Source organism: Triturus cristatus, chromosome 6, assembly GCF_964204655.1.
Source record: "Triturus cristatus chromosome 6, aTriCri1.1, whole genome shotgun sequence".
NCBI lineage: Eukaryota > Metazoa > Chordata > Amphibia > Caudata > Salamandridae > Triturus > Triturus cristatus.
Window position 1 is genome coordinate 554,491,821 of NC_140589.1, and position 144,179 is coordinate 554,635,999.

Sequence of the window (144,179 nt, forward strand, 5' to 3'; positions counted from 1 at the left end):
TGTTTTCACTGTGTTACTGTGAGTGTTGGTACAAATACTTTACACATTGCCTTTGATAAGCCTGTCTGCTCGTGCCAAGCTACCAAGTGGGTGAGCAGGGGTTATCTAAAGAGTGTATCCCCCTTACCCTGACTAGAAGCAAGGGTCCCTATTTGGACAGTGGTATCTACCTCTGCCAACTAGAGACCCCCAGATATAACACCGGGTAACCCTACGAATGACTGTGCATCATATCGGCCCCTGTCCCTAATGAATGTAGATACGAAATTATTTGCAAAGATACTTGCAAATCGCTTGATCCCATTGGTTCCCACCTTGGTAGCACCGGAACAAGCGGGCTTTATACCGGGCAGGAACCTGACGTACAATTTCCATATGGTGTTTGCCGTCCAACAGCATACCAGACCATAAATACCTGCATTGGTGGGTTTTTTAGATCTGGAAAAGGCGTTTGACTCAGTTGAATGGCCCTTTATAAGCCAAGTGCTTCGCAGGATGAGAGTTGGGCTGGTTTTTATTCAGTTACTAGGGGTGCTCTATAATTCTCCCACAGCTCGAATCAAAATAGGCAACTTAGTCTCAAATCCTATACAGATTACCAGAGGTACGAGGCAGGGCTGCCCCCTGTCCCCCATTTTATACACCCTAGTGGCCGAACCCTTGGCCTGTGTGCTTAGAGAGTACCTTAGCCACAGAGGCATACGGTTCCCAGGTTACATTTTGATTGTATCCACCTATGCTGACGACACGTTATTGTATGTTCGTCACCCTGAAACCAACCTTTCATCAATATTAAGAGAAGTGGTGCTCTTTGGACCAGAATACCCACTACAATGGTCCGCGGATGTAGTGAGATATTTGGGGGTAAGGTTACACACGGACTCGGAAGTGGTGTTTACGGAAAATTATGGGGTGGCCATCAACAAGCTTGAAGAGGAAATAGGAAGGTGGGTCCAGTTACCACAGTCACTGCTGGGCAGTGTCCATTATGAAGATGGGGATATTACAGCGTTTCCTATTTTTTGTCACAAATATCCCTATGATGCTGCCGCGGGTGTTCTTTCAACAACTTAATTCCCTTTTGATTCACCTGTCATGGGCGGGCAAACAGGCACGAGCCGGTTGGCAGATCCTTACGCTCCCGTATGACATGGGGGGACTCGGCGCTCCTGACTTGGACTTATATTATAGAGCTGCACAGAGTGCACATGCATACCACTGGATACATGGGCTATATGATATACCACATATCTGTATAGAAACCATAGTAGCTGCCCCTAAACCACTTCCGGCGTTGATTTTCACATCCACAGATAGGAGAACGGGTTAATGGACTCGCTTAACACAGTCAAACCTGCCTGGCACCATTTATTACAACTGTAGGCTGGAGCTATCCTTTATTCTCCGGTCGCCCGGCTAGATTGGTGTAGATGGTTAAAGCCTTGTATAGACAAAGGGGTAGTGATTGCACTGAGGTCACCTGGGGCACAAAATATAGGGGACCTCTTTACTGACAGGGTGGTTAAGTGTTGGAAGGACCTGTGTGAGGGCGAGGAATCTCCGACTCTGCTTGCACAATTCCAATCCCATAGAGTTAGGCATGCACTTAGTGAGTTACTAGGGGAAGACATGTCGGAGCCCCCTGAGCTCCTAGCCTTGACCAACCTTATTTTAGCGCAGGCGCCCACTAAGATGGTATCCCAAATTTATAAAATCTCGAAGTCCAATAGACTACATAGTTACACCAAAGCGAGACTGGCATGGCAACGAGACTTACAGAGAGACATTATGGATGACATATGGACATACTGTTGCACGAGCACAAAACGAATATCTCTCTACGAAAGACACATACTAGTACATTTTAAATTCCTAAACAGGGTTTATTACACCCCGGAGAGTCTACATAGATACGGCTTGAGAGATGAATCTACATGTGATAGGTGTAATGCCCAGGCTGCTGACCTTTTCCATCTGGCTTGGACATGTACGGGTATAGCTCGTTTCTGGGGACTGATCTTTGCGGAGCTAGGCCGAGTGACGGAAATGTTGCTGGTGCCGGAACCGATGCTCGCGCTGCTTGGATATTGCAAAGTAGTACCCAAAGGGAAACGGTGATTGATTGATATGGGGTTGCTATTGGCAAAGCGGTGTGTGACGTTGCGCTGGTTGCGAGGCCCTCCACCTACAATTGCACAATGGTCGAAAGATATGTTATTTTGTAGTACTCAAACTGAAAATTATAGCAACCTACTACCACCACGCAATAGGCCGAAAACGTTTGGGCATTGTATAAAACTTATCTGGAAGGTAGAAGTTCAGGAGAGGAAGGTCATGAGAGTAAGGAGGGAGGTTGCGCAATCAGAAACATAGTAGTACGTCTATAATTGAAGTAAATATGCCTATGATGTATGATGCGATGTTGGGTTATGAGGGAGTATTCATGGAAAGTACAATTGGGCGACGGATAATACTGAAGACGCAAAAGTCATGTGAAATGTATAATAATGTATCGATATGTGTAATATGCTGGAACTCCTATAAGTGAAATGCAACTATGATGATAATACTGGTGTGCTGGTTTCAAGTTAAGGTTGTATAAAATTAATAAACCAATTTTTTTAAAAAGGAAATAAAAGGCATGCTTGGTGGAGTTAAAATAGTATCAGCTCTGGTGGGTACATGATACTGATGTTATAAACAGTAAACAGACAAACATTAACCCCTTTGCTGCTAGGCCTTCCCCCCCTCCCCCGTGCTAAGCCTTTTTTTGGCTACACAGGATAGTTCGCACTTAGGCTCCTGTAACATTTTGACCACATAGGGTATCCACGCCAAAATTGCGTGCTTTTTTTTCGACATAAAGTTACCCAGGGTTTGTGGATTACCCTGGAGGGGACCCATAAATTAGCCAAAATACAGCTAAATTTTGTTTTTTGGGGGGAAAAATGGGACAAAAGGGCTACAGATGAAAGCGTCTGGTTTTTCCCCTTCAAATGGTATCAAAAAAGTGGTTGTGATGCTGAAATCACCATCTTCCCAGCTTTCAGGAACAAGCAGACTTTTGTCAGAAAACCAAAATGTTTTACACAGTTTTAGCATTTTCTCTGGGACACAGCCTATTTTTGCTATTTTTTATGCTTTCAACCTCCTTCCAGTTAGTGGTAGAAATGGGTATGAAAGCAATAATGGATCCTGGAAATCTATACATTTTAGAAAAGTAGACTAAATTCTGAATTCAGCAAGGGCCTATTTGTGTAGATCCTTTAAGACTTCTTTATAGAAACTAACAGTTAAATATAGAAAAATTAGAAATTTTGTTTAAAAAAACAGCCGTTTGTGTCAACGTTTTCACCTGTAACTTTTTCTAATTATGACAGCTGTTTGAAAGCAATATACCGTTACATCTGCTGGGACTTTGTGGTTGTGGGGATATGTAGTACTTGTAGGTTCACCAAGAAACCGACGAACCCAGAGCCAATAACTGAGCCGCGACTTGCAATGATTATTTATTATATACGGGTATATAGCAATTATTCAGGGGAAATATTAATACATGGAAAAATCTGTATGAAAGACACCTATGTTTTTCCGAAATGGAAACAAAATATTGAGTTTAGAAACAGTAGATATTTGCACATTTCTGAAATTGGGAATGCCCATACTAGCATGAGAATTATGGGACATTTTTCAAAATGACTTCTTTTTTACACATTGGATTTTATTTGGAAGGCAGAAATGCATTGAAGGTCAAAAGGTAATAACAGTTGCTCTACAATTCTGTGTTATCCTAAGTCTACCGATAAAAATGGTACCTCATTTGTGTGGGTAGGCCTAGTGTCCACGACAGAAAACGGCTCAAAACGCAACGTGGATACACCACATTTTCACAATGAAAAATTACCCCTTTTTTGCAAAGTGCCTGTTGGACTTGTCCCGTTTCCCTGAATTTTTCCGCTTTTATGGGAAACCACATGTTATGTGAATACATGTTAAACGCCAATGTTAAATGCTGTGCAATGGTGTACACACCTTTATCTCCCCCATGGTAGAGAAATGTATAGGCCATGTGTGGTGTGAGATGCCATAATGCATGCTGCGCAATGGCATGCGCAGACTGACTTTCCCTGTTTTAACATGCTACTTTTAAAATGGATGCCATGGCTGTGTGGTTGTGCCGCCTAACTGAGCTGGGTTACCAGTCTAGTTGTTATTTACCAGCAACCCCAGCTTTTGGAGGGAAGCCTGGCACCCAGGGTGCTGGACACCTCCCCCTAGGCCAGTTAGAACCAGTTTCCCCAGACGCTTCTAGAAGCTTCTGGCACTGTCTGATAGGTGGGGTAAGGGGCATATAAAAAGCGGAGCTGGGCTGCCATGTGCTCAGTCAGAGCGTGGACCTGAGAGAGAGGGGACCAGCTGCCAGGGAGTACCGCCACATAGGCCTGTGTGCTGGGCCCTGAGCTTATCTGCACCCCTCTGCTGTCCACAGGGCCAGGGAGAGCCATAGCTAGGGCACCACTGGACCAGGGGAACCTCTGTTGGAGTATAGGCGGTTGGAGCTAGGAGGAGACTACACTACTGTGGCTGACTGAGCTGAGGCTCTGCTGTCCCTAAGATAGCTAGGTTATCCTGCCTGCCCGTCTGACCTTGCCCAGTGTGAGGGAAACAGGGAGACCAACTCCCGAGTACCTGCTGCTCTGCAAACTAGCGCCTGAGGAAGAAGAGCGCTATACTGGACTGGCCTGTGCTCCCTGCCTGCACCCTAGCGCCTCGTGGGACCCTGACTGTGTGTCCTGCATAAGGTGAGCGCCATATTTAAGTGGGCGCTGTGCTTGGAGTGACTGTATCCTGCCTGCTATCTAGCGCTTGGTATGGGCGGCGCTATGTGCTGAGTGCCCAGGAGGAGAGGAGCACTATCTTTCACCCCTGAAGCTGGTGAGGCTGCCTAGCGCCTGGTGAGCGCTGAACTTAATGACCCAGTAGCGCTGTGTGACCAGAAAGAACTGTTTTGTAATTAAAAGTTTGGCGGGAGTCTACCCCGCATGATTGCTGCCTTGAGGTTTATTTTAATAGCGGGCGCCCACCCCGCGTTATTGCGCCATTGTCCTGTTTGAGATACAGTGGGAGCCCACCCCGCGTGATTGCCGTCTTTAGCGGGTGCCTACCCCGTTTTATGCATATGGAAGTAGCGGGAGCCCCCCCCCCGCGTGAGTGACACCTCTGCACGTTTAGAAAATATGACAGGAGCCCACCCCGCGTAGTGCCGCACTTCACTGAAGGAAGCGGGTGCCCACCCCGATTGGGATTGCAAGTTTGGAGGGAGCCTACCCCTCATCGCCGGCCGGGATCACCGCCGCCGCCCGGGCACTGCTGTAGAGGAAGCGCTGGGCCTGGGCCGCACGAGCGCGCATTGCCAGCAACCGGGGTGCCGGCCGCGTCAACGGCCACGTCCCCCTTGAAGCCAGGAAGCGGCCAGGAACTCGACGGAGACTTCGCTCCGTGGTGGGGGCTCCCCGGAGGCAGAGAGCCCCGAGTGCCGCCGCCGCAGGAGAGGGCCGCCAGAGTCCAGGCGGGGCTCTCACGCGGAAGGAGAGCTCCGCGTGTTGCCGCATCACGAGCCCAGAGGAGCCCCGGAGCATCGAGGTGGGCAGGACGTTGTTTGGGACATCCCAGTGGCCGCATCTTTTCAGCTCCGAGTCCCCGAGGGGGGCTCCAACGGGCCAGTACTCTGTGGGCTACGGCATTGGTGATTTGGGAGTTCCAGAGGAGGGGCTCTCCCGGCGCAGTGACGCACAGGCTAATCTGCGACAAGGAGTAGGACATGCTGGTGATGCCCTAATGAAGCCTAACATTATTGCCCGGATGTTCTAGGGTTATGCCTGTTATTCCTGTTAATGAGATGTGCGCATCATGCCTAAGGTTATGCCTCCACGCTCATATAGGTTATGCCTGATGGTACGCATAATGAGTTTCATGCTAATGGGCTAATGCTAACACTTTTATGCTTATTTCATTGCTGCATGTTGATGCCAAAGCTTCCTATGCTCATGGTTTATGCCTATCAGGATGCCTCATGTTTCTCCCAAGTGCTTACATCATTGGTGTTTTGCATAACCTGTTTTCATGCGAAGTAGGCCTAATGTTCACAGGTTTAGGCCCATGGTATTCATGTTCCAGGTCCCCTGTGATGGCCGGCATAAGGTGCTAATTCAGGCTGTATGCCTGACCACAGTGTGTTTGATGCCTAATGGTTCCTGCCTACTTTATTTATACCCACAGGTGCCTCAGGGGTTATTCATATCGTTTATGCATGTGGTGATGCCATGACGTTTCATTGCAGGTGTTCCGGCCTGACGCCTAATGTTATGCCCTGATGTGTTTTTATTGCAGGAATTGAGGCTGATGGACTTATCGTCATTTTCTTTGTATGTCGCAATGGTTCTGGCAGGGGCCCGATTGGCCCTGCCATGTATATACCCTCCCCTGTAAAAATTGACCTGGCACCGGTTGGCGCATTATAGAGATTACTGAAATTACATTGTGTTTCTACAAAACAAAAGTTATTCTTACACAATTTTGTGTAGCGTCTCTTTTTGGAGTGTGCCTTGTGTGTCGCTTGTGTGTACTGCGTGGATGCTTTGCACATTTCCTCCGGAGTTTGGCCACCGCTCTGCACCACGCTACCCGTTTCTAACAGAGCCTAGCTGTAGTTTTGAACCCTAGCTCTGCCGACACTTAGGGAAACCTAGCAAACCTATACATTTTTAAAAACAAGACACCCAGGGGAATCCAGGATGGGGTGACTGGACTGGCTCTCACCAGGTTGTTACCCAGAATCCCATGCAAACCTAATAAATTGTAAAAAAAAAAACATTTTCCTCAAATTTCTGTGGTGGAAAGTTCTGGAATCTGCGTGGATCCAGAGAATTCCACCCACACCGCGTTCCCCAAAGTCTTCAGAGAAAAATGGTACCTCACTTGTGTGGGTAGGCCTAGTGTCCGTGACAGGAAACGGCCCAAAACCCAAAGTGCCTAGCTGTAGTTTTTTAACCCTAGCTCTGCCGGCACCTAGGGAAACCTAGCAAACCTAGACATTTTTTTAAACTAGACACCCAGGAGAATTCAGGATGGGGTGACTTTACTGGCTCTCACCAGGTTCGGTTACCCAGAATCCCTTAGAAAACTAAAAAAATGTCCAAAAAAACTACTTTTTTCTCACATTTCTGTGGTGGAAAGTTCTGGAATCTGCATGGATCCACAAAATTCCACCCAACCTGCGTTCCCCAAAGTCTTCAGAGAAAAATGGTACCTCACTTGTGCGGGTAGGCCTAGTGCCCACGACAGGAAACGGCCCAAAACCCAAGGTGGACACGCCACATTTTCACATTGAAAAATTACCAATTTTTTCAAAGTGCCTAACTGTAGATTTTTAACCCTAGCTCTGCTGGCACCTAGGAAAACTTAGCAAACCTATACATTTTTCAACACTAGACACCCGGGGGATGCTAGGGAGGTATGGCTTGCGTGGATTCCCCAAAGTTTTCTTACCCAGAATCCCCTGAAAACCTCAAATTTAGCTGAAAAAAATCACTTTTTCCACACATTTTTGTGTGGGAAAGTTGTAGCATCACCGGGCTGACACAAATTTCCTACCACCCAGTGTTCCCCCGGGTCTCCCGATAGAAATGGTGCCTCACTCGTGTGGGAGGCCCAAGTACTCACGACAGGCAAGTACCCAAAACGTATTGAGGCGACATCAAAATTGCCTATCACAAAACAGCCTGGTTTTGCAAGGGGGGTCACCTGGGTTTTTGGCCCCGTGCTCGGCAGCCAGCTAGGGAAACCTACCAAACCCACACATTTCTGAAAACTAGACACCCAGGGGATTCCAGGGAGGTATAGCTTGCGTGGATCCCCCAACGTGTTCCTCCAGGTCTCCCGATAAAAATGGTGCCTCACTCGTGTGGGAGGCCCAAGTACCCTAAACAAGAAAGGACACCCCTCAATAGAGTTCCTGTCACTTGTCCTTCTAGAGACCAGACTGGTCAGTTCTATTCTAGGAACAGTTACCCTCTATTGATTGAAACGTAGACTCTAGGGAGCACGGGTACTGGACCTCTGTTTCTAATCTGCTCCCAGTCCCCCTTCTTCTGTGTGTTTGATCCCATGGTTCCTGCAACACAGTGCAAGGATTTACAGGGGGAACCTCGGCCACCAATCGTAAACCGCGGGGACTAGCGGCCCATGGCAGGGGCTGCCAAAGTCACTTTCCGACAGCCTTTCCATGTTGGAAATGCCGGTTCAGAAAGGCTGTTGGAAACCAAAATCGTAATCCTGACGGCAGAAACGCCGTCCATAAGGGTTACAGTGCGGTTCCGAAAGACAGGAATAGTGAGTCAGAATGACCGGCTGCTGCTCCACATTTACATTTCTTTTAAACATGCTCCCTACACATAAATCTATTTGGACGCTTCCTCCTTTGTTTCCCCTCCCTCCACTATCTACCCCTTAGCGTAACTTTTTTTTTTTATAACCATAAATTTTAAATACGCTCCGTTCCCTCCCTCCCCTGCTGAACCAATGCCCGCAATGCGGGCGCTGTCTTAATTTAAAAAATCTGGTCTCTTACTTACATACTTAAATGGCGGCTGCACATCTCGTTGCAGGCGACTCACTGAACTCGTATTTGCTCACTTGCCCGCTGCTGCATTCTTTTTGGATATCTATGATCTGCTCCGAGGCTACCCGCTGTCCCTGTTGCCTTTGCTCCTGCCACCTTCCATTGTCATTGTACCCTTTGTGTTAGTGAACTTTTTGCACAGGTTTTCTTTGCTCATCGCGTTCCCCTCTTCTCTCTGTGCACCATGTTGATTGATAAAAACAAAATATGTTCAGCAAAGAAAGACGTGCAGCCGCTTACCTGCACATGCGCCACTGTTACACATTGAATACCCTTTATGCTACTTCACTACGTTATTTTATTTGTTTATTTTATTTAAAGTGGCCTTTTTCTGTGGTTTTCAGTATTGCTCTTCACACACATGTCTTGCAGTTTAACTTTATAAGCGTGGCTCCACTTCACATTCAGAAACAAGACAGGGGGCTGAAGCCCTTTCAGCCAGCCCAATGATCGTTGCGCACCTGTCTGCTAGTGTAGGCAGACGGAAATACGTGGCATCTTACATCCACATGCAAGCAGGTAGTCCCTGCACCAGCCTGTCCCGTCCTTTAGCTGGGTTTCCCTGGGGTCAAACGATAGGACCGCGTCCTATGCGCGATAGTTGCTAGCGCTGGTCCATGCAGCATTTACTTTCTTACTTTCCCCCTGATCAGTCTCCAACACCAGACTAAGGGTAGCCACTCGAGGTAGGTGTTCAGGGAAAGTTCGGTCAGGTAGCGCTACCAAGCCAGGGGAGTTTCAATATACATCTGCGAGCCCAAATTACATAGTACGCAACGCAACCAATGACTACCAACTACCAAAACACCCACCCTAAATGTAGGATAAAGCTGACGCGGGGAGCGCATGCGCATGCATTTTGATACGTATGCGCACACAAAAGAATGCGGCTACGGGAAGCTTAGAAAAACTTTTCCTGACAAACTAATTATTACGCATGCGCACATGCGAAGTTACACCTTAACAACAGACGGAAAGCTGAAAACGAACGTCCGCAGCCTCGGTTGGCATGGTTTTAGTTTGACGGTGGCCTGTTTGAGAATATGCTTATTTCTAGATTACAGCCATTGCCAGTGTTCAGAGTGTTTGCTGCACTCTGTCCTCACGGATTGCTTGGAGTGGAGTTTAGCTAGCAGTGTGTGTAGTGACCAGCAGCAAGTCACTAATCACACACCGCCAGCCAAGAGCCCATCTACTCGCACCTCCAACCAAGCACCAGTCCACGCACACCGCCAGCCAAGTGCCAGTGGACGCACACTGCCAGCCAAGCGCCAGTCCACTCACCCCCAGCCTAGCACCAGTCCAAACACACCACCAGCCAAGCGCCAATCCACGCACACCGCCATCCAAGCGCCAATACAGGCACACTGCCAGCCAAGCACCAGTTTACGCACACCGCCAAACAAGTGCCACTCCACGCATACCGCCAACCAAGCACCAATCCACGCACACTGCCAGCCAAGTGCCAATCCATGCACACGGTCAGCCAAGCGCCAGTCCACTCACCGCCAGTCAAGTGCCAATCCATTCACACCACCACCCAAGCGCCAGCCCACCCACACTGTCATAACATTTTTTTAAACAAGAAAACACAAACCAATTGCAACTAGATACAAAACTATAACTACAAAAACAACAGCAGTAACTAAAGACATCATTCTATTGCCAAACATGAAACTGAACAACTATTTAAAGCCATACAGACCAGGCAGTACACTTACGATTGCTCCCAAAAACTCTTTTGAGTGTGATACAATCTGAAACATGTGGGCACACACAGCCCAGGATTAGAAGGACAATCGGCACAGTGCATACGACTCTCCTTCCGCATACCTCTTCGCAAGCAGACTCTACATCTCTTACATTGTATTTTTTTTGGGGCATGGGAGGAATTAAATCAGGAAAGTGGCGATCTTTCAATCTAGCCACATCCTTCACCACTCCAACTCTAGGAACACTTGACTGTTCCACAACAACAATTAGTCTGCTCAACAATCTGACCCAAAAATACATCATCCATGAACAACTGAAAAAACTGTATAGGCAAAAAAATGTCACAATCCACTCTACACCCTGCATCACCACTAAAGGCAGGCAGCACCGGCTGCACCATGATTGGATCAACCCAGAATCCAGCACTTTCAGTAGGAAGCCTAGCAGCCTCAGGCTGCAATCCAGAAGCCTCTTGCATTATCAGCACATCAGTATCCTCCTCCAAAACAGGCACTTCATCCGCACTGAGAGTAGCTTCATACGCACTGAGAGTAGCTTCATCATCCACTGATTCCATGTGGAGAGAAAACTCACTTCCTGAATCTTCTCCTCCCTCCTCTCCCTCAGACTCACTATCAGTCTCATAATCCTGCTCAGAGGAAGATTCAAGAAGCAAACCAACCACCTGCTGAGCAGTACTTCTACGGCTAGCCATAATGCTTACTAATAAAGGTAACTTGTCAAACAAGTCAACAACAACAAACCCTTTGTAAAAAATGAAATAAACAAAATGTAGCTTTATCTCAAAGGCCTATATACTCCAACACTATACCACTCACTTGCCAGAAGCGCCTACTCACCACCACCTACTCTGCATAGACACAGTAAGGACCAACAGTATCCCACTAAAAAAGAAAATTACACATAAGACAACGCAAAACACATCACAAAGAATTGCACGCACAAAACATTAACTAAATATACTGCTATTATAACGCCACTTACAAAAAATTGATCCATGCATGACAATAATACTAATTTGGAGTAAATACAACAAAAATGTTTTTCATAACCAAAAAAATGCAAATACAGAAAAAAACTGCAGAACAACCACTGCTGACACCGCAAACAGGAATCAAAAGCTTTACACTAGAATAAAAAGGAGAAAAAAAACATTACAAACACATATGCAAATAATGCACCAGTCCACACACAATCCACCAGCCAAGCTAAGGGGTAGGTGGGCCTAACAGTATAAATAAAATATTCAGCCCCGTAAAAGGGGAGCAACCTTTGCCCAAGAGGCCACTCACCAACACCAGAATTTAAAAAACCCTGTTGTCTAGTGGCTTCTGCCCCACTTTGGGGCAGATGGGCATAAAAACATACTGCTGATCTGCCACCCAAAGAGGGCAGAAATGGCCCCAATCATTCTCCCATAAAGGGGAGTGACCCTTGCCCAAGGGGCCGCTCCCCAACATAACAAAAAAAAATCTCTGGTGGCCTAGTGGCCATATAAAAAAAGAAATCCGCCATCTGCACACCAAGGGGGCAGAAACGGCCAAATTAATGCTTCCCAAAGGACAGCGACCCTTGCCCAAGGGACCACTCTCCACAAATGAATCCCTGGTGGTCTAGTGGGCCACTAAATAAATAAATATGCCGAGAGCTGCCCCCCAGGGGTCAGACAGCCACAAACAATGCCCCCAAGGGGAGAGACCCTTGCCCATGGGGCCACTCCCCATAAATATAACCCTTGTGGTTTAGTGGGCCACTAAATAAATAAATATGCCGAAATCTGCCCCCAAGGGGGCAGACTGCCAAAAACAATGCCCCCAAGGGGAGCGACCCTTGCCCAAGGGGCCACTCCCCATAAATGTATCCCTGATGGTCTAGTGGACCACTTTAATTTAAAAATAATGGCGTGATCTGCCCCTAGGGGGGCAGACAAAGCCAAAACATATTGCCCCAAAATAGGGGTGCGACTTTTGCCTGAGAAGCCGCTTCCCGCAAACAGCTGATCAATTACCAAAACCAAAAAATCCCTGGTGTCTAGTGGGCATTCCTGCTTCACGATCGCATAATCGTGCAGCAGGAATGCTTAAAAGAGGCATCAAGGTAAAGGAAAACCCTTTCCTTTCCCCGGATGCCTCTTTTTAAAATTCCCCCCTCCCACGAGGAGAAACTCATCTCCTCTCCGAAGACGTGCTGGAAGCAAATGGCTTCCAGTGTGTTGGGAATCACCTAATGACGACAGCGAGTCATTGATGATGCGGTGGGGGAGGGGGAGGCAGGGGAAGCGCTTCCCCTGCCATGCCCGGTGGGGGCACCTTAGAGGGCGGCCCACAGGGGAGCACCAGCACTTTCCATGTGGGTGGGTGCTAGGACGGCCAGGAGCCGTCCAACTTACACGCCCACCATGACGTCGGACGGCTCCCTGCCGTCCAGCACACGAAAGGGGTTAATAACCATACCCCAAGAAACTTAAGGGAAGGCTTCATCTGCTAGGAGCGCGACATCGAGCAGTTAACCTAGAGAGGACACAGCGTAAATGTAATGTAGTAGCGGGTTTTGTAAATGAGGGTAAAACCGGCACCTCTTTGGTGTAAATAGCAGTAATAGAATACTCCCATTGACCTCATGTGAAGCAAGCTAGTTACCTGCTTTCCGCTGCTCAATCGCCGGTGGGAGGGAGGGACACTGCTACCGCTTTTAACCACATCCATCTTCCTGCGCGTCAATTCCCGGGTGCGAGTGACGCAAGAGAATAGTGCGTGTAGTTGCGCTCGTGTATGGACAAAGTGGCGGCCATATTGAGATTATAGCCCTTAGCGCGTGGTGATATTAGGAATAGTGCGGGTCGTGGCTCTTGTATTAAGGAAGTATGGCAGCCATGTTGGGTGTGTGTAAGAGAGAGGCACTTGTAATAGCTCTCGTATATGGACAGTTTGGCGGCGGTGTGGCATTGAAAATACCGCATGTCGTGGCTCTTGTGTTGAGGAAGTATAGTGGTCATGTTGGGAATGCACCACAAAGAATGCGGCCTCAGTGTTCTAACATAGGGGGTGATGAGGTGGTTATGACCTGACACAATGAAAATCGCAGGTCTGAGTGAGAGGAACCCATACCTCTGGCTCCGGGTTTTGTATGTGGTCAGTATATGGAGTTATTCCAGCTGGCTCCAAAGTGAGGGGTACTGGTCATGTCTGAAATGGCTGGTAAGAAGTGGAAAATTACCTCTACCGATTGCGACAAATGAGATGGAAAAAGGTCCACCATGTGCATAGTAATAGGAGGGAGGACAGGACTAGATAAAAAAATCTGCATCTACCAATTGCTATAAGTGAGATGGAAAAACGTCTACAGTCCAATACACAAGGCCTGAACGATGATATACCATGGGCCGAATTTATAAGCTAGCCCTCACCTCCCCCCTGTAACTGTGCATATGGTGGACTTTTTCCATCTCACTTATCACCCCTTCCCCCGCGTCACTCTGCACCCGGGAGTTGATGTGCAGGAAGATGGATTTGGTTAAAAGCGGTAGCAGTGTTCCTCCCACCCACCGGCGATGGAGCAACGGAGGGTAGGTAACTAGCTTGCTTCACAGGAGGTCAATGTTAGTATTCTCTTACTGCTATTTAGACCAAAGAGGTGCCTCTTTTACCATCATTTACAAAACCGCTACTATACAGTGATTATGTTTACACTGTGTCCTCTCTAGGTTTGCTTCTCGATGTAGCGCTCCTAGCCAGTGAAGCCTTCCCTTATGTCTCTTGGGATATGGTTATTAATGTTTGTTTTTTTGTCTGTTTACTGTTTATAACGTCAGGTACCCACCACAGCTGATACTTGTTTTAATTCCACAGCGCATGCCTTTCATAAAAACCTTACCACTGGCTTATTTGAGCCTCTCGGGCAGGCATCCTGTGTGTGAGGGCATTATTCTATTTATATGACTCACTGCTTGCCACACTTACTATGGCATGGATGAGCAGTATGCCGTATCACTTCACAGTCGGCCCTGGGCATCTGTACTGTGTATGCCTCATTTTAACTTAAACGCACCCTCACGCTGAGATGGTTAACTTAGCTATGTATCAGACTAGCCTTGACACGAACGCAGTACGATCGGAAAGAATCATGGTCTGTATTACGTTTCTGATGGACAAGTTTTGACGCTGTCTTTTTTTCTCTCCTTTTTCTTCTCTCGTAGGTTGGATTTTGCAAATAAAGTGGTCATATCTGTTTCGATGCAGGGTCATCCCGACCACACCTGAATCTAGGTATTATTACAGGGTTACTGGGTGTCGCCGTCCCAGACCCCCTTTTTCTTCACTGTGTACACTTTTGCACGGTCCTGAAGAAACGCCACTGGATCCACTAGGGACCACGAGAGGCGTGAAACATGTCAACCTGATACCATTAATAGTATAGCACCACTAGCACTAAAAATACGCAGGAGAATACTCCCTACCCTGAACACCCTGTCAAAAGTATTCCTCTTCACTCCAGTTTTTAACCATATTACACGGACCCCAGAATAAAGTCTCACCAAGGTACTAGTGTGATATTTTAAGTCACTAAGCACCACACCCCACTGCAACGTTCCTCAGAAAACATCTCTGACAAAGAGCCCTCTCAGGGGCCTGTGGGTGACTGCAGCGCCACCCCCAAGAGGAGCCATGCCTGATGATGAAGCATGACACCAGCCTGGGTGCACACCCTTAACAAGGAGGAATTCCGCCCTGTAAAATTAATATTATCCAATCTACAACCCTCGACAGAGTTTCTCTCACTTGTCCTTCTAAAGACCGGACTGGTTAGCTCTATTCTAGGAACAGTTACCCTCTAGTGATTGAAACGTAGACTCTAGGGAGCACGGGTACTGGACCTCTGTTTCTAATCTGCTCCCAGTCCCCCTTCTTCTGTGTGTTTGATCCCATGGTTCCTGCAACACAGTGCAAGGATTTACAGGGGGAACCTCGGCCACCAATCGTAAACCGCGGGGACTAGCGGCCCATGGCAGGGGCTGCCAAAGTCACTTTCCGACAGCCTTTCCATGTTGGAAATGCCGGTTCAGAAAGGCTGTTGGAAACCAAAATCGTAATCCTGACGGCAGAAACGCCGTCCATAAGGGTTACAGTGCGGTTCCGAAAGACAGGAATAGTGAGTCAGAATGACCGGCTGCTGCTCCACATTTACATTTCTTTTAAACATGCTCCCTACACATAAATCTATTTGGACGCTTCCTCCTTTGTTTCCCCTCCCTCCACTATCTACCCCTTAGCGTAACTTTTTTTTTTTATAACCATAAATTTTAAATACGCTCCGTTCCCTCCCTCCCCTGCTGCACCAATGCCCGCAATGCGGGCGCTGTCTTAATTTAAAAAATCTGGTCTCTTACTTACATACTTAAATGGCGGCTGCACATCTCGTTGCAGGCGACTCACTGAACTCGTATTTGCTCACTTGCCCGCTGCTGCATTCTTTTTGGATATCTATGATCTGCTCCGAGGCTACCCGCTGTCCCTGTTGCCTTTGCTCCTGCCACCTTCCATTGTCATTGTACCCTTTGTGTTAGTGAACTTTTTGCACAGGTTTTCTTTGCTCATCGCGTTCCCCTCTTCTCTCTGTGCACCATGTTGATTGATAAAAACAAAATATGTTCAGCAAAGAAAGACGTGCAGCCGCTTACCTGCACATGCGCCACTGTTACACATTGAATACCCTTTATGCTACTTCACTACGTTATTTTATTTGTTTATTTTATTTAAAGTGGCCTTTTTCTGTGGTTTTCAGTATTGCTCTTCACACACATGTCTTGCAGTTTAACTTTATAAGCGTGGCTCCACTTCACATTCAGAAACAAGACAGGGGGCTGAAGCCCTTTCAGCCAGCCCAATGATCGTTGCGCACCTGTCTGCTAGTGTAGGCAGACGGAAATACGTGGCATCTTACATCCACATGCAAGCAGGTAGTCCCTGCACCAGCCTGTCCCGTCCTTTAGCTGGGTTTCCCTGGGGTCAAACGATAGGACCGCGTCCTATGCGCGATAGTTGCTAGCGCTGGTCCATGCAGCATTTACTTTCTTACTTTCCCCCTGATCAGTCTCCAACACCAGACTAAGGGTAGCCACTCGAGGTAGGTGTTCAGGGAAAGTTCGGTCAGGTAGCGCTACCAAGCCAGGGGAGTTTCAATATACATCTGCGAGCCCAAATTACATAGTACGCAACGCAACCAATGACTACCAACTACCAAAACACCCACCCTAAATGTAGGATAAAGCTGACGCGGGGAGCGCATGCGCATGCATTTTGATACGTATGCGCACACAAAAGAATGCGGCTACGGGAAGCTTAGAAAAACTTTTCCTGACAAACTAATTATTACGCATGCGCACATGCGAAGTTACACCTTAACAACAGACGGAAAGCTGAAAACGAACGTCCGCAGCCTCGGTTGGCATGGTTTTAGTTTGACGGTGGCCTGTTTGAGAATATGCTTATTTCTAGATTACAGCCATTGCCAGTGTTCAGAGTGTTTGCTGCACTCTGTCCTCACGGATTGCTTGGAGTGGAGTTTAGCTAGCAGTGTGTGTAGTGACCAGCAGCAAGTCACTAATCACACACCGCCAGCCAAGAGCCCATCTACTCGCACCTCCAACCAAGCACCAGTCCACGCACACCGCCAGCCAAGTGCCAGTGGACGCACACTGCCAGCCAAGCGCCAGTCCACTCACCCCCAGCCTAGCACCAGTCCAAACACACCACCAGCCAAGCGCCAATTCACGCACACCGCCATCCAAGCGCCAATACAGGCACACTGCCAGCCAAGCACCAGTTTACGCACACCGCCAAACAAGTGCCACTCCACGCATACCGCCAACCAAGCACCAATCCACGCACACTGCCAGCCAAGTGCCAATCCATGCACACGGTCAGCCAAGCGCCAGTCCACTCACCGCCAGTCAAGTGCCAATCCATTCACACCACCACCCAAGCGCCAGCCCACCCACACTGTCATAACATTTTTTTAAACAAGAAAACACAAACCAATTGCAACTAGATACAAAACTATAACTACAAAAACAACAGCAGTAACTAAAGACATCATTCTATTGCCAAACATGAAACTGAACAACTATTTAAAGCCATACAGACCAGGCAGTACACTTACGATTGCTCCCAAAAACTCTTTTGAGTGTGATACAATCTGAAACATGTGGGCACACACAGGCCAGGATTAGAAGGACAATCGGCACAGTGCATACGACTCTCCTTCCGCATACCTCTTCGCAAGCAGACTCTACATCTCTTACATTGTATTTTTTTTTGGGCATGGGAGGAATTAAATCAGGAAAGTGGCGATCTTTCAATCTAGCCACATCCTTCACCACTCCAACTCTAGGAACACTTGACTGTTCCACAACAACAATTAGTCTGCTCAACAATCTGACCCAAAAATACATCATCCATGAACAACTGAAAAAACTGTATAGGCAAAAAAATGTCACAATCCACTCTACACCCTGCATCACCACTAAAGGCAGGCAGCACCGGCTGCACCATGATTGGATCAACCCAGAATCCAGCACTTTCAGTAGGAAGCCTAGCAGCCTCAGGCTGCAATCCAGAAGCCTCTTGCATTATCAGCACATCAGTATCCTCCTCCAAAACAGGCACTTCATCCGCACTGAGAGTAGCTTCATACGCATTGAGAGTAGCTTCATCATCCACTGATTCCATGTGGAGAGAAAACTCACTTCCTGAATCTTCTCCTCCCTCCTCTCCCTCAGACTCACTATCAGTCTCATAATCCTGCTCAGAGGAAGATTCAAGAAGCAAACCAACCACCTGCTGAGCAGTACTTCTACGGCTAGCCATAATGCTTACTAATAAAGGTAACTTGTCAAACAAGTCAACAACAACAAACCCTTTGTAAAAAATGAAATAAACAAAATGTAGCTTTATCTCAAAGGCCTATATACTCCAACACTATACCACTCACTTGCCAGAAGCGCCTACTCACCACCACCTACTCTGCATAGACACAGTAAGGACCAACAGTATCCCACTAAAAAAGAAAATTACACATAAGACAACGCAAAACACATCACAAAGAATTGCACGCACAAAACATTAACTAAATATACTGCTATTATAACGCCACTTACAAAAAATTGATCCATGCATGACAATAATACTAATTTGGAGTAAATACAACAAAAATGTTTTTCATAACCAAAAAAATGCAAATACAGAAAAAAACTGCAGAACAACCACTGCTGACACCGCAAACAGGAATCAAAAGCTTTACACTAGAATAAAAAGGAGAAAAAAAACATTACAAACACATATGCAAATAATGCACCAGTCCACACACAATCCACCAGCCAAGCTAAGGGGTAGGTGGGCCTAACAGTATAAATAAAATATTCAGCCCCGTAAAAGGGGAGCAACCTTTGCCCAAGAGGCCACTCACCAACACCAGAATTTAAAAAACCCTGTTGTCTAGTGGCTTCTGCCCCACTTTGGGGCAGATGGGCATAAAAACATACTGCTGATCTGCCACCCAAAGAGGGCAGAAATGGCCCCAATCATTCTCCCATAAAGGGGAGTGACCCTTGCCCAAGGGGCCGCTCCCCAACATAACAAAAAAAAATCTCTGGTGGCCTAGTGGCCATATAAAAAAAGAAATCCGCCATCTGCACACCAAGGGGGCAGAAACGGCCAAATTAATGCTTCCCAAAGGACAGCGACCCTTGCCCAAGGGACCACTCTCCACAAATGAATCCCTGGTGGTCTAGTGGGCCACTAAATAAATAAATATGCCGAGAGCTGCCCCCCAGGGGTCAGACAGCCACAAACAATGCCCCCAAGGGGAGAGACCCTTGCCCATGGGGCCACTCCCCATAAATATAACCCTTGTGGTTTAGTGGGCCACTAAATAAATAAATATGCCGAAATCTGCCCCCAAGGGGGCAGACTACCAAAAACAATGCCCCCAAGGGGAGCGACCCTTGCCCAAGGGGCCACTCCCCATAAATGTATCCCTGATGGTCTAGTGGACCACTTTAATTTAAAAATAATGGCGTGATCTGCCCCTAGGGGGGCAGACAAAGCCAAAACATATTGCCCCAAAATAGGGGTGCGACTTTTGCCTGAGGAGCCGCTTCCCGCAAACAGCTGATCAATTACCAAAACCAAAAAATCCCTGGTGTCTAGTGGGCATTCCTGCTTCACGATCGCATAATCGTGCAGCAGGAATGCTTAAAAGAGGCATCAAGGTAAAGGAAAACCCTTTCCTTTCCCCGGATGCCTCTTTTTAAAATTCCCCCCTCCCACGAGGAGAAACTCATCTCCTCTCCGAAGACGTGCTGGAAGCAAATGGCTTCCAGTGTGTTGGGAATCACCTAATGACGACAGCGAGTCATTGATGATGCGGTGGGGGAGGGGGAGGCAGGGGAAGCGCTTCCCCTGCCATGCCCGGTGGGGGCACCTTAGAGGGCGGCCCACAGGGGAGCACCAGCACTTTCCATGTGGGTGGGTGCTAGGACGGCCAGGAGCCGTCCAACTTACACGCCCACCATGACGTCGGACGGCTCCCTGCCGTCCAGCACACGAAAGGGGTTAATAACCATACCCCAAGAAACTTAAGGGAAGGCTTCATCTGCTAGGAGCGCAACATCGAGCAGTTAACCTAGAGAGGACACAGCGTAAATGTAATGTAGTAGCGGGTTTTGTAAATGAGGGTAAAACCGGCACCTCTTTGGTGTAAATAGCAGTAATAGAATACTCCCATTGACCTCATGTGAAGCAAGCTAGTTACCTGCTTTCCGCTGCTCAATCGCCGGTGGGAGGGAGGGACACTGCTACCGCTTTTAACCACATCCATCTTCCTGCGCGTCAATTCCCGGGTGCGAGTGACGCAAGAGAATAGTGCGTGTAGTTGCGCTCGTGTATGGACAAAGTGGCGGCCATATTGAGATTATAGCCCTTAGCGCGTGGTGATATTAGGAATAGTGCGGGTCGTGGCTCTTGTATTAAGGAAGTATGGCAGCCATGTTGGGTGTGTGTAAGAGAGAGGCACTTGTAATAGCTCTCGTATATGGACAGTTTGGCGGCGGTGTGGCATTGAAAATACCGCATTTCGTGGCTCTTGTGTTGAGGAAGTATAGTGGTCATGTTGGGAATGCACCACAAAGAATGCGGCCTCAGTGTTCTAACATAGGGGGTGATGAGGTGGTTATGACCTGACACAATGAAAATCGCAGGTCTGAGTGAGAGGAACCCATACCTCTGGCTCCGGGTTTTGTATGTGGTCAGTATATGGAGTTATTCCAGCTGGCTCCAAAGTGAGGGGTACTGGTCATGTCTGAAATGGCTGGTAAGAAGTGGAAAATTACCTCTACCGATTGCGACAAATGAGATGGAAAAAGGTCCACCGTGTGCATAGTAATAGGAGGGAGGACAGGACTAGATAAAAAAATCTGCATCTACCAATTGCTATAAGTGAGATGGAAAAACGTCTACAGTCCAATACACAAGGCCTGAACGATGATATACCATGGGCCGAATTTATAAGCTAGCCCTCACCTCCCCCCTGTAACTGTGCATATGGTGGACTTTTTCCATCTCACTTATCACCCCTTCCCCCGCGTCACTCTGCACCCGGGAGTTGATGTGCAGGAAGATGGATTTGGTTAAAAGCGGTAGCAGTGTTCCTCCCACCCACCGGCGATGGAGCAACGGAGGGTAGGTAACTAGCTTGCTTCACAGGAGGTCAATGTTAGTATTCTCTTACTGCTATTTAGACCAAAGAGGTGCCTCTTTTACCATCATTTACAAAACCGCTACTATACAGTGATTATGTTTACACTGTGTCCTCTCTAGGTTTGCTTCTCGATGTAGCGCTCCTAGCCAGTGAAGCCTTCCCTTATGTCTCTTGGGATATGGTTATTAATGTTTGTTTTTTTGTCTGTTTACTGTTTATAACGTCAGGTACCCACCACAGCTGATACTTGTTTTAATTCCACAGCGCATGCCTTTCATAAAAACCTTACCACTGGCTTATTTGAGCCTCTCGGGCAGGCATCCTGTGTGTGAGGGCATTATTCTATTTATATGACTCACTGCTTGCCACACTTACTATGGCATGGATGAGCAGTATGCCGTATCACTTCACAGTCGGCCCTGGGCATCTGTACTGTGTATGCCTCATTTTAACTTAAACGCACCCTCACGCTGAGATGGTTAACTTAGCTATGTATCAGACTAGCCTTGACACGAACGCAGTACGATCGGAAAGAATCATGGTCTGTATTACGTTTCTGATGGACAAGTTTTGACGCTGTCTTTTTTTCTCTCCTTTTTCTTCTCTCGTAGGTTGGATTTTGCAAATAAAGTGGTCATATCTGTTTCGATGCAGGGTCATCCCGACCACACCTGAATCTAGGTATTATTACAGGGTTACTGGGTGTCGCCGTCCCAGACCCCCTTTTTCTTCACTGTGTACACTTTTGCACGGTCCTGAAGAAACGCCACTGGATCCACTAGGGACCACGAGAGGCGTGAAACATGTCAACCTGATACCATTAATAGTATAGCACCACTAGCACTAAAAATACGCAGGAGAATACTCCCTACCCTGAACACCCTGTCAAAAGTATTCCTCTTCACTCCAGTTTTTAACCATATTACACGGACCCCAGAATAAAGTCTCACCAAGGTACTAGTGTGATATTTTTAAGTCACTAAGCACCACACCCCACTGCAACGTTCCTCAGAAAACATCTCTGACAAAGAGCCCTCTCAGGGGCCTGTGGGTGACTGCAGCGCCACCCCCAAGAGGAGCCATGCCTGATGATGAAGCATGACACCAGCCTGGGTGCACACCCTTAACAAGGAGGAATTCCGCCCTGTAAAATTAATATTATCCAATCTACAACCCTCGACAGAGTTTCTCTCACTTGTCCTTCTAAAGACCGGACTGGTTAGCTCTATTCTAGGAACAGTTACCCTCTAGTGATTGAAACGTAGACTCTAGGGAGCACGGGTGCTGGACCTCTGTTTCTAATCTGCTCCCAGTACCCCTTCTTCTGTGTGTTTGATCCCATGGTGCCTGCCACACTGCAAGGATTTACAGGGAGGAACCTCGGCCACCAGTCGTAAGCTGCAGGGGCTAGCGGCCTATGCCAGGGCCCGCCAAAGTCACTTTCCGACAGCCTTTCCATTTTGGAAATGCCAGTGCAGAAAGGCTGTTGGAAACCAAAATTGTAATCCTGACTGCGGAAACGCTGTCCATAGGGGTTACGGTGCAGTTCGGAACGACAGGAATAGCGAGTCAAAATAACCAGCTGCTGCTCCACATTTGCATTTCTTTTAAACATGCTCCCTGCACATACATCTATTTGGACGCTTCCTCCTTTGTTCCCCCTCCCTCGCCCAACGACCCCTTAGCCTGACTTTTTTTTTTTTTTTATAACCCAGAGCTTTGCACCTTAAATTTTAAATACGCTCCGTTTCTTCCCTCCCTCCCCTGCTGCACCAATGCCCGCAAGGCGGGCGCTGTCTTATTTTAAAAAATCTGGGGGCATATCAACAACAACCGGCGATAATTATCTCTAAGCGCACTTAGCGCTAGGATAATTATCGCCGGCTAGCGTGAATTTTTATCGCTGAGATAGCGTGCTATTAGCAACGCTTATCTCAATAGCGATAAAATCCTCACGCTAACAAGCTAACGTGAGATTATCGCTGGAAACCCAGCGATAATCTCACATTACCTTGTTGATAGGGACAGGCAAACTTAGCCATGATATCCTCCTTCCATAGGATATCATGGCTAAGTCAGAAAAATACCAGACGTAAAAAAGCAGCGTTAACCGCGGTTAGTGCTGCTTTTTTTGTCTCTAACAGGGTTAGCGACATTCTTGATAATAGGAGAAATGTCGCTTAGCGACATTTCTCCTATTATTTTACTCTGGAACGCCCCCTTTGCATCTCATTAGAGATGCAAGGGGAAGCGTAGAGTAAAAGGGTGCTAACATGCAAATTTGCATGTTAGCACCCTGTTGTTGATAGGGCGCTAGTTTTATCTCTCCTTTTTTGGCTTTTAAAGCCAAAAAAGCAGAGATAAAGCCCTTGTTGATATGCCCCCTGGTCTCTTATTTACATCCTTAAATGGCGGCTGCACGTCTCGTTGTAGGCGGCTCACCGAACTCGCATTTGCTCACTTGCCCGTTGTTGCTTTCTTTTTGGATATCTATGATCTGCTCCAAGGCTACCCGCTGTCCCTGTTGCCTTTGCACCTGCCACCTTCCATTGTCATTGTACCCTTTGTGTTAGTGCACCTTTTGCACAGGTTTTCTTTGCTCATCGCGTTCCGCTCTTCTCCCTGTGCACCATGTTGATAAAAACAAAGGGGCATATCAACAACAAAAGGCGATAACAATCGCTGAACGCGTTTATCGCATTTGTCATTATCGCCGTCTATCGCCGGTTCACATCGCCGTGTTAGCGGCGTATTTACAACGCTTGGCTAACAGACGATGTGAAATCCGGAGATTGACGGTGATATTCCACATTACCGTTTGGAAACCGCCAACAACAGGACGGCGCTAAAAGAAATGTTGCTAATAGGGAGATGTGGACTCAGCCATTCAATCCACCTCCCATTGAACAGATAGACAAGTCTGACTTTTATCAGACGTTAGATACCGGCGATAACAGCGGTTAGCGCGGCATTTTATAACGCTATGGGTGTCAGGGCACGGCTTGTAAATACCGCGATGTGCGGTTACCGACTTTTTCCCTGTTATTTTGTTTGGGAACGCCTTCCTTGCATCTCATTAGAGATGCAAGGCTAGGCGTGTGGGGAACGGCTGCTAACATGCGCTAATGCATGGTAGCACCGCATTGTTGATAGGGCAATGACATTTTCATCGCTTTTCTGGCTTTTAAAGCCAGAAAAGCGGCGATATGGCTGTTGTTAATATGCCCCTATGTATGTCCAGCAAAGAAAGCCGTGCAGTCGCTTACCTGCACATGCGCTACTGTTCCACACTGAATACCCTTTGTGCTACTTCACTACATTAATTTGTTCATTTTATTTAAGTGGCTTTTTTCTGTGATTATCAGTATAGCGTGAACGCTTCACTCTTCCTTTCATATTGCTCTTCACACACGTCCTGCAGTTTCACTTTATGAAGCCCTTTCAGCCAGGATCGTTGCGCGCCTGTCTGCTAGTGTAGGCAGACAGAAATACGTAGCATCTTACATTCACATGCAAGCAGATAGTCCCTGCACCAGCCTATCCCGTCCTTTAGCTGGGGTTTCCGGGGGTCAAACGATAGGACCGGGGCCTGTGCGAGATAGTTGCTAGCGCTGGTCCATGCAGCATTTACTTTCTTACTTTCACCTGATCAGTTTCCAACACCAGACTAAGGGTAGCCACTCGAGGTAGGTGTTCAGGGAAAGCTCGGGCAGATAGCGCTACCAAGCCAGGGGAGTTTCAATATACATCTGCAAGCCCAAATTACATAGTACGCAACCCAACCAACACGTACCAACTACCAAATCAACCGTGCACATTTAGGATAAAGCTGACGCGGTGAACGCATGCGCACGCATTTTCGTACGCATGCGTACACAGAAAGAATCCTGCTACGGGGAGCTTAGAAAAACTTTTCCTGACAAACTATAAATTATTACGCATGCGCACGATGACGCATGCGCACACGCGAAGATACATCTTAACAGACGGAAAGCTCATAACGAAGGTCCGCAGCGTCGGTTGCCATGGTTTTAGTTCGACGGTGGCCTGTTTGAGAATATGCTTAGTTATAGAGTTCAGCCATTGCCAGTGTCCAGAGTGTTTGCTGCTCTCTGTCCTCGTGAAACCAACGAGATGGTAGGTGAGGTTGACATCTGCGGACTCCGAGGCATGGAGAAACAGGAAAACCGTTCTGGGGTAGCCTTGCGTGATGCACCACCCCGCGAGGTTCATGTGAGTGGTGTGGCTGAACTTTCAGCCTCCCCGGATCGTGCACGGGTGTCTGTGCATCTAAGCAGCTGTAAAGAAACTGCCATTGAGGCCAAGAGCAGCGTCAACCGCCGCCTGGACTATATTTTGCAGAGCATACGACAATACGGTGTGCAGGTAAAATGCTGAGCGTTCTTTCCAGAAACTTGTATTGGTCACCCCAGCGCTTTGCCCTCTGAGTCTGGTCACTACATATCTAGGGACAGGATTTTATTTATTTATTCATTCATTTATTTAATGAGTTTTATATAGCGCTGGCTAGACCGGAGGTATCAGAGCGCTTTACATGAGGATCAGAGAAGTTACAGGTTACAAGTTACATTTGTTTCAAGAGCATAGTCAAAACATAGGATAGGATAAAAAGCAATGTTACGGAAATTCGTCAAGGGAGGGGGGAGGAAGGAGACAAAAAAAGAAGTGGTTACAGGATACTCCCCACACAGGCAGCGAAGCTGCAAGTCTGATGGGTACTGTATGAAGGGCCACTGGAATTATGCAGCAGGAGAGGGCCAAATTATGCAGCAAGAAAAGACAAATTATGCGGCTTAACGTGGCACATTTTTTAACAATATTACTTAAGTATGTCCTCATTTTTAGGTCTCCCGTAACAGCCCAAGCGTTGTCTCTTCCATACTTTTTGTTTGCTGTTAATCAATTAAGGATTTATAAATGTTTACAAATGATTTGTGAGGGTCTCAAGACACCAGTGGTAATTTCTGTGCGAGGGATTTATAAAGAGTGGCAAATGATTTGTGAGGGTTTCAAGATAGCGTGACCAGATTCTCAAAACAAACAAGCATTGGCATAGCCAATAGGTCTCGCCTTTGGGACCTTATAAGTGTTTAGCCATGCAGCAGTTGCATGACTAAATACTAATAAGGTCCCAAAAGCGAGACCTATTGGCGGCCGCGAAAGTGAAAATAATCGCGGTCAAGCGCGGTGCGCGCGCCTGCGCACATGCACTGTAGCTCTAGGCTGGCCTAGTAGCACTTTTTGGAGCCCTCTCAATAAGTCTCGCCAGACCAGCGCATACGCTGAGTCAGGCGAGACCTAAAAACCGGTACAGGTCATAGACCTAGAAGTAGGACTGACAGAAGAGCCCAGGGCTTTAACCGCTTCTGTGCTCATGACGAGCCCAGCTCGTCATGAGGCACAGTGGAGCTTTGCTCATGACGAGCTGGGCTCATCATAACCGTCGCGGTTCGCCCACGCGCGATTGATTCCCCGCCTGTGAGGGAGAATCAATCAGTGGGCAGGGTCGTGACGAGCTCAGCTCGTCATGAGCACAGCTCCACTGTGCCCCATGACGAGCTGGGTTCGTCACGAGCACAGCGCCACCGCTGCCACCCTCCCCATCCGCGCAAGGGAATTACCCCCGCGTTCAAGGGGTTAAGTATGATGAAAAAAGGAGGGTCTCTTAATGGGCGTGGCTGATGTAATTAAGGACGTGGCTTAAACACATAAGCTAAAAAATCTCTGCCTAGCATAGCGTCCCGCCCAAAAAATGTGTTGCTTCTGTCATTGTATCCAGATAAATAATACGAGTAACAATACACATACAACAAACCTTGGCTATTACCTTTGTCAATTGTTAGCTGCATAAGCTAAATAAGCAAGAACTTTGGCTTCGCTGTACATAACATTGAAAATGCTCCGGTTCTGGAATGATGAGACTGTGAAAGAACTATAACAGGTCTCTGAAGGCACTGATGCGTGGTACTGCTGCAGAAGTAAAAAAAAAATGTCACTGTAAGGGCAAAAATGGAGAGCCCAATAGAGACCCGTCGCATTTGCCCGGTCCCAGAAGTAACCTAAGAAGGCTGGCTTGTGAACAGGTACCTGGACAAAAGGAAATTAAAACAGTAATAAATATAGACCCAATCAGTTCGATATTTTAGCCGTTATCAAGTTGGATACGGGCAATTTAATATGCAAATATGAGAGATAAACGTAACATGTGAATTAATAACATTGGGACACAAGCCTGTATCTAGGTAGCATTCAGGTTAAATGCAGATCCCTGCGGTCAGTGCATTAACGTACTGCGCTGCTCGACTGGCAGGCTTTCCACTCTCCATTGTGAAACCTCCTAGGCGGCTGCACCTTCTCGGTGCGCCTGGCACACAATGACTACTCACACTGACTTCAGAGGTACAGCAGGCGCACAAGACACTATTTAAAAAACTGGACATTTATTTGTTTAACCCGGGAACTGCGCAATAACCGGGACATTTCTTTAATTTGAAGCAAAGTGTCGGGACACTGGAACACTGCTTCAAAAACCGGGACCGTCCGGGGAAAACCGGGTCGTCTGGTCACCCTATCTCAAGGCACCAGTGGTGGTTTCAGTGCGAGGGCACTGTAAAAAAGAAATACTAAATCTGCTTTAGTGTAGCTGTTTCAGTTGGAATGGACTGAATACAGCCCCTTTGAAGAGTTGGGAACCCCCAACAACCGTGTTGCAGCATGGGCTTTTTTGCGACCTTGCATTAAATGGTACCATTGCCCCTGAAGGACTGATATAGCCTCTCTACCGTACCACCCTTGCCTGAGGAAATGATTCCCAGCAGTCCCGGAGCAGTCACTAGCTGTTACGCACATATGTCGGTGTTTTCCATCTTGTTTCCATCGTAAGCATATGTGGTGTAACAAAGAAGAATGCCTCTCCTTGGGATAAAATGAATATGGTACTAAGGGAGGCATTGCCTCTGATGTGCTACATTAATATTAATAGAACCAGAAGAAATTCCAGATTTCTGAAAGGTCCGTTTTGTTTGTCGAGTAAAACTGGAGAGGGGCAACTAGCCAATCATTTGTTAGCGCCAGAAGGCCTAAATTTATGTTATCAAACAACCCAGTTTAAGACTATTCTTCACAGCTAAGGGCTGGTTTATCAAGCTATGCATCTGTGAGCAGTGATTGGCTCAGCCAGGCACCAGCACCATCTGTTTATGTATGAGGGATGAGGGCTCTGCTATGTTAAGACCGAATCTGTTCGATGTGAGCATGTATGGTTGTAAAGTGTCCTAAGTCCTACTGTGATTATACCATCCACTCCTCGTATTTTCATTGCATTTTGGAATTTTCGTCCTGGTCTATAATGAGATAAACAGGACTACAAGTGCCAGAAGTCAAAGCAAGCAATTGGAGGCAATGAGCTACTGATGTATAAACCCAGAAATAGTGAGACATCTGTGGATATTGACTGATAGTTCTGTTGTCCAAGTCTAAAGTTTAAAATCCTGCTCACTGTAGAGATACATTTTCTGTATGAGGCAAATGTGAAGTAGGCCTCTGTCCTCTTAGGTGTAACTATCCTGTATGATGTCTCCGCATCTAAAAACTAAGTAAATTGAGAGAAGCTTAAGACTGTAAAAGGTGTGTAAATAGTCATATTCAAATTAGTTGCAGCTTGAAGAGGAAGAAACTTTAAACAATGTTGTGTGGAAAAGAAAGTAACATTGACTATTAAAGTATTATTTCCAACTGCTCCGGTCATTTACATCAGTCAATGCCTTTGATAAAAGGCATTAAATGCTAATAATTATGCATTTAAGCCAAAGGTAAGGGCACATGATGGAGAGGACTATTGCTTTAAGTTAAAAAATTAAAAAAAACATCCTTTTCTCCCATTTATGTTGAATAATATTTGCACAGGAAATGGCGACTAGTCTATGAAAAATATTTCAAGCACCTCTAACGTGCACCCCACCCCCAATCCCCCACACCCCCGACCAAGTGCAGCCCTACCACTTACAAACTTCACCAGCCGCCACTGCAAGGCACTGGAGTTGCTACCTGCTAGGTGGTGAACTGCTCATTCGCAATGAAGAAATATCAATCCCTTAGGGAAACCAAGTACACACTAACTCATACACACCACACCTCAATTGCTTACATAACACCCCGGAAGGCAGGGAGTACACTTATAACACAGCCCCTCAACTGAAACACCACCAAGTCCAATAATGTAGCGGCAGAATTCTTTAATTTAAAAAGATCCAATTTAAATAAAAACAAAGTGCTTTGTCAAGGTACCACACATTTCATATAAAGATTTCAATAGTCCGACACATTTATCATCACAAGAATTTCTAATAGATATTGAAAAACTTTACATGTTATACACGTTCTATCTAATATACATGAGAAGCCTATTCAAAACTTGTGTTGTGTTACATATACATTCAATGGTGAAAATATCAGTAAAAACATTTGCAAGATAATTTGACCGTAATGAAATAATTCCTGGAGAGAACACGCATTTGCAATGCAATAGGTCTCGCATTAGTGAGAGCTAGTTATTGGAGTTGTAAATGATCATGTTTTTACCTGTGTGTTTTTTATTTTGGCTTGTAGTGGATGTATGTGGTGTGTAGTGAAATTATGTGGGTTGTATTGGAAATGTTAGTTGTAGAACTGTGTGTAGTGTATTTGTGCAGTGAAATTATGTGACATGGTGAATAGATAGCGGTTAGAGCTGCAGAGAATAGACAGAAAGGAAGAATGAGAGGGATAGGTAGATTGTGTAGGAAGCAGTTATTGTACTTGAGACAGAGGAGCAGAGATAGTGTGTAAGAAAGATGGAAAGAAGGGGAGAGAAGGCTATAGCACATAATGAGGGAGGTTTTGTTTATGCAGATGTCACCCTAAGAAGAGGAACACATGGGTTTGAGGGATGGAAACAATGAAAAGTTACAGGGTAAAAACTGTGCTTGAAGACCTCAAGTTAAACACATGAAGAAGTGGGAATAGTGCGTGAGAGTGCGATACCTATGCATCTTGACCGGAGTGTAATATAATCTATGGAGAAACTTATAGTGAAGTATGCGGAGCGTACTGCTGGCTGAGACCCTCTCCGTTTGCAAGCAACAATATTCCCATTGTTAATCTGCCAAAACTATTCGCAGCTCCTCTTCCAGCGCACGCGAGAGGGCGTGTCCAGCAGTACACTCTGCGCATGTACCGTTCTATATATCTGGGAGACAAGGCGTTTATTTGAATTATTTTTCAGCATTAAGTGGAGCGGGGCTAGCGCCTGTGGCTCCGCCGGAAATTCCGGAACTATAGACCGAATCCCAAGACGTTGGCGGATGTATAGGAAGACATCCAGCGGTGTCTGTTGCATACCCTGAAAACATGCTAGAGAGACCGAAAGCGTCCATTATGGAAGAAGTATCCCCAAGTGACAATATTGGTGCGCTTTTGAAAATGACGAAATATTGTTTCCTGAAGCAGAGGTATACTCGGGTGGTAACTGAGAGGCAGCAGAGGGGAACACTTAATAAGCGTCCTATGCGCTGCCAGGCCCTTGCCGTGCATGTGATTGTGGTCGGGTCCCTGTGTCTGGGCACGATCGGGCCGTGCACCACTCCCTCCACTGGTGTAGGATGTGCAAGCCAGTGTTCAGCCGCCACTTGCGGCATGTATCTTGGCTGCTTCACCCAAAACCATGCAAAGTGAGCCTGTGCACTGAGGTAATAGAGTTCAAACTTTGGTATTCCGAACCCACCCTGCGCATATGGTCTTGTAAGTATCTTCCATTGCAGCCTTGGCTGTTTCCCCTCCCCACACAAGACTTGTCAATTCTGATCTTAACGTCTTGAAAAAGTAAAACCCCGGATAATACGGGATGTTTAAAAACAAGTAGAGCAGATGTGGAAGTATTACCATTTTAATTAGGGAGGCCCGCCCCGCCATGGAGAGGGGAAGTGTTATCCAGCGATTTACATCTTCCGATATACGATACATAACAGTCCCATAATTTATGCGCATAAGTTCCTCCCTATCTTTTGTGACTCGAATACCAAGATACCTCAGTTCATCTTCGCACCACTCCAAAGGGTAATCCAGCGGAAAGCGTGTTGTCGCTGCTGTCAACGGAAAAAAGCAAGACTTCCCCCAGTTAATATGAATTCCCGATAGTACCCCGAATGTTATAAATTCTCTCAGTACTGGATTCAGGTTTTCCTGCGGGTCTCGTATATATAGTGTAATATCATCTGCGTATAATGATATGAGAATCTGCCGCATATTGCACTGCAAAGCCTTGTCGTTGTGATGCTGTCTCAGCTTTGCCGCCAGGGGCTCTACTGCCAGAGCAAACAGTAAAGGAGATAGGGGGCACCCCTGCCGGGTGCCTCCGTTAATTGGGAAGGCAGGGGATGCGTGCCCGTTAATAAGCACTTTAGCTACTGGCGAGTGGTATAGTAGTTTAATCCAGGATAAGAAAAGAGGCGGAAAGCCCATCCGCAACATCACCCCAAAAATATAATCCCATTCAATGGAATCAAATGCCTTAGTGGCATCTAAAACACTGCGGCCAAAGGCAAGTCAGGCGACACATTATTTAAGATGGCAAAAGCGTTCTCAGATTATGCGAGGTGGGTCTTCCGGGCACAAAGCCCGACTGATCTGGGAGAATCAAGTTCTCCATAAGTAGACTTAGGCGTGGAGCGATAATTTTAGCCAGAATTTTAGTATCGCAGTTGAGGAGAGAAAGCGGCCTGTAGGAGTCACATTGCCGGGGCGGCTTCCCAGGCTTCAGAAGAGAGACAATAATAGCCTCCCTCATAGAGGCAGGCAAACTGCCCACCTCGAGGGATTCCTCATACACCTCCCGCAATATGGGGGCCATTAGATCTATATATGTTTTGTAGAATTCTATCGGGAAGCCATCCGACCCTGCGGCTTTCCCGGATTGCATACTCATGATAGCGTCCTTGACCTCGTCCAGCTCAAATGGTGCACATAAAAAATCCCGTTGCCGATCGCTCAGCCAGCCGAGCGCCACGTCTCCCTAAAAATTCTCCAGATCCAAGTTGACCCTCCCACGGGTTGTATATAATTGCTGATCATGCTGCGTGAATGCCTCCCGAATGCGGTCAGTATCACAGTAGGCCATACCGTCTGCGTCCTCCAGCTCCATACCGTACCCAAAGTACCGAGACTTCCTGTCCATCTACGCCAAAGCCCTGCCAGGTCTATCCCCCTCCCCGTAACAGCGCGCCACCCAGTATTTCCCCCGGAACCGAGTCTCCCTCTGCGCCATGTCTATATATTCCGTGAGTGTCTCCCGAAACTTGAGCTGGGTATCGCTGCTAGGGTCTAAGACCAACTGCGCTTCCAAGGACCGAAGCTTCACCTCCAAGCTATTCAGTGTATGTGATATGTCCTTCAACACCCTGGCTCCTTTTGCAATACAGAAACCACGGAGCGTAGCCTTAAACGCCTCCCAAATAGTCTTCACACTATCCACTGAACCTTTGTTACGAACAAAAAACTCCTTTATCTCGTCTCGCAACTCAGTCTGGAACACTCTGTCTAGCAAGATAGAAGCGTGCATGCGGCAAGCCCCACGAGGAACGTAGAATGCCGACGAGGCCAACGTGAGCTTAAAAGGGGCATGATCTGAGTAAGTTCGAGCCAAATGTTGCACTTGTACTATCGCTGGAGCCACCCCTCTGGATACCAACCAATAGTCTAGTCGCGCCCAAGACGCGGCCTGTGTCGGGAAATGCGTCCCCTCCCTGTCATGTGGATGGGTGTGCCGCCAAGCATCGATTAGATGATAAACGTCTATGGTGTCCTGAATAACAGCACACGCCTTAGTGTAATGGTGAGGAGCAGAATGAGATCTATCCAGACTGGGATCACACACTACATTAAAGTCCCCACCCCAGATTCTGTGACTGGAGCCTATGTCAAATATCTTAGCCCATAGTGAAGTGAAGAAGTCAGGTGCATCCACATTTGGACCATAGCAACATGCGAGTGTGACCGAAACTGAGCCCAATCTCCCCCACGCCAGACAGTATCACCCCTGCGGGTCACAAGAGGTTCCAGCTAATTGAAACGGTACCTGTCTTTTAATAAGAATTGCCGCCCCTCTCGCATACGTTGAGTAGGAGGAGAAAATCCTATACTCCGCCCATCTAAGCGCAAAGTTGCTCGGGTGCTGGGGAGCGAGATGCGTTTCCTGCAGCATGGCAATGTGCACATTGTGCCTATCTAAATATGCTAATATTTGTCTCTTCTTCCTAGGGTCCCCCATGCCTCTGATATTCCATGTGATGATATTTAACGTTCCAAGGTCACCATCCATCATAGTTCGAGACATTCTCTCCCAGCCGGGGCAACATCACAAAGTAGTCATCCATGCTCTGATCCCTATAAGACTGCAATCTCTGATATCGTATAACATGCTCACATTCCAATACATCAAGTAATATCTCTAAGTACTCCAAGTAGGAATCTAGCGCGAAGATCGTCAAACGAATAACCCAATATAACCAGACCCTGCCCCCCCCCCACTGAAGCAACCCCAACCTGCCAGAAGTAGTCACCCGCCCGCCCCTCCCCAAGCTCCCCGCACACAAAAACAACAGTAACATCCCCACATACATACTGCAATGTACATTCCCCGTGGAAAACCCACAGGGGGACGTTGCTAGATGGCAGCACAGGTGCCTCCCCCCCACAGAGCCCATCACTGGCCACCATCCCAGGCTCATGCAGGTGGAGGGTGCCAGGTGCATCGTTGGTAGTGCTCAAGAAAGATGGTCCCCGCCCGAAGAGCAGAAAAAAAAAACAGATTCATGTCTCTGCCTGTGAATTCACGCCCCAATGTAGCTTACGTATCTCACTCTGCACTAGGCACAGATATGTCCTGGGGACCGTTGTTCCCATTAGGCCTCTCCCACTCCGGTCAGTGAGGATTGCTCCGGTCAGTGAGGATTGCTGCTGCGCCTCCCCATTTCCCTCCATGCGATTCCCACGCTTGAGTCGCCTGAGGAAGTCCTCCACCTGCTGTGGCTTAGTAAAAAAATGTTGTTTCACTTGGTGAGTTACTCGGAGCCGCGCTGGATAGAGTAGCGCATAATCGATTTGTGCTTTCCGCGGTTTAACCTTCACCTCCACAAACTTGCGCCGCTCCTCCTGAACCAACGGCGTGAAATCCGGGTAGATGGTAAACATATGCCCTTCAAAAGTTAAAAGTCTGTTTATTTCTCGCTCCCCTCAGGGCCACATCTCTGTCTCTATAGTTCAATAGGCGCGCTATAATGGGCCTCGGTACGCTGCCGGGTGGGGGGCGAGGTCCATGGGCTCGGTGAGCCCGTTCCACAATAAACTGACTGGAAAAGGACTCCGCTCCAATAGCAGATAACAGCATTTTCTCTACATACTCCTCCATTTTCCCTGTGTTGGTGTACTCGGGAATACCCATTACGCGAATATTGTTGCGCCTACTGCGCGCTTCCAAGTCCTCATTTTTTGCAGCAATAATTTTGAGAAGCTTATCTATGTGGGCCAGCTGCGTCGTGTGGGTTGACGTTGTGTCTTCTGCGTCGGAGATCCGCCGCACCGCTTCCTTCAAGCAGTCATCATGCCCCTCCAATTTATGTGCTATGGCTTCCATTCGGGTCGACATCCTGTCCACCTTATCAACAATGGTGGCGAAGCCCTGCCGTACCTCCTGCAATATACTCTGCACGTCTGAATTAGGGGGCGCAACCCCCCCTTGGGCCACAGCCCCCCGTCAATGTCACGGTCATCCGGCAACGCTCGAGGAGTCTTCTTCGCCGCTTCAAAATTCAGCTTGGGCTGCCTGGTGTCCGATTTGCCCATGGTTGCGTTGAGCACCAAGCTGCCACTGTATACCGTCCTCCGTCTGCTGGGCCCGGTGGCGCTCCCCACTGCACCCCACGCACACACCTCTCGGCGCCGGGGGCGGGTCAACCCAGCACAACCACAGGATCTTCACCTCCTCCTTCCTGCAACACCTGGCGTGCAGACGCCGGCCTCCGTATTCTCCTTGCTCTTCGCTCAGTTCCAGGGATGGATTTGTGCCGCCAGACGCTCAGTCCCCCCCGAGCCCCACAGCCAGGTTCTTCCACTCCTGTGTATGCCCAGACACTAGCGAGGCAAAAGGAGCATCCGCGACCCCCTCCACTACAGGGTAGTCCTGGTCGCTCGTGGCGCCAGAGGTAAAAGCAGTGGTCACCAGCCCAGCTGCCCTCAGAACACCTCTAGCCGCAATCCCGGGGGGGACCACCAAGGTTGAGCACAGGAGCAGCGTGCGCGCCGCGTGTCCGCGTGAGAAATGTAGGCCCCTCTTCCCTGCCGGGGCGGGTCCGCTGATGACCTACTGACTTGTCGGCAGAGCTCAGCGGGCAATACATTGCAGGAGAAGGGCGTGGTGGGCTGCCCAATTGCAACACCAGACCGGCGGGGCCCCTCGCCTGTCCCACACAGCGGGGGCTGCCGCACGGTACCGGGCCAATGATCCACGTCTCCTCCTAGATGCCTCCGCTGCCGCCTCTCATTGCTTCCGCGCAGGTCTTCACAGGGGCTCAACGCCTCCACCTGGGCCACACACCGGAGCGAGTATCGCCGCAATATCCTCCGCCAGAGTGGGACGCAGAGGCAGGCAGCGCCCGCCCGGGTGCCGATCTTCGTTCGATTCCCGGCAGACCCCTGGGCCCCGTCTCCCCTCGGCGCCACCAGCAGCCACTCAGCACGCCTTCCCGCCTAAACCGCAGCGCGAGTCGATACCTCCCCCGCCGATGCCGCGGCCAGCAGAGGGACTCACCACCAGGTAGGTCACCGCTCGCCGCGCAAAGTTCTCCTGGGTGCCGGCCTGGTCTCCACGTGTACAACCGTGGCCTCGCGTTACAGGTGAGGCCGCTCTGGGGCACCACACCACTCTGGCCACCCGCACGGTCAGATGTTTATGAGGTCCGTACAGGAGCAAAATCCGCCCCACAGCTCCGCAATTCACAGCGAGTCTGCAGACAACCTAGACACGCCGAGATCCCGCATTTCCAGGCAGGCAGACATCATCTTGAGCAGGATAATTGATAGATAAGTCACCGGGCCGCAAGAGCCTCACGTTTGTGCGGCCATCTTGCGTGCGCGCCCTCTAGCGCCCCCGGTTTACAGTGAAACCTTCATTCATACCCAAACATTCTGCTTACACCCCAAATCATACCGTTCAACTACTCCTAGTCAGTTTGAAAATATCAGAAAAGACTGCACTCACCACAGATGAGTGATGAGCTTCTTCATTGCACACAATGAACAGTGTGATGCCAAATTTAATTGTTTGTAGATTCCTTCAGCCTAGACTGGGTATGTTTTAAATTTCGAATCCTCAGTTCTAAGAAGGGAAAAGAAGAAAAAAAACAAGATATAAACCTTTTTAACCTGTAGCAATTACAGGCCACACAAATAACGTTTTTTTAAGGTCTGTAATTCATTGTTAAATGTTCAAAAATACCAAATCTTACCAGAGGGATAGTCGTGAGAGTCAAATCAGCCCCGGAGAAGAAATAGCTGGGGAAGGTTATTCGGCACATTCTTTCTGTGCTGTTGATATTGCTACTGATCGCTACTTAAGGGAATTCTGGCTATTTGAGTTGGGTGTTTATCCACAACCCAATTCCACTTCTCTGCGCAAAAATACAAAAAGGCATGGTCTATTATTAGTCGCTAAGAGGTTATAGAGATCACGTTCATGTCACTAAGTTTTGTTATTGACCATGGTTGGACAAAATATGGTGGCGGGCTTCTTTTTCAATAATTCGAACAATTAGTTTTCAATATATGTTTCTCAAAATTTGAGAAAGTGAGACAGGTGCTGTTAGCATCCTGCAGTCACGCAGTTTAAAACGACTACAAGCTCTCTTTAAATTTCTAGATTTTTTTTATATAAGTGGTGGAGACTCCATCCATCGTATGTTCCACCTATTTGCTCTCACTACCATATTTTAGAGCCCTTGTCTACCATGTATGTCGCGTTTCCGGCCAGGTTGATTGTAGGGATATGAATACGTAACAACTGCGGCCGATAACCTACCACTAGCTCTCTCAATTTGGTTCGAGATACGCTGAGATGCGCTTATAATGCTCTCATATGCTGTTCAAACGTAAAGAGCCCGGCGGTCAATAAATCAGCAGGCCCTCCATACAGTTACATGCGGTAGAGAAAGGCAATCTATGGGATCTATAATCTCAGTATTTCCTATACCTGATTTACCACTCGTTTAGATGTATCAACTCTTCCGCCTTCTAGTCACTGTGCTGGCGGGGCTGTTTCATTTTAGTACAGTAAGAACCAGAAGTAGAGTGGAATAGCTTTCCGGTCCTCCGCATTTTTATGGCGGCCATCTTAGACTGGTTTTATAATTTATCTACCTATTAAGTATGAACTTCCTACGTCAAACAAGTTATAAGTGCTGGTACAACTATTAAAAGACGGATAACCGGTGGTTTTAGAGAAAATAGAGTTTATTCTAATCAAGTGCATTTATTCTTTCCTGATGTGGTATCATGCTCTCTCACCTCGTGTATCGTGTATCGGCTGTCTGATAGATCTAGTATTATATCGGCCATCTTAAATTGGTTTTCTACATTTTACTTCTCCATTTAGGATAAATAGATAGTTTAATAAATCTCTTTCTGCGATATTGTAAATACTATTCGCAAATCGCCTATCATGGGACAGCTATTACGGAAGTACGCTCCCCTTCTCAAGACACATTACATTAGTATGGTATGTACACAAAAGGGTTATAGTCAACAACAAAATCCTATGTTTTGGACTACAGTTATTCTTCGGAGGTGATGATGAGGCAATGTGATAATGTCTCCCCATTATAGAAAACTAGATAGGGAAGGTAGCCCATGAGTCAAGGAGATCACCAAGTAATTATATTTTCCCAATCCTCTCGTTTATTAAGTCCCCTTTTGATGGTGTCAAATTTTACCATAAACCACTGCTCCCTTAGTTTCCTCCTACTCTCTATTGCCTCCTCTTTTAAGGACTTTAACTTTCTTGACCACGATCCATTTGATCTCTGTAAGGGTGTGGTTCTCTTTCAACCAATGATTAACCAGTGGCGCATTTTCTTTTTTTGTTTTGATAGCAGATCTATGTTCACAGAGGTGTTGTCTGAATTCCCACCCCGTCTCTCCAATGTAGCCTAGGCCACATGGGCAGACTACCAAATAGATCACATTTTTACTCCTACAGTTATTAAGAGTAGTTATGTTATGCGTGGCTCCATTAAAGGATGCTTCTTGAGTCACTATACATAGATCGCAAATGCTGCAGGTGCCACACTTGTGGTTCCCTTTCGCGCCCCCACCTTCTATTCTGCTTTGTGTCTCATCCTTATCTTCTCTGTATGTATATACTAGTGTGTTTCTTAAGTTTCTGTTTTTCCTACAAGCAAATAGTGGTTTGGGGAATTTTGTATTATTGTCTTGATTAAGAAGTTTCCAGTTTCTATTCACTATATTTTTTAGTTTATTACTCAGACCAGAAAATGTACTGACTATAACTATTCTGTCTTTAGGTTGGTCTCGTTTAGTACCTTCTAGGAGACTCTCCCTATCATAGGACCTCGCTCTCTTACATGACCGGTTGATACATTTTTGGGGTAGCCCTGTTCCTCTGGGCTCATTTTCAGCTTCTAAAATGGATGTAAAAATCCTGTATAGAGGTGCAGTTTCTTTCGAACAGCCAGTTCTTAAGTCCTCTCCTGAATTGCTGATTCCAAATGTTGTCCGCTAGTTGTGAGCAGGAGCTGATCCTAGGTGTCTATTTGGTTGATGGGAGGTTATGAGTTTGTTAATGTAGTCTGGTCCTTTGTATATGTGGGCCAAACAATCAGCATTTGTAGAGTGCTGTACTGTCATACCTCGGTTCATCCTGGAGCTTTGGGTCTTCTACGTTGAAAAGCCACATCTTGAGCTTCCTTCTGAAGTCCGCTAGGGATGGAGCAGTCCAGAGGTGGAGGTGCAGGTCGTTCCAGGACTTGGAGGTGATTTAGGAGAAGGAACCACCCCCCTGCGAATGATGCGGGGTGTGCGCAAAGGCTAACGAGGAGGAGCGCAAGTGCCTGGTGAGTTGATGGAAATTGAGTCGGTGGTTGATGTAGGTCAGTCCTTGATCATGTAGGTCTTTGTAGGCATGCGTGAGGATCTTGACCTGGCATCTCTTTTGGATGAGGAGCCAGTGGAGGCTTCTGAAGTGGGGGAGTGATGTGGCTCCATTTGGAAAGGTCCAGGATGAATCTGGCTGTGGTGTTCTGTATGGTCTGGAATCTTCTGAGGAGCTGGGTGGGGATACTGGCGTAGTGTGCATTGCAGTAGTCGAGGCGGCTGATGACAAGGGCTTGAGTGATGGTCTTTCTGGTGTTTACTGGGATGCATCTGAAGATTCTGTTGAGTGTGCGGAGGGTGTGGAAACGTGAGGAGATGACCGCATTGACTTGTCATTTCATGGTCAGTTTGCTGTTGAGGATAATGTCTCAGTTGCATGCATGGTCTGTTGGTGGGGTTTCGAGTTCTGCTGGCCACCAACTGTGGTACAATATGGATGTGTTCTGGTGGTTGCGAGTTCTTCAGTGAGCTAAAGGATGAGTTGAGTGTCATCTGCTTCAGAAATTATGTTGAGGCCATGGGATGTGACGATGTCTGCGAAAGGGATCATGAAGGTGTTGAATAATGAGGGGCTGAGGAAAGATCCATGGGGTACGCCGCATATGATGTTTTTGAGTTCGGAGGTAAAAGGCGGAAGCTGGATGCTCTGTGTGTGTCCTTTAAGGAAGGAAGCGATCCACTTGAGGGTGTTTTGCTGCATGCATATGTTGGGGAATCTGTTGATGAGGGTGTGGTCATATGCTCTGCCGAACACAGCAGAGAGGTTGAGGAGGATCAAGGCTACCATCTCCCCGCTGTCGAGGAGGGTTCTGATGTCATCTGTAGCAGCGATCAGCGCTGTCTCCAGGATGTGGTTGGCACAGAATTCTGATTAGGAAGCTTCCAGCAGGTGGTTTTGTTCCAGGTATTTGGTGAGTACTTTGGCTGAACTGGCATCTCTTCTGGATTGGGAGTCAGTGTAGCTTCTTGAGGTGGGGTGTGATGTGGTTACGTCCTGGGAGGTCGAGGATGAGTTTTGCTGCTGAGTTTTGTATTGTCTATAGTGGTCTTGGTGCCCTCCCATTTCTTCCAATGGGTGGGTTTCAAATATACTCTTGATTGCTTTCTTCCTGCTGGCAAGCTCTGTGTTCGCCACTTCCTTCTTCTTGCATGTGACCCTCCCCTAGGGCATGGCCCAAACACTTGTTTCCTTACACTGCTTGCTCTTATGAGACCTAATTTTTTCCTTTTTGTTGTGCGACTGCAGAGTGCATCTTTCCTACGTTCCATTGTTTGCTTGTTTTTTTATGCTGTCCAGCTTGACTTTGACTCCCCCATGAGCATTCCTTATTTACTCTATCCTCCCCAGTACTCACTATCTGCAAACAGGCCTTCAAATCCTGTTCTTATCTTGTCTCATTTGCTGTGCATTCAAAGACGGGTCAAATGTCAGACTATGTATTACAAGGGAACTTGGTGTTTCCTTGTATTGACTTCAACGTGAGAGAATTTATGTGACAGTCCATCCTGCTGAGTACCCAGGCGAGAGGACAGGCTGTAAGATGTTATCTTTTCTAGCACACAACAAAAATGCACACTGCGGATATTTCAGAAGACATCTGAAGTGTAGTGGAAACAAATAAGTTTTACTATTCATGCCTCATGTGCCTTTGCCTTTTACTTCGAGGGAAGCACAGCTCATGTGAGATTTGAGATTGATTCGTTTCCACTCTTCCTTTTTAGGTCGAGGACGTCCGGTCTGCCGAAAGGCAGAACCGGAAGTCGGAGATTTAATGACTTGGAGAAGAGGGGCTTGAACCCGCCCCTCTTCTCCCCTGTTCTCCATTGGCTGGCCTCTTGAATGCTGGCCAGCCATTGGAGAAGAGGTCAGTCATTCAGATTAGGCCCTGTCCTTTTCGGATCGGGGGGCGTGTTTTTTGCGAGAAGTCTCAAGGAGGAGACAACAGCAAAACACGCCCCCGAATCCGAAAAGGACGCTGGGCGGTGGTGTGCCTTTTGCTCTGCCTTGTTGTTCCTCTGGGAAGGCTTTCGTTTTTACCTGGTCCGGAGAGAGGCTGGCTGTGCCGCCCAGACAGAGGCCCATTGACGAGTGTGACACAAAGGCAACCGGAAACATTTTCAAGCGAGGCTTTTGTGCGAAAGAAAAGGCCTGGCCGCGCAGAACCGATCAGCATTTTAATCATTTTAGCATTTTAATCATTTTAATTCCCAGTCTCCGAGTCACGAAGCTCTGCGGAAGTCGGGCAGCAAGCGAAGGCTGTGTCTGTGGGGGCGATGGCTGAATGGCTGTCTTGCTGTGTTGTTTTGGGGCCTGCCGATTAAGATGCCATTGTTCTGAGGACATTAACATATGCATGACACAGGACCATTATGCAGACGAGGCGAGCGTTGTGTTAGCTGGCAGTGTGCTCTCGTTTCAGAGGTGGGGGAGGTGAGTCGGGCTGACGCTTTGGGAGACCCCCAAGATCTCCGATCGAACTGATGTTTAATAGCTAAAACTTCTCTGCGAACGCGTCCCATGTCATGAGAGTGACTTTAATCAGCCCCGGTTTGTCAACCATCAGTACTAAGCATGTCGGGACTTGTAGTTACACGTTGCCCATCCAAACGTGGGACTACACGATGCGTAGTGTTGTTGGCTACGAGTATAGCACTTTAAGATTGAGGGTGTATGTGTCACACGAGGCCAAGATGCTGCTTCACTCCTTGTTGGGGTGCGAACAATTCTCCTTGATTCATTAAACACCATCCGACCCCCCTCAGCCCCACTCCTTTGATCAAGATAGATCGCCGACAGTCGTGACACAAATGTGTGGGGGTATTGCGGCATCGCCTGCATCATTGTGTTAAAAGCTGTAAGGTAACAACAACAACGTAAAGGAAGTTATCAAGCAATTCCTCGTACACAGATGCGACCTGACGGGGCGCCACGAAGACCCGCTGAGGCGCACATTTCCGTGGTGACACGTGCCTTGGTGGCATTTCAGTCACACTTCCAACATTTTTTTTTCTAGCTAGGAAAGCCAATATGTCAAGTATTACTTTATTCTTCATTTGTTTAATTTTGTGCGCTTGTACAGTGGCATCTGAGGAAGTAAAACGACCTACAAAATACGTCCATTTGACCCTGAACAATTCAAATAAAAATTCAGAAGTCGAAACTGTAGCCACTGACGACCACGCTACGTGTGCGCTGACATCACCACGAATGCTTTTACTGAGCACAGATATTCCTCATTCAACCTCATATATGCATGACACAGGACCATTATGCAGAAGAGGCGAGCGTTGTGTTAGCTGGCAGTGTGCTCTCGTTTCAGAGGTGGGGGAGGTGAGTCGGGCTGACGCTTTGGGAGACCCCCAAGATCTCCGATCGAACTGATGTTTAATAGCTAAAACTTCTCTGCGAACGCGTCCCATGTCATGAGTGACTTTAATCAGCCCCGGTTAGTCAACCATCAGTACTAAGCATGTCGGGACTTGTAGTTACACGTTGCCCATCCAAACGCGGGACTACAAGATGCGTAGTGTGGTTGGCTACGAGTATAGCACTTTAAGATTGAGGGTGTATGTGTCACACGAGGCCAAGATGCTGCTTCACTCCTTGGTGGGGTGCGAACAATTCTCCTTGATTCATTAAACACCATCCGACCCCCTCAGCCCCACTCCTTTGATCAAGATAGATCGCCGACAGTCGTGACACAAATGTGTGGGGGTATTGCGGCATCGCCTGCATCATTGTGTTAAAAGCTGTAAGGTAATAACAACAACGTAAAGGAAGTTATCAAGCAATTCCTCGTACACAGATGCGACCTGACGGGGCGCCACGAAGACCCGCTGAGGCGCACATTTCCGTGGTGACACGTGCCTTGGTGGCATTTCAGTCACACTTCCAACATTTTTTTTTCTAGCTAGGAAAGCCAATATGTCAAGTATTACTTTATTCTTCATTTGTTTAATTTTGTGCGCTTGGACAGTGGCATCTGAGGAAGTAAAACGACCTACAAAATACGTCCATTTGACCCTGAACGATTCAAATAAAAATTCAGAAGTCGAAACTGTAGCCACTGACGACCACGCTACGTGTGCGCTGACATCACCACGAATGCTTTTACAGAGCACAGATATTCCTCATTCAACCTCATTCATATTTATTTATTTATTTAATGCGTTTTTATATAGCGCGGACTTTACCCGAAGGTGTCAGAGCGCTTCACAATAGCAGCAGTAATGATACATAAGGAGCAAAAATACAAGTGAGCATGTTACAAAATCAAACGGTACGTTACATGAGGCAATAGTGACAATTGTGCAAGTATCAAGGGCAAATAAAATACAAGAGGTAGCAAAAGATACGTTACAAACGGAAAAAGTGATGTGTGCAGGTTACAAGAGCATACAAAGTACACGTAGAGGTAAAAAGAAGAAAAAAAATTGCAATAAATGGCCGACACTCAGAACACTAAAACAGAAGTTACGTTACATGAGGCAGTGGTGGCCATAGTGCATGTATCAAAAGCAAACAAAATACAAGAGGTAGCATACGATACGTTACAAAAGGAGAAAGTGACATGTGTGCATGTTACAAAAGCGATCAAAATACAAGTAAAAGTATAACAAGCATTTACAATGCAATGGTCTCGGCAATGGTAAAGTTAGAGCTATTGGCATTGCTCATGACATTATTTTTGTTTATGTTTTTGTTTTTAAAACATTTAAAGAAACGGCATTGTCATGAGCAATGCCAATAGCTCTAACTTTAACAATGCCGAGACCGTTGCATTGTAAATGCTTGTTGAAGACTTCTTCCAGGGCTAGAAACCCTGTTTACTCAAAGTTAAAGATAATCAGATTGTATAATCAGGTCTACCGAGCCTAAATGTGAAACAGAGGAAATCAGGCAAAATGTGTGTAACACTTTCAGATCGAAGTATAAGGTTTCTGCTTCCTCTTGTGCCCATTAGGAAATATTAATTTCCCTTTTGTTTGTGTTGATTGTTTGTACAGATCACAGAAAGCTATACATATATTTTCATTATGCTTTCCGGTGGCTCAAAAGCAGTGAAATCAACAAGCTTAACACATAAAAACAGATTGCTCCGGACTGTGTTGCAAAACATCATGCAGGAAACAATAAAATATGACAACATTTTAAATTTACCTTCAGTGTTCTCACAAATGCACCCATAACTAAAGCACGTGTGGTCACCTGAGGCGCATTGAATTTTCTGAACTCATCAGGCTGAACTCACAATTTGGGACACACTTTGGAACTGGTTTTTACATCAAGCTCACACCTGCACACGTGATGAAAGCTCTATTTATTTCCTATGTCGACCTAAACTTAGAAATGCTCAGAAATACCTACAACAGCCAGCATAAGCTCTAGTTAACTCCCACACCTATTTACTACACTTGAAAAATGACCTCTATCAACCATCATCCTTGGGAAAGAACCAGTAGTCCATGTTGTATGGTTTGGAGCTTGCAAGAATGATCAGCGTCATGGACCAAGAAAACACAATGACTGCGTGTGTACTCGCCCATAGCTGAGTTCACCTTACTATTATAAAACATAACAAAATGCACACATAAAGAAGCTTGAAGGCACATAGACAAAAAACGAAAACACCAATAATGACATGCACAGAGCAAAACTAAGAATACATACAAAATGTGAAATTAACCCTAAAGTCTTACACAAACTTGACACAATTACACAAAGCAGCAAATAACGCTGCCCACATTTTTCGAGCCTACAAGGTATCCATCAGGAACTACAGAGAGAGGCATTGACATTCAATAACAGATGCTCACACTTGAAAATAAAAAAAATACTCTGCGCCACTCTACTCTGTGCCACTCTATGGACACTATACTCTGCAAGACTGCACTCTACTCCACTCTACACTGCATGCTATGCCACTGTACACCTTTTGCGCTTTATGTTGCTGCACTGTACTCTATTCTACTCTGCACCACTGTGCTCTACATCACTGCTCTTTCTATCACTCTACGCCACTGTGCTCTATGCCACTACTGGAGGAAGCTGGCTCTGTATATACTATACCAAGGCAAAGCATAGTGTGCACAGAGTCAAGTGGAGAGGCTTTACAGAGGCTCAATTAGATAATTCTAATGCTCTCCTTTGTGGTAGTGTGGGGGAGCAGTTAGGCTTATCAGAGGACAATGCTAAGCATTTGTTGTACTCACACAGGCAAGAAATGATTACACACTCTCAATGACTAAACCGAGACTAATGGTTTGTAAAAATATCACTTTTTGTACATTTATTTCTTAGAACCAAAGGTACTTTGTTGCAGTACAATATTGTTATACCTGCTGCTCAGCCAGTTTGACTGTGGTGTGGAATGTTGGTGAGTGATGATGCTGTGTAATGTTGGATGCGTGATGGAGTCATTTGGAGGATGGGCTGAGCAACAGGAAGGCTGCTCCTGGTGGGGCTCTTGTTAACATCTTACCTAAATAAACATACTCATTTAATCTACCTTGGAACCAGAGGTCTTCTTCTTTTTACAATATATTTTGGTGACGATTTAGCAAAGAAAACCCAGGTGTACAAGCTGAATATAAGGTGTAATCAAACAAAGAATGAAGCTTCAAGAGAGAATACTGTGACAATTGGCAATTACAAAAGAAGAAATTAAAGAGGAACCTTTGTAAATGAAGAAAGTGAAAAAGCATTTATTCTAAAGACTTAAGTGTCCAGACCACCCTGTAGCCCCACCAGTGTCCTGTTCCATCGACAGCCTTTCAGCAGGGTGTGAGTCTGTTTGGTAGCAGTCTTACAGATGGGGGCTGACTTGGTGCCCACATCTGTTCACGTGTTACATGAAATCACAGTGCTTACAAAGAAGTGTTGTGCCCAGCAGTTGATTTAAACAACCTGAATGCATTTACATAAGATGGGAATCCTGGCACCTTACTATGGATTCAAACCGGAAGCACTTAGTGGATCAGCGCTCTGTGAATTTATCTTGAACAGTGTGTACTTTGTCGTTGCTGCGCATTTCCAATAGGCTATGCAGTCGGCCGTTTGAAACATACTATTTTGTAGCGTGAGATACGCGCAAGCCTTACGTGTTTTGAAAGTTGCTTTTGCTGCATTCATTTCAGCCGCGAAACGAAACGTGCAGGCTGTAACTGTCCTCAGCTTCGGGCAAAAGGTCTGATCTTCATCGTAAACTTACGCAAAACAACGCACGGGCAGCCATCTTTGGTCATTGGGAAGACTTTTGTCAACTTTAATGGACGTCGCAACGTTGCGGGAAGTCTTCAGCATTTATTGGAGCCTGTCCACGTAAGAACTTTGCATACTTTACCAAGTCAGTGAACGTGCATCCTCACCTGTTCTTGGGGGTCGCATAATCTTCCTGTTAAGTGTTGGGCGGCATCAAAGTTGGGGTTCTGAAACATGATGTTTTATGCACCCACCCGATGTGAACCTCTCAGCGCTGTTCTTCCTATCTGCCGCCATGGTAATCCTGTGAACTGCTGTGTGTTTTTAACAGCTCTGGGGGACATTGGTAGAGCGGATGCAGTAACATGAATGAGCATTCGCTGAGGCAGCATTTCAAGAGAATTCGGGGGTCAAGTGCTTCATGAGCCGGCTTCTTTGGACTATTCGACTTAGATGTTGCTCACTGGTGTTATAACGTGACAGTGCTGGTTGTGCATGGTGGCACGTGCAGTATTTTACTTTTGTTCCTAGTGTATGTGTGGGTGTCAAATATTTATCTCATGGTTCTGATCTTTACATTCATTGACTGACACCTATGGTGCAAGGAGTCCATGACGCTTTTCAACCCTTTCAGCAGCTTTCAGTTCCGAATAATCTTTTGTGGAGTGGGTAGTGCTGTCCTGAAAGGCGATGTATACATTGTTGTGGGGTATAACGTGTAGATTATAGGAGGCAGAGATGTGTGCTCAGTGCTTACCATGATCTTTGATGGTGATATCTTGCAAAGGTTTTTTTGGGGGGGTGTTGTGATGGTAGGGACTATTATTGTCTCAGTCGGTGTAAAGACTGTTTGGTTGAATGCGTGAAATTTAATTTCACATTTACTACGGATTTGGGTGAAGAAACTGGCTCTATATATACTACACCAAAATGAGGTATAGTGTGTAAAGAGTCCAGGTGACCCCAGAGGTAAGCAGAGGTTAAAGTTAGATAGAACCTTACTCTCTATTTGTGGGAGAGTGGTCGAGCAGTAAGGCAGTATCAGAGGACCGTGTTAAGCAAATGAATTCACCCACTCAAGAACTGAACTCTAGGTCAATTGTGTTTGTATAAAAATATCTACTGTTGTTTTATTTTTAGAACCAAGCAAGCCTGGCACAGGTAAGCATTAAATACATTTCAGTAATAAGTTGCTGGATATAGAACAGTTTGAAAATGCAATAGAAATTGTACTTTGTTTGATTTACAGGGGATGCAGTAGGTTGCAACACTTAGCAAATACAGTACATTGAAATGAATAGGTTTTTTCAATAAATTACAGGTAAGTTACTTTTAATGCTACTTTTCTAACTCCGTGCTGGATACCTAGATTCAGCACTGGGACATTTCCTGCAGACAGGTAAGTAAATACATTCTGGTTATTTGTGCGATTTTTAAAGAATATTTTTAGATTTTAAAACTCCAAAAAATTGTCAATGTTATCCTATGGAGGAAAAACAAGTTATCGGTTCATTGGGAAATAATCGACTGTGGGAGTTATGGTTCTGGGGTTAGACTCAGGGGTCCCCCAGGGTCAGGGATGCACTGCTGTTGCACCCTCAGCGGCACTAGGGCGGCCAGGTGCAGAGTGTTGAAGCCCAATATTATCCAATAGGGGATAGGGGGCCTCCTGTTGGTAGCTGCTGACAAGCAGGGCACTTGGTTATGGGAGCAAAGCTCCTAGGGTTTAGGTCAGGGCAAATGGGGAAACAAAGCAACACAAAAGGTGCACCCTTAGCGGGTGCAGAGTGCTGTTTCAACATCGGGCGCCCTGTTGTTTTCTATGGAGAACCTCCGGTTTACAAAAGCACTGCAGGCAGGGATACGAAGGACTTCTGGGTGCGACCACCACTTGGAGAGGTAAGTTGGGAAGTTAAGGGTTGGTTAGGCACCATTGGTTTGGGCACACAAGACCGTGGGGCGTCGGGTGCAGGGGTTCCTTTTGGGGGCTGGATCTTCTTATCAGCTCCTGGTCGTGGTCAGGGGGGCCTTCTGGATTTAGGCTGCAGGCATGGGCTGGAGGCTTGAGGTAGGCTGGGGTCGCCAGATGTCGGGTCAGGATCGCCTGGGTGACCTCCTCGTGGTGTTTTTCTACTCTAGCTCGGGCCGGGTTCGGCGGGTGCAGAGTGGGCTGGATTAGCAGTCTCGGGCTGCTGCCAGAGGTTGCAGTTGAACAAATCCGGTGTTCACGGGAGAAGCTGTCTTTGGAAGTGAAGGCAGGCAGATCCTCTGGGGTTTTGGAGGTTGCTGGCATCAGGACACACCGGAATTACGCAGTAGCAGATTCGAGGGGAGCCAGGCTGGTGAGGCTGGGGCCAAGTCAGTGGACGTCTTCCTCTTGTTAGCTGGCTGCACGGCTGTTCAGTCCTTCTTTTCTTCTTGTTGTCAGGGTGGATCTGAGGAAGCAAGGTTCAGGGTGCCCCCTAAATACATTGGTTTGTGGGTGATGGGGTGTAGTAAACTTGTACTGCACTCCACACTCTTTCCACATGTGTTTTAGGTAAGCAGACATGAAGTTGGAACCTCTGTCTGAAACCACCTTTTTAGGAAACCCTACCGTAGTGAAGACACCAATGAGGGACTTGGCTACTGCAGGAGATGTAGTAGTCCTAAGGGGAATTGCCTCAGGATACCTAGTGGCATGATCCACTACCACTAGTCTAAACTTGTTTCCTGATGCTGTGGGAGGTTCAAGTGGACCCACTATGTCCACTCCTACCCTTTCAAAGGGAACCCCAATCACTGGTAGTGGAATCAAGGGGACTTTTGGGTTTCCACCTGTTTTGCCTCTGGCTTGACCGGTGACACAGGAGCTGACAAACTACTTTACTTTCTGAGATACCTTGGGCTAGTAAAAGTGGCTAACTAGCCTTTCCCAGGTTTTGGTTTGGCCCAGATGTCCAGCTAGGGGGATGTCATGAGCTAAAGTTAGTAAGAACTACCTGTACTTCTGAGGGACTACCACTCTCCGAGTGGCTCCAGGGTTGGGGTATTTGGCCTCAGTGTACAGTAGTCCCTCCTCCCAATAACCTCTGTGGCTACCACTGACTGGCTTACTGCATCAGGCTTTCCAGAGTTGGACAGTCCTGCTGTCCAAGGCACAGCTCTTCCCTAGAGGCCCCCCTGGGCCTAAGAGTTCAACCTGGTAAGGGTCAAGCTCCATGGGTTCAGTTCCCCTTGGGGTGTCCAAGTCCTCTCCCAGAGGAAAGGGGTCCTGATCCTCTTGCTGTACAGAATCCAGTTTCCCAGTCTTCTTACCTTTTCCCTTGGAAGGTTGGGCCATACTTTCAGGCTCCAACACTTAGTTTTTACCCCGTTTTCTTCTCTGTGCTCTTGTTTTTACACACACCATCTCAGGGATGTCCAGCATGAGTTTTCAAATCCTTTCCAGGTCATTACCAAGCAGACATGCAGCTGGAAGCTTCGGAGAGACCACTACCTGTTTCAGGCCCGCAACCCCACCCACCCCCAGTCTAATGTCACCTTAGCCATTGCATGGTTAGTAGTAACAAAGTCAGCATTGGTGACTGGGTAAGTTCTCCCAATCAAGTATTGCTCTGGGGAAATCAGTGTTTCTCTCACCATAGTTACACTGGCACCTGTATCCCTCAGGGCTTCTATTCAAGTCCAATTGATCCAAGGGTATTGCAAATATTTCTTTAAGTTGGGTGGCCACACAGCTGAAGTGGCAAACTCATCTTCCCCTTCTGTGACTAGAACTGGTTCAGTGTGCAACCCGATTTGCTCTTGGCACACTGCGGATCCCATCTGGAGACTTGCTACACCAGGAGTAGCTGTAGTAGGACTAGGGGGCTTCTTGTTAGGACAAGTAGCATCTTCAGTTAAGTGTCCCAACTTCTTACAGTTGTTACGCCAGGCCTTTGCAGGATCAGAGTTCTTTCCCCTGTACCTATTATTGTACTGGCAAGAGTTTTGGGACTTTTTATCTTGGGGAGTCTCCCCACCTTGCCCCTGGGGATGTTTTGTAACCCCTTTTTTTTATTCCCCCCAGTGGTTGTTTTTGTCACCCTTGTCTTGACCCAATGGTCTACCTTCTTTCCCAATTATTATGGCGAAATTAGACCTAGGTCTACCAAATGCTGATGTAACTTTTCATTAGTGCAGTTAGTTCAAATATGTTCTCTCATAAACAAATTTTAAAGTGCATTGAAATCATGCACATTGTGTCCAGTGAATCAACCATCTAGTATCTTTACTGTGTAGTCAACTAAGTCAATCCAGGATTGGTTTTGAGTTTTGTGAGCCCCCCTGAATCTAATTCTGTATTCCTCAGTTGTAAGTCCAAATCCGTAAATCAGACTTCTGTTCATGAAGTCATAAGTCCCAGCATCTGCCCCTGAAAGGGTCAGTAGTCTGCCTCTGCAGTTACCAGAGTACAGTTCCCAAAGGAGTGCCCCTGTGTGACTTCTTCACTTTTGTCATTTCACAAGTCCTCTCAAAGGCTCTGAACCCTTGTGTGATATCATCACTCTCTTCATATTTGGGGACAATCCCTTTGGCGATTTTAGGATCATAAGATTGCTCTTTATCCTTATTAAGTAAATTGCTGCCACCATTGATGGGTGCTAAGCCCATCTCTGCTCTCTCTTTCTCTAGAGCCAGGAGTCTGGTCTCTAGATCCAATCTTTTGGTCAACCGTGCTAGCAGGTTGTCCTCTTCATTGAGGCTGTCCTCCATTTCCTCAGTAGTACCTGGTCCGACTGTGTGGCCTCTAGGCGCTGGGAGATTTATTCTTAGAGTCAGGGTCACTGGAGACCTTCTCTCTCTATGAAGTGTGAGGGTGGGGGGTTAGAAGGCATCCTCATCCCCTCCATCTTCTTCCACATCTGAGAGGTCTTGGCCATTCTCAGAGGGATGTCCCTTTGCATACCCAGCCAACAGCTCCTGGAGCTTTTGTTTTGGTGGGATGGAAACCCATGGTTATGTTTTGAATTTTACATAGGGGCCTTACTTCCTTGAAAGACAAGTGCAGGTAAGGGGTGAGGTTGAGCTTCTTAACCCGGTCCTCTATGCCATTGTGGTTATCTTCACTAACAGCTGACATTTCAAAAAAAAATTCTAACCCCTCTTACCCCTAACTAAAATGACTTTTATTTTTCTGAAATTCGAAAGGGACTTAACCAAGGCCCTAACAAGACTTTTAGTAATTTAAAAAAAATTGTCAATTCAACAATCCGAATTCTAAAGACAATTAAAGAGTTCTGTGATCAGGTGGTAATTAAGTTAGTCCAACAAATGCAAAGTTGTATATCCCACCGCTGATCCACCAATGTAAGAAGCTGGCTCTGTATATACAATACGAAAGTGAGTTATAGTGTGCGCCAGCCTCTTCAGCTCATACACCAGCCACACCGGGAGCATCCTGCCTGCTGCTCAGCCCATCTCCAACTGTCACCACTCATCTACACAGGCACCCAAGCATTCCATGCATCACAGTCACACCAACATTCCAATACCAACTCTCACTCTGGGAGACAGCTAGGCTGGGAAACAAATACTAATACAATTCAATTCAATTTCTTTATTAGATAATTTTTCAATCATAAAAGAGACACATATAAAACATTATATAAAACCATGTGTACCACACTTTATAAATTCAATTATTATTTAAAAAAAGATTAATTAATTATATTAAAAAAAGAGATTAAAAAGGAAAAATTTTACATTCATTGCAAAGCACAATTATATCAAAAAGGTGAGCCACATAAAAGAAAAGACAATATTCCCACATGTCAATCAGAGGAGAATCATTCAGAATAATATTGTTCACTTCATTAATGCAAAAATGGAGCCTGCATTAGCAACCAAACTACTTCTTCTAAGGGCCCATGCCCAGCTCAAATTTTTTGCCATAGCTATGACTACAGGTTCCCTTGTATCTGTCTTTAAAATACACAATGCTATTCGGGATGATCTTGTGCCAATATTACGGCAAATCGACTTAATCCATTTATTACGGGGGACCCTTATACGCTGGGCACACAAACAATACATGGAGTATGGACTCTGTGAGAAGTTGGCCTGATATGTAGTGCTCACTATTCTAGTGATCACTGTGTATCATTCCAAACAACCCTTATTGATGATTGGTTGTAAGTCAACCTTATAGACCAGCTATCCTAGTAGCGTGGATACGAGCAGTCTTAGGCTAAACTCTAGAGGGCGTGTTAAGCCAGCTGTTTACCATCACATATACCCCTTGAACACCAAGTGAAAGGACACCACACAAGTTGTTATGAAAATAAAGGATATTTATTTATAACAAGACTACCCTGGCTCTTTATGAGTCAGGGAGCTAAGCACAATACAAAACTCTTAGGAAAATACTTCTGGTTGCACAATTTACACAAATGCCCGAGGGCACGAAACCATTACACTACCAGTGGAAGGGGAGAAGTTTTAGAAAGTCTAAAGTGACTGATTCCGGAGTGATCCGATCAGTGGGACTAAACGTAAAAGGAACTGGACACTTGTAAAGCGAACCTGCGATGGAGCACCGAAATGCTCGAGTTACCTAGCCCAGAGGCTGCGGCTGTGGAAGGTTCGGCAAGATGTCGGAAGTCCTCGTTGTAGTCTCAGGAGCCTGAAAGAAGAGTTGCTGGCAGGCGACCAGTGTCGATGTTCAGCGAGATCCAAACCTGGATCGGTGATGAAGGAAACCTGAAAGCAGAGGGGACTCAGTTCTCAACCGCTAGCCAGCGATCGTGTGGGCACCAGGAGGGTACCGGCTGAAGTCACCCCGACCAGGTGAGTGGATGACGTCGGACTCGGCTGTTCCTCGGACCAGGAGGCGCGGCGGCGACCAGGATGGAGGGCGAGCTGTCCCACGCAGGTGTCTGCTGTCGATGATGCTGGGCCCAGGAATGGGGCAGCGGATCTTGGCGGTGGCAAGCCCGCGTGGTGGAGCCAAGATGGCATCTGGAGTGGACCAGGAGGGTCCGTGGTACTCCTCTGTTGAAGGGGAGCAAGAGCCAGTCTGGAGCAACCAGACTAGTGATGAAACAAACGTGGTGCGTCGTGAAGAGGGCCACAAGCCGGTCGGCAAGTGGTCGAACAACGCGGTGAACAGCAAGGAGCGGAAGGGCCCCCACGCAGATCTCGGGGATGCTGGGGAGGCAGACTTCGGTGCTGGAGCTGCTCAGGGTTAGGGCTTCTCAAACCCTAGGTGCACTCACTCGAGGGTCCCTCGGTGGGCGTGCTAGATAAGCGTCGTGCAGGTTCTGAAGATAGCCGGTCCCGCAGGTCTCGTCACACCTACGACTCTCAGCTGAGCTGATGAGGGAGGTAAAAGGTCAGAGATGGCAGGGAACTCGGGTCTCGTTGAGCTGGGCAGTCTTGATCCGTAGGAGAGACTTACAGCAAACCGCAAGCGCTTAGGTGGTGCCTGCTGGTGCAGGGTGGCTACTCCTTCGCCACAAGGGAGAGTCTTCAGAAATAGTCAAGAGTTCCTTTCGTGGAAAGTAGTTCAAGATTCAGAATTATCCAATTTGGGAAGGGGACTCGCTCCTACCTTTATTCTACGAAAAGGGGCTGGCCCGTGACTAGGTTCTACCTATGGGTGGAGCCAGGAGGGGGGTGGTTACACCCCTATCCTTTGCCCGGCTTCGCCCCAGCTCAGGGGCTGGTGTGCCCCCGAAACTGGTTTGAGCCGGGCTATGCACAGTGAGCACCGGGGTGCCACTGGCAATCACCTTCCTTTCAGCCCTGCCTACCTGGGATACACAAACCCTGTCTGGGATGGTGCTAACACCGCCCTCGACAGGAAACCCTTTGTCCAAGCTCCCCTCGCTGGAAGGTCTCCCAGCAGCAGGAGGTCAGACTTGTGTCTGGTGGCAGCATCCATTTTGTGATGCTGAGGCTTGAGTCAACTTTAACCGGGGTTCAAGGTTACTTCCATGTCGTGCCCCTCTAAAAGGGGGGAATGCTAACCCCGTCGCCAGAACTGGCGAGGGGTTCGTATTCCCATTCGTATGACACCTTACTCGACATGTGTAGGTGTTGCGATGCCAAAGTTAGCAAATAACCGCGAGGATTATAATGCATTTAAAAGTAGTTGGCCCGCGTCACCATGGAACGGCTATTAGGACTTGGTTCCGCAAGCCGTCGACGGGCTCAGCTCGCGCCAGAGCACCGTCCCACATGATTCCCTGCACTCTGCCTTCAGGATTGATAAGGCCTGCCATAGGAGTGACTGATAGGAATCCATGTGTCCATTTTAGGGTTAGGTGTAGGAATACTACACCTACAGCAACGGGTGATTACACCACGTTGCCCCAGCTGTCGTGCAGCCAGTTGTGTCAGATTTGGGCGGCCATTCCAGGGGTGGCATAATACATGCTGCAGCCCCTGGTAGGCCCTGGGTACACCGATGCCCTGGATACCTGTGGTATGCTGAGACAGGGACTGACAAGGCGGCCCAGTTCCAATTGGTGGATGCACCTAATGTACATGTGTGTAATTTCGAGAGAGAACAGCTAGGCTGTGGGTCTGATTGGCAGGCCCACAGCCGGGGAAAGTCATAAACCAATGAAGCAAAAGCAAAAAATCTGGGTGATCATAGGATTGCAGACCCTACTCTCCTACAGACTCATCCTGAGATGTACACACAGTACATTTTGTGTCTCCATCTCCCCACTTTGCCGTTAAAGTTTTAAGGGGGAGGGTACCCACTCTAAATTGGTGATACAGTTTCCTGTCACCGGGTTTCGTAATGACATCCCAATAGGCCTCAAACCAGTGTTCATACTTATGATCTAAAAAGAGGCCTGTCAGGGATGCGCTATCCACCAGTGACAGGGACTTAAGACAGACCATGTCCCAATAAAGAGATTTAAAATCATTTATAGACGGAAACTGATTCCCTTCTGGGTCCTCCCACAAGTGCCTGAGCCCCATATCGACCAGCGTGTTTTTGATTTTTTTCAGCCAAATAATTTTTGAAGACCTGTCAGCTTCTCTGATGTACTTAACTGCTTTGGCGTATGGTACTAACTCGGGGGTTGTCCAAAGCAGTCTCCAATACGCGCGGGGGTCTAAAGCCCGCTGCCTCCTCAATGGAAGTGCATCCCAGATCTAAAAATAGGGGTTTGAGGGGGGGATGATTGGGGAAGGCCAGTCAGAGATCTCAAAAACTTATTTTAGGGCAGGACTAAGGGGCCTAGGTTATCGAAGCCCCAAAGTTCTACACCATAAATTATGGAAGCCCTGATTTTCCCATTTTATATGGCAAGTGCTGGACCTACCGGTTTGGTGGAAGACAGCCGGTGCTCTTTTAAAAGGGCCCCTACTAACTGATTATGCCTAAGGGTTAGCAAATCGAACTGAGGCTTCCAATTCATCCTCTTACTCATCGTTACGCCCAAGTACGTAAAAGTGTCAGTTTGTTCCAATGTTGCACCATTCATTACAACTCTGCCTTTCAATTTTTTATGTTTATGCAGCACCATGACCTTAGTCTTATCAACATTAACTATAAGTTCATGGTCATTGCAAAATAAAGTGAATCTATCGAGGGCTCGTTGCAGACCTGTTTGTGTTTTAGATAAAATCAAAGTATCGTCTGCAAACATTAAAAGTTGAACCCTCACACCAGCAAGAGTAGGGGCATCAGTTGGATATTCAGAGAAGTATGGGATAACATTATTTATAAACAAAGAAAAGAGGGTGGGGGCCAAAACACAGCCCTGCCGTACCCCCTTAGTCACAGGAAAGCGATCTGTTATCTCTCCCTGTCGACCCCACCGAACCCGGGCATAGTTAGACTCATGAAGTTTAATGATGAAATTTAAAATCGCAGGGGGCATCCCTACTTCCTTAAGTGAGTCCCACAGCTTAGAGCGGGGCACCAAATCAAATGCTGACTTTAGATCTATAAATGCAGCATAGAGAGCCCCCCCTGTTAAAACCCAGTATTCCAATAAATCATCTTGAATCTAAAAACTTGGTCAGTAGTACTGACATGAGGGCGGAAGCCAGCTTGAAACTTGGATAGAATTTCTTGGTCATCTATCCAAGTATTTACCCTGCTCAGCACAAGTCTGGCCACAATCTTTTGCATGGTATCTATGAGACTTATGGGCCTGTAGTTACTTGGGCAGGCACAATCTCCTTTTTTATAAATAGGGATGATCTCTTCTCCGCCCCAGGATTCTGGCAAGGGAGCACCTCTTGCAAGTCCATTGGCCATATGATAAATATTTGAGCCAGTTTTTTCTTATCATATTTAAAAATATCCGCTGGGATGCAGTCCGGGCCTGGAGCCCTACCTGCTGCAACACTAACCAAGGCTCTCTCAATTTCCCCTATATCAAAAGTTAGGATAGTGTCGCACATTAATCGTGGATAATGGCTTAAACTACTATTCATTGAAGCAAACTGGGTCTAATAGTGCATGACCCATGCTTCAGGAGGGACATTATTAGTTGGTAATGGCCCTATATCACCACTATCACTTTTCATTGTCTGTCAGAACCGCACCCAGTTTTTCCAGATACTAATACAATCAGGATATAACATGGTGCTTAAAAAATTGCGTGCCAAGTTATCTTTTGTCTTCTCTTTTGTTTGTCTCTTTCTTAATCCTCTCTCTTTCTTCTTGTTTATTTGTTTCTTTTTTCTATCTTTTATATTTTTCTTCTCCGCATATTTCCTTTCCTTGACTACCCCATCCCTCCATGGTGGTCATTGAATAGAAAAATTGACTTGAACTTGAAGAGAGCTAAGACCATACCACGTGAAATGTATTATTGTTAACGGCTCTTGTTAAGGTTGCAATGAATATATTAAAACTAATTTCTGATTTGCTTGTTTGTGGACATCAACCAGTAACTTTGCAGCAGTTCAACAGACTATAGAAGTCTTTCCGAACACTACCTCCCAAAATGAGACCTTATGTTTGCACAACAAAGAAAGCATAAGCTCAAATGACAGTCACATCTGCCAGCTGATTCCTAAACAAGAGTAAAGGGAGAAAACTGGTCCTTGAGAAACCAACATGGAAATATTTTCTGATATAGCTCCTGTGTTATTAATGGTGTACGTTTACTGAAGCATGAATGGGTAATCGATGGGCAATATTTAAGTTATTGGCCGTCCTCTACCCTTATCAAGTACACACATTAGGCAGCAGCTTGCGTTGTTTTGATTGGTAGGAAGTAGGTCTCACTATAGAAAAGGCTGCAATATCAAAGTGTACTTATTTAGTGTTTTTTTCATCTAGTTGAATATCCATATGGCTTGAAGCATATCGCCTTCATGATGAATGCCCTGTTAATGCTAGCTTTTCCGAAAATGGTAACAAAGGGGGGCCCAGTAAAGGTGCTTATTGTCTATTAAGTCATGTCTTCAATATGGTATTTCCTAATATCTCTCACCACCGTTCAACACATTTGCAAGATGTTCAGTTTGAGTCAAACTTCAAAACCGTGTTTGATCATGTAATCCAAAAAAGAGTAGATGCTACATTTTATGCTGCTATTTTCTTTTAGGAAGAAAACTTAACAGTAACCAAAACTTTCAGAAGAAGAGAAAATGCATACAATATGGAAGTAGAGGTATGTGATGAAATATTTGTAAATGCCAAATTCAATGTGCCTTTTTAGTTTGTCTGTAGAACTGTATTTTGGGTTGTACCGCAAGTTACTTGAGTCATGTTTGCCCTCTTTTCCCTATGGTTTTATAGAAGTTCATTCCCTCTCTTCTTTTAGGAGAGGGCTTTGGCACCTCCAAATATAATTTTGTAAACTATTGCGCTGATGTTGAAAGGTAGGGTCGCAAACTAGGCAGTATTTTTTGAAAACTAACCACTACATTACCCCCACATTCATTTTGCTCGGCAGCTGATGTACTAATATGTCACACCACAAAATGACTAGTCGCTGTATTTTTTTTAATATATATGTACTTTTTGGCATTTTACATATCACAACAATTGGCCACTCATCAAAGCGCAGATATTTCAGTACTTAAGTTCACATTGATTACATCAACATTACAGTGATCTGGTGGGCAATACATAAGTCGTACTGGCACTTGTGTAAAGTCATTGCTCCAGTAATACAGTAGATTGGATGACCAGTAGAGTTCCAATCAATCAGGGTGCTGCCAAAAACATATAATCATTGCTAGTCTAAAAATCTACTAACAGACTAGTTCCTTGGGAGCGGCAACCTAATCATAGTAAAGTGAACTTAGGAAAGAATATTACATGTAGGAAGAATATGTGTGCGGGGGGATGGCTGTGAGCTAGCCCCAGTAGGCCTCCCAGTAGTTGCTACAGTCATCGCTAAGAGCCATCAAAATGAATATAACCATTATGTGGAGGTTCTAGTTTGTCAAGGAGTTTAAGTATATAAGTATCCCACTGTAGGGCAGCTCCCTCTTAACTGCATGTCATGGGACATGGTATCCTTTTTTGCCTTTGCCTATTTATGTAGCACTCAGAGCCTACAATCTTCTGAGAGGGGCTGTGCTGCATTCTAGGACATTGCTATTAGGCGCTTAGTAGGTCCATAGCCAAGTCTACCAGTTTCATATTGTTTTGGGTGCATTTCGTCCGTTTTGCAATCCCCAACAGGCATAGCAGGGTGTCAGGTGCACATCAATCTATGCCTAGATGTGCTCCAACATCTGCACCCATACCTTTGTCAGCGTCAGGCAATCTCCCACCATTTGTAGAAAAATCACATTTGGGTGTTTTCAACACTAGCACAGCATTGCTACACCTGGGAACATCCTGTGTATCCGGTGTGGTATAAGGTAGGTATCATGTAAATACTGCATGAACTTCAGGCGGGCAATTGGAGAAACCTGCTTAACTTCTTCCAGTGCCATTCCCTATTGTTTATCCGTCAATGCCACCCCCAGGCACTCCTCCCACCGAGGCTAACTGTGCAGTGTGCAATCTTTGTCGGAAGCCTGCAGAGCTTCAGACAAAGCCTTTTTGCCCAGCCCGTGTGTTAGGATTCACTGTAGCCCATAATGTAGTTGTGGCTCCTCTTGTCCCATCTTCCAAGTACTTCTTACCTCTAGTATAAATGCATAGCTTATATGTGTCTTGCAGGTCCTGAAAGAATTGGAGGGTGCCCTCGTCATAAAAGTCACCTAATTGGGTTATTCCCTGCCTCCCGCCATGGGGTCGGGTCGTGTGCTACTAGCAGGGATTTCATTCCTGATATGCTCCAGAGCTGTAACTGTGGTGCTTAGTTTATCCTTCTGTGCCCAGAATCAATATATCTGTTCCAGCAGAGTTTGGCTACACGTGCCAACCTGCCTTGTCCCCTGACTTGGCAACCAGATAAGAGCAGCCATTTCAATACACCAATGCCCCCCAGTTCCTCCCACATTGCTTTACTTTCTATCACACTTATCTCCAGCCACCTCATGGACCACTGCAACTGTGCTGCCGCGAACCAGAGCTGAAGGTCGGGTGCCCCTAAACGTCCCTCCAACGGCAGCCGCTGGAGCATTTGAATGGACACTCTTTTCCAAGCAGTGCCTCATATCAAGTCAGTTATCATTCCCCTTAGTTCTCCACAGAAAGAACTTGACACTTCCGGTAGTTCCATATAAAAGTATAGGCGCAGCAAGAGAACTATCATCTTGGCTATCGATGCCTGGCCCATAGGCGACAGGGGTAGTCACATCCAGAAGCCTAGGGACTGTTGCATCGACGTATGAGCCCTACCGTGAGTGCAGTCAAGCAGGTCCATGTTAGATTGGTAAACATTAACTCCAAGGTAACAGAAGGTCTCAAGGCACTAGGGAAGCCTCACAGGCTCCAGTCCTACCAGCTCGGCCCGCTCCACACTACGTAAGTGAAAGATACAGGACTTCCCCCAATTGATTCTAAGGGCCGTTGTATCACTGAAGAGTTCCAGCAGGTCATACAAGGCCAGTAGTGCCATTTTATGGTCCCGTATGTAGACTAGAACATCATCTGCTTATAAGGAGACGGCGAGCCAAACTGTCCCCACCTCCACCTCCCACTCTCAAATTGGCGCATCTTCACCCTGGCTCGCGGAGCCATGTATAGCAATTTGGCCCACAAGAGGAACATGGGTCTCCAGGGCCTCTAGTAGCAGGTAGGACCACCCCATGGTGTTGAATGCCTTCCCGAAATCTAAAGACACCGCCTCCGGGAGTTCAAGGGTTCCCTCGATTGCACCCATAATGTGACAGCCTGCGTGTATCATAGTATGAGGCCCTTTAGGGAATAAACACACATTGGTTGGGGTGTACCAGTGACCAAAGCAAGGGCAGCAACCTATTGGCAAGCATCTTGCTTAAAATGTAATAATCATTGTTAAGCATTGACAGCAGGTGATAGGAATTCAGCTCAAATGGGTCTCTGCCGGGTTTGAGCAAAATTACAATGAGGGCCTCTCATAGAGAATCAGGTAATATTCCATACCAATGAGCCTCTCAATAGAACTCAAGTAATTTGGGGAGAGGGTCCCTGTCAGACCCGGGGTCTCCAGTTGGCCAGAGTCTGCACCCTTGTCCAAGTAGAGACCACTGGTTCCGACAAGGTAGCTTGGCGCGAGGTAGGTAAGCACGCACAAGGCAATGTGTAAAGTGAATGTGCCTCACACGTCCACACTGACACAGTAAAGCACACACAAAAGGGACACTACTTCAGTTGTATGCAAACATAGTTATCTGTATCTTGGGTTCAGGCAAAATCTGTCATAAAGAAATGCACGTATAATCAGGACTTTCCTCGTGCAGAATAACCATACACAGAATGTACAGGCTCAAGGAGTCTTTTTATCCAACTCTTACCAAGCTCAGAAATAGAGGAAAGTCCGTGTCCACACCCAGCAGGGTTCACAGGGGTAATGTCCCCACCCAGCTCTCTTCGGAGACTTCCATTATCCTCCGTTCAGGGGGGCGCAGTACTTACTTAGGCAGTTACAAGTCAGGCTGAGGGGAGATCAATATCAGCGGAATGCAAATAACTCGGGACGTTCCTTGCGTAGTATCCTGCACTGCCCGCAATACTCTCTCCCAATGGAAGAACAGTACTTTCTAATCAGGGCGGGCCAAAGTAGGGCTGCAATCGTTAACAGATTCGGGCCGGCAGCGCTGGGGAGATCAGCCAGTTAACCCGGGTAGAGTTCCACTATCCGGGGTAGGGCTACTTAGACTCTGGCGCGCAGACTCTGGCCAACTGGAGACCTCGAGTCTAACAGTCCCACTGTATCCAGCATAGAATTCCACAGGAAACCTCTGTGTCCCCACGACTTTGTTCCTGGCCATGTGGCGGATACTTCCTCGTTTTGTAGATGTTGCTCTAATTCCTATAATTGTAGGGGCATCAGGCAAGGGAGGGCAGTCTCTTTATGTAAGCCCTAATGCATCCTTCTTGGCCACCCTCGGTTTTGTTTCTAAATCTGACATGCTACGGAGTAGGGAAGATCTCTCCCCCTCGCAAAGTGGTCTTAATACAGTGTCCCTACATGACTACCTTCACTGCGTACCAATCTGTTCCCCTGGACCCCACGGACCCCTCGCTGTCCTCAAAGTAATGTAGCAAATGTGTGCTGATGGTGTCCCTGTAGACTGCATCAAGAAGGGCTTCCATCCGCCCGAACACCTCCCCTGAACTGTACACGACTATGAGAGGGCTGTGGTCTGATTTGGTCTGGCCAGGTATTCAGAGCTAATCTCTTTTGGCTAAAACTCTGTATTACATAGAACGTAACCTAGTCTAGTGTGTACTTGGTGCCCCGGGGCATAGTAGGCGTATTCTGTATCCCCAGGGTGACGCATCCACCAGAAGTCATATAGTTGCACTGCCTCTGTCTACTGCCTAAAGTGACTTGTATCATTGATTCCTTGTGTGCCGGGGATGGGAGGTATGGATAGATCCACATCTATGCTTTGTATGCAGTTAAAGTCCCTCCCCAGATCGCTGTATCCACAAGCACGGACGGGGCATGGTGGGGACAGGGTGTGGAAGAACTCGTACTGGAGCGTGTTTGATTTGTACCGGGATATCACTGATCAGGGTCGATCATTCAGTTCTCCCTCTAGTAGAACATCGGCCTTCTGTGTCTACCACCATTCTACTGGGTACAAAGGGAACCACTGGGGCAATCCAGATAAGAACCACCCTAGCCTAAGCGAAATAGCTGGTTCCAAATACCTTCCCACTCCAGCGCTAAGTTCCACATTAGTGTGTCTCCTGGATGCCTGCAATATGTATGTGCCTACGTTATTTGCTGTATTTACGATGCAGAAGTCCTTTAGCAAATTACCATGATTGCATGGATGCGGACTTAATACGGACATAAGATCTCTCTCTCTGCATTTGCATTCACAGAGTTTTTATTCAATGATGCCCATGTACCATAAAAGGGACATGGGCTGATTTAAAAAATAAATGATATCCAGCGAATGACATTGGAGAGGAATATGCAGAATCTCCCTGCGCTGCTGTCTGCTGCCCCAAATGCCAGCAGCTACCAGATTTTATCCATTGAAATGTGCATTTTTATTTGCAACTGCAATGCTGGTGTGGATTAGCAACCGTAAAAAATGCTTTGGACATTATGCCCAAAGTTATGAAATACTTGGAGACAACTTTGATGAAGCTGAAAATGATGTAGTGAGAAAGTAACAATAAATTGTGAAGATGCATTTGATCATGGCTTTGTGTAAATGTATACATATATAATGTAAGAAAATTGATTATTAGTTGGGGAGGATGCGAGTCCCAATCAACAAGTCCAAATCTTGTTGGGTCCTTAACAAACGTCCAACAAACCATGCTATTTATTGCATAGAATAGGCGGTCTTAAGCAGTACCAAAATAATTCAAAAGTAAGAAAAAACACAATAAAAATCACACAAAAAAGAGAAAATATTAATAAGAGAATCATACCAAAAGGACTAAAATCTAATAAACGAAATTGGGGATATGATTTCGTTTTAAAGTTTTGTACGGTGAAAAGTGCCAAAAGTAAGTAACTAGTCACTGTTAATGGTTGACCGAGACGTAGGTGAGATTTTGGCTGCTACCATGGAGATGGGGTCAGATACACCAAGTCTTTAGTCCTGGTCAAAGTTTTTACCTCCCGACATAGTCCTTTTTTATGTAAGTCGAAATCCGACAGTGGGACAATATTGCAGGCTATATATAGTGAAGTCCTTGCGAAGTGGGATAGCTGTTGAACTAGGTTCCACTGTAGCTGTTGGTTTTTAGTGTGAAAAGCGAGGCAGGATAATTCCGATTTTACGGCTGCCAAAGCCCTCTCATTAGGCTAATACTTTTCACATCTTTGCATTTGTACCTGTGGACTTGAGCTCCTTTTTTGGAGCTCAAAATCCTCCAGCAGGACAAGCCTGGAGGCCATATCAGAATGCGTTCTCTCCAAGAAGCCGTATCCGAATAAGTCGTCTCATAATTGAATATCTTGCTTCCAGGTCCTGCTGACGCTTGCAACATTTCAAACTTTCTGGAGCAGTTCTTCTTGTTCTGTTCTGTTCTAAGGTTCCCCAGACCTCAAGGACAGCACTTAGAGACCATACCATGCAGCATCACAGGCTACCAGCAGGATCCATTTCAGGCCCAGTTGTTACTGGTCAGCTGGTTACTCCAGAAAGTAGGCCTTTTGCAACTTGTTATGTCCCCGTAGCCACACAGGAGGAGGACAAGTCGACCCTTGGAAACTAGTTCTTAGTCCTGAGTGTAAGTGAGAGCATGTCCAGCACCTTGGGTCTTCATACAGTTTACAGACTGCAGATCCAGTCCCTTTCAGTTCTTCACAAGGTCCAGATGTATTCTAATGCGCTGCCGGGGAGGTGCTACTTTTGTAGGTTTCACAATCAAGTTGGTGGTGGTGACTCCTGGACACTTCCTAACTAATGAGAAAAACTTCCCAGGCGCAACCATTCCCACGTATGCAGCACATCCTGTTTGCTGTGATACCAAGCTGGCTATAGTTGGCACAGGGAACAAAGGGTTCTCTTGTTCAGTTTTCCCTTTACACTTAACTCTGAATGTACAGGCCTCATCCTGCTCTCTTTCAAAGTAATTAAGTTAATGAACCCTCCCCATCTGCCCTTCCTGTGCCGATAGGAGTCTCATACCTCACACCCAGGTGTTCCTGCAAAAAGGCCTAAACCTTTGTTTCTGCTTCTGGGAGCTGTGTTCACACCTCAGTAATGGGAAGCACTGACAGGGACCAGCAGCTGGCAGGCTTCTGATTATTAGCTTACTAGACGTTCAGGCAGACCAAGTCCTACTTTAAAAATGTTTCTTTTCCCAAATATCTAAAATCTGACTTTATTATTCAATTGGATTTGCCAACACTAACTTCTTGCATGTGCCACTTTTAAATTCAGATACCTTACAGTGTGGACTATAGGCCTACTTGAGGGTGACAAATTTAAAAGCTGGGTCCTTTCCTGGGAAATCTGATGCAATATGATGCCATGTTTACCTGCAGGTTAAATAGCTGCAGCAGTCAAGCTACACATGTAGACCAGAAGCCATGCTTTCTTTGTCATCCCAGTGAATGGAATATCCTGTTCTGCAGTCCACAGGTGGCATTACATTTTCCATGATGTTGGTGTATTTTCTTGCGCCATATAGTAAGGTCTTACTGAAAAGTGAAGTGTGTAAATCAGGGATTTTACATTTTACCATGTTTTAGGGGGTTATGTTATGTTAACTGAAATTTGTAGAGCGCACTGACACCATGGGTTTCCTGGCGCTAAACGGCAGAGGTGAGTGTGGGGTGTAAGGCGGCGGAGATTAGCCCGGAGGGGGGGAGGGGGGGGGGAAGGTTTTTAACAGTTTTCTGAAGTGAAGGAGGGAACTGCTGGATTTGATGGGCAGGGGGAGAGGGTTCCAAAGTTTGGGAGCTAGGTGGGCAAACCGGCGGCCACCGAATTTGTTGGTTTTAGTTTTAGGGGCAACAAGCAGGTGTAGGTGGGCTGAGCGGAGATTGCGGGTGGGGTGGTATGGAGTGATAAGTGTTTTCAAGAACGCTGGGCTGGTGCCATGGAGGGATTTAAACGTAAGGCAGCCCAGCTTGAAAGCCGCCCTTTGTTCTATGGGTAGCCAGTGCAGTTTGTGTAGCAAGGGTTTGGCCGACTGCCATTTGGGAGTTTTGTTGATGAGACGGGCTGCCTGGTTCTGCATGACCTGGAGGCGGCACAACAGTGACTGTGGGAGTCCATAGTACAGGGAGTTGGAGAAGTCCAGGCGGGAGAGTACCAGGGAGATAACAACCTGGACCAGGGCAGCTGGAGGTAAAAGGTGATTGACTTTACGGATTTTATGAAGCTGGAACGTGCATGAGGAGATCACAGCGCCCACTTGCGATCTAAGGGAGAGTTCAGCATCGATAGTCACCTCAAGACTCTTTACTGATTTCGCAGGACCGGGGGGAGTCCTAGTTCGTTAGGCCAGAACCGCGGGCCCCAGTAGGAAGGGCTGGAGCCGGGGAGAAGGAGCTCTGTTTTTCCCGGGTTCAGTTTTAGTTGGTTGTGATTCATCCACTGCTGGATGTGTAACATAGCGGACTGGAAGCTATTGACGGCATCCGGGAATTGAGTGGGAAGATGATCTGCAGGTAGTCAGCGTAATTGTATATTGTGATGTCCCAACTCTGAAGTGAGTGAATCAAGGGTTGGAGGTAGAGGTTGAAAAGTAGTGGCGACAGGGAAGAACCTTGAGGGACTCCACAAGTCGTGGGGGTTTTGGCCGCTGTATAGGGGCCCAGGCGGACAGCTTGTGTTCTGCCGGTCAGGAAGGACTGGATCCATTTGAGGGCAGGTCCCTGGATGCCTGCTCGCTCGACACGGTGAAGAAGGATGTTATGGTCCACCGTGTCGAATGCGGCCGACAGATCCAGAAGTACGATGGCCTGGGGAATCCCTGTGTCTACGTTCCTCCTAAGTGTGTCCAAAACTGCTAGGATAACGGCCTCGGTGGAGTGGGCCGGTCTGAAGCCAGCCTGGTTAGGCTCCAGGTGGCCAGAAGACTCGATGAAGTTGGAGAGGTGCCGGGTGACCTAGGCCTCCATTAGTTTGGAGAAGTAGGGCAAAAGAGATATGGGACGGTAGTTAGATGGTTCCGCTGGGTCCGCACCAGGTTTCTTAAGGAGAGGCACCAAAATGGCCTCCTTGAAGGAGCTGGGGACAATACCGGTGCCAAGGCAGCTGTTCAGCAGAGGTAAAATGCAGTCGGGTAGTTTAAGGCAGACGTCCCTTAGGACCGAGAGGGGGCAGCAGTCATTCGGCGAGCCTGATTTTACTCGAGTCGCAAGTTCAGCTAGTGAGATGGGATTGAGGGAGGGAAAGTGAGTAAAGGTCGATGAGTTGTTGGGAGGGGTGTCTGGCAGAAATGCCTGTGGGAGGGGGGTGATTGAGTCCTTGATTTTGTTGATTTTCTCAATAAAGAAGAGATTGAGAGCATCGCAGGTCTCTTGGGTGGGGGTCTGGGTAGGGAGGGTTCTATCGTCTGTGGTGAGTTCATTCATGATTTTAAAGACCTCCTTAGATTTATTATATGCGGACAAGATTCTGTTTGAGAAGTGTTCTGATTTTGCTAGGGTGATTGCATTTTTGTATTCTCTGCGTGCTATGGTGAATTGGAGTCTGTCTGGCTCAGAGTAGTTGCGTCTCCACGTCCGTTCCAGCTGGCGGACCTTCAGTTTAAGTTGCTTAAGGTCGCCGGAGAACCACCTTTGAAATTTGTGGTGTCTGTTGCGGGGGAACTTGGTTAGAGGGGCGAATTGATCGCTGTCCGACTTTAGCCAGGTACCAATATCACTTTCCAGCGCATCGATATTTGCTGGAGTGTGGGTGGCTGGGCGGGTGTCGGCTAAGGTCGAGAGGAAACCTAGGGAGTCATGGGAGTTCCATTTCCGTGAAAGGCCGCCGGCCATCAGAGGAGCGGGGATACTGCCGGTGATGGTGAGGATGGTGTCTACTAGGTGGTGGTCCGACCACACGCGAGGGGAGACGGAAGGCTGGGTGAGTGCTAAATTGTGGGTCCAAATCTGGTCCAAGATGTGGCCCTTGATGTGGGTGGGCAAAGAGATTAGTTGGGTCAGATTGAGGCTATTAAGGGCTTCAAAGAGTTCGGTGGCGTGGGGGCCGGCATTGGCGTCACTAAACCAGTAATTAAAATCGCCGAAGAGAGCTAATCTGGTGTTCCGTGTCAGTAAGTCGGACAGCTGTTCGATCAGGGAGGTGGCGAAGGATGGTATAGAATGTGGGGGCCGATATATGAGAAGGAGTGTCATGGCTCCTGCGTTAGTTTTCAAACTGATAACTAGGTTGTCTACTTCCGGGAAAGTAAGGGAAGATGTAGAGATGAAGTTAAGATGTTTTGATATGATGGTTGCCACCCCACCCCCTGGACGGAGTCCGGTGCGGTCAGCGTGGAGAATGTAGTAGTCGGGGGAGGGCCGCCAGGATGTCCGGGAGAGAGTCTGTGGTCAGCCAGGTTTCAGTGAGCAGAAGTACATCTGGTTTCTCGATGGACAGGAGGATGTAGATATCAACTTGGTGTTTTACCAGGGAGCGGGTGTTAGACGGCGACCTCAGAGGAGCCCGGAAAGGGGTCCTGACTACCCTGAGACCCACCCTCGAAGTATCGTAGCCGGGCACTGGCGGGAGACTCCTCAGGGGGAGGAATCTCGTATCTAGGATCGTACCCCTGGCACCACACGACACAGAGACACCACACCGTGCGTTCTTAGGAATCAATCTTTATCAATCAGATTAGCACTGCAAATATGTACAAGGAGAGCGTGGGCTCAATGAGTCTCGGCAGGGATAGGGGGTAGCGGGACAGTCTCTGGCAAAGGTTCAAGGCAGGGACGTACCCGGCGCACAGCTCACAATCCTCGAGCTGGGGGATACGCTTGTTGTAGTTGGGGTCCGGCGGGACCGTGAGCGTCCGTGGGAGCCGCGAGTCACTCAGCAGGGCTCAGGTACAAGTTCGGAGGTCTTACGATCTTCAGGGAGCCGCGAGTCACTCAGCAGGGCTCAGGTACTAGTTCGGAGGTCTTACGATCTTCAGGGAGCCGCGAGTCACTCAGCAGGGCTCAGGTACAAGTTCGGAGGTCTTACGATCTTCAGGGAGCCGCGAGTCACTCAGCAGGGCTCAGGTACAAGTTCGGAGGTCTTACGATCTTCAGGGAGCCGCGAGTCACTCAGCAGGGCTCAGGTACAAGTTCCAGGAGCCGCGACCACGTCAGCAGGGCTCTCGTTGTTCCAGCGTCGAATCTGCCGGACAGTCCCAGAGCACCCCTTGTTATAGGTCGACCCCTCTTTGATGTCCGGAGTCTGTGCAGGCAGGGGTCTTGTCACCTGGGGGTCGCTTGTCGGGGTTTCCTGCCATTGTCTTTTGATCCTTTCAGGGCCGGGTCGGGAGGAGTCCCAGACACCCAGCAGGCGTGGAGCCAGCCCTCAGGGAGGCCGGAGGGCCGATCGAAACCCATCGTCCCAGGGGAGTCCAGAGGTGCGATAGAAACTGCTCCTCCCTCTCTCATCCCCTGGAAGCGTGATGTCCTCCAGCCGGAGTGGCGCCTCTAGGCCCGGGTCGCGCTGGGGCCGGGCGGCCATCTTGGTGCATGAAGTGGGCACGCGGGCCCGGGGTGGCCGAAAGGAGAGAGGCCATGGACGAGGATGTCCGGGTCGGGTGCGTGTGTTCTGGTGGGAAGGATCGGCTAGGCCGTGTGCTCGGGCTGCAGGTACCAGGTTAGGTGGTGCGGGGACAAGTAGAGCCATGCTACGAGGCCGGGTCCAACACGCGTCCCCCCCCAGCTGAAAGCCGGAGAGAACTGCCCATCATCTTGGGGGGTTCTCTTCGCTGAGGCGGAAGAACCGGGAGAGGCCGTCAGCGTTGGCGTGGTCCGTACCAGGGCAATGTTCTACGGTGAAATCCATCCCCTGGAGGGAGATTGACCACCGCAGTAGCTTGGGGTTTTCTCCTCGCATCTGCATGAGCCATCGCAAGGGCCGATGGTCGGTTTGGACTTTGAAATGGGTGCCGAACAGGTAGGGGCGTAGCTTCTTGAGTGCCCAGACCACGGCAAAGGCTTCGCGCTCAATGGTGCTCCATCTCTGTTCTCTGGGCAACAGCCGCCGGCTGAGGAAGGCGATGGGCTGGTCTAGGCCTTGGTCATTCATCTGGGACAGGGCGGCCCCAATGCCATGCTCGGAGGCATCGGTTTGGACTACAAACTCCTTGGAGTAGTCGGGAGCCTGGAGGACGGGGGCAGTACACATGGCCTTCTTTAGGGCCTCGAACGCCTCCTGGCAGGCAGTCGTCCACTGCACCTTCTTTGGCTGTTTTTTGGACGTGAGTTCTGTGAGGGGGCCGACCAGGCTGCCATACCCCCGGATGAATCTTCGGTAGTAGCCAGTGAGGCCCAGAAAGGCTCGGACCTCCGTTTGGGTGGTGGGTGGTTCCCAGGCTAAGATGGCGTCGATCTTCGGCTGTAGAGGAGCGACCTGGCCGCTCCCGACCTGGTGCCCCAGGTAGACTACTGATCCTTGCCCAATCTGGCACTTGCTGGCTTTTACTCTGAGGCCTGCCTGGCGCAGGGCGGTTAGCACCCGCTGGAGGTGCTCACTCCATTCGGAACTGAAAACGGCGATGTCGTCTAGATAGGCCGCGCTGAACTGTTCCAGCCTGGCCAGGACTCTATTCACCAGTCGCTGGAATGTGGCCGGGGCATTTTTCATTCCGAAGGGCATTACGCGGAAGCGGTAGTGCCCATCTGGGGTGGAGAAGGCGGACCGCTCCTTGGCGCCCTCGGTGAGCGCAATCTGCCAGTATCCGCAGCTGAGGTCGAATGTGCTGAGGAACCGGGCTGCCCCGAGTCGGTCAATGAGCTCGTCGGCTCGTGGAATGGGGTGGGCATCGGCTCGGGTGACGTCATTGAGCCCCCGGTAGTCCACGCAGAATCGGAGCTCGGGGGCGACACCGGGGGCCGCTGCCTTCGGGACTAGGACCACGGGGCTGGCCCAGGGACTGTCAGATGGCTCGATCACCCCCAGGGTCAACATCTTCGAGACTTCAGCTTGAATGCAGGACCGGACCCGGTCAGGGACTCGGTATGCTCGGTGTCTCACCGGCGGGCTGTCCCCGGTGTCCACGTCATGGACACACCAGTCGGTGACTCGGGGGATCAGGGAGAAGAGGTCGGAAAATTGTCTTAGGAGCTGGCGGCAGTCCTCTTGTTGCTGGGCAGTGAGGGCTGGGGAGAGGTTCACTCCTTCCACGGAGCCATCCTGCTCCTTGACACACAGGAGGTCCGGGAGGGGAGCGGACTCATCTTCGGCCCCGTCATCGGTGGCCAGCAGGAGGCTCAGTTCTGTCCGCACGAAGTGAGGCGGTTCACGTGAAGGACCCGAAGGGGATCCCGAGGCGACTGGACGTCCACCAAGTATGTGACTTGACTCTTCCGCTCAATCACCTTGTAGGGCCCGGTCCACCTGTCCTGGAGGGCGCCAGGCTACACGGGGGCCATGACCCATACCTGCTGGCCCGGCTGGAACTTGACCAGAGTAGCATTCTGGTCGTACCAGCGCTTCATCTCTTCTTGGCTTGCCTCCAGGTTGGCCTCGGCCAGTTCTCGGAACTTCCTGGTTTGGTTCCGGAGGGTCAGAACGTATTGGAACACATCTCGTGGGGTGGTCTGGGGTGCCGCCTCCCACCCTTCCTTAACCAAACTGAGGGGACCTCGGACGGGGTGTCCATAGAGTAACTCAAATGGGCTAAACCCTAGGGACTTCTGGGGGACTTCCCGGTAAGCGAACAAGAGGCAGGGGAGCAGGACGTCCCACTTACGCCGGAGGGGCTCTTCTAGGCCGGTGATCATCCCTTTCAGAGTCCTGTTAAACCTCTCTACTAGGCCGTTCCCTTGGGGATGGTACGGGGTGGTGAACTTATAGGACACTCCACATTGTTGCCACAGGGACGTCATGTATTTCGAGATAAAATTAGTGCCGCGATCGCTCACGACCTCGCGGGGAAAACCCACCCGGGAAAAGATCCCCATCAGGGCCCGGCCCACCACGGGGGCCGTGACGGTGCGTAGGGGAATAGCCTCAGGGTATCGGGTGGCGTGATCCACTAGGACCAGGATGAAACGGTGACCTTGGGAGGTGGGGGGATCCAGGGGCCTCACGATGTCGATCCCGACTCGTTCGAATGGGGTACTGACGACCGGGAAGGGTTGGAGGGGAGCCTTGCGCTTCCCCCCCACTCTTCCCACTAGCTTGGCACGTGGGACAGGATTTGCAGTGGGCCTCTACAGCTGCTCTCATTCTAGGCCAGTAAAAGTGGGTCACGAGACGGCTGTAGGTCTTGTCCTGACCCAGGTGGCCGGCGAGGGGGACGTCGTGGGCTAAGCCCAGGAGGAAGTCTCGGAAGCGTAGGAGTACCACCAGCACCCGGCCGGATCCCAGCTCCACCGACTTCTGCTCACTGTACAAAATGTTATTCTCCCAATAAACTCGGTGCGTTCCGGTTTGGTCGCCTGCGGCTTGGCCCTCGGCCTGGCGCCGCAGTCCGACCAGGGAAGGACCGGTGGCTTGCTCCCGGCAAAACTCCTCCCGGGTGGGCCCGCCCTCGTGGCGCCATTGGGCCAATTCGGGTAGGTCGCCTAACTCGGGGACCGGGTCGGTGTCGGACGGTGAGGGTTCGCCGCAGGCGACTGACCCTTCCGATGGGGGGACGGGAGGACCCTCGGCGGGGACTGTTCTGACTTCTTCGGTCGGGGCGTCTTCGACTTCTCCCAGGGGGGTGAGTCGGGCTGACATAGATCGGGTGGTGGCGCACACCCACTCGGGGAGTCCCATCATTCCTAGGTGGGCCTTGCGCTCGACGTGCTTCCAGGGAGAACTCTCCAGGTCGTTCCCTAAGAGGCAGTCGACCGGCTGGGAGGTTCTTACGGCAACCCTTAGTTTACCTATCACCCCTCCCCACTCAAACGGCACCAGGGCTACCTGACACATACTCTCTCTATTATCTGCGGAAATTACCGGGCAAAAGACGTTGGGGAGGATCTGCTCCTCGGGGACTAAGTGCCTGAGGACACCGGTGATGCTGGCCCCGGTGTCCCGCAGGGCCTCTATTTGGTGGCCATTGATCTTGACGAGCTGCCCGTATTTCTTCGTGTTGGAGGGCAGGAGGCTACCAGGGACCATCTCTCTATCTCCCAGGGATACTAGGGCCATAGCTGCGGGTTCCCACTCCCCGGTTTCCTCAACCTCCTCCCCCAGGGCTACGTTGGCTATCTTCGCAGGGGTTGCCGCAGGGGGGACTTGGGTGGCCATGGGGCACTCCGGGTCATTGGCGTAGTGCCCGGGCTTCTGGCAGCGGAAACAAGTGACGGTTACCCGGTGCCCCCGTCTCCCGGGGGTCCGGTTACTGGTGGGGGGGGCGCTGGGAAAGGTGGAGGTTGGGTCTTTGGGGGGCTAGGCTGGGACTCTCTCTGCCCTCCCTGGTTCCCTCCTCCTCTCTGGCGGGGTGGTCCCTGACTGGCTCGGGGGTATTCTCCTACCATGCCCCGGGGGACCCGGGTGTTGGTCCAGCGGTCTGCTTCCACAGCCAGCTTCCTGGGATCGGTGAGTTTGCTGTCGAGCAGATGCTGGCGTAGTTCCACAAAGCAGTTCGCAGCCAGGTGTTCCCACAACATGAGGTCGGTGAGTTCCTCAAGGGTGGTGACTTTGCTGCCCTTGATCCACCCATCGAAGGCCCGACTGAAAAAGTTTACATACTCCACCCAGGTGGTGCCCGGGATCTTCCTGCAGTCCCGGAATCGCTGACGGTACATCTCGGGGGTGAGGCCGTACCTTGTGAGTAGAGCCTCTTTCATGTGGCTGTAGGAGGTCTGCAGGGAGATGGGTAGGTCGAGCAGGGTGTCTCTCCCTTCGCTCAGAAACCGTCCCCACAACCCTGCCCCCCAGTCCTTCTGCGGGACCCGATGGGAGGTCATGGCGACCTCGTAGGCCCTGAACCATTGTTGAATGTCATCGTTTTTATAATATTCTTTGACCACGTCCTTGGGGATGTGGACCTTCTGCTCCGCTGGGGAGGCCGCCTCTCGGTTTCCCGGGGGCCTCCCTTCCTCGTTTCTGGCCTTGAGCTCGATTTCCTTCAAGCTGCGTTCGTGCTCTAGTTGAAGCTTCCTTCCTTCGTGCTCCCGTTGGAGCTTCTTCTCTTCTAGTTCGCCTTGTACGCGCATTTGCTCTACTGCTAGCTTTTTTTCCGCTAACTTCAATTCGCCTTCGATTTTGAGTTTGGCTAACTCGAGTTCGTGATGGCGACTTCTCTCTCTGTCCGCGAGTTCTTCCGGGGATAGGCCCCCGTCTGGTACGATGCCTCGCACCTGATTGCTGCTGCTTTCGCCTTGGGGGGTTCGGCTTCGTCGGGGCGCTCCCCCGTGCCTTCTGGGCGGGAGGCCCCGGTATCCACCCAAGCTTTCAGTGCTTTCTGCAAATCTTCTTTGGTGTTGAGACCGGTGGTAGCGATTTTAAGCTCTTTGCAGAATTGCTTTAGTTCTTTGTGCGTGTATTCTTCTAGTTGTTCCACCTGGAACACCCTGTTGGCGTTGGTTTCTGCGGGGCTCATGGCGCTTCCTTCTGCCATCTTTGTCGGTAGTGCGTCCGTCGTTCACGGTACGATCTCTAGGTTATGGGCCCGAATCCCGTCGCTTGCCACCAATGTTAGACGGCGACCTCAGAGGAGCCCGGAAAGGGGTCCTGACTACCCTGAGACCTACCCTCGAAGTATCGTAGCCGGGCACTGGCGGGAGACTCCTCAGGGGGAGGAATCTCGTATCTAGGATCGTACCCCTGGCACCACACGACACAGAGACACCACACCGTGCGTTCTTAGGAATCAATCTTTATCAATCAGATTAGCACTGCAAATATGTACAAGGAGAGCGTGGGCTCAATGAGTCTCGGCAGGGATAGGGGGTAGCGGGACAGTCTCTGGCAAAGGTTCAAGGCAGGGACGTACCCGGCGCACAGCTCACAATCCTCGAGCTGGGGGATACGCTTGTTGTAGTTGGGGTCCGGCGGGACCGTGAGCGTCCGTGGGAGCCGCGAGTCACTCAGCAGGGCTCAGGTACAAGTTCGGAGGTCTTACGATCTTCAGGGAGCCGCGAGTCACTCAGCAGGGCTCAGGTACAAGTTCGGAGGTCTTACGATCTTCAGGGAGCCGCGAGTCACTCAGCAGGGCTCAGGTACAAGTTCGGAGGTCTTACGATCTTCAGGGAGCCGCGAGTCACTCAGCAGGGCTCAGGTACAAGTTCCAGGAGCCGCGACCACGTCAGCAGGGCTCTTGTTGTTCCAGCGTCGAATCTGCCGGACAGTCCCAGAGCACCCCTTGTTATAGGTCGACCCCTCTTTGATGTCCGGAGTCTGTGCAGGCAGGGGTCTTGTCACCTGGGGGTCGCTTGTCGGGGTTTCCTGCCATTGTCTTTTGATCCTTTCAGGGCCGGGTCGGGAGGAGTCCCAGACACCCAGCAGGCGTGGAGCCAGCCCTCAGGGAGGCCGGAGGGCCGATCGAAACCCATCGTCCCAGGGGAGTCCAGAGGTGCGATAGAAACTGCTCCTCCCTCTCTCATCCCCTGGAAGCGTGATGTCCTCCAGCCGGAGTGGCGCCTCTAGGCCCGGGTCGCGCTGGGGCCGGGCGGCCATCTTGGTGCATGAAGTGGGCACGCTGGCCCGGGGTGGCCAAAAGGAGAGAGGCCATGGACGAGGATGTCCGGGTCGGGTGCGTGTGTTCTGGTGGGAAGGATCGGCTAGGCCGTGTGCTCGGGGCTGCAGGTACCAGGTTAGGTGGTGCGGGGACAAGTAGAGCCATGCTACGAGGCCGGGTCCAACAGCGGGTGTTTAAGTACAGCACCCGGATGGAAGTGTCGCTCCTAGCTGGTTTAGCAGGGGGTGTGTTCCTGCCAGGGGGGGGGTGGGTCTGGGCGTGCGAGGCCGGTTGTGGTGATTCGTCTGATGGTGGCAGGGGAAGGCGGTGGGTAAAGGAGTTGCAATTCTCTGAGGGCTTTAGACGAGTATGAGATGGGGTGGCCGACGAGGCTGGCCCCTGGTCCCGGCCTGGCGCGGACAGGCGCAGACGGGCTTGCCTTTGGCGCGCTGACGGCGTGCCCGCTGCGCGCGTCCGGAGGAGGCACATTGTTTTTGATTGAAGGGGAGGGGGCGAGGCCTCATGGCCGTGGGCGTGGCCTGTGGGTTTGACGAAATGGCGGCAAAAGAACTCCGACCCGCGGCAGCGCTTAGATCGGCTGCGCAGGGATTTCTGATGCAGGTAGGTGGGGGGGGGGGGAGTGCTCAGGGGGAAGTGCCCAACCGATAAACACAATAGTTTCTAAAATACACAATTTTAAAACAAACGAGCGTACTCCCGGCTTTCCGCCTCAGGAGTGTTGCGACCTCTAATGCGGGCTCTGTAGATCACCGCGCCTTATATAGGGTCCAGCAAAGGGCGTGGCCTCACGGCCATGGGCGTGGCCTGTGGGTTTGACGAAATGGCGGCAAAAGAACTCCGACCCGCGGCAGCGCTTAGATCGGCTGCGCGGGGATTTCTGATGCAGGTAGGTGGGGGGAGTGCTCAGGGGGAAGTGCCCAACAGATAAACACAATAGTTTCTAAAATACACAATTTTAAAACAAACAAGCGTACTCCCGGCTTTCCGCCTCAGGAGTGTTGCGACCTCTAATGAAATACATACATTGATAACAAAACCCTAGTTTGCAGAGTTCAAAATCCAGCAGTTTTATCTAGACAATCTGTGTGGTTACAGAAAAATAATGATTTTGTTTACCTTTCATTAAGCGTTTATTTAACAATGAACAGGGCTAGTAGAATTTGTGGATCAGACAATGGACAGTGGACTGTTAGTGGAATTATGCGATTTCGTGGTTGTGCATTTAGCATTTAAGTATGGATTTAAAGCACTTGCCATATATTTTTTCACATAATTTCCAGATTTCAGCACAACAGAGAATTTTATTTCTAGATGTAATGGATCAAAATAATGCCACCAGAGAATATGTAACTTAATGCCCCAAAATTTGCTTTTTTTGCTGTATCATTTAGGTAAAGCTGCTTCATAATTCGATCATCCATTACACATAATCATAGTGGTCCTAATAATGGAAAGCTCTGCAGAGTGGTGACAAGGCTGTCATTATGATAATGAAACCTATATTTCCACAACAGCCCCTGAAATATTTTTCATACTTCACTGGTCTCAGTGAAATATAGCTTTTTATTAGAACGTAATTTTGTGCACTAAAGGTTTCAAATATGTAGTATGTATGTTTATGGCATGCCAGTGAAAATATATGTGACCCGATAACACATGTAGGTTGTGCTTATTGCCTCAAATATTCTATTCTAAAATCACTTCACGTAAGAATACAACTCTAGCTGCACTAACAAGTTCTAGACTGTGATTCTGTCAAGCTGTATGGATTTAACCTTTTGTGCTTGGGTTGGTGCAAATGGAACACTGCATGGTATAAACCATTCATTGAGATCCACTTAGTGTAGTATGCCTTTCTCAACGTTATTGAGGGAGGGGAGGGGTTAGGCATTACGGCTTATGAGAGGTAAAGCATTATGACTTAATGTGAATAAGTATCCATTTGAATAAAGAAATGGTGATGAAGATCTAACGTGAAGTTAAATTTTATTTATTCTGTGTTTTTCTACACCTAGAGACAAGCGGCGCTCAGGCATGGGGGTCTTTTCAGTGTCCGGGGCTTTTTCAGGGCCCAAAATGCTGTGAGAATGTAAGTGAGCATTCTCACTGTACATCTCAAAAACAGAAAAGCACAACTGAGATTCTGAGAAGTTCAGTCTATAATACTTCACAGTCAAACGGAGCAAAAAGCACTCTCATATCTCTCTGAAGGTCCCCGTTCAAGTGCTGCCCACTATTTAGTAATGTTTGACACGTGTTCCATATTTATTAAAATGGTAAGTAATGTTTGGAGAGTTGGTGGGCATGTCTTGTGCCAGATGCTAACTCCAGGCTTCAGCAACCAAATCAAAAACTCCCCTCCTGAGAAGGACCTTGCTGTAATTAATCCAAGTGGGTAGAGTGTCACGTTGGCTATACAGGCTGTCTCAGTTCTCTCCCAATGCATGATGGTACTTGTAGTCACTAACAGTTTTTACTAACAATAGGTAAGTGTAAGAAATTAGATTGTTTGAGGGAGTTTGAAGCCTCACCCAGGCAACAACTATTATGCTTGTCAGTGTGAAACACAAAAGTCACTAAATTAGCCTATGCTTAACCTTAACTTGTCGTAAAAACAGTCAGACTTAACTTGGAGGCACTGTGTAAACCGTAATAAAGTAAAAACAGCACAAGAAAAATCCAAAGCAATTTTTAAAAATATGGTACATTTTAGTAAATAAAATGAATCTAAAATGACAAAAATCCAATCAACAGAACTAGGGTCATTTTGGATAAGTATAGCAATGCCCAACTCTGTCATCTGGTGGAGCTAGACCTGGGGAAAGTCACAAGTTCAGGACAACTGTTATGGATCACGTATCAGGTACAGGGACCAGGTTAGTTCCACCAAAAAAGCCTTGGGTGAAAGAAGCAAGGCCAGTCTTCTTTTTCAGAGAGCAGGACAGGCTTCAAGCAGCAGGACAGTACTCCAGTGAACAAATCCGACCTCAAACTACTGGGCAGGCAGTGTAGGCCTCTAGTAGCAGAATGGCATTCCTCTGGGAAACCGGACAGGCCTCTGGCAGCAAGGCAGACCCCTGTGCAACAAGGCAATCCTTCTGTAATGTCCACTGGTCCAGGAGTGTACTGATGTGTTGGTCCTAGAGTCCAATACTTATACCGAGTGTCAGCCTTTGAAGCAGGGGAATTTCCTGTTTTACCCTCACATCTGGTTCTGGAAAGTTCTCCCTTTCCTGTGCCAGGCTCTGAGAAGTCTGGGTGACAAAAGCCTAGTGTTGGGTTCCTTTGATTGTGTTGGAGGCAAGCCGTTTGAAGTATAAACAGCTCTGCCACTAGCCATCCTAGCAGGATGACCCATCCTGACAATACCTAGTTCCCTTTTGTGTCACTGTCTGGGAGGAATACACACAGCCCAACAGCAGAGACAATCATACTCATGTGACCCAGGAGACTGGCATCAGGCAGCAAATGGTTAGGACAAAACTAACTTTAAAAAAGTGGCATTTTCAAAATTGTGACTTAAAATTTGACTAAAGATAATTTCATAATTACATTTTGTTTGAGTTCCAACTTGATAGCTCATTCAAAAGTTAACACGTATTAAATATAATAAGGTACCCCACTGTAATCCTATGGGAGAGGTAGGGCTTACAGTAGTAAAAATTCATTTAAAGGTTTTTCAGTGCTAGGGCATGTAAAATTTAAAAACGCATACCCTACTTTTTAAATACACGTCAACCTGCTCCAGGGGCTTTTAGAGCTTACCTTAGGGGTGACTTATTCGTATTAAAAGTAGGCCTGGCAAATGTTTTATTTTGACAGGCCTGCAACTGTAATACCACAATGGCAGACTTTGAATACTGCACCTCACTTCTTGTTTCATTAAGTTACAAAACTGTGCACTGCTGCACAGCAGAAGGATAATATTATTTAGAATGGAATGGTGCACCAGGCAAAGGTTCTCTTCACAGTAATCAATCAAACAGTCTTTGTGAATTTTCCTCTTTATTTATTTTTCTCTTCTTTCTGATATAATCTTCATACGTAATCTATGCACATTAAAAACATCCAGCCAACGCGTTTCGTTTAAAATATTGAACGACATCAGGGCTGTAAACAATATATAAAATAAAAATACATATAAAAATGACAAAACACCATAAAAGACAATTCGTAACACAATCCAAGGTACGATCAACATACATAACTGACACATATGGACATAATGTAAAAAATTATTTATAAAATCATATACATAAAACACAAACACTGGAAATTCAAAATCATAACAAATGACAATATAACAAGACCAATGACACCAGAATATAGAAAATTCCCTATTTCCCTAAATTATTAAACTCCTAACAATACGTGATAAGAGCTCATTAAGAAAGATCTGAGTAACAATCCCAACCACCCACTGGAGGTGAGTGTGCGATGGGAGACGGGGTTGAACGCTGCAGAGATGTCGAGCAGGATTAGAGCCGCGGTGTGTCCTTTGTCGTGAAGGGTGCGGAAGTCGTCTGTGACGGTAAGTGGAGCGGTCTCGGTGTTGTGGTTGCTGCGGAATCTGGATTGGGAGGGGTCAAGGATGGAGTTTTCCTTGATGAAAGTTGTTAGTTGTGCATTGATGGTCTTCTCAGTGAATTTGGCTGCAAAGGGGAGGAGGGAGATGGGTCGGTAGTTCTTGAGGTCTGTGGGTGTCTGCTGAGGGCTTCTTGAGAAGGGGGTCTGACTTCTGCCCGTTTCCAGTCATCGGGAAAGATGCCGTTCTTGAAGGTGACGTTGATAGTGCATCGTAGTTCTGGAGCGATGGAAGTGGCGGCTCTGTGGAAGATGTGCGGCGGGCAAGGGTCCGTGGGGGCTCCTGAGTGGATGCCTTTCATGGTCGAAGTGGTGTCTTTGGTGGTAACTGGGGTCCAGGAGGAGATGGTGGGCTGGCTGGCGTTGCTCGAGGAGGAGTGGTTTGGGAGTCAGATGTCTAGTCGTTGAAGTTGTCGTAGAGGCCCTTGATATTCAGATGGAAGGTTGTTGCAGAGGTCCTGGGAAGGGGTGATGTCCGTAGTTTCACTGGGGGGGTATAGTGAATTCCTGGATGACGCTGAAGAGTTCCTTGGAGTTGCTGGTGTTGGCGAGGATCTTTTTTGGATGAAGGTCCTTTTGGTGGATCTTATGGGTTGGTGGTATTCTGCCATGGCGTTCCTGAAGGTGGTACAATCTTCTGACGTTTTACTGTTTCTCCAGTTTTTCTCAAGACATATGCAGGTGCGTCTGGCTAAAGTGGGCCTACTAAAGAACCTGCAAGATCAATATCATACTTTTTAAATGATTGGATTCCTTTGATATAGAATTTATTCTACATATTAATAAGTAATGCTCAGAATTTAAACTTGATCACAGTAGTGTATGAGGCTGCTTTCATATGCAGCTTGCTGTCATATTTCCCTACTTCACTTCTTTACGTTTCTTTAATTAGAAATTGAGCTGGCCTTTCCCATTCATAAAATTGTAAAAGAAATGATACACATCTCTAGGAAGAGCAGCTTCCCAAACTTTACAAATACAGACAGATAAATGAATAACCAATTGCTTTCTTTACTTCTCTTTTTCATCATTCTATCTTTATTGTGCCGTTTCCATTTTCACCTCTATTTTCTTTTCAACCCAGTTGTTACCTTTCCTCGGATTCATTCCATCTCCGTTTCATTTTCCTCCTTTCTCTATCACCCTTTCTGTTCCCATATTATTTCCTCTTTCATTCCTTTGGTAGGTTAAAGACATTGTTATTTACAACGCCAATACGCCTAACTCTCACAAATGCGAGACAAATTTGCATTGCAAATGCTTGTTTCATGTATTACTGCTTTCTTGAGGTGTACCGACCAAACTGTAGGAATCTGCTTAGAAGCGAGGCATCATTTATCTTCGAAAAATCTCAAGCGTTCAGATATTGCTGATGGAGAAGAGGGTATAACACTTTGTTGTGTCTGTTCAGAACTTGACATAACTGTAATTACGATTTGTGTTTTTAATTTTTAATTTCTATTGCGTGTGCTTGCCGAAAAATTTAAAACCTGGCACACTTGCCAAGGCCAGACCTATTAGCTGTGGTAATGCATGTTCTATTAATGAGCATAAGCACAACATTTTCACATTTTCTACTCCTTCAGAACTGTTCGAACATAAATCGCATTGTTTCTGTTTTAGGATTTCTATTTTAGCATTCAATACTGCATTGGCCACAACCTAAAATATCTTCAACTTTTTCTGTTTTACAGATATGCGTTATATTTGAGGACTTTGATAAAATGCAGACTATTTCAAACCTACTTGTTGAAAAACTGGATATTTCTGTGACCATCTCCCCCCCACACTTTTATCACACACCGGAATCTGTGGAAGCTCTACGGTAAGTTTTTGAACTAAGGTCGCTTTTTCATTTGAGTGACCCAAGCACAGCACAAGTCCTAGAAAAACAGAAGTGGGGGAACTAACCTAGTTAGACATCCCGACGCGCGACATAATGGTGCCTTACATCAAGGCACAGTACTTCACGGCACATGCCATCACAGCGCATGACATCACAGGACTTGACATAATAGAAAGTGGCATCACAAGCCTCCACTTTACAGGAAGTGGCATCACAAGAAGTGACATAAGATCTAAAGCCCTCACATATATGTTTAGCAGGTGTATCATGTGTACGTTTGAGCGCATTGCAAGGATAATAGCAAAGTGAGCTATGGAAGATAATATGTGACTTCTACACCTTGCAGTCCCCTAGTTTTATGTAACATATCATGTACATTCAATTACAAACGTACATAATTCATTGTACATGTAATATGCATATGATGATGTAAAGCGCTCTGACACCCTGCATTGGGATGAGTCAGGCGGGCAACTAGAGCCAAATTTTTTGGGGGGGGGGGGCTGAAAAAGATTTCGGGGGGGGGGGAGGGCTAAGTCTTCCAGCCATAGGCAGAGTGGCTGTAAAAAGGGGTGAAAACACAAAAGCCTCATTAACGAGTAAATGGTCTTTTAAAGACCTGTGAAGTACTCTGGTCCGGCTGCAATTAGACGGACGCCAGCCGCGAGGCTGACTCAGCCGGGCTGAGACACATGATGGGGGGGGGGGGGGGTGGTGATGGGGGGGGGGGGGCTGAAGCCCGGTGAGCCCAATGGGTTTTGCGCGCCTGGGATGAGTAGGTCTATACAAGAAAAAATAGTGGTACTTAAATTATTTCAACGCCGCCTCAGGTGTAGTAAGCTCTATATAAATGCAATTTGCTGTGTGTAAATACTGGGAAAGACCAACACGTCTGACATTCTTACAGTGCATGCATATCTCCTCAACAGGGACTGAACAAAGTGAAAAGCTACCTTTCTTAAGTATGTGTGAAGTGCTAACCTTTGTTTCCCCTCCGCTTCATTTGCATCTAGATGTGAGGCTCCTGACTGCTCTCAGCCCAGAGACTCACAAAAGGAGGCCTGATGACCCCTCAAACTAGGCCTTTCTTATGGGCCCTGCAGGAGTCTTAAATAAGAAAGCCCCTTCCCAGCCTGCACCTTGTTGCTTGTTGCAGAAGGAAAGCAGTCAGCATGCAGGGGCTTCTGAAAATGTCCCGATGTTTGAAAATTACACCGGGACGAGGGGACGAGTTGAGCACAAATTCTTGGCAGGGTGGACGGTGTTCACCCTGTAAAAAAAGTGGGTGGATGCCATCCACCATGTGTACCCCCGACTCGTGCCCTGGACCCAAGTAAAGTAACAAGGCTGGCAAGACGACCTTTTAAAACTTGTTCGAAAAGCCTATATACTGAAATATATCATCTGTGTGCCTTATGAAATATCTCGATATTGATTTATCGCCAAAGTGCATACTGCTGCTATTTTACACATTTTGGTCTGGCTTTCGGTCCAAAAGAATTTTGATATGGTCTGTATTTTTCGGTTTCTAGACGGAGAGTTTGCCTTGCTGCTGTTGGAAATGCTCGGCGCAAAGCTCAGGAAGTCTGTCGTTTGGTTGGACAGGCACTGGGAAAGCCTTTGCTGATCAGGGAAGATGAGATGAAAGAGTGGGAATGCCAAGCAGATAACCAGCAAGATGGATTGTCCATTCAACAGAAAATTAAATACACAACAATATCTGCTGCATCAAAAGTCTTTGCCACATTCGAAATAAAAGGAAATAAAAAAAATGTTAAGCTGAGTTAATGGAATAGTAGTAGCATGTGTATGTTTTCGCTGACTGGTTAGCACATCACAATACTCTGATCTTCATGACCACACTAAGGAAGTATTAATTGGCAATAAGATCAATGTCTACCCCCTAAGAGCGATATACTTACTGACTCGCTTGCTAATTCGCGCAAAACCTTACAAAGTTGAACCTGTTGCTATAAACGAAGTGCTCCGTTTCCATTCTCATTTTTCCAGCGATTGGGCCTGCCATTTCTTGTGTCCATGTGGTAATTCCCGTCAGCCCGTGCTAGAAATTAATCCTGGGACAGAAGGGTTAATGTGGAGAAGGGCGGACTTATGTGATGAGGACATGCTCATGCAAAAATTCTGGTTTAAAACCAACGATCTTTATTTCATATACTGAAATGCCACCTTTCATCTTTCTACAAAGAAAAGCCCTCTGTTTTCAGCCTCACCTTTCCAGACATTGGGCTCATTCCTTCTCTTTTCTGTGTCTCCGTGGCGACTCTTGGTATATTGTTCTGGACAGGTCTTTGTGCAGCAGGCTTGTATGAAGATAGCAAATATTTTGTGACATGGTGCAGTCACACTAGAAGACACCAGAGTATTAGTTCTATCTTCTTCACGGATCAAGGCGACGAACCATGAATTGAGCAAATTGCTTTGACTCTGCTGTCAGGTTCGAAGGTTAGTTGGTGGCAAACATGACAGTCTGCCTATATCGTGGTGCTCAGTTACAGAAAGGAGTATCCATCTAACATACCTCTGAGAACATCAATGCTATTTTGTTATATAAATCTCTAGACCATTAATTATGAAAACATGCTCAGACAAAAAAAAATATCCAACAGATTACTTTTGCGAGGAGGGGAAGGAAAATAAAATAATGGTGCGGTCACCTATGCGAACTCTTGAGACGTAGAATTGTTTGCTACTACACCACACAATAAGGTTGTAAAAGTTAATGATATTACTGCTCCTCGTTCATGCTATTGGATCCTATAATTGAAGATATTGATAACAACCAATCACCCTCAGACTAGAGCTTGGATTCAGATTTGTACGGTAGAGAAGAGCCCACAGCTAGACCGTTGTCTTCTCAGATTGTATTATTAGAACTTGTGTCCTGCTGGCATTCCTGGAGGTACTTTCCTCCTTTAGTGTACGTACAGAATTTGTTTAACATTTACTATTGAATAAAATCATATACTTGCATATAGCAGGACTTTCACGAACCACCAAATTTTGCCTCATGACCCACAATTTGGGAAACGCTGTGCTAGAAGCTAGAAGACTTATTCCAGTAAAAATAGCAAAGGTAACGACTATTGGTCAGCTACAGATAAATCAGGAGTGTTATTGTGGCAACAAGGAACCCGCTAGATTCGTGAGGTATAGGAACCTGTCCAAACAAAGGGTATGATTGCTCAGTCAGCTATGCCTTCTCTAGTGAATTTCGTTTGGCAAAAATACAACAGTGCATCTGAACCATAATAATTCAGGGTCTAATATCACAATTTCAAAGGAACAAACAAAACTATGTAAAGCAAATGAGAATGATTTTACTGCCCTTTGTAGTAAAAAACAGATAATTGATAAGTCTAGGTGCATACTTTCAGAAAGTGTTGGTGAATGGTAAACCAACGTCCAAAAAGGAAAAAAATATCGCATTTTTGAAAGTTAAAAGGCAAACCAGGAACTGCACTTTTGTTGAAGCAAAGTACTAAGACTCTTGAACCTATTGTACCTTTTAGTCATGAGGTGAATGATTGGCCATTTTCATTACTGATTGTCTGTAATTTTGTTGATTATCTGGAAAACCATTCTACTACTCATTCAGCTTGAAAAGCGAATACTAAAATTCACTCAAGATCTACAAGGGGGGACAATACATTTGTCGGACACCCAGTTAGAGGTCGATTAACACGTTATATCAGGGAAAGGTCTTCGCAAATGGGGGTTTATCAGATTTAAGGCACACCATTGGTTTACCTGTTGGAGTGGTATACCTTTCTTATATTCAGGCAGTCCACGGAAGCATTCAGGTGGCAACCTCACAAATACAAATAACAATGTTTTGTTGACAGAAAATTAAACTTGTTAAAACTATTTGGCTTCCCATTTTGATCACGTTTCATAGCAGTATTTCTGAACCTCCATTCAGCAGCCTGGAATGTGAGGACCGGGCACGGTCTGTAGAATTAAAAATCAACCTGACTCCTTTGTACAAAACAAAATAACATGTCTATGTCTTGAAAGCGAGGAAACTCATCCGAGTTATTAAAAGACAGTTGCCTCAAAAGACATGAAACCTATAAAATGTATGCCCAGGTAGAGTCATAATTTGCACAAGAAAACTAGAATTGCCAACATACATTAAATACTTGGCTGCATACATTTAGTTTAGAAGAAATGGATGTTAACCTGTTCAGGGTATGCAATATGTAAGCCTGTTTGGTGTAATGCAAAGACCTAAACAGACAAAGCGTAAAGATGCCATACCACCATCAATATCCCTTCAGTGACCGCAGGAGGGATGCAAACTTCTTCCAATGTTTTACGTTTGCACCTGTTGTTTAGTGGTGGTGAATGGGTACCATCTGAGTATAAGGACGTTGTTGCTGCTTACGCAACTGGCCTAATGGGTAATGCCGCAACTGACCTAATGGATAATGCCCTCAGATTCATGAGCAGATCGTAAGATTAATATTCTATACAGCGACAGGTAGTAGGTCAGACATTAACAACTTTCCAAAATGGAGGAGAGGATGTGGTCCGTCGGCTAGACTGCCGACCTTGGTGCTGGAAACCAGGGTTCGAGCCCTGGGGTCGCGTCCACATCCTGTGATTCTGGGCAAATCACTTAATCTCCCCGGGCCTGAATGTGTAATGTAATACGGTGCTCATGTAAAGTGCTCCAATACCTTAGGGTCGAGTTCGCGCTATATAAATATGCAACAAAAATAAATAAATCTAGGTGCATATGGTTTAGTTACATGGAGATTTGGTTTTTTGCCAGACCTAATAATTAGCCAAACATCTTTTGCTCAGTTTTCTTGAAGGCCACTTTGCCTATGGCAGCCTGCCTCTCTGGCTCTAATGCAGAGGTCTTCAATCTATGGGGCACGACCCCCAGGTGGGCCGTGGAGTCATCAGAAGGGGTCGCGCATTCACCAGCCTCACGTCTGCCTCGAATCCAAAACGTTTCCTCTCTGTTTTGGATTAGAAATACTTGCATCTCAGGAGGCTCTCTGATTGGAGAATTAGGTAAAATAAGCCAATCATAATGTGGCTACGTCATCAATACCTGTCCTCCAATCAGAGAGACTGCAGCATGCATACCAGGAAATGCCCGCAAACTTTCTCCATAAAGATGGACCAGAACCTTTGCAATGCAGCCTGAACTTCGAGGGAGTTCTGTAATATTCCATGCTGTCACTGCTGCCTTCCTTGGCCATCGCTGCTTTTACCTCGTGTCCTGCTTTGTGGCTCGTTGCTGCCTCTTCATTAGGATCCCCTTGTTACTTCCGGCTGATTTCCAAGCCAACCCAAAGCTTCCCAGATTAATTAGGTAACCTGCCCCTTCCCCGCTGCAGTCATACACTAAAACTATCTTGCACACGCACACAGATCCTTATTTGTTTCCCTGATTGAGCCAGGAGGGGATTTGGGCAAAGGCTCTGGTTAATTTTTATTTTCTGTGTTCTGACCGTTTTTATTCTTTCCTGCGTGTGTGTCTATTTACTTTTGCTGCCTGAACTCCGCGCTCTATTTCATTTATTGCTCCAGAGAAACACAATGGAAGAGAGAATGTCTTTAAACACTGCGAGTCCGTGTGAGGCTTGATGCTGCTGACAATGGACAACCACAGTGAAATGCTTGGAAAGATGTTAACTAAGCAAAATGAAGATTATACATATATATTTTTTTACTTTTCAACTAAGAGACTAACTTGTTTGTAAGATAAGTGCAGTGAATGGACTACTGAAGATGACAAAGTTGATGTCTTAAACATCATTGCTTTTATGTTTGTTTAAATATCACTGCAGAGAAAGATTCAGGCAGCATGGTTAAATGAAAGTGTCAATGCTCATGTTATTTGTCTGAACGGAGAATAGATTTTTTTCAATAACTGACAAAGCCAAATATTTAACAGCATCAAAATTTTACATGGTTAAGCCTACACAACTCCAATATTATTAAACACATTTGGTTGTGCAGTCTTTGCTCAAATAAGCAGCACCGCAATGGAGCGGTGTGGTTTATGATGGTACTATTATGTTGCCCACTAAATTGACTTAATTTGGAACAGATTAGGATAAACCACATTTACTTACTGAATCTCCCTAATGGCCTCCTCACAGCAAAGTTTAACAAGCACTCAAATGATTAACTTTTTAAAAATTGATTTGTGCCGATCAAACATCTAGGTCTCACATGTGGCCTGTAAGCTGAAATGTACTTCAATATAAACTCCAGGGTTGGGTCAAAGGCTCTGGTTCATTTTTATGACTTTCAAATCTTTATTTTCAGTGTGCTTTCCGTTTTCATTCTTTAAGCAACAGTTTCATATGCATTTTTGTGACATTGGAATGTTTTTTACGGTGTCTTTTTCTGTTTTCATTCTTGTAGCAGCAGTTTATTATGCAGTTTTATGACTTGGGAATGTTGATTATTTTCTGTGTTCTTTCCATTTTAATTCTTGTAGCAGCAGTTTAATATGATGCCTTTGTTCGACCACGGTTGCCACCATTTCCAAAGAAAAGTGCTGGCCATTTGTTCATGTGCAGAACTCTGCAAAGGCTTGGGCATGGTATTTCAAATTGAGCTATTTTAGCATTGTTTGAATTTATTTTTAACATGGTGAATTAATGCATGGAATTGTGAACCAGTTCATTTCAGCTTTACCAGACAGGGATGAGCAGTTGTGCTGGAAAGAGTAAAGGGGTGAAGACTGTGAACGCCTTCAATTCTGTGTGGCTGTAAGACAGTTTTCAACAAGATATCGTTGACACACTGCAGCAGTGAATGCTTTGTGAGTTGTCCGCTCATATAAAACACATGCTGCCATTTGTGTTTGTAATGAGATTTTGTGCACTAAACTAAGCATGTGACTTAACGCTGAATTGTACCTTCGCATATATGCTGTTGTCATTGTGGTATTAAATACCAATGTTTGCCGAGACTGTTCTCTTGTGACATAATTTTCCATGACTGGTCTATAAGTTTGTCAGCAATAAATAACCATTAATCAACCAGGTACCGGGGAGGGGAGAAGGAGGAGACAATGGTATGTGGTAAACAGCTGTCTGTCTTAGGTCAAGGCCAGGCTATCACCGAATCACCGTGTGTGCTGATTTGGAGGCTACCGAGCTCCTCGCAGACACCCTGTGTGATCTTGAATAATCTAGTTTACCTCTCTGTTAGATTACCTGTGGTTGGTAGCTGCCTCAGGCTACATTGAACATCATCCACAATAATGAAATGGGTGTCTTTTGACTTCCATCTCTAGACTAGTGTATTTTGCTACCTTTCACAGCCTCTCTTCTGGCCCTCACCCTGCAAAGGCCTTCCCAAGACTAAGGCTCAGTTGAGCCAGTCTGACCGTGCAACATGTTGTCCTGCACCAAGTGCATGGGCGCACGTGTTCACAATGGATGTTATTCTCCTTCCAGACACTAAGCCTCCCACTGTACTGAACATATGGCCTGCAAAGAAGGGCACTTCTATGGGCACTGACGTCAAAGAGGTCATAGGTAACCTGCTAGGGTAAAGAGATGCACCGTGATCATAGGTAGTCTGCTTCAAGATGACCTTTGAGTTTAGCCCAAGCACACAAATCACAAGGGCATACCCCATGGCCGTCCTTATTCCACGTGAACATAATTATAGCCTAGGTGACTGGACACCCAGGCAGCCAGCCTCTTGGCATTTTCTCGTGGCCTTCAAAATGTATTGTTCCCTTGGCCAAGATGGTTATCAAAAACCAAAACAAATAACAAAACCCAAAAGACCACGAACCACAGTCACCCAAAAACCTTTGGTTTTGTTAAACACTGTTTAATTCTATTTCCCCACCGAAAAATGATTTGCCGTGGCACTTGGGGGCGCTTTTGGTTGTCGATGATGGTGAGTACCAAGTTCTCGACATTTTGGTCAGATCCTCCTGTCTAAAATGTTTTGACAGGAGGATCTTGGCATCAAAAAGTTTGAAGACCTCTGCTCTAATGTGACTTGAGCTAGCGTTGACATCTGTGTCATATTTGAAAGGTCTACAGCTTTGGATTTACATATCGAAGTGTTGCCAAGCAGATAAGGTATTGTTGAAAGCTGCAATTGACATTGACATCCTCAATGTTTTGGAAGCAGATCTTTGTGCTGTGATCTATAACAATTTCAGTTAATCACCGATGTGTCTACAGCTAGTCTCTAGCGACTGATGAATGTCAGAACACTTTAGTTAACACTGACAATTCAGAATATCCTTCAGGTAACTAAAGCCCCTTTTAAAATTCAAGCATACGAATATTCTTATTTTACAGACATACAGACAATTAAAAAAAATCTGAATTATATGTATATGATGTATAAATATATGCTCTAGCACAAGACAAATGTACTTGGATTATAGCAGTAACTTAAACTGATTTCTTAAGGTTCAGTCTTTTCAGTGCAACAGTTTGAAGAAGCATAGAATCAAGCACTAAACCGATAAAACATGTAGGATTTTTTGCTTGTGTAAACCATAATATAGATATTTTGGGTACATAAGTATGTACGTGTGTGTGTATATGTATACACACACACAGACATAGAGGACAATTATTATAGTTGATGTTTAACATGTTTTTTACCTGCTCTTTTTCTTCTGTTTTTAATTAAGTGCTTTTAATGTATACTTTAGGTGCAGAGTCATGACACATATCTTTTTGTATGAACAAGATATTAATATTTTTATCTTTTATAATTGGCAAAATAGTCAATGAGTCATGACCTTTATCAAAACAATAAAAAGCCCTACTTCTACTTATGCTTTGACTAAGGAATACTACTTGAATATTCAGTATAGACAACAGCCAATTGGCTGTTAACTATCTTAAATGGGAGAAGGTTTACGTTATTCCGTCGTTTGTTATGGTGCATCACCATTTTTAGTTATTTGGCTATACGACCTAAAAACAGTTAAAGGCTGAGTCTTGTACACAGGAAAAAAACAAGCATTTGCAATTGTTTAGGTGAATGTGCTCTTTGTTGTAATGGCTGTACACTGTGCAATATCTGTGGATGCACAAAAATATAACACACATTCAGGTACCCATAAACATGTAGGCAAATCAAGACAGCACACATACTGACATACCTACAGTCTTATAATATGTAGCAGCGCAAATGCATACCAAGAGCTGAAAGCCTTAGACCTTGGCCGCGCTGTCTCTAAGACCTGCTGACCAAAAGCCATGAGCCATAGACAGCATGGAATAATGTGACACTCTAACCAACAGGCATAGCGAAGTGTGAGTAATGAAATGAATCTAAGTGGCCAAGTCGTGGTGGATGTTGCAGAATAAATTTACACATGGCATGGATGTGTGGTGTGGCAGTTGGTAAGATGTATTGTGAGGTAGGAAATTGTCATTGAGAGCATTGTGTTAGCAGCAGGATTTGTTATAGGTGGATGCAGATGTGGGAGTAGTGTAGAATTGTGTTTGGGAGTAGATAATGATGTAAATGGGTTGTAGGAGTGGATATGGGAGAATTGGTTTTGCAGCTGTGGGTGGTGAGTTATGTTTGAGTGATTCATGTTGTGGATGCAAGGGACATGCATCTCAGTTGAAGATAAGTGTCAGTTTTACGACAAATGGACATTAATCAAGTAAGAGCTTGGGTTTTATGGGTCATTTTCAAAATCTATTTATGTAACTATGTCGTGATATTTCCATTGCTGAAACCTAGCTAGAAAACAAAGTGCTGTACTGTAATTGAGCGGGACTACTCCTGGTAAATGTCGAGACTGTATATTATTAACTGATGAGTCAGAGCAGCTAGTTGGGTATGAGGTAGACTTCTAGGAAATGCTTCAGCAAGGGATAATGCTGTGTTGCGCTAAGAGCTGGTTTTAGGGACTCTACATTTTCTTCCTGAGTTGTAAGAGTTATTGTACAAGTTAGATATAAAGTAGAATGTGGCAATTCTAATTTTTGCTCTTCTTGGTTTTGAGCTTATCGGTGTTTCGTAGGCACCAGTTAAGCTGGTGCACAGGTTCATGCTGCTTTGTTGGTGAGGCAGCAGATTTTGAGGATGAAACAGTCCTTGAGTGTGAGCTCGCATATTTCTTTTAGGGTTAAGATAATGTAGTCATATTTCTTTGGATTGTTGAAACGGGCACCATTGTGTAAGATGCTCGTCACCAGTCATTGAGGAGGGGAAGTTGCTAGAGAGGTAGGCATTGCCTTGCCATATGAGAGAGAATGAGGATTGGACGTTTGGTGTTACAGAAATGTTACATCTTTGCTTTTGTGTTCAGTTATGCTGAGGGGTGCACATGCATACACTTACTATCTTCTTGCCTGACATGCCTGAATAGGCTGTGTTTTTCAAACAACCATGTCTTTACAGCTCTCGGGATCTTGACATGGCTGTTGAGCTTCCTTATTCTTACAGTGAGTTAGTTCCAGTGTTTTCCCATATCTACAGGAAATTAGATGTCATGTGACACAGTAATGGCCCAGGGAGAAATGCCTCAGTTTTTACTATGTACACATTTGCCAAAGTTGCCTTATCTTTCGCATAATGACTTTGGACATATTTGCGTGCATGGCAGTGCAGGATTAGTTTCTCTGAAACTACATTGCTTACAAATTCCACTGAGTAAGAACATTATCACAACACCTTGAACATCAAACACAAGACAATGACATACATAGTGCAAGTGCTATTTGTTTTCATCCACAAGGCGATGCAGCTATCAATAGATCATAACAATGTCGGCCTGACTCTGGTCGGAAGTAAGGAAGCTTTTTGTTCTAAATAAACAAGCATTTCTCGGTTGGGGCAAAGGAGCACACAGTCATTGCGAGGTCACTACATGCTGAAACCTCTGCCCAACTGCTTGCTTATCCCTCTTCGAGGAGAGATGTCCGCCCTGTGGCCAAGACTAGGACCTACATTCTTTCCCTTCAGGTAATGGGAATTGGATCATACAATAAGGGTTTCTTGGCAGAGGCATCTAGATTAGGGAGTGCATAATTGGGGTAATATATATATATATATATATATATATATATATATATATATATATATATATATATATATATATATATATTATCTACTGGTCGCCAGTAGATAGTTATAGTTAGGACCGTGTTTCCATAGGAAATCCGCTCCTTCCCTGAAAGTCTCGGGTGAATTCGTCAAGCAGGGGCTGAGAAAAAGGGGGGGTCCCAAAACGCGTTTTCCCCATGCATTTTCCCCATGCATTTTCCCATAGGACCTTTAGTCCGCGCTGCAGCCCGAACGGCTGAACAGAAAACCTTGAAATTTGGCAGAGAGGTAGTCCTCAGGTCAGGGATGTGCCTTTAGCAGGTCTGGTGTAAATCTGTTCAGTATTTTCTGAGAAAATAGCATTTAAAAGCATATATATATGTTAGAAAACCGGGCAACCGGGTTAGCAGTCACCCGGCCTTTCCACGCATAAGGGGTAGCTTGGCTCGAGCGGTCGGGGGTCAGGCACCGTGTTAAGCGTACGTCACATCCACACAATAACCATGCGTTCATCCGTTCCAAAAACGACTCTACACCGTAAAAATTTATGAAAGAATCTCTTTGTGTTTATCTTAATTTTCTCTTAGTTGCAGGGTTATGTCACAAATACAATACAAAAGGATTTTCTTCAGAAATAGCAGGTCAATTAAATAATAACACTTTACAGGTGCAATAAATAGGACTAGGTCATAAATACACAAGGAATAAATAGAGGTGCGATAAATACATAGGGCAAATAAATACTGTCAGACAATAAATACCAGGTAGGAATAAATACAGCCAGACAATAAATAACACTCCTTCAATAAATAATATAAGCAGTCAAACAATTGCAAATCAGATCACATTTATGAGGTAGATTGATTTTACCATGCCCAAGTACAGCTTGTGGTCACTGGGGTGGCCTGGGGATGTTCCACCTAGGGTGGTCAAGGCTGGGGCCTCAGCTGAGGTAAAATGAGGGTACCCTAAGGTTCTGGCTCACCAACTACACAGTCCCTCACACAGGTCCCTGCACCAGTCTCAGTTCACCCCCCCTAGCACTCTCAGGTTGGTCCTAACACCCCTCTAGCCCCTAGAATGGTCTTTTAGGGCTCCACAGGGCCTCAGATGACCTTTCTACCACTTACTGCCCTTTTCTCGGTGTTCGGCTCCGCTCGACGCCGGGTCGACGTCGATGGGCTGCTCCGGTTCGATGACGAGTCGATCGGTTCCACTTGACGCCGTGTCGATGCCGTCGGGCGGTTCCGGTTCGATGTCGCTGGGCGGCCTCTGTTCGATGTCGGGTCGATCCGCTTTACCTGACGCCGGGTCGATGCCGTGAGGCGGCTCCGGATCGATGACGCTGGGCGGCCTCGGCTCGATGTCGGGTTCCGGCGTCACAGGGTCACGGTCTTCCCGCTTCCGGGCGACTCCAGAGTGCGACCTCCACTCCCGACCTCCGTCGGCTCCACTTCGGGTTCCGGCGACTCCGGAGTGCGATCTCCACTCCCGACCTCCGTCGGCTCCACTTCGGGTTCCGGCGACTCCGGAGTGCGATCTCCACTCCCGACCTCCTACGCGCTTCGCCTCGACCTCAGGCGACTCCGGAGTGCGATCTCCACTCCCGACCTCCTGCGCGCTTTACTTCGGCTTCCGGCGACTCCGGAGGGCGGACTTCACTCCCCCGTCGATGCCTCACCTCGACCTCGGGTGACTTCTACTTGACCTCCGGTGTCTCTCCACGACCTCCGTCGGCGCCCTCACTCAACCTCTAGCGGCTCCGGGTACGACGTCTGCCTTCTGTCAGCGCCGCTTCTCCACCTCGGGCTCCAGGTCTCCAGGCTTCTCGACTTCGGGTCTCCAGGAGGATTCCACCAAACAGGTCAGGAACTTGCTGTTCTTCTACTTTAAGGCCTGTTCCGGCTGTTCAGGTCCTTAAAATGATTTTCTGGTCTTTATCCCACACAGGGTTTTAGGCTGGGCTCGGTCAGTAGGGACTAGTATCAAGGATGGGTTTCTGGTCCCCAATCCAGGCACAAGTTTCCACCCCTGCTGCCTTACTCCTTCCTCCTTCTGTTTCTCTGTCCTCTCTCTTCACTGGTCAGGTGCCAACTGCTGCCTGCCAACTGCCAACTCTGAGCTGGCTTCCCAACATTCTAAACCTGCCTCACACTGTCACAGGGTTCTAGAATGTTCTGGAAAGTACTAGTAGGTTCCAGTGATGTCACAGGTGACAATGGGTGGCCACCATTTTGTGTCTCAGGCCCTCAGACAGAAGTTCCAGGGGTAGGGAAAATGACTCCCTGACACTGACACTGCATCAACACTAAAAAGTCCTCTGGTTCCCAAAAAGGAAAAATTACAACAGGGTTTGAGGCAAAAGTGGGACAAAATAAATAATGATGAGGAGGGACCACCCAAAGGGCTGACAGGTCTAACACGCGTCCCCCCCAGCTGAAAGTGGGGAGAGCTACCCAACCCCTTGGGAGTTCTCATCACTAGGGCGGAAATACCTTGAGAGACCGTCTGCATTGGCGTGGTCCACTCCAGGCCGATGTTCCACCTGAAAGTCCATTCCCTGTAGGGAAATAGACCACCTTAGCAACTTGGGATTCTCCCCCTTCATCTGCATCAGCCAACGAAGGGGTCTGTGGTCGGTCTGAACCAGGAAGTGCGAGCCAAACAGGTATGGCCGCAACTTCTTCAGAGCCCATACCACTGCAAAGGCTTCACGCTCTATTGCACTCCACTTCTGTTCCCTGGGAAGTAGTCTCCGGGATAGGAAGACCACGGGTTGATCCAGACCCTCTTCATTGAGTTGCGATAACACTGCCCCAATGCCATGTTCCGATGCATCCGTCTGGACAATGAACTCCTTGGAAAAGTCTGGGGCCCTTAAGACCGGGGCCTCGCACATGGCTTGCTTCAGTCTCACAAAGGCCTGCTGGCAAGCCTCCGTCCAGACTACCCGTCGAGGTTGTTTCTTGGACGTGAGCTCCGTGAGGGGGGCTACAATGGTACCGTATCCCTTCACGAAGCGGCGGTAATATCCCGTGAGGCCCAGAAAAGCTCGGACCTCAGTCTGAGTCTTGGGGGGTTCCCAGGCCATAATAGCCTCGATTTTCGCCTGGAGGGGTTGCACCGCTCCCCTACCCACCAAGTGTCCAAGGTACACTACCGACCCCTGCCCGATCTGGCATTTACTGGCCTTGATCGTTAATCCAGCTTGTCTCAGGGCCTGGAGAACAGCTTGCAGGTGTCGCAAGTGAACCTCCCAGCTGTTACTGAAGACGGCTATGTCATCCAGATAAGCAGCAGAGAAGCTCTCCATTCCAGAGAGGATCTGGTTCACCAGACGCTGAAACGTGGCAGGTGCGTTCTTGAGCCCAAAGGGCATCACACAGAACTGGTAGTGGCCATTGGGCGTGGAGAAGGCTGACCTTTCCCTTGCTCCATCAGTCAGAGAGATCTGCCAGTACCCTGAAGTAAGGTCAAAGGTACTTAGATATTGGGCAGCTCCCAGCCGGTCAATCAATTCATCCGCCCTCGGGATCGGATGAGCATCAGTCTTGGTTACTGAGTTCAGTCCCCGGTAGTCCACACAGAACCTCAGTTCCGGTTGGGCACCCGGTGGTGCAGCTTTTGGTACTAACACCACCGGACTGGACCAGGGGCTGCTGGAAGGTTCGATCACTCCTAGCTCCAGCATCTTGGTGACTTCACCGTGAAGGCTGGCCTTCACCTTGTCTGACATCCGGTAGATCTTGGACTTCACAGGTGGGCTGTCTCCTGTGTCCACATCATGGACGCACAGGTGAGTCCTACCTGGAACAAGGGAGAACAACGAAGAGTATTGTCCCAGGACCTGGCGGCAGTCCTCCTGCTGTTCAGGAGTTAGAGATGGGGAGAGAATCACTCCCTCCACCGACCCATCCTTCTCTTGAGACGCAAATAAGTCGGGGAGAGGCTCGCTTTCCACGTCCTCTGCTCCGTCAGTCACCATCATCAATATGACTTCGGGCCTCTCGTGGTGGGGTTTGAGGCGGTTGGCATGCAGCACCCGTAGGGGCTGGCGAGGGGTCTTAAGATCCACCAAGTAGGTAGCCTTACCCTTCTTCTCCAATACCTCAAAGGGTCCTGACCAGCGATCCTGGAGGGCGCTAAGCTCTCCTGGTTCGATCACCCACACCTTCTGGCCAGGCTCCAATTCCACCGGGTGAGCGTTGTGGTCATACCACGCCTTCATTACTGCTTGGCTGGCTTCCAAGTTGTCAGAAGCTTGCTTCCACAACTTAGCCATTTGGCTCCGGAAGGCCAGCATGTAGCTCACCACATCCTGGGGAAGCTTTCTGGGAGTTCTTTCCCATCCGTCTCTCACCAGGCTGAGAGGTCCACGCACAGGGTGCCCATACAAAAGCTCGAAGGGGCTGAAGCCCACTCCCTTCTGTGGCACTTCCCTGTAGGAAAACAATAGACAGGGTAGGAGGACGTCCCATTTCCTCCGCAGGCTTTCAGGCAGACTTCTGATCATGCCTTTCAAGGTTTTGTTGAACCTCTCCACCAGACCATTGGTCTGGGGATGGTAAGGAGTGGTGAACCGGTATGTCACTCCACACTCCTTCCACATCGCCCGCATGTACGCTGACATGAAGTTGGTCCCCCTGTCGGACACAACTTCCTTGGGAAAACCCACTCGGGTAAAGATTCCCATCAGGGCCCTAGCCACAACAGGTGCAGTAATGGTCCTCAGGGGTATGGCCTCTGGGTACCGTGTGGCATGATCCACCAGAACCAGGATAAACCTGTGACCAGCTGTAGTAGGTGGATCTAACGGACCCACAATGTCGATGCCCACCCTTTCAAAGGGGGTGCTAACGACAGGAAGGGGTTCCAGGGGAGCTTTCAGCTTCACCCCTGTTTTCCCACTGGCTTGGCAAGACACACATGTCCGGCAGTAGGTGTTGGACGACACTTTCATTTGAGGCTAATAAAAGTGTGGGACAAGACGGGCGAAGGTCTTGTCTTGCCCCAGGTGTCCTGCCAAGGGGATCTCGTGAGCCAACTCCAGTAGGAAGGCTCGATAACGTTGAGGGACTACTAAGGCTCGTGACGATCCATGTAGGGGTGCCTTGGGTTCACTGTAGAGGAGGCCATCCTCCCAGTAAACGTTGTAGTTTCCCTCAACGTTCCCTGCTGCCTGGGCTTCGGCCTGTCGCCTCAGTCCCTCAAGGGTAGGGCACTCCCTCTGGCCCTTGCAGAATTCCTCCCTGGTCGGCCCTCCCTCCACATGCCACTCGGCCGGGATGGGTAGGTCCTCCAGTTTGGTCACATCCCCCACCGCGGACTCCTGGTCCACCACCTCCGGTGGCCTATCCGTCACACGGGGCGCGGATGCCGAGGCAGGCTCCTCCTGTCCTCGGTTCTTCCCTTGGTTGGCAGCTGGCTGGGCCTTTGTTCCAGGCTCCAGCCGAAACGAACTCCCTCTCCGGGTAGTCGCAGACCCTGTGCTCACACAGGCCCAGTCAGGTGTACCCAGCATCTCAGCATGAGTCCGGTATTCCACCTCCTTCCAAGCATTGTGCTCCATGTCATTCCCCAGCAGACAATCGACTGGCACGGCAGGGCTTACGGCAACTCGAAGTGAACCTGCAACCCCCTCCCATTCAAAGGGAACCTCGGCCACCGGATAGTGGCCTGTTCTGCCGTCAGCCATCGCGGCTGGGTGGAGTACATCGGGAATTACCTGCTCTGGAGACACCAGTTGGCTACGTACCATAGTCATACTGGCTCCTGTGTCTCTCAGAGCCTCCCCTCTTTGGCTGTTGATGGTGACCCACTGCCCATACTTTACGGTATTTGCGGGCACCTGGATCTTAGGAACCATCTCCCGTTCTCCCAGGGACACTAAAGTGACACCCGCCCACTCCCTTCCCTTAGTTAAGGGCATCTCCTCCCCGAGCACTGCACTAACTACTCCGGGGGCCTTTCCTCCAATGGGAGGGGGTGGTCTTTTCGGGCACTTCGCATCTCCCTTATAGTGTCCAACGCCACCGCACTCGAAGCAATGGACAACCCTTGGCTGCTGACTCTGGCCAGGATTAGGGTTTCTGGGTGGGTTAGCCTTAGGGGTGAATCCTGTTCCCTTCCCTGGGAAACTATTTTGGGGGCCTTTAGAGAACTCCTTTTTCTTTTCCCCTCCCTCTTTCTTCTGGGGGGCGCCCTGTCCGTCCTTTTGAGTATCCCCTCCAGTCCCCCTTGTGGACACCCGGGTACTAGCCCAAATGTCCGCCTCCTCAGCAAGCTTCCGGGGATTGGTCAGCTTGCTATCCACCAGGTGTTGACGCAGTTCAGGGAAACATTTTTCGAGCAGGTGTTCCTTCAACATTAAATCAAACAACCCCTCGTAGTCCCTCACCTCACTGCCCTGAATCCAACCCTCTAATGCCTTCTTCGCATAATCCAGGAAATCCACCCAATTCTGTGTGCCCAGTTTGTGGCTACCCCGGAACTTCTGTCTGTATTTCTCGGGTGTTAGTCCAAACTTTCTCACGAGCGCCACTTTCATGGTGGGGTAGTGGGTCTGCTCATCCTGCTCTAGGGCCAATAATGCATCCCTACCAGCTGGAGGCATGTATTTGTCCAATCCCCCTCCCCAGTACTTCTCTGGAACCCCATGGGCCCTTAAAGAGACCTCATAGGCCGCTAGCCACTTGGCAATATCATCCCCTGCACTATAGCTAGCTACTATGTCTTTCGGCAGATAGGGTTTGGGTTCCCTGGTGATCTCTCGGTCTTTGCTGCCACCATTAGGAACAGTTTGTGCCCCGACTCGTAAGATCTGGAGATCCATCTCCTTGAGCCTCAACTCGTGAGCCATCCTCCGTTCCTCCTTTTCTTTCTCCAGCTCCGCTAACTTCCATGTGAGCTGTCTTTTCTCCCTCCGGTCAGTTAACTCTGCTTCAGATAAGCCACCGCTAGAGACAGTGCTGCCCTTCCTGGAAATGGTTCTGGGCCCCGCTACTAGGTTCCCCACCTCAGGTTGGTACAACCCAGCCCCCTCGCTGTCAGGCTCTCCATCCCTGTCCTCCTGCTCAGCCTTACTTTCTCGTCGTGCCTCCCCCCAAGCCCTCAAGCTGGTCTGGAGTTCACCCTTCTTTGCACCTTGGGGACAAAACACCCCCTCTCTCTGACAAAACTCTCTGAGTTGGGCCACAGTGTAAGTTTCCACATCTTCTAACACAAACTCCATTTTGCCCACTCAGATTAGGAGACAGGTGTTTACAGAGCTATGCAGGGGGGTACCTTTTATAATACCTCCTCCCACCACCAGAGTAAATTTGAAAAAAACAAAACTCAGAATTAGGAAGTCCGCTTTGAGAAAACTCCCGGTGTAGGCCTATGGACTACCCACAGTTATTGTCGAGTGGACGCAAGCACAGCTCTATCCCACCGCTGAACACCAATTATGTTAGAAAACCGGGCAACCGGGTTAGCAGTCACCCGGCCTTTCCACGCATAAGGGGTAGCTTGGCTCGAGCGGTCGGGGGTCAGGCACCGTGTTAAGCGTACGTCACACCCACACAATAACCATGCGTTCATCCGTTCCAAAAACGACTCTACACCGTAAAAATTTATGAAAGAATCTCTTTGTGTTTATCTTAATTTTCTCTTAGTTGCAGGGTTATGTCACAAATACAATACAAAAGGATTTTCTTCAGAAATAGCAGGTCAATTAAATAATAACACTTTACAGGTGCAATAAATAGGACTAGGTCATAAATACACAAGGAATAAATAGAGGTGCGATAAATACATAGGGCAAATAAATACTGTCAGACAATAAATACCAGGTAGGAATAAATAAAGCCAGACAATAAATAACACTCCTTCAATAAATAATATAAGCAGTCAAACAATTGCAAATCAGATCACATTTATGAGGTAGATTGATTTTACCATGCCCAAGTACAGCTTGTGGTCACTGGGGTGGCCTGGGGATGTTCCACCTAGGGTGGTCAAGGCTGGGGCCTCAGCTGAGGTAAAATGAGGGTACCCTAAGGTTCTGGCTCACCAACTACACAGTCCCTCACACAGGTCCCTGCACCAGTCTCAGTTCACCCCCCCTAGCACTCTCAGGTTGGTCCTAACACCCCTCTAGCCCCTAGAATGGTCTTTTAGGGCTCCACAGGGCCTCAGATGCCCTTTCTACCACTTACTGTCCTTTTCTCGGTGTTTGGCTCCGCTCGGCGCCGGGTCGACGTCGATGGGCGGCTCCGGTTCGATGACGAGTCGATCGGTTCCACTTGATGCCGTGTCGATGCCGTCGGGCGGTTCCGGTTCGATGTCGCTGGGCGGCCTCGGTTCGATGTCGGGTCGATCCGCTTTACCTGACGCCGGGTCGATGCCGTGAGGCGGCTCCGGATCGATGACGCTGGGCGGCCTCGGCTCGATGTCGGGTTCCGGCGTCACAGGGTCACGGTCTCCCCGCTTCCGGGCGACTCCGGAGTGCGACCTCCACTCCCGACCTCCGTCGGCTCCACTTCGGGTTCCGGCGACTCCGGAGTGCGATCTCCACTCCCGACCTCCTACGCGCTTCGCCTCGACCTCAGGCGACTCCGGAGTGCGATCTCCACTCCCGACCTCCTGCGCGCTTTACTTCAGCTTCCGGCGACTCCGGAGGGCGGACTTCACTCCCCCGTCGACGCCTCACCTCGACCTCAGGTGACTTCTACTTGACCTCCGGTGTCTCTCCACGACCTCCGTCGGCGCCCTCACTCAACCTCTAGCGGCTCCGGGTACGACGTCTGCCTTCTGTCAGCGCCGCTTCTCCACCTCGGGCTCCAGGTCTCCAGGCTTCTCGACTTCGGGTCTCCAGGAGGATTCCACCAAACAGGTCAGGAACTTGCTGTTCTTCTACTTTAAGGCCTGTTCCGGCTGTTCAGGTCCTTAAGATGATTTCTGGTCTTTATCCCACACAGGGTTTTAGGCTGGGCTCGGTCAGTAGGGACTAGTATCAAGGATGGGTTTCTGGTCCCCAATCCAGGCACAAGTTTCCACCCCTGCTGCCTTACTCCTTCCTCCTTCTGTTTCTCTGTCCTCTCTCTTCACTGGTCAGGTGCCAACTGCTGCCTTCCAACTGCCAACTGCCAACTCTGAGCTGGCTTCCCAACATTCTAAACCTGCCTCACACTGTCACAGGGTTCTAGAATGTTCTGGAAGGTACTAGTAGGTTCCAGTGATGTCACAGGTGACAATGGGTGGCCACCATTTTGTGTCTCAGGCCCTCAGACAGAAGTTCCAGGGGTAGGGAAAATGGCTCCCTGACACTGCATCAACACTAAAAAGTCTGGTGGTTCCCAAAAAGGAAAAATTACAACAGGGTTTGAGGCAAAAGTGGGACAAAATAAATAATGATGAGGAGGGACCACCAAAAGGGCTGACAGGTCTAACAATATATCTATAGGCGCGCACCGTGCGCGTACGGTAAGCGCACCCTGCCGTGCGCGAGCGCAATTCTGATTGGTTGTTCGATCTTAGTAAACATTCGAATCGGTCGAAACCAGGAAGTGTCGGCCGCCATTTTGTCTCTCGCAGTCCGAGGGAGGTGAAAAATAAAGGTGGAGAACATGAAAAGGGGGCAGGGTGGACAGTTCCTGACCCCCTAGCCATTGTCAGGGGGTCCCCAAAGGACCCCCAAGGGCCATAAATGTTTTTAATATTTTTACGAAAAATCGCGGTGTGCGCTTAAACGGGAAAATTACGCGAATGGCGTAACGTGGGCGCACCGTGCGTGAATCGCACCGTGCGCCCACAGAGCGCACGGTACGCGCACGGTGAAAAACCTTATTAAAAAAAAAAAATAATAATAAATACATAACTTAGCATTTAAAAAACCGTACAAATTCACTGAAAAAACCATAGGTTTCACACATGTTATAGTTAGGAATTAGCATTTAAAAAACCTTGCAAATTCACTTAAAAAACCATAGGTTTCACACATGTTATAGTTAGCTGGACATTTCCCTCGTAAAAAACCAATGAAATTCCCCCGTTATAGTTAGTAAAGGGAACTAGAACTCACGCGACCGCAATCCACTGCTGATGACGTCAGATATTACATCACTGATGACTTATGTGTCTTTCTGTAAAATAAATATTTATTAAATATGTATAGCTAAAGGTTAAAGGAAAGAAAAATGGGTAAATAAGTGAATAAATACAGTGATGTAATATCTGACGTCATCAGCAGTGGATTGCGGTCGCGTGAGTTATAGTTCCCTTTACTAACTATAACGGGGGAATTTCATTGGTTTTTTACGAGGGAAATGTCCAGCTAACTAGAACATGTGTGAAACCTATGATTTTTTAAGTGAATATATATATATATATATATATAGTTTTAGCAAGGTGGTGGAACTGTTCATTCTGTTCACTGTCCTTATATTGCTAATCACTTTCATCTGCTCCTGTCTATTGATTATTGCAGCACATATATTCTATTCAAGTTAAAACTTTTTTCTGAGGACCCTCATGAAAAATGTATCTATTGTCTTTACCCTGACCATAAGGTGGCCAACTGTAAAATGTGTAGAACTTTCTCTCAAAAGACGTTGAACGACAGGGAGGGTCGCCTATTATTGTGGCTTCAAAAACTGAAGGATACGGATAACCCCCTTTCTCAGGTGGAAAGTGTGGCCTCAAGTGTGGCCTCTGTTTGAACTGGAGTCTCCTCCAAGCGTAGTAGTGTTCAGGACTTCCCGTCTCCTTTTTTGAAAAAGAAGAGACTTCATCTTGAGGAAGTGTCTGCAGGCCAAGTCTCTGTTACTTCGCCAGCGCCCCCGAGACATAGCTCTCAGGCGTCTCTGACTCCGTCAGCGCATGTTTCTAGTCAAAAACTCGCAAAATCACGGGCCCCTCGACGGCCCCTCCGTCGACGAGATCTGCCACTTCATCAACCTCGTCGACGACGGTGACGACGGTGACGACGAGCCCACAAACATTGAAGGGTAAAGTTCCCATCAGATGGAAGGAGATTCTGTTCTGGATTGCACAAAAAACAAGTCCGCTTGAGGCGGTTTTACCCATATGTGCCCTTAGGAAAAACACAAACTATTTGCTAGCCAATGGGGGAAGTTTCCCCCTGTGGAAGACTGCACAACGCTGTGTACAGTCTTTGCTGCAGTATGTACCAGAACACGTGGTACCCCATCGTTGGCTGTTTTGCCAGAATCACTAAAACAATTCCAGCATGAATATGGGGCAGCATTTGCTCTGGACTTGGAATTAAATTGATGGGTTATTTTGCAGTGCTATCCGCCATAATGTTGAGTAACATTAAAGAGCGAACAACAGCATTGGCTATACACCAGCGCTCTAGGGATTTGGTTGCTACACAGCAGGAGCACAAATTACCTGAAACTATCGAGGAAACCTCTGCTACGCTAGGTAGAGATACTTTGGGAGCTAGATCTGGCAAACCACAATTAATTCTGAAAACAATAACTCTAAGCAAACACCCAAGTCTTCTACAAAGAAAAAGTTGGTAAATAGGAAAAACAAAGACAAAATCAAGTCGCAGGGTAGGTCTCCTCCACAGGAAGCCACTGAAAAACACTATAACCTGCGTAACTATGATAATATTAGACCACCTGACCGGTGTCCAGATACTAATACACGCTTATCTCGTTCCTCTAAGGAATCATCTGATAAGTGTTCGGAGAGAGGTGGGCGGTCAGAGTGCAGATAAGAAGAGCACGTGAAACCAAAGCTCTCACAATGCTCATCTGACTATATCATTAAACAGGAAGATAAAGCTCAAACTTCCAAGACTCAATTCAAAACGAAGAAGGTAGCCTGATTTAAGGTCAAGCATGCCCAGGAAATTGAGGACACTGCTTCTGAGTGGGGAATGAGCAGTGGCCATGCTGGATAATGCAACAGAAGTCACAATAGTTCGCCAGAACCTGATGGATTGTCTGGTGGGACTAATGCTGAGTGAGTCTACCATGGTGGAGACACATGATGCTACGGTAAGCGTTCTCCAGTATTGGGGTGTCTTTCATAGATTCACATGCTTGAATATTCCCCGTCGTCGAAGTGGGAGTCCCACGGTATATAAAAAAAGCAATAAGTGTCATGTATAAACATATACATACATAACCACATAATAGCATATACATATCCAAATAAACTTTATATATATGTAATTCAAAATAACATATCAAGTGAAAATACCATAGGATAGTATTGACACATAGGAAAGCATTGAGAAAAAGAATCACTTTACTGACATATCCTTGTCGTTTTATAGTCCAAACTCTAGCCAGTCAGGCGCAAGAACCATCTAGAACCTTCTCCTCAGAGGCTCAGGCCCTCAGATTTTCTACCGCACGTCGTGTGAAGGGAGTCTCCCTGAGCTCTGCTCAGTCTTTGGTCTGGTTTGAGTTTTTCTCATCATGTCTTCAAGTAAGAAGTCTCTTTTCCGTCCCTGTTCATCTTGTGGGAAGTTAAGACTTTTTTCTGAGGACCCTCATGAAAAATGTGTCTATTGTCTTTACCCTGACCATAAGGTGGCCAACTGTAAAATGTGTCTTTCTCTCAAAAGACATTGAAGGACAGGGAGGGTCGCCTATTATTGTGGCTTCAAAAACTGAAGGATACGGATAACCCCCTTTCTCAGGTGGAAAGTATGGCCTCTGTTCGAACTGGAGTCTCCTCCAAGCGTAGTAGTGTTCAGGACTTGCTGTCTCCTTTTTTGAAAAAGAAGAGACTTCATCTTGAGGAAGTGTCTGCAGGCCACGCCTCTGTTACTTCACCAGCGCCCCCGAGACATAGCTCTCAGGCGTCTCTGACTCCGTCAGCGCATGTTTCTAGTCAAAAACACGCAAAACCGTCCACCGGCCCCTCGACGGCCCCTCCGTCGACGAGATCTGCCACTTCATCAACCTCGTCGACGACGACGGTGTCGAGCAGATTTCCTGCGTCGTCGTCGTCGACGACTTCGTCGACGTTTTCACCGTCGACAGTGGTGTGCGTTTCCGTAAAGACTATTTCGTCGACGATTCCACTATCTTCTTCGTCGACGACTAGAAAGCTGGCGCTTCCGTCGACGTCTAAAGCTTCGTCGACGATAATGAAGAAGAAGTAATCGCTGCCGACGCTCACAGCATCGTCGGCGGGCTCGTCGTCGATGACAGTCTTGTTGGCTCGAGCTTCGTCGATGGCACCCTCGTCGACAGCGTCGGCGGCAGCCTCGTCGACGGCGACTTCGTCGACGATCGCCTTGACGACGGAGCTGTCAAATTTTGCAACTATGCCTTTAGTGCCAATGTCTGCGCCAGGGTCGGTGGACAACTCCTTGCTGCAGCGTCGCCATGCTGTGCTGGACTCTGTCATGATGCCACCAGTCACTCGGCCACCTCATCAGCTATTACCCTTGGTTGATGAGGAAGTTTCGGACTCGGATGACTATGTTCACTCCTCTTTTCGAGATGCTCGTAGTCCTTCTGAGCTTCATATTAAATGCCAAGATTTTGAGGAGGATGACTATTCGCAGGACTATTACTGTCAGGAGCAGGAGCAGCATCCCCCTGCACAAGTTCCTATGGCACAGCTCCCTTTGTCGCTCATCTCCAACCTTCAATTTATGTTGGAAGACTACAATCGTCGCTTTCCAGCTTCCTCTCATAGTTCTCCACGTGAGACGCCATCTGCCGTTCCGTCTACTCCTGTGTTGCCAACGATGCCGACACCATCCGCACCTGCATTGGTTCCCCCTGCAACAGATGAGGTTGTGGATAATCAGGATACGGAGGAGGGAGAGCTTCATGATGAAGACTCTATGGCGGACTGGGATGACTATCAAATCAATTCGCCCGCATCACCTCCCAACATCGCCAGTGAATTCACCACCTGTCGACATAACAGGATTCCATCAACTGATGGAAAGGGTGGCTCAACGTTTTCACCTTCCCATGGTGGTTAGGGAGGAGGACTGTTTTCTGTACGACTTCAAGTCTCAGCCGCAGAAACGGGTACGGGCCGTGCCCATTATAGTTTTTATCTGGAACGAGGGTATTAAGCTAATGAAAACGCCTAACTCCATCCCGGCAGTGCTCCCGCGACTGGAGAAAAAGTACAAGGCCCCGGACTCTTCTCCAGCTTGGTTAGTGTCTCAGCCTAAGCCAGACTCGGTGATCACCCAGGCGGCGCAACGTCGCTCCAAAAATCCATCGTCTCCGCTTTCGTCACCTCCGGATCGTGACGGCCGCCGCCTGGATGCCATTGGCAAAAAGTTTTCGACCATGGCTTCAACAACAGTCCGAGCAGCAAATTCTTTGGCCATCCTCGGTCGTTACGATCAACAAATGTGGTCGGACATGGCAGCTTTGGTTAAGCTTATCCCGGAAGACTCTAGAGCGGACGCTCTAAAGATCCTGCAAGAGGGTGAGAGGGCATCCTCCGAAATCATAGACTGCTCCGTCGACATTGCCTCCACGGGTTTTCGTCAATTGGCTGGAGCGGCTGTTTTAAGACGACAGGGTTGGCTTCGTTCCACCTCGTTCCGTCAGGAGGTCCAGGCCAAGATTCTGGATATGCCGTATGACGGAGAATCTTTGTTCGGCCAGCATGTGGAGGACGCTTTGCAAGCCATCAAGAAGGACACTGAGACGGCTCGCTCCCTCGGCACTCTCCAGTTCCAGAAGCAGCCCTTTCGGGGTGCGTGCGGCCGTGGCACCTCCTCTTCCTTTCGTGGGTCTTCTTCCCAGTACCGCTCCTACAACCAAGGACAACAACGTTATTCCTCACAGCCACAGCAGTCTTACAGGCAGCAGTCTGGCAAATCTTATAGAAGAAGATCCAATTACAGGGGAAACTCTTCCAAAAAACAATGACTGTGTACATCAAGGGTCCCCTCTTTCCAGTTTTTCCCTTTCTCCAGTTGGAGGACGAATCTCCCAGTTCTTTTCGAATTGGTCCTCAATCACTTCGGACCGCTGGGTTTTGGACATTATTTCAAGGGGCCATGCCCTAGAGTTTGTAAAGGTTCCCCCACACACCTCTCCATCCGGACCTCCTCCCGCTCACCTCAAAGAACTTTTAAACCAAATCCAGATAATGCTCAAAAAAGGGGTCATCGAAGTGGTTCCGAAATCACAAAAGGGGTTGGGGTTCTATTCCCGTTTATTCCTCATCCTAAAGAAATCTGGGGAGTGGCGCCCCATCCTCGATCTAAGGTCTCTCACCAAATTTCTCAAGGACCAATCATTCCGCATGCTCACGCTAAAGGACACCCTTCAATTCTTCTCTCAGGGCGATTTCATGACGACAATCGACCTTCAGGATGCTTACTTCCATGTGCCCATAATTCCACGCCACAGGAAATACTTACGTTTTCGTGTAGGTCACGGGGATTTCCAATTCAAGGTCCTGCCCTTCGGCCTCCGCTCAGCTCCGCGGGTCTTCACAAAGATCCTGGCCCCGGTGGTGGCCCATTTGAGACTAACGGGCATACAAATATTCCCGTATTTGGACGATTGTCTCATCAAATCTCAATCCTCCCACCAAGCGGCCCTCGATACTCAGCGCTGTCTCACTCTGTTTCAGTCTCTGGGCTTGTCGATCAACTTGCAAAAGTCTCAGCTCATGCCAGCTCTGTGCAAGACCTTTCTCGGCGCTACCATCGATACGAGCAGGGCTATGGCATTTGCCTCTGCAGAGCGGCAAACACGAATTCGACAGCTTGCAAGCTCCATCGCAGCAAAGCAGTCCGTTTCAGTCCGCATATTAAAGTCCTTTCTGGGGATGGCGTCCTCCTGCATCGCTTTGTTCCCACATTGCAGACTGAGGAGTCGTACCATTCAGGAGGAATTGGACAAGCAGTGGCGTCAGGTCTCCGGTTCCTTCAACGACCAGCTCGTGGTGACAGCCCGCATGGCTCAGGCGCTGCTTTGGTGGACTTGTCCTTCCAACATCGCAGTGGGAACATCTTTTCTAACGACAGTCCCAGAGCTCGTTCTTACCACGGATGCATCCATGGAAGGATGGGACAGACATCATCAAGATTTATCCGTCAAGGGCAAGTGGACAATGGTTCAGCGTTCATGTCTGATGGCCATTTTCTTGGCGTTGAAATCCTTCCGCCTCCAGCTACAGGGGGAATCAGTCCTCATTCAGACGGACAACACCACCTGCATGCACTACCTGAACAAGCAGGGCGGGAAAAGATCTCCGCTGCTTTCCCGACTGGCACAGAGAATTTGGAGTTGGGCCATAGTCCATCGGATTACGCTCCTGGCAGTTCACCTGCCCGGCATTTCCAATATTCTAGCGGATGCACTCAGTCGGTCAACGTCATCGACCCACGAGTGGGAATTGCACCAGCCGACTCTAGACTTTGTCTTCGGCCTTGGGCCTTTGGGGTCGCCCGACTATCGACCTTTGCCAGTCCTACGCAAGCTGGTTTCCCCACAAAGGTTCGTGCAGAAATGCCCTTTAGTTAAATTGGTACAGGATATTTGCGTACGCTTTTCCGCCGATCCCTCTGATTCCTCGAGTGTTGCGGAAGATGCGGCAACAACCGTGCCAGATGCTCCTCATAGCTCCACGGTGGCCTCGGCAGGCATGGTTCTCGGAGTTGCTCCTCCTCTCCCAATGCGAACCCATCCTTCTTCACCCGAGGCCGGACCTTCTAACACTGAACGACGGGCGGATATGCCATCCAAATCCCAGTTCATTCAGCTTGTCGGCTTGGAACCTGAGCACCTTGAATTTGCTCATTTGAACATTCCACCGGCCTGCACGGAGGTGTTAGCTAGGGCGAGGGCGCCCTCCACAGTGAAGACTTATAAGCTAAAGTGGAAGCGATTTTGTCTTTGGTGTGCGTCGGCCCACATACATCCAGTGCACGCCTCCCCGGAACAAATTCTGCCGTTCTTCCTGCAGTTAGCGCAGTCTGGACTGTCACACTCAACCTTAAAGGTCTTTCTAGCGGCAATATCTCGCTTTCGGCAGGACAGCTCGTCCTCTCTCTATTCATCTAGAGTAATACAGCAATTTTTCAAGGGTCTCTTCCGAATGTTCCCGCCCATTCGGCGTCCTCCACCCACGTGGCGTCTTAACATCGTATTGGCCCAGCTCATGAAGGCGCCCTTTGAGCCAATCCATTCGGCGGATTTCAAATTCTTAACATGGAAAGTGGCCCTCCTCCTTGCACTGACTTCCTCCCGCAGAGTCAGTGACATTCATGCCTTTACAATACAACCTCCGTTTCTTCAATTCAGATCCAACTGTGTAATTCTCCGCACTAATCCGGCTTTCATGCCTAAAGTACCATCCGATTTCCATCTCAATGAACCAGTAATTTTGAAAACTTTTTTCCCGCATCCGCAGTCTCCAGCGGAACAGAGTCTACACTCTTTGGACTTAAAGAGGTGCCTTAAATTCTACATCAGCAGAACACAATCCTTTCGCAAGTCGGATCAGCTGTTTGTGGCCTACGGACGCGCTTGTAAAGGACAGTCGGTTACCAAGCCCAGCAATCTCCTTTTGCCATCAAAGGGCTGGCAAGCTTCTTTCTTCTGGAGTAAGGGCTCATTCTACGAGAGCAATGTCGTCTTACACTGACCTGTTCGCTGGTGTACCCATCCATCAGATTTGCCGGGCAGCTACGTGGTCCAGCAGGCACACGTTCACGAAGCACTACTGCCTGGAGTCGATTAATGAAGCGGACACGGCTGTGGGACAAGCAGTTCTGCGGAATCTGTTTAAATAAGGTGAGCCTCTGCTACTTCCCTCCTCCTTGGGTATTCTCTATTGCGTATTAAATACATTGTCATTGTATTTCATGCAATATTAATACGGCCTTGTCAGCCGGTTGCTGCTTACTGCTCACTATTCTATTCAAGCATGTGAATCTATGAAAGACACCCCAATACTGGAGAAGAACAAATGTTACTTACCTGTAAACTGTGGTTCTCCAGTATTGGTGTCTTTCATAGATTCACATGCGACCCACCCTCCTCCCCTCAGAGGCTCTCTTCTCCTCATTAGAGTCTTTTGTCACTCTTGTGCTACGAAAATCTGAGGGCCTGAGCCTCTGAGAAGGTTCTAGAGGGTGCTTGCGCCTGATTGGCTAGAGTTTGGACTATAAAACGACAAGGATATGTCAGTAAAGTGATTCTTTTTCTCAATGCTTTCCTATGTGTCAATACTATCCTATGGTATTTTCACTTATTTTGAATTACATATATAAAGTTTATTTGGATATGTATATGCTATTATGTGGTTATGTATGTATATGTATATACATGACACTTATTGCTTTTTTTATATACCGTGGGACTCCCACTTCGACGACGGGGAATATTCAAGCATGTGAATATATGAAAGACACCAATACTGGAGAACCACAGTTTACAGAAAAGTAACATTTGTTCTTCTGCATTACTTATATGAAATACCACTCCAGTTTGAGGGGGACGTTCCTAGAAACATTAATGTTCTCTTTTGGGATGACCTGACCTAAGTATACAATATTCTTTTGTCTGCAAAGGGTTGACTGCCTGAATTCACAATGGATTGCGCAAATGGAGAAGCAGTCATTTTACAATTTTTTTCTGACTGTGTTCCGGAATCAATTAAACACTCCTACACCAAGGAGTGAGCTCTAGCTCCTGCATTACACCCCAACTATGTGCAGTGAAATGCCTGTTCCCCTTACCACGAAATAGCACTGAGAACAACCCCACAACTTCAAAGACAATATCCTATTAAGCATGAAACAAAAAAACAAGTCAGGGAAATCCTCCAACAACTTAAATACCAAGGTGTAATAGAAAATTTCACCTCATCAATGAATAATCCCTTGTTTCCTGTGATGAACCCCTGTCAATCATATTGTCTAGTATTAGACTACAGATATTTGAACACAGGTACACTCGCACATTTGTAATACAAAATCCACACAGCACAGCACTAATGAACAACATTGTTCGGAAGAAATACAAAACAATACTTGATATCTCAAATGGATTACTCTGCCAAAATATAGCACCTGGAAGCAGATATCTAACTGCATTCTCAGCGCTAGGCTCTCTGAGGCAATTCTGTCAATTGCCCCAGGGGTATAAGAATAGCCCTGGGCTGTTTTTAGCCAGAGTGATGGAGCTACTACAAAATTTCAATTATCAGGCTTTCTTCTATCTTGATTTCATATATCTGACCGATGATGAATTGATGGAACAAATCAAAGATTGGCCACCTCAGTGTACTTTTTTCTGGGATATGAGTTGTCTAGTGAAAGCAAAAACCTTGCAACACATTTCTTGCAGAACTGCGCGCTACTTCAACCTAGAACTACGCTGAAGAGACTATAATCCATATTAGGAATCCTAAATTTTGGCAGAACATACATTTCAAATCACGCAGAATGGGTGGAACCGCTCTGTGATTTAATACGTCCAGTACACATTGGACAGAGGGACACATGAATATTTTGCGTTCCATACAAGCTGATATGACATCTTCAAAACTCCTACACACACACATGTAAACACAATAAAGCTGGTGATCTGCGTCATAGCGGGGAAAGAAGGGTATACCTATGTTACATTCAATGACGGTGAACCAGTACCAATTACATATATATTTCCTTCAGGATTGGGTTAGGGCAGGGTTTCCCAAACTGTGGTCCGTGGACCCCTAGGGGTCCGTGACACATTCCCAGGGGGTCCTCAGGCAGCAATTTTAAAAGCACAACAAAGTTCCTTGTAGAATTAGCAGTTTTCCAGCAACAATAAAAGTGTCAAGATAATGTCAGTGACTAAATTACCTGCTGGAGAGAGATGAGAGGTTTGTCCAGTGGTAGCTTTGACTTATCTAATGTAGCACAGAGGGTTAATATGCCTACTGCAAAGAACGTGTACCATGCATTTAAAAAAAGTGTTTTATGTGCATAGGTCAGTGGGTTACTGCTTTTGTCGCAGAGATTATTTTGTTACTGTGCAGTTCTTAAGTGACATTCGTAATCTAGCACAGTGACCTATTGACTGTCATCAAAGAGCTGCTTGCAAACTGCATGATACAAGTTAGAAACATATGTTTTTTCTAAGTCTTTCATTATCATGATGCTGCTAAAAAGGTTTATTTGGGTGGAAATACATTTTTATTGGTAAAGTCAATGCTAACCACTGTGTTATGTTCTGAATCCTGAGTTTGTGCTTCTCCAGACCAAACACTCTTTAAAAATGCCTACCAGTATGAATGACGTGAATCCTACACCTTGTAGTCGCATTTGCCTTATGTATCATTTTCTATACACTGATATACAAGTATGAATCATTGTCTCTATGGGGCACATTTACAAGAAATGTGACTCAGTGTGCGCTGCAAGCCATTTGGGTGCACCGCACTGAGTCACGTTCAAAGCACAGGGATGCGACATATTTACAACAATATGTTGCATCTCTGTGCTTCCCCCTGCGCTGGGGCACAAACTGCTGCCATGCACCTGCACAGGAACCCTTGCACCATGGTGCAAGGATGCCTGCATCGTGGGGAGATTGTTTATGTGCAGGAAGGGAACCCTAAACATGGCGTTTTTCAACTTCTAAGTGTGCTGCATTAGCACACATAGAACTTGCAAAACGTAATTGTTTTACTGATTGTTTATGTGCAGTAAGGGACACCTTCCTGTACATAAACAATCACCAGAGGTGATTTCCTCTTTCTATGCGTGCTGCAGAACGCAACACGCATAGAAATAGGGAAAAAAACGAGGAGAAATAAATACATTTCTCCTTGTTGCGCCTCCCTATGCCTCCGCTGGGGAGGCATAGCATTCAGACACAGTTCCAGATTTATGATTTCTAGTAAATCTGGGAATGTCTGATTTCCACGCCCCTTTCACGCAAAGTGCTGTGTGCAAATGGGCCATATTTACAAGACCAGGAAAAGTCACGTAGGGTGGCTTTTCCTGTCCTTGGAAATATGGGGCACTAAAATGCGCCACCGGTGCGTCACTTTTTTGAGACACACCCGTGGCACAAGGGGCTTGTAAATCTGCCCCATATGTGTGTGATGCAAAGTGCTCTGACTTCCTACAATGGTATGACAGATGCTGTAAAACAAATGAAATACATGTGACAGACGGGCTATGGAGAGATGAGAGGCACTGTTGGAGGGTGATAATAAGGGAATCATTGAAGAACCCCAAAAAAGATTGTTGTATCCTAGTGCATAGTAAGGTAATCATTTACTATTCTTTAAAAGCTGATATAATTCAATATATAATGATAAATTTGTTGTAGAATGCACCATTGTTTCCTAAATTTTCTTGGGGGGAGAGCCTCCCGAAGCCCCCTTTGTAGTGGTCAGGCTCACTCACTGCACTTGGTGTGCACTGTATGGGGACTGGTCTGAAAACATTTGTCAGGGCTGCTTTGGGTTCCAGTGTGGCCCTGGCAGGAGCCTTGTACTGCTAAATAAAACAAACCATTTAAATGTTAGTCACGGAGATGCAGCACTAACCTTCCAGTTTTTTGCAAATTCTTTCAATATAATATACTAAAGTCCTTAGTAATTTGAGTATTTGTTTTGTGTGCACAAGTGTGTTAACTGCTTTCGAATTATTGTTTTAATGTTTGAAATTTAAATCATATAAATTGCTTGGGGGTCCCCGGCTTACAGTGGTGACTCAATGGGGGTCCTCAGGAGTCAAAAGTTTGGGAACCTGGGTTAGGGGTTTAACATCCTATGTACAAGACACGTCGGACTTCTTGCGTAAAATTGAACATGTAGCGTGTAATGCAGACATGTTATTAATGACTCTCGATGTGACATCTCTCCACACTTCAATAAGACATTGTGATGGTTTAAAGGCAGTGGAACACTTTTTAAATCTACAACTAATGAATTGTGTGTCCCGTAATAGAATGCTGATGTCAATGGTATCTGCATGTCTTGAACAAAATTTCTTCCTCTTTAACAATCAGATTTACCATCAAATTAGGGGAGTTGTTATGGGGGCCTGCTTCTCCCCTAGTTACTCATGTTTACATATGGGACTATGGGAGGAGCAGGTCCTGATGGGAGAAGTCAAGGAAATGATGTTGGAACATGCTATTGTTTATCTAAGGTACATAGACGATTTGTTCTTTATCTGGAATGGCACAGAACAGAGTGCGCATGTATTTGTGGAGAGACTGAACATTCATTGTTTGAATTTGCACTTTACATCTATGATTAGCCAAAGATCGGTATTTTTTTTAAATGTGGGGGTTTATGTGGATAACAATTCGCTGGCAGCAAGATGCACTGCAGGCAACACAATTCTCCACGCCTCCAGCCACCATCCGCATCACCTAATACGCAGCATCCCGTATGGTGAGATGCTGCGTATCAGGCGTATATGTAGTTCAGAGGCAGATTGTGAAATTGCACAGGAAGCTAGTAAGCTTAGTTTTATGGCAAGGGGCTATTCACTGAATGTGATAGACAGCGCTATTAGGAAAACAAGGAATTTACCTAGGGGTGAATTGTTGGTTCCCAAAGCTAAGCGATGTTTATCTAGCAATACTACTTCAAATATCCAATCCAGGATTATTCTAACCTATAGCAGGCAACATCAGGAGCTCAGGAAAATCTTCAATTGTAACTGGAACTTAGTGCAGGGAGATCTAGTTATTGGCGACTTAGTCGCTAATAAACCAACATTAACTTTTAGAAAATCACCATCTATGAGCACCAGCTTGGTCAGTAATAGCCCGGAGATGGCCATTCCAACAACTTGGATGGCACAAATTAAGGGATTTAAGAAGTGTTTTACTTGTAAGGCATGCAAATTTGGGTGTAGTAAAACCCATTACATTAGTCCCTTTAACTCTAAACCGGTCCTGATAAAGAAAAGATTGACATGCAAGACAGAATTTGCTGTGTATGTGCTGGAGTGTCCATGTGGGCTGAGGTATGTTGGTAGCACCAGGTTACCGGCCCACAAGAGGATACTCCAGCACATCAGAGCTATTATAGGTAAGGATCAGGCTTATCCTGTCGCTAGGCATTTTGAGCAGACACACAACAGCAATCCAAATTTTCTCCACTATTTTGTGATAGACACGGTTCCACCAATGAAACGTGGTGGCAATCGTGAAGGGAAATTACGCCTTTTGGAGACCCCCTATATTTTAGAGCTCAATACTAAAAATCCGGCTGGATTGAATGCTAGCGAAGATTTCTTTACCTGTTTATAGCCCTCCAGACTTTAATCAATGTGGGCTCACATTATGACTGATATAAATACAGGACAGCTTTGTATATAACATGGTTATGGATGGGAGAAGTGAAAATAGAAGAAGAAAATAATAAATAAAATATAAAAATCCCACATACCACTGCAGGTTTTAGTAATGACCAATTGAGATGATATCTGGCATACCCTCGAGTTATTTAAATATTGGGATAAGTTTTTCCTACATTTTAATATAGTTTTGCACATAATTTTTTGAAGTGGTTAAATTTTAAGGTCTAATTTTGAGGATATTGGCTAAAACAAAGGCCCACTTGGGCACTACTGTGGACTTGAATATGAGAATTATTGATGAATAAGCATTACTATATCATTTTTAACATTGTTGGTAAAAATTCGACTCAGCACTTGCTAAAAAGAATGCGATGAATCCAGGAAATTCTATTTAGAAATCCTATATGTATAGATTCACCTATGTCGTAACAGACTAATTCATTATCGTGCATGTGTGTTTAAGGACAAACATCATTTTTTTAAAAACTGGTATGGATATTTAAATGTATTTATATCTTTGTATGTATTTATATATTTATATGTTTTTATGATGTATTGACACATGAGGCAATGCATAGTACTTACGATGATTATTTGTAGTAATTCTCTTCTGTTCATGGCCAATGTCGTAATAATATGATGCCATTTCCTGTAAAGCACCTTAAATGCCGCTTCTTGCGGTAGCAATGCGTCATGTGATCAAGACCCGAGTGGGGGTCGAAGCGCGTAATGGCGGTCTGGCTGTGCGATTGAATAAAGCAGTTTGATTGGCACTATTTCCTTGGGTCCGCTATTCGTCACTTTGTCTGAGTAAGGCAGTGTTAGCGGCGAGCTGCATTCAGATATATATATTTCTTCAAGCAAAAGGAAATTACCTACGAGGTATTGTCTGACCTCGACACCGGCACACGCTATACTAGAGTGCATCAGCTACAGACTATTTGTTTTAAAAAAAAAATATATATATATATTATATATATATATATATATATATATATATATATATATATATATAATCACATTTATACACCAATGCTGAAATGCATTTTGCACTTGCAGAACAAATAATGACAGCAGGACAAACTGCTGTTGAGAGTGAGCGAGCTCTGGCTCAGTATAAATGCATTATTGTCCTGACCGAAGTGCCGGGCCTAGAGGCCATCACCAGAGCAAGCATTCCAAACTCTCAAGCGTTACATCCACGATAGATACAGTGGGCTAATTCACTCACCGCAACAGATGTAGATTACAGATTTGACTCCGCACTATAAACACAAGCCTTTCTGCAGTACTAAAAACAATATCCTCTGCCTAACCTCATCGATGCTCAGGACGGCTCCCGGCCGTCATGAGTCACGTTAGTCGTGTGCTCATGATGGCCAGAGCCGTCCGACCGTTGCCGCTCTGCCCACGCACGGCTAATTCCCCGCCTGTGCGGGCAAATTAATTGGTGGGCGGAGTTCGGACAGCTCCTGGCCGTCATGAGCGCACGCCCACCGTGATTTGTCGGCCGGGAGCCGTCCTGGGTACCTGAGCGCCACGCCCCCCTCGCACCATGGTGGAATTTGCCGCGCGGGGATGGGGCTAATGAAATAATGCCTCTAGAATGCTATGGTTACATCATATACACTGATGGTTCTGCCAGTCTGCTGTAGGTACAAAACACCAATACTCTGCAGCATGTGCAATTGTGAAAGGGCACATGAGCAATGGAGAATTCCATCCTGAGAAAACGTAGTCTCTTGGTGACTGCACAGCTGGCAGAACTCAAGGCTCTACTTCTGGCACTGGAAAATATGGATCCTGGATTTCCCACACTTACAGAGTGTGATCGTATTACTGTGTCCAGTCTGATAATGAATATCTACACTATTGGCATCAGAATGGATTCAGAGATTCAAAGGGTTGCACAATCAAGCACAACATGCTTTGGGAACAGGTGGCAAAGCTGAAAGACTGCTTGCCAAGGACTCAAGTAATACATACATTGAGTCATCAATGTGCTGTCATACATGTTGCAGGGAATTCCATGGCTGATGAAGGTGCTAAAGCAACAGTTTGCACAGCTGCTTTAGCTGCAATTAGTTGTTCATTGATGAGGCTGGACAGACCTCATGGTGGCTGTGAACGCTGCACACAACACCCACCTGCCGTAAGGCTTTCTACTCGTATTCCTACAAGTTAGATGCACAAAATATACCAGATGCTCACATTCCTGCAGTGGGGGACAGAGTAATACCAAACACTGACAGCAGGATTGGTTTAATACTGGCTGCACACAAGGGTCTTCCATCACCACATGCAAGGGTGGGTGCAACAATTTCATTATTGCAGCAACGCTACTGATGGCCTGGTCTTTACAAGCAGACCAGGGACTTTGTCCTCAAATGCGACATCTGCCAGCAGATGAAGGGTTCCACCGTGGTGCGTCCACCTCCGACACCTCAATTGATTTCAAACAAGCCTCTGACTTGTATTTACCTGGACCATTTCAGTCCTTTGTTATCAAATAGGGCTTACAAGTATATCTTGGTAGCAGTGCACTCCTGCTCTCGATTCCTGTGGGTATGGCCACAGCAGTCAGCTGAAGCCCGATCTGTTATAAAAGATCTGCAAGTCTTTATCGGAACATATGCAATAGGCACTTTACATTCCGACCAGTGTCTGATGTTTAGCACTTGGGCCTACAAAGAGACCATGGGAAGATTGGGTGTGACCTTGTGTTTCTCTCCCCCCTACCATCCTGAGGGAAATTTGGTAGTAGATGGGAAAAAACCTGACTTAAAGCAGTCTTTAAGAGCCAGGGTACTAACCTCAGGTCGCAGTTGGGTCCATCACTTATATGGGGTCCAGAGGGCACTTAATAGCCTGACTAGAAAATCCATCCTTAGTCGGACTCCCTATGAAATCCTGTTTGTGTTAAGGATGTGGGTCCCAGACCTTGACAATCACAGCACAGTGGCGGCGGCAGAAACACCATTTGACATCAATGAACGTTTTGCTGTTTTACAGGAACTGAACGGCTTCCAGGACAAATGTAGCAATGTCCAAATAAAACACGCCACCACTGGGGAAGAGAAGGAAGTACCAGCAAAGCCTGACTGCGTTCCAAAGTTTGGGAATCTGTTCATGGAAAAGATTGTGGACAAGAAGAATTTGGGCCATCAGTCCTGGCTGTTGAAGGTACAAGAAATGTACTTTTACCGCCTTTTGCCAGTTGCAAAAACAAAAGATTTGTCTCCATTGATCTGATCAAACCACGCTATGTGGCTGATTCTCAACAGTAAGCCACATGGGCTTCTGGGTAGCTACCTGCTTCCTCTAGCTACTGTACAGAAAATTCAGATGAAAGCTTGAAAAAACGAATTAAGCTTCCTCTCTCTAAGAGCCAACAATTAACAACGAAGCATGTCTTCTACCTGTTGCTACAACTACAACAACTGTACAGTTCACTAGTACAGCAACACAGATTTCAATTCAGAATCCTGACAAGAATACTGTCTACGTTAACGTATCACAGATCGAGCCATCTCTCAGTTCTGCAAAACCTGCTGAACTGCCAAAAATAGATCAAACTACCTCTGGCTACTTCATCGAATTTGACGACTTCTGTTCAGATTAATCTGATCCACCATCACCGCCGCATCAGCCATTTAGGCTGAAAGTGCTTGTTTTGTATCCATAGTTGAAAATGTTATACCTTGTTTCTCCATTACTTTTCCTTGCCCTCTGGAATTGTTTGGTGACTGTCTTTTCCCTGCTTGTGAATGGACATTATCTCCCAGAATGCTCTGCAGTACAACTGGTGAACTTGGTCCTCAAACCACATTCTTCATCACACTGAGAATGAAGAGACCTTTTCCTGGTGAACATTTCAGCTGTTCCAGTTCATGATGGGATTGTTTGCGATAGGGTATCGTATGATGGGTATGGCCCCACTGAACTTTTACAAATGTTTAAAATATCTTTGAATTATGTCATTACCCCTAGTACTATTTGTGACAATTGGGACATTGATACAGTGCATGGAATGCTAGAAGAACTTGAGCATCTACTGTTTTTACGTATGATGAAACGTTTGAAAGTATATCCGATTATGGTGAAATGTTTTGTTTTTCAACATTACAGTCCTCATTTTCTCCATGAAGCAAGTAGTTCAAATGCTGTTTTCAATTACACACTGTGGGCCCATTGCCCTACACCACCACAGGATAGTTCAAAACATTTACGCAGTTTACTTATTTTTAATGATTTTCCTGAACAAACGTGTGCAGCAAACTTCATGTCTTGGAATAGCTAAGACAAAAGATTTAAACACAGCACACAGTCCCACATTTTGAAAACTGGCCAGTTTACAAAGCACAAAGAAGAAACCTTAGAAACGATGCTACGGAATGACACATACAATTCGTCAGACCCCCCTCAATGCAATGAATTGTGTCATTGAAGTATGGTGTTTTCTTCCCCATTCAGGGCTACCTAATGGTGAATACTGCTTTTTTTGCATTACAGATTGATGTAAGCAAGGTAATTAGCCAACTGGGGTGGGAGGTTCATAATTATTCTGTTAGATCAGAATATAAGACACTAGATTTCTCTCTATTTCATGAACTGTGAAGGCAGCTCAAGAAATGCAGTTGGATTGTAGGTACATGCCCATCCAAGGGCGAAATTGAGAACTAAATTTTATAAATGTATTGACATTATATATTTTGAAGGGATCGTGAATAGTGAAATGTTCACGTGTAAATACCTCTGCCGATTGTTAATGGTAATGTTACTGGGTATTTATAGAGCGCACGGCTACTCCCTAGAGTGTCCCGGTCCTGATTAATCAAGAAGGCTGATACAGTCTGAAATACCAATATGTACTTCATTAATGAATTGTTGCATGTTATAAGATGGCTCTGGACGTTATGTAAATTTGAGTCCTTTAACACTGTCAATTCCCATGTTGGGATACCAATGAAATTGACATAAATATGGTCGTTTCCAGGGCGCCTGGTTACCATCGAGAAAGGCGTCTGCCAAACACGTCTGGTTGCTTTTGTGAGTCCTTGAATAAAATATTTTGGACTCACCCCCGTGAGTGCTTTTCCTTTGTACTAGAGTGCGGGATTGGAGGCGGTTTTACATATATATATATATTCAATGAAAAAACCATAGGTTTCACACACGTTATAGTTAGGAATTAGCATTTAAAAAACCTTAGAAATTCAATGAAAAAACCAAAGGTTTCACACACGTTATAGTTAGCTGGACATTTTACTCGTAAAAAACCATTGAAATTCCCCCGTTATAGTTAGTTAAGCTAACTATAACTCGCGCGCCCGCAATGCACTGCTGATGACGTCACATATTACATCACTCATGACATGGTCAGTGACATCACTCATGACATCACTGATGACATCTCAAATGACATCACTGATGACATCACTGATGACATCATCCTTGTGATAGAGTGGCAGACCTCCTCTCACCCTAATATAACCTTTGATACACACATTTATAAATAGAGACTAAACTTTTCAAAACAATGGACATACCAATACCAGTTACAACAACCTCTTCAGTAATTCTAAGATCCACATACACATCCACTCATTCACCAACAGTCCTATACAGTCACTCATACATGTACTCACTCATCATATGTACTCATACACCTATACACCCTGTTACACAATGCCACTCATCCGTAGAGTTACTCACACACATAGTCACTCATGCTAATAAAGAATCAAACATCCGTTTACTTGCATATAGTTATACACACACCACCACACTTACTTCTACAAAAACTTACACATACTTAGTCTTTTAAACAATCACTTATAGAAACACATACTTATTCATACAGGAACTCTTTCAATCTCTCACTCTCACATATACTCACTTATATACACCAATAGTCACATATACTAGTTTAAAACATATGTAGTTACTCATAAAGACACTGTAGAGACAGTCATTCACTCACTAACACACCCATACACACACTCATCCACCCATGCAGTCCTGCATACATACTATCTTCAACACATACAAACAGTGAGTCACTCATTCATGCACCTATGCACTACGTAATACCCCCCACCGAACCATACAGACACTCAGACTGATACTCAAAAAAACAACTAATAACCCATATAAACACTCATGTAGCTGCTCACCAACCCATGCAGCCACTTATACACAAAGTGAAAGACTGATACAGATATATACATATTTAAACATTACTCACTAAGCCATGTATTCACTATGATACACCTAATCATTCAGTTACACAATCAATTTTTCAAAAACAAATCATCCATTTAGACACTTATTTACCCATTTATTCTTCCATTGACCTTGAGATATACATATATAAAACATATTTAATTTTCAGAAAAACACACATTCACTGGATGATGTCATCAGTGATGTCATGAGTGATGTCATTTGAGATGTCATCAGTGATGTCATGAGTGATGTCACTGACCATGTCATGAGTGATGTAATATGTGACGTCATCAGCAGTGCATTGCGGGCGCGCGAGTTATAGTTAGCTTAACTAACTATAACGGGGGAATTTCAATGGTTTTTTACGAGTAAAATGTCCAGCTAACTATAACGTGTGTGAAACCTTTGGTTTTTTCATTGAATTTCTAAGGTTTTTTAAATGCTAATTCCTAACTATAACGTGTGTGAAACCTATGGTTTTTTCATTGAATTAGCAAGGTTTTTTTAAATGCTAATTCCTAACTATAACGTGTGTGAAACCCATGGTTTTTTCAGTGAATTTGCAAGGTTTTTTAAATGCTATTTTTTTTTTTCTTCTATTTTTTTAAACATATTTTTAATTTAATGTTCTAACCTTTTATAAAGACTATGGTTAAATTTTTAAAATTCTTTAATATGTTTTTTTAAATATATTTCATAAAATAAACATGTTATAATTTTTTGCAGTACATTTTTTCCTTTTTTTTTAGTACGCGTACCGTAAGCTTACGGTAAGCGTACGGTTTACGCAACGCCCGTAATTTATCTACGCTGTTTGCGTATAGTTACGCAATTTGCGTAGCCACGCGTACTCCGCGTGGGACGCGTACGCGTGTACGCTACACGCGCACGTTACGCGGAAGTGTCGGGTAGTGACTGTTATGCGCATGCGCGCAAGCGCGTGTCTTTTTTACGCGCATGCGCACTTTTGCCGTAAGCGTACCGTAAGCGTACCGTAAGCGTACGGTAGGTCATGTGATCATGAAACACAACTTTTGATTGGTTGAAACTACTTTCAGTTCTAGAACTCTCCTACACCACACCCATTCCCCTCATTTCTGCTTGTGATCCCTTAGGAGAAGGAGCTGGGTTGTCTTTGTGATACGATGGCAGAACAGCAGAGCTCTTCTGAGAGTGAGGCTAGCACTAGCAGCAATACCTTGAGGCAGAGAGCGAGGAAACAAAAGACCTCTTATGTATGGGATTATTTTACTTTTCCTGAAGGCCAGCTAAAGGTAAATGCACCCTTAGTGACTTGCAAGCTGTGTCAGCGTGTACTTTCAAGAGGTAATCCTGACAGGAAGTATTCCTTTGGGAATCATACCATGATGAGGCACCTCAAGGATGTACACAAAATGACACATGCTCGACTTTTTGGAGGTAACCCTTCAGAAAGTCAACCAAGCACATCCACAGCAGCTCAGCCTGGACCATCATCTGCAGGGCTGACTCCTTCTTCTGCAGGTCAGGTGAGCCCTTCATCTGTGGGGGGAGCATCTCCTTTTGCTGGCCCTCTGGAAATTAACCCTCGATTTCTGAGGGTTGATATTCGATGTGCCTCTTGTCATGATCTAATTTGTCATAGGGAGACCAGTGTTTCCCTAGTGAACCTCAAAATAGATCAGCACACTTGTCACAGAGACTAATTTTCCCATTCTTTCTTTCCTCTCTCCCTGCATGAACACAACGGCTCTTTTAAGAGCCAACCTTATCTTTCATCTTTTTTTTTATAGATGTTTTTTAAAACTTTTTTTTTTTTTTTTTTTTACCGTACGCGTACGGTGCGCGTAATTTTTTTTTTTTTTTTTTTAAAAAAACACTAAAAATCAATAATCACATTACAAGGACTTTGAAACACTACAATTATTATTATTGACTTACCATACCCACTCAAAAAAATATTTATTCATTTGTTTTTTTTAAAAAAAATTGCTTTAAAAATGGTTCTAGTTTTCGAAAATTTTCTATATCAATCTGAAAAAAAGAAAAAAGTATTAATATTTTTTAAACATTTTAAAATACAGTACACGTATTTACATATTTACCAAAAAATATTTTTGCCTTATTTTTGCTGTTTTCAGAATATATTGCATTTCACTTTAAATTGTGAAAGCAATTGCATTCATCATTTAACAGCGGGCAAAAAAAAAAATAACAATCTCAAAGATTGTATTAAAAAAGCACAGAATCTCTTCTCACTTAAACTTAACATTACAGAAATGCATAATATTCTAAAAAAATATCATCAAAAAACAATACTTATTTCTTTAAAATACCGTCTGATATTTTTGTTTCAGAAGTATAATCACAATATTATATCTCAAATAACTCCACAATACATCTGATTCCATTTCCTTTAGGCCAAATAGTAATTTTAAAATTTTTTTTGGATTAAATTTCCAATGGTAATCCAATAAAATTCTAAAGTTTAATTTGTCCAGATCTCACCGATTCTCTGTAACATTTTGGTTCCCGAAATTTTTTTAAATAATTTATTAAGTCCACAATAGAATTGGTTACTTTTCCGCATGGCCAAATAGTAATTTTTAAAATCTTTTTTGAAAAAATTTCCAATGGCACTCCAATAACATTCCAAAATTTAAATTGTGCAGATGTTACCGATTTTCTCTAAATTATTGGTTTTTGAAAGTTAAATTAAAAAAAAAAAAAGTCCACATTACAATTGGTTATCTTTCCATTAGGCCAAATGATAATTTAAAAAATCTTTTTTTTAGAAAATTCCAATGGTAATCCAGTAAAATGGTAAAATTATTTTGTCCAGATCTTGCCAAGTCTCTCTAAAAATTAGGTTTCAGGAAGATTAGATAGGAATTTGCTAAATCAAAAGGCAAACGTTGTTTGAAAATCAATTGGGAATCATTACACAGTGTCCAGCCTTTTTCACATTTAAGATAAACTGTGTAATGTCCAGAAGTAACAGTAGGTCCATCATGGAAAATTATTGCAACAGTTACAAAAGTTTTTCCTGAAATTGATAATTGCTGTCCTGTAAACTTCTTTATTAAAGTATCCAATTTTGAACCATCAGCTCTACATCGTTGCATCATTAAAATTACATACTGTCCGTATTCCTTTAAAATTAATGTTGAAAACATGTCAGATTTACACTCACCGCATTTCATGCTATGATTAGCATCTTTAACTAATTTTGCAAAAGTGACTGTTTTACTCTCTGGCAATGTCAAATAAATAAACCTTTCATTATCAACATTAGAGCCACATATATTATAACAGTTTTCACAACTATGTTCCCATTTATAAGAGAGACCAAATAAAATATCAATTGCAACTTCTTCTTCTTCCAGTACTTGAAGAAAATACATCAAAAATTCGTGTGCATCTTGCTGTTCATTTTGAGAAAACTGTGTTCGTCCTGAACATATATCTAAAAGTTTTCTAATTTCAGTAGCACTTTCTATTTGAGTTTTATCTTTACTCAGCTTTTGAAAAAGGAGACTCAGCTCAGAACAGAATCTTTTTCCCTGATTTACTATTATCTGCTCTTGCAAACTTTCCAGATAAAATGCAACATTCAGCACTACATTTGCGTAGCAGTTGACACCAGAGCTATTTTCAAAATGACATCCTACAACCTGTTCTTCATTTTCCTTTTTCTTTTTGCTTGCAATTACATCACTCCTCTTTTTTTTCCTCTTCTCTACATCTTCATTACAGATATTCTCATTTTTTCTTTTACGAGAAACTACACGTTTCTCCAACACAGGATACTGACCTAAATGAGGAGCATAGCTTCTTCTTAATCTATTATACTCCTTTACACAGTTTGTATCAGCACTAACTTTTGAATCATCAAAGTCTATCATGAATAAACCTGATAATGTTTTCACTCGTGACAAAGCAACATATGCCATACCTTCTTTGAACACAGTTGAACCAATGTTCACAAATGCACAATCTACAGTCAATCCTTGAGACTTGTGAATAGTTACAGCATATGCTAGAGAAAACGGAAACTGCTTCCTACGTACATATAAGTCTTTCACAAGCATAAAACGAACTGTACAACGACAAATATCTTTAACTTCTTCTACCTTAGTGATGCTGAATGTATTTGCATTACTGACTGCAACCTCAAACCCTTAAAGTATTCCTTATTTTTACCAGTACACCTTAATTTATCATGAAAAAATAGTCCATATTACTTTACATGTTCCTCACATTTAAATTTCTCCCAAAACAGAAAATAATAAACACAACTTCTACAAAAGGAATTCCAATTCTATTATTCATTTCTTAATTTACCACATACATCCCCTCTCAAACTCATAACTCACCTTTAAAATTAGTTAGTTGTGAAAGAAATGTGGCACTCAAACAGCAGATTATCAGAGCCAGGATCTCTGTTCTCTACACCTCTCTCCTCTCAGCAGAACCAGAAAATGGCAAAGTTTCCCTCTATTTTTACACACATATACATGTAAGTTTCAAATCTCAGTGCTTCCCCCTTTTTTTCAAATGTAATCACACATTTCTATTGGTTGAAAACCAACCCTTTTCTTAAAGTACCCTTCCCCCAACTTGACTTCTGCCTGCTACCATAGCAACACCTCATGGAACACTGCTGTGTGGAGTTAGGTCAGAAGTTCGCCAAACAATGTTTCAATTCCACAGAGCAAGAGTGCTTGACTTTTGAAACCTTACAGCAAATCCATAGTACTGTTCTTTGGTAACACATTTTTCTGTACCAATACAAAACATGCTTCTATCAATTTACACATACAGCCTAGTTTTTAGTGTAGAATGGTATGAAACAGCCAATCAGTTCTTTTAAAAAAAAAAAAAATATGTATGCCTCCATTTCCAAACTGTTTTTCATTTCTTTTTCCCATTCTACTGAATTACACCTCCTGAGTGCATCCAGATCTCCTTTGAAGATGTTCACAGTGTGGATTGTAGGGCACAGCTATGTCTTCTGGAGTGAAAAGTTTGCAGAGAAAACAGGTATGGTGAGAGACCTTGCTTTGCCAAATGTAGACATTAAATGGATTGGTCAGAGAGGGTTAAAGTGGCACCAATTGATGCCATTGGTGAAATCCTTCATGCAAAACCAACACCCTGACCTCATAATAGTGCACTGTGGTGGCAATGACCTAGGCACTTTGACTGGGGTAGGTCTGGAAATGCTTATGAAGGACACCTTTGCACAACTGTTTTCTCTTTTCCCTAAAACTGCCTTTGTGTTTTCCAACATATGCCAAAGGCAAAAATGGAACTGGTCCAATCATTTCTGTCCGCAAATTGACAAAGCAAGGAAGCACGTCAACAAATCTGTTTCTGCTTTCCTCCGTGACTATGGTATGGGTGCCATTTACCACAACAACTTGCGTTATGACATGCAAGACATTTATAGAGGAGATGGTGTGCACTTCAATGATGAAGGGAACAGAGTCTTCCTCTTGAACCTTAGACTCTGCATCGGTACTTACTTGTAGGTACCACTTAAAAAATCACTTCATAAACACAACGGCTCTTTTTAGAGCCCCCTAATATCTAAACTCTTAAATCTGCATTTCATTTCTTTTTTAATTTTTTTTTTCTTCCGTACGCTTACCGTAAGCTTACCGTACGCGTACCCCGTGATTTTTTTAAAAATCAATAAATGTTTTCTTTGTACTTTTCTGTCCTTCTTTGACCCCCTCACAAATGTAAGGGGGTCTGTAACTCTCCTCCTTGCCCCCTTTTCTTGTTTTCACTCTTTTTTTTCTGAGTGAAACACACAAAATGGCGGCCGCCGCTTCCTGGTTTCGGCCGATTCGAATGTTTACTAAGATCTAAGAGCCAATCAGAATCGCGCTCGCGCACGCCACCGTACGCGTACGGTAAGCTTACGGTAAGCGTACCGTAAGCTGGCTCAGATATATATATTGATTTAAAGGCTATTTTCTCAGAATCTACTGAACAGATTTACACCAAACCTACAAAAGGCACTTCCTTGACCTAGGGACTACCTCTCTGCCAAATTTCTAGTAATTCTGTTCAGCCGTTCGGGCTGTAGCCCTGTCTAAAGGTCCTATGGAAAAATGCATGGGAAAAACGCGTTTTGGGACCCCCCTTTTATCTCAGCCCCCGCTTGACGAATTCCCCCGAGACTTTCAGGGTAGGAGCGGAGCGTAGCGCCCCACCTATTTTGAGAAATTCGCGAGGATTCGTCGACCGGCGCCAAAGTTATTCAAAATAGAATGTTGCGGATTTCCTATGGAAAAGGGGTCCTAACTATAACTACCTACTGGCGACCGCCAGTAGGTAATATATACACACATATTGCATTGGATGTTGGAGTTATGTGGGTTACAAATGCGCGGGGATGTGTGGCAATACGACTACTTCAGTATCCACTAAGGGCGCGTGTTTTTTAAGATGTATAAAACCGTTATATAGAGATCAAAAGACACACAATTGATGGACGGAAGGCAGAACAAATCAAAACATTCACCCCCAGTCAAGAGATCTGGGTAAATCCATCATTCTTTTGCTCACCATGCCACCCCAGTTTAGACCTGGCCATATGCAAAGTCTTGACCCTGTGCCTCATGGGAATAGTCCAGCCCGAACTGCCAATATGTTGTAGATTAGGGGTTTACTAGGATTTGGTTTAAATGTATTCTTTATTTTTTTGTTTGGAGAAAAACATCTTTGTTTTTCATTTCCTTTGTCCGCAGGGATGCCGGCGTCACAATGACTTCCCTACCCGCGCCAAGCATGTGTGTTTTCTAAAGTATAAAACACATATATGCACATATTGCATTGGCTGTTTGATATACGTGGGCTACAAATGGCATTTACTACCATTGGCTATGATATACCAGATTGCATGTGTATCCTTAGTATTCACAGCCCTGTTTAGCTCTTGCTATTTTGTGTGTTCCCATTTCTTCGTCTTCACATTCATCAGAGCCTGATAACAAACTCTTTTATTTCTAATTTCAGCTCTATTATTACTTTTAAGGTCCTCAAGAACTGCTGCCCTTGAGTTTCTACAATTCTTGTCAAGTCAGAGGTGGTGGCAGGGTCTAAGAAACAGACTGCGAGGGGAAGTTAATGATTTGCGGGGCAATATACTCAGATATATGCAAATGCAACTTTAGGCTTTTACATGTGTCAAGTAATGGCATATATGAGGAATGCAAAACGTGATTTTATCTATTCCAAATAAATGTTTAACAGTAGAGGGGTCTCACTTGCATGTTATCACTTTATCTTGTAAGAAAGCAGTATAATCTTCTGAAGTATGATGGGGTATAAGTCTTGATTGTGCAATATTTTCACACCCACAAAGATGATGGTCAAGAATTTCTCGCTGGGGTCATGATATCTTCGTTCTGCCTGTAATGTTAAACAAACTTTGGAATGACATTTATAATATTGCAGGGACCAGCTCTGGAAGGATGTGTCTGAACAGACGCATTGTTGCAAAGATTCTGCTCAGAAACAGAACTATACCTTCCACCATAGAACATCAGTTTGTGGGGACTGAGTCACCATACCACATCAGTAACTGGGGCCCAAATACGACTAGCTAAAAGTGCTTCACTTTTTCCATAAGCTTTCCAGAGAGACAAATGATTTGGCACCCCAGAACACAACACTCTAGTCCCACTCAGGGATTTCTACTGGGACCCTCTGGTCAGAATATTGCTCTCCTGGCATGCAGCTCCACCGAGAGTCCCTCTGCCCCCAGCGTCCAACGCTGATCCCAGTTTGAGACCCTGTGCCTCGCTCAGGTCCTCTCTTCATCAGCCTGCTCCTTTTGGCTTCTCCCCAGCCTTTTGCTTTTTTGCTCTTTTATTCCTGCCCTTTATTTTCTTTTTTTTCTAATTTTTTACTTATTTCCTTATTCCACCTTATTTTTTTCCCTTTTGGATGTAGTAAAACTTTAGTTACCTATAGAAACTTACCTTCACTATATTTTTGTTCTTGACATGATATTTTTGTCCCACTATATTTTTGGTTCTGATATTCTGTGTGAAGAGCAGCAGGGCTACAGCTGGGAAATACATGATTACATGTGCTAGTAACCACTGACAAAAACATTGGAACAAATTAAAACTTAAAAAAGGAAACCTTAAGCATAGTATAAGAAATAGATAATTGTTGACGTTTCATCTTAAAAGATGTCTGTGCTACTCTATCCTCCTGCAGTGCCATGATGAAGTCTGGTTTGTTGAACAAGGATACACCATTATGTGCCAGCCACCACCTCTTTCTTGCCTATATAAGCTCCATGTTACAGTATTTGCAGTTCAGGATTATAGCAATAATTAGGCATGGAGGGGCATCAAGTAACAAATAGGCTCAATACAGGCAATCAGTGGGTCTTCTCAACAACGAAGTGTAGTGCAACACAGATTTGGTGTTCAAGAATACTATTCTAAAGGAAGACGATTTTTATAATGTCTCCCTTTTTTATTTGTAGCTTATTATAAATTTAGACTTTCTTAAGGTCCTTTATAAAGTCATAAGACACATGCTTTACATCCTCTTAACATAAAGAATAAAGAACAAACCAAACAATCCCCCCACCATCTCCTTTGTCGTGACAGTTTATGTGCAGCAGGAGAACCACAACTTTCTGTCCATAGTGCTATACCCATACTGCATAACTTCTCTGCTTACTGATCATCTAATCATTTTGTCTGTGCTTTTCCTCGTCGGTCCTGTCTCTATTAGTTCCTCATCTGGAGTATGTTTTTTGTTTTGCATCTGTTATCACGAGGAACCAGGCCCATGCGTCCTCTTCTAGCTTGTCATCTCTTCTGAATTTTTTTCATTCAAACTAATTCTGCAGTTGCTCACTCATTCAGATCTTTAAACCATCCTTCCATGGTAGGAGGGTTGGGACAGAACCATCCAAATGCTATCCTTCTCTTTGCCAGCACTAACCCTAGTAGAGCAAACTTTCTGCTGAGCTTTTTAGATTTTGATGAGCAGAGCAATCCCAATACAATGCATTTTATAGTAGGTGGTATTTTCCACCCCATAACTATTTTTATACAATCTATTACTTTTCCACAAAATTGTGTCAGTGTTGGGCAGTCCCATTCAATATGGATACAATGTGCATCAATATGTCTGCATCTAGTGCATTGGTTTGTATGATGCTGGTATATTTTATGGAGTACTTGTGGAGTGAGATATGCTTGGTGTATAACGTTATATTGTATAGGTTTAAATCTCACATTTCAACTTACTTGTTTGACTCCTTCATGTATTTTCTCCCATTCCTTTTCTGCTAAGTGTTCATCAATCATTCCGTCTTACCGCGTCTGGACTGGAAGGGTTTTGTTGGGTAGGTAATCTCTTTGTGCTTTATATATATGTGAGACTATAGCTTCCTGTAAGGCTAAGTATTGCCTGGAAGACTGAGTTTGTGGATTGCTCCTGCAGAAATGTAGGCCACAACTCACGGGCCACCTCTGATATTTTCGCGTATTGCAAATATTGCCCCTTCCCCAGCTCAAACAAGTTCTCAGCCTCTTCCCTTGTTAAAAATTGTTTGTTGCTGTATATATCTCCCATTGTTTGACAACCGCCTTCTGCCCATTTTTTAATAGACATTGTTTCCGATATCTTTTTGAAGGGCTTTACCACCCATAGTGACGCATTAGGGGCATGGGGTGCGTGACTTACTACTGTCTGCATTGCTTTTTCCCAGACTGCCGCCACGTGTTGGATGATATATGAGTAGGACTCTCCTACCTCAGACCCATGATGAGGACCTCCGGGAGAGAGACCTCCCTTGTGCACCTGCTAACAGTTGTTTCTCCCAGTTATTATGTTTGTCCATCCAGTATGTTGCATGTTGGAGGTGCAGGGCCATAAAATATAGCTCCAAGCATGGGACCTCCATTCCCCCATTTCCCCTGTAGGGTATCTAATTTTATTTGTTTTCTCTTGTTCCCCCACAACAATTCTACTAGTATACGTTCTAATTGTGTGAAGTACCCATGTGGGATTCTATACAAGGAGTTTTGAAGGCTGTACAAATACTGTGTTAATATGACCATTTTTATTAGCGCAACCCTACCCTTCAGAGAGAGCGGGAGCTCCCTCCAAAAAGTGACAGAATTGCTAATACCTTCCACTGTCCTCCCTATGTTACTATCCAGATATGCAGTGGGCCTATGTGTTAATCTAATCCCCAGACATCTAACTCCCTCTGACACCCTTTTAATCCCCACCTTGGCTAGCTCTCTATTCGGCTAACCCGCCAGTCCCCCCATAGTGAACAACTTTGATTTCCCGAGGTTGGGGCGAAGTCTGGACATTTCTCTGAACTTCTTGAGTTCCAAGAGAAGGGCTGGTATCGCTACTTCTGGTTAGTGTATATACATCAGTGTATCATCTGCGTACATTGAGACCACATGGTTAGTGTCTCCCAACCGGATTCCCCATCTTCTCCCTTAGCGTAACAGCCTGGGATCCATCGCAATGGCGAATAGGAGTGAAGGTAAGGCGCAACCCTGCTGGGTGCCTTTCAGCAGTGTAAATCGTTCCGATACCTGTCCTCTCACTTTGGCCGTTGGGTTGGTGTATAGTATTTTTATCCACTGTATATACCCTCGTCCCAGTCCTAATTTTTCCAGGATCACCCAGATGTATTCCCATTCAACGGAGTTAAATGCCTGCTCAACGTTTGATAATGCAAGTGCACAATGCTCCTTCTCTGTACTCGGAGCATGCCAATCATGCGCCAGTCAATGTAGGTTATGCGTGGTATTTCACTCAGTAAAAAACCCTGCTTGATCTGGGTGTACAAGCCGGGGCATGTACGGCATCAACCGGGATGCCAAAATTCCACTTAGTATCTTAGCAGGGATATCGGTCTATAGGAATTCAGCAGTAGAGCATCTTTATCTGATTTAAGGATCATAGTTACCACTGCCTCTTGCATAGTTGTTGGTAGTACTTTTTTTGGTTAAGGCCTCATTAAATACTTCTAATAAGTGATCAGCTATCTGCGGGGCAAATGGTTGGTAGAACTCCGCCGGCAGCCCATCACTACGAGGGCACTTCTCTGTTTTCAGTTTTTTAATGGCAGTGTGAATTTCATCTTTTGATATTGGCACCCCAAGTGTCTCTGCATCCTCTCTATCTAGTGTGTGCAGTGTCCCTCTCTCCCAAAAATCCCATAATGCCTGAAGGAGTATATGAGAATTATGTGTGCAGGTTGACTCTAAATGTGATGCGAGTTCTCTCAGGATCACCCTTTGTGTGCAGACTGTCCCCATTCTTATTTTTGAGTTGCAGTATAGGGGTATTTGCTTTATCAGTTCTAATCAGACTCGCAAGCAGTGCCCCCGTCTGATCTCCCTCCATATGTAGACATTGCCTGCATGCGGTATATGTAAATTCTTCTAGTCTGGACCATGATTCAAGTAATTCCCCTCGAACCTGGGTCCATTCAGTCGCGTGTGGTAGAGATGAGTGCATAGTTTCCTCCAGTTCCTTTAGTCATTTTTCCTGCATTTTCATTTATTTTTCTAATTGTTGTCTTACCTTGTATGTGGTCCTCATGCATACCCCCCTAATGGCCACCTTCATGGCTTCCCACTCTGTTGACCTATTAGCCATCAACCCCCAATTTTCTGCAAAGTAGTTATTCAAGGCCTCTGATATTGCTGCCGTGTAGGGGGGATCTGTGAGCGTCTCAGCTCTGAGCCTCCAAAGTGGGATGGCTGGTCGGCCTTCTCCACTTTTCAATGTGAGTAACGGAGGCAAATGACCTTTAAGGAAGCACACTCTATTAAAGATCATCTTGTGAAAAGTGAACCAATGCAATCTAAGGGGACATGGTTAACATAAAAAGAAGGCTTTGTAAAGTGCTCAAAGTCTAAAGCTTGTAAAAATGACAAAAATAGGACAAAAATCCTGACCCTGTTCAAGAAAACAATTAAAATCAAAGGATATTTAACGTGCAGAACTTCTTTCGCTGTATATGTGTTGGAATGCCATTGTCTTAAACAATATGTGGGAAGCACTATGCTTCCAGTACATCAGTGCATACTGCAACACCTTAGGGATATTGTCAATAAAGATATAATTTACCCTGTAGCGTGGCACTTTGAGAAAGTACATCAAAGTGACCAACTGAATTCACATGCAGGTGTTTAGCGCATGTGCCAGCAAAGAAAAGAGATGGGGATAGGGAAAAATAATTAAATAGACTGGAGACTTGCTTCATATATAGATTGCAAGGATAGCAAGGAACCTCATGGTTTCAATATTGATGAGGAATTATATACCTGTCTAGGATAGCCTAACCCTATCCCGCACACTTACCTGTATGTACATCTTTTCTTATATGGGTTTTTTAGTCATGCACATACATTTGACTTGGTACTAACACAGTAATCTTATTTTTCTTCTTTTTTCTTTTATATATAGATTCATGAATATTTTATGCTATATCCATTAATGAGATAATAGGGCGAGGATGATTTTCAACTGTAAGCCTTTATATTACTCTGTGGCACTTGCCTCTGGACCATTTGCACTCTACATGTATGCATACAATAAGATTAGGGGGAGCCACTTAGTGCTACAGCCAACACTGCCTTAGGGGACTTCAAGCCCCAGATTGCCTCGTGCCAGAAGGTGCCACCACATGATTTCTGTGCCCGAAGGCTCTTAAAAGTGACTTGCAGCACCCTCAGCGTGGAAGCCGGTTAGCACCACAGCTACAGCCAACGCCGCCTTAGGAGACTTCAAGCCCCAGATCGCCTCGCGTTAGGAGGCGCCCTCACCTGATTTCCGTGCCCTGAGGTGCTTAAAAGTGACTAGCGGCTCCCACAGCGAGCAACGCGCAAGGGCGAGCCCGTGTGCGCCCGGAGGAGGCTAGGCAGGGCCACTCCCGTAACATTTTCTCTCCGGGAGTGTTCCATTACTGAGCTTTGATTGTTGTTATTTTGTTGGGTAAAGTGATTGGGATTCAGGGGCCCTGGGACATTATCAGGGACAATTTTTGAAGCTTTTTATTGACATCATTGGTTGATCCTCTTTTGCTTCTCGGGCTAACTGCATTAGTGCTGTTCAATAGTATCTTGTACCAATCCTTACATTAATTATGGGTAAGAGCAAGGCTGCCGAGGGGTCTACTGCTGCCATGAAAGCAAAAAAAAACAAAAGATCAGTCAAATCTGCTGGCATGAACTGTGTGATTGACCGAATTGATAAATGAATTGTTGAATGCTAGGATTTGTTACATTCAGACACACCAGCATTGCGAAAGACTCCAATCATTCTGGACTCCACCTCTTTGTGTATTCCTACTGCTCCGCTACATATACCGAGCATGTTTGGGAGGACTGCTACACAACCCGTGACTAAGGTCGTCACCCAGGGGAAGTCTCATAGACTGGATGCGCCCGATTTCTCCCCCCCCCCCCCTTTTTGTAACAGCCGATATTGTTCATTGTAGCAATCGCTTTTTACCACTGTCTGATATAGCTGATGATGTAACAGTTTCTGACTCCCCCCCTCCAGTCTCCTTATGGGGACTGTTTTATCGGACTTCCAGCTCACACAGATAGGGAGTGTATTGCTTTAAGCAATGAACTTAGAACAGAAGTGGGAGAATTAAAAACTGCCATATTTAGGTTGGGCTCAATACTAGACAAACTTAAATGCGTGAAAGACACCGACAAGCCAACCAACCAGTATTGCGAGTCCACCCAGACTGCCCAGATTACGCAACAATTAGAAATACAACAGCCTATCTTTTTGCATGATCTTCACCATTCACAGTGGTTTCATGAAGCTCAGGAGGCAGGAAGTAAGAACTGTAGGTCTCTATTCCATCAACCCTACCTCGAGCACCCTCAGCACTTCCAGCAAAATACTAGGGCCAATCTGAACATCAACGGAGCAATGGTGCTCCGAGCAACCCTAGTATATTTAATGCCCGTCAATTGCAGCAACCGAATCCCAACGTAATCTAGCAGAGGATGGAAGAATATCCCCACGCCTTGCCCCAGAAGTAGGCCAGATGATTTAAAAAACAAAGTTGTCATGATAAATGTACGCAAATTGCAGCCCTGTGCAAAGTTCAAACCTGAAGAATCACTTATAAGTAAATCTATCCATTGGATTAGGCACACTAGAGGTTCTCGCTCGGTTATTCGAGATGACATCCTCTGTGCCCAAAGGAGCTCTCCCAAGCTTTCAGCTTTTGATGTGATAGAACTTACATTAAAAGATGTTAGTATGGTTGATGACTTGGTGGCCCTTGATATCAGGACAAACTCTCCAAACAAATCATCAATTAGATTTAAGTATTGCAGTCTAGAAGCTGATGATGTATTACAGGGGTCTTTATCTCAATTGCAAGTTGTGGATTGACTCGGGAATACCACCACTTTTTTACCCCATACCCCTGTATTGTCTCATGCAAAATGCAGCAGCATATGTATAGCAAAGCCAGACAAAACCACCATAACGCAACCATTTAGAGGCAGTAGAAGGGATGAAGTAAACTTGACTACTCTAGTATGTGGCCAAATAAGGAAATCAACATGTTCTCTTCATCCCCTGCTAGACCATAGGGCCTGTGAAAGATCTTACTTTTAATTCCTGGGGTGACAGCCACTCTACCGAATTGTTTACTAGTAATCTGCTTTCGTTACCAAATACTGATGCACCATCTAACAATACCGCTAGCATAGCCAAGGTCGCACTCCCGTTGCAATTTTATTCATTCACCCGAATGGGTTGTTCGACCAGTGGCAATATGTCGATATGTAATGTAGATACCCATGTATGTCTATCCACACATAGTACAGAGACAAATAATAACCTAACCATAATCTCTTGGAATCTGCAGGGATCCATTCCAAAGTCCAAGATCCCGAATTGTATTCCTATATAGGCAGAAATGATATTTGCATTTTCCAGGAGTAGAGAGGGTCCACATAAATGGCTATTCCACATACAGCGTAGAAGCCAATCCACCTAAACCAAGGGGCAGAGCCAGCGGGGGTGTAGAACATTTTTGTGAGGAATACTCTAGCTTGCAAGTACAAGCAATTAACAATAAGATCACAAGATATTCTGGGGATCCAGCTTGCTTTTCCATCAGGCCTAAATTTGACCTTGTTTAATGTCTATGCCAGGTCTGAGTCTTATAGCAACAAATCTCCAGTACTATCTTTAATAGATGACCTGGTAGGAGTACATCAAATTAACTCCAAAATTATAGTTGCTGGGGACTTCATACCTTCTTTTGAGTCCCCTCAATTGTTAAGCACTCTACTCGAGGAAGAGGACGAGCTGTGGGGCATACCTAGCCTGGCAGCTAGTAACCTAAGTCAGTGCTTAACATCTATTTCCCTGCAAATTGCAGCCTTGATCGCAGGAAGGAGCCTGAGGGCATGCAACAGGAGAACCGTATCTGACTTAAACAGGCAGGCCACTTTTAAATGGGGTGCCAGCACTAGTGTTCTTGATATATTTTTGTTGATGTAAGAATCTTGACTTTAGTGGAGGATATGATAAATGCTCAGAGGTTCGACAGCAACCATAACCCTTTGCTGCTAAAAATGTCGGGCACAGCCCTTGATTGGAATCCATCTAGTTGTATTTCTAGAGCAGAAGAGCCTCTTGTAACCAACAATAGCAGAGGTGTCTCCTGGCCCAAAGTCCTAGCAGACCCGGTCCTATACACCAGTATATATGAGCTATTCATACTTTTTCTTTCGGGCATGAGAAGCAGCTTGGGCTGTGCAAATTTCTCTGAATTAATTCCATTGCTATCAGTGCACAGGGAATTTTATGATGCCCTCCAGATAGTTTTCACAAAAAATAGCTCTGGTAGAAGGCCTGCTAGCATAATAAACAATAAATGGTTCAACAGTGAATGCAAACTAACAAATGGGGCACTACAATTAGCTGTCGAGGAGCATAGTCAGTCTAGGGTAAGTGTTGGTACGCAAAATATACAAAGCTGCACTCATCAAAGCCAAGCGCGACTTCGCAGACAAAAATTGGCAAGATTTGTTATTAGCTGCGAATGGCAAAGGCAGTCGCTTATTCTGGCACATCATCGCGAAAGGAAGTTTGGAGAATGCAAATACCCTTAGTTACCATATCCAGCCAGAGATTTGGTTGGAACACTTTTCAGGACTATATTCCAAGGCAGGGGGATCTGGCTATAAGGATAGATCTAGAGCCGATCAGACCACTATTCACAACCTTCCTGTCACGAACATGACTGCCACTGCGCTGGTTTTTTGTCTAGAAGATAACCTTTCAGCAATTAAAAGACTAAAGGCAGTTTAAGCTCCTGGCCCTGATCAGATACATGGGGACTTATACAAGTCAGAACTCATGATTTGGGCCTCATATATCAACCTCTTTGTCAAATTGTATATCAGCTGGTGGGGATATTCCGACAACTTGGAGGGGAGCTGAGATAATCACCATACATAAAAAGAGAAATGCCACTGTCCCTTCCGACTATAGACCCATCAGCCTGATCAACAGTTTACAAAAGATTTTTGCCAGACAAGTTTTGGAAAAACTTCAAGTCTGGATAGAGGATAATGCGATACTGTCCCCATATCAAGCAGATTTTCGATCAAAAATTAGCACATGCAATCAGGCTGTCCGATTCACCCTGTTAACCTGGAAGTATGTGCTATTAAGAAAACAGAAACTTTATCTAGCATTTGTCAATCTGAGAGCCGCGTTTGATTTAGTACCGTGTAAGATGCTATGGCAAATAATGCTTGATCTAGGTGCCCCAGTAGATCTGGTAACCTTGATAGCTAAACTACACGAGGACAATTATGCCCAGGTCAGGTGGGGAAAAATGGGGAATTAACAGAGAGAATATCAATACATCATGGGGTGTGCCAGGGGTGTGTGCTCGCCCCCACATTATTTTCTCTGTTTATTAACGCTGTGGCATGCAGACTGCTGAATTGCAAGAATGGTTCTCCCACAATGAATGGCACAAGGTCCCAATCCTGCTCTTCGCAGCCGCTTCTTTACTTTTATCCACAACACCGATGGGTTCACAAATTTTAGTGGATACATTTTTAGATTTCTGCAGGGTCAGGAGTTTGGAACTCAATATTGGCAAAACAAAATATATGGTATTTGGGAAAGTACGGGGGAACTACGTGAGGTTAGGATTCCATGTGAACATCTTGAGCGGGTAAAAAACTTTGATTACCCTGGGATAAGATTAAGTGATTCACCTAGATGGGAACAACAACTAGACAAGAGCTATCTTATCCTGAGTCACAGGTCTAAATCAATACTGAGATTTCATAAGCAGTCTTACGCTCAATCATTAACCCCTTCCATGCTCATGACGGAACGGTTCCGTCATGAGCCACGGTTGAGCTGTGCTCATGACGGAACCGTTCCGTCATCGGCCCGCCCGCGCACGAACCCTTCAGCACCGCGGCGGAATTCGCCCAGCGCTGAAGGGGTTAACTCCAGCATTGGAAGTCTACCATACTGTAGACCAAAGTGATGCTCTGTATGGAGCAGAGCTATGGGGGCACAGCAATGTAAATAAATTAACTATCTGCGAAAACATCTTTGTCAGATCACTTATTTTGGTACCCACTACTACCCCACTGGTTCCCCTGTTTTGTGATCTAGGGATGAAGAGAATAGGTGATTTGGCCTCACTTAAACCTCTTACTTATTGGTTACGCATGTGGATGACTCTCCAGCTTTCTGACTACTGTGATTCCATGAGGGAGGTATTGATGATCTGTGGTGCTAAGAAACTACTGTGGTTAAAACAAATCGCAGGTTGGTGTAAATCAATGAATATGCTGGATCTATGGGAGCACCCAGAGAAAACAACTAGTGGAGATCTACTAAAAATGAAATCTAGGTATTGGGAGGGTGTGGACGAGTGTAATGCTACTAGATCATCTAATGGCTGCCTAACAACGCTATTCCTAAATGCCAAGCCTTGCCCACGATTTGAACCTTTCCTGGATCAAATCACGCCACCACTCGCCAAAAGTTTAAATGCTAGATTTAGATATGGCAAACTGCTTCTAAAGTTTCCCCCGCAAGGAGGCTACTAGGATATTACCAGACCTATGTCCTGCCTGTGCTACAGCAGAAGAGACTGAAGAACATGTATTTTTTTTGTATTAAATACCAGCTGATACTTAGGAGGTGGATAAGACCGGTCTGTTTAAACCTTGAATCTAGGCAATACAAGACTGCATACAGAATTTAAAAAATGGTTACATCTGGGCCAATAGTCTTTGCTGTTAGTCGTTTTTCATTCTCCTTTTGTATTACTCGACAGAGGTTTTTATCCTAGGTTGCACTGATTGTTAGTATCAGAAAACAAATTTGTTTTTGATTATGATGCGTTGTTGGGCAACGAAAATAATGAATTTGTGTACTGTATATAAGCTTTTTCCTAACATTCTTGTTTGTGGTGTGACTATTAATTGGAAGGTTGCCAATCTGAACCTCTGGTTTTTAATGTTTTTAATCTATGTTTTTATCCTAGTCATTTTATTGTATATTTTAAATTCAGTCCCTGAAATGTATTTTATTGTGAAATTATGAATTTTCTTATCTTTGTATACTTTGATGGTGTAAACAAAACAACCGAATAAAGTTATTTCTATTCTAATAAAATTATTTAAGCACTTGCACTTTACTGTTGAGGGTACGTATGAGGTACTTACCATACCCAAGTAGGGTAAATGAAAAAATATTACTGCACATGCATTATACTAAAGTTAAAGACAATGAACTTTTAAATGTATTAATGTTAAAATGCAATTTTAAGTACATGATGTAGGTACCATCTTAATCGAACAGTATATCTCAAAACATAATGTGTAATAAGGCTAAAACTGATCATCGTTGAGGGCTGTGTGGACAGAACACTGTAGAGAAATACTGTATCTCAATGGATATGTAGCTACTCCAAGATGGGGGTGATGTCTACTGTGGAAAGCCTTCGTCAGTTTCTATGTTTTCTATAATCACATGAAATGGAGGAGATGATGATGCTTCTATGTCGTGAACAAGATTGTGACGTACAACCGTAACGTATTGACTAGCATTCAGCTTTAATAAAATTGCGTGGAGCCACGTTTGGAGTGCGTGCCTGTTGTTTTGCAAGTCCAAACAGGCACTATCTCACGTGTGTGTGTGTGTGTGTGTGTGTGTGTGTATATATATATATATATATATATATATATATATATATATATATATTATCTACTGGGGGTCGCCAGTAGATAGTTATAGTTAGGATCGTGTTTCCATAGGAAATCCGCAACATTCTATTTGGAATAACTTTGGCGCCGATTGACGAATCCTCGCGAAACTTTCAAAATAGGTGGGGCACTCCGCTCCGTCCCTGAAAGTCTCGGGGGGATTCGTCAAGCGGGGGCTGAGAAAAAGGGGGGGTCCCAAAACGCGTTTTCCCCATGCATTTTTCCAAAGGACCTTTAGTCCAAGCTACAGCCCGAACGGCTGAACAGAATTACTTGAAATTTGGCAGAGAGGTAGTCCTCAGGTCAGGGATGTGCCTTTTGCAGGTCTGGTGTAAATCTGTTCAGTATTTCCTGAGAAAATAGCATTTAAAAGCATATATATATCTATAAGAGCGCACCGTGCGCGTACGGTAAAACTTACCGTACGCGCACGCTGCCGTGCGCTAGCGCGATTCTGATTGGTTGTTAGATCTTAGTAAACATTCGAATCGGTCGAAACCAGGAAGTGTCGGCCGCCATTTTGTCTCTGGCAGTCTGAGGGGGTGAAAAACAAAGGTGGAGAACGTGAAAAGGGGGCAGGGTGGACAGTTCCTGACCCTCTAGCCTTTGTCAGGGGGTCCCAGAAGGACCCCCAAGGGCCAAAATTTCCTTTAATTGTTTTGCAAAAAATCGCGGAGTACGCGTAGCGTGCGCGTACGGTAGAAACGGAAAAATTCCGTGAACTGCGTAACGTGGGCGCGCGGTGCGCGAAGCACATCGTGCGCCCACAGCGCGCGTACGGTGCACGCAGGGTGAAAAACCTTACAAAAAAAAAAAAAAAATACATAACTTAGCATTTAAAAAAACGTACAAATTCACTGAAAAAACCATAGGTTTCACACATGTTATAGTTAGCTGGACATTTCACTCGTGAAAAACCATTGAAATTCCCCCGTTATAGTTAGTGCAGGCAACTATAACTTACGCGACCGCAATCCTCTGCTGATGACGTCAGATATTACATCACTGATGACATATGTGTCTTTCTGAAAAAAAAATCTTTGTAATATATGTATAGCTAAAAATTAATGGAAGAAGACATGGGTAAATAAGTGTCTAAATACAGTGATGTAATATCTGACGTCATCAGCAGAGGATTGTGGTCGCGTGAGTTATAGTTGCCTGCACTAACTATAACGGGGGAATTTCAATGGTTTTTCACGAGTGAAATGTCCAGCTAACTATAACATGTGTCAAACCTATGGTTTTTTCAGTGAATATATTTATATGTATATATATATATGAGAAACTATCGGCGTATTTTCTCTGACGTCAAAAGAGGAAAGCACACTAGTATCCATTAAAAAAGTGCTTTATTACAGACCCCTCAACCCCCCAACAGACACCTTTTGCCTCGCGGCTTTGTCAAAAAAAATAAAAACAATATATATATATATGTATATATATATATATATTCACTTAAAAAACCATAGGTTTCACACATGTTATAGTTAGGTGGACATTTCACTCGTAAAAAACCAATGAAATTCCCCCGTTATAGTTAGGTCACATAACTATAACTCGCGCGCCCGCAATCCAGTGCTCATGACGTCACATATTTCATCACTCATGACATGGTCCGTGGCATCATTGATGACATCATCCTTGTGATAGAGTGGCGGTCGCGCGAGTTATAGTTATGTGACCTAACTATAACGGGGGAAATTTCATTGGATTTTTACGAGTGAAATGTCCACCTAACTATAACATGTGTGAAACCTATGGTTTTTTTAGTGAATTTGCAAGGTTTTTAAAATGATAATTCCTAACTATAACGTGCGTCAAACCTATGGTTTTTTAAGTGAATTTGTACGGTTTTTTAAATGCTATTTTTTTTTTATGGTTTTGCACCATGCGCGACCTGTGCGCGCACCCCGCAATTTTTTTAAAGAAAAAAAAATGTTTTTTCACCCTTCAGGGTCCTTTAGGGACCCCCTGACAAAGGCTAGGGGGTCAGGAACTCTCTACCCTGCCCCCTTTTCAAACTGCAATAACTGTCATAACATCATTAAAGGTACGCATATAACACATCCATTGAAAGGACACAAAATCAAAATCAGAACAACAGCTACATGTGACACTTCCAACGTCATATACATGCTCAAATGCCCCTGTGGTATGGTTTATGTTGGTCAAACCGAACGAAAAATTAAAGTCAGATTAAACGAACACAAGTCCAACATAAGAAACAAACAATTGAAGTCATCAGTTGCCCAACATTTCACGGAAGCGAAACACTCAGTAAGCCAATTAAAATTTTGCATCTTGGAATCCATTGAAAAAAAAGAAGGGAGAGATAACCACAACTTTCTCCTACAACGAGAAAATCATTGGATTTACCTATTGAACTCTATGAAGCCAAAAGGAATGAATGATCGTACGGAATTTTCCTGTTACCTTTAACATATCATCTCCAATTACACAGAGAAGCATTACCCACTAACATTGTTTCACCCAAATTATGTTCTGTTCTAAAATGTTGTCACTGCCTTTAAGCATGTTACTTTCTTTCTTTATCCAG

At 46.0% G+C, this 144,179-nt stretch overlaps 1 protein-coding gene across 1 annotated transcript; it reads left to right on the forward strand.

Annotated features, from left to right (window-relative positions):
• The first annotated feature begins 25,125 nt into the window (after window positions 1–25,125).
• On the forward strand, window positions 25,126–88,745 carry IRAK1BP1 (interleukin 1 receptor associated kinase 1 binding protein 1). Its single transcript, XM_085610987.1, has 4 exons — window positions 25,126–25,555; window positions 58,136–58,201; window positions 81,633–81,763; window positions 83,317–88,745. The coding sequence occupies exons 1-4, from the start codon at window positions 25,229–25,231 to the stop codon at window positions 83,570–83,572; spliced, it is 780 nt and encodes a 259-aa protein (XP_085467113.1). The 5' UTR covers window positions 25,126–25,228; the 3' UTR covers window positions 83,573–88,745.
• The last annotated feature ends 55,434 nt before the right edge of the window (window positions 88,746–144,179 follow it).

Excerpts from the sequence above, each read along its gene's own strand:
- IRAK1BP1 (XM_085610987.1), top strand. The coding sequence starts at position 25,229 with ATGCTTAGTTATAGAGTTCAGCCATTGCCAGTGTCCAGAGTGTTTGCT. Across the intron at positions 25,556-58,135 it reads TACGACAATACGGTGTGCAG|GAAGAAAACTTAACAGTAAC; the intron begins GTAAAATGCTGA and ends ATTTTCTTTTAG. Across the intron at positions 81,764-83,316 it reads GAATCTGTGGAAGCTCTACG|ACGGAGAGTTTGCCTTGCTG; the intron begins GTAAGTTTTTGA and ends TTCGGTTTCTAG.